At 38.9% G+C, this 125,540-nt stretch overlaps 4 protein-coding genes and 1 long non-coding RNA gene across 11 annotated transcripts in view; 3 read left to right on the top strand and 2 right to left on the bottom strand.

The window, feature by feature from the left end:
- The first annotated feature begins 19,753 nt into the window (after window positions 1-19,753).
- On the top strand, window positions 19,754-36,205 carry LOC121855195 (beta-parvin-like). The gene is made up of 14 exons (XM_042350062.1): window positions 19,754-19,830; window positions 20,735-20,840; window positions 21,061-21,153; window positions 21,430-21,513; window positions 21,998-22,102; window positions 26,141-26,302; window positions 27,832-27,921; window positions 28,736-28,909; window positions 29,045-29,142; window positions 29,565-29,726; window positions 30,634-30,774; window positions 31,573-31,728; window positions 32,058-32,145; window positions 32,404-36,205. Exons 2-14 carry the CDS (start codon window positions 20,759-20,761, stop codon window positions 32,478-32,480), a joined length of 1,512 nt encoding a protein of 503 aa, XP_042205996.1. The 5' UTR covers window positions 19,754-19,830; window positions 20,735-20,758; the 3' UTR covers window positions 32,481-36,205.
- A 118-nt stretch (window positions 36,206-36,323) lies between these two features.
- LOC121855203 lies at window positions 36,324-41,776 on the bottom strand. Its single transcript, XM_042350072.1, has 5 exons — window positions 41,625-41,776; window positions 40,796-41,007; window positions 40,399-40,597; window positions 38,473-38,588; window positions 36,324-38,145 (listed from the first exon to the last, which is right to left on the bottom strand). Exons 2-5 carry the CDS (start codon window positions 40,955-40,957, stop codon window positions 38,086-38,088), a joined length of 537 nt encoding a protein of 178 aa, XP_042206006.1. The 5' UTR covers window positions 40,958-41,007; window positions 41,625-41,776; the 3' UTR covers window positions 36,324-38,085.
- A 288-nt stretch (window positions 41,777-42,064) lies between these two features.
- On the top strand, window positions 42,065-70,073 carry LOC121855161 (protein diaphanous-like). 5 transcript variants are annotated; one of them, XM_042350050.1, is made up of 12 exons: window positions 44,423-44,525; window positions 46,482-46,617; window positions 47,370-47,522; window positions 47,739-47,849; window positions 48,263-48,468; window positions 50,422-50,433; window positions 52,851-55,148; window positions 56,701-56,884; window positions 57,352-57,595; window positions 61,564-61,588; window positions 66,099-66,183; window positions 66,339-66,477. In XM_042350050.1, exons 2-11 carry the CDS (start codon window positions 46,582-46,584, stop codon window positions 66,163-66,165), a joined length of 3,336 nt encoding a protein of 1,111 aa, XP_042205984.1. In that variant the 5' UTR covers window positions 44,423-44,525; window positions 46,482-46,581; the 3' UTR covers window positions 66,166-66,183; window positions 66,339-66,477. The 5 variants fall into 5 exon arrangements, with proteins under 5 accessions (XP_042205971.1, XP_042205984.1, XP_042205966.1 ...); XM_042350037.1 differs by lacking the exons at window positions 44,423-44,525; window positions 61,564-61,588 and adding an exon at window positions 42,065-42,102 and having other exon boundaries at window positions 66,339-70,073; XM_042350032.1 differs by lacking the exon at window positions 61,564-61,588 and having other exon boundaries at window positions 44,425-44,525; window positions 66,339-70,073.
- A 32,270-nt stretch (window positions 70,074-102,343) lies between these two features.
- Window positions 102,344-111,638, top strand: LOC121855150. 2 transcript variants are annotated; one of them, XR_006086722.1, is made up of 4 exons: window positions 102,344-102,443; window positions 109,346-109,524; window positions 109,948-110,178; window positions 110,657-111,638. It is a non-coding gene; the product is annotated as an uncharacterized LOC121855150 (long non-coding RNA). The 2 variants fall into 2 exon arrangements; XR_006086723.1 differs by lacking the exon at window positions 102,344-102,443 and adding an exon at window positions 102,450-102,531.
- An 8,329-nt stretch (window positions 111,639-119,967) lies between these two features.
- The window catches only part of LOC121855136, a 9,043-nt gene continuing 3,470 nt past the window's right edge, over window positions 119,968-125,540 (bottom strand). For both annotated transcript variants that reach the window (XM_042350005.1, XM_042350014.1), the window contains exons 4-5: window positions 125,074-125,212; window positions 119,968-121,509 (exon numbers count right to left, since the gene is read on the bottom strand). In XM_042350005.1, coding sequence (XP_042205939.1) covers window positions 121,389-121,509; window positions 125,074-125,212 — 260 coding nt within the window. In that variant the 3' untranslated portion in view covers window positions 119,968-121,388. The remainder of the gene's footprint in view (window positions 121,510-125,073; window positions 125,213-125,540) is intronic.

Genomic DNA, 125,540 nt, shown 5'->3' with positions numbered 1-125,540 from the left:
TTGTGTTATTATTGCTGTCATTATTATTATTATTATTATTATGTCGTTATTATTATCATTATTAATATTTTAATAATAGTACGGTACTTGTAGTAGTGTGGGTAATATTTTGTTTTATATTATATACAGTACAGTATAAACGACACCGAAGTTAACAAGACACACACATACATATATCAGGAGAATAAGCTGAAAAAATACCTCGCTGAAGATTTTATCGTACACGACCTTTTGTATACATTAAGAAAGGAAATAAGATGTAAATATTAAGTATTGAAAGAATTATTTGGTCAGAAAAATATCAAATTAACGTTGTTGTTTTTTTACTTATTCTCAAAATGGCAAAACAGGAAAAAGATGATGAATATAGAAATGTATAGAATAATTAATACATCAGTTACCCCGCCCTCCCCCCCACACGCACACACATTATATATCAGGTATCTTATGGACTGAACGAATTTTGCTACATGGAAAATAGAAGAAAAAATCAATTATTTCAACGTATCCTGTACTTCATCCTAATTAAATATATATCTAGGGATTGTATTATTAAGTAACATCGACACGAACAATATCAACAACTCAGATCAGAAACTATTTAACATACGAACCCCCAAAAAAAATAATCCCCACGTCACTTGGCAACTACTGTCATAATAGGCGATAGGTTTATGGGTGGTATACGCTCTTATTATAAACTATGACCACTATCCACAATAGTATATGTCAAGCATTATAGTAAATATATTATTATTATGACCTCATTGATCTGGCTGTCTTAGTATATAATATTTACAATAGTCACAGTACAGTCGCATATGAATAAATTAATTAGAATCACAAAGCTGTCAGTGAAATATTTCCTCGATCAAGGTCTCAAAATCGTACACTAGGTCGGTTAATAAACAACCTTATAACGAAAAGTTGAGATATATTTTATATTTTACGTTAACCTTCTCAATATAAACTAGAATGACTTTAGTAATTAAATTTTCAAATAATTTATACCGTATATATAATAATTTCAGGTTCCTTATAGTAATATTTGTTGTTCTACGTTGTGATGCTTCAACTAATCGACGTATTGCCAGCCTATTACTCTCCTAATACTGTACTAACTAATATTGAAACTACATGAACAAAGTCTTTTAGAAGATTAAAAGTATGATATTTTTCATATTATACCTTGGGTGTAGAGTAATGTACAATTAAAAAATATATAGTTGTCAAAGTATAATATAAAACTACTGAATAAAGTTATTATATCCTGTCTTCCTTGTTGTTATATAATTATACTGAAATCCATTGCAATATTTACACACAAGATAATTTGATATATCATAGGTCCCTAATTCAAAGATAATACAAAATATTAAAACGGCAATATAATTCAAAATAATGTAACAACTGAAAATAATCTGAAATACTGTAATGGAGGAGACTTTTGAAATAATATTGGACATTCTTAAACCTAATGTTTTCTTGAGCACCGATGTTCGCCTCTTAGCTCGCCAACTAGACAGCCTGACCACACCAATTATTTTCACATTTATATTAATTCATATACCTGTTAGTATATATATTATGCACATTTGTCTGTTTGATGAATAGGAATATTAACTATAAGACTTTTTAGCTAATATAACTCTCATCCCCAAGCACCTTGAGATAAAAATAAACTTTGAAACCAATTTAGTCAATTTCACTGTCTAGTTTTTCCCTTCACTAAACCCATCAAGATATATTGTGTTTTTTATAGGGCATTTATTTTAACCTGTACCTATGAACCCTCTCTGACCTGCCTTTGACTGCAAATTTAAAGAAGCATTGGAAATTGTTTTAATACACAATTACTTGACAATATATACTTTGCTCCGTGGTGTACTTGTAATGATACTTCACACGTATATCATCAGAAATCAGTAAAGCTATAAATATGCATCTAACTCTCTGCCTTAAGCTAAAACAGAAAGCTAACACTCAGAAGTAGTATCAACATTACACTAAGAGTCCTATCTTAATTATGATACGTGTAATAAAAACAAGTTCAGTAGCGGTTCTTCCTAGGAGGGGGAGGAAGTTACCTGGGCATATATATAATCAGATCAAGGTGTGATGGTAGTTGAAGGTCATGTGAAGGGTTTTAGGGCCGTTACTCTCCCCAATTAAGAGACAATCATACTAAGTCTCATGGTTAACTATACGTTCACTTAAACCAGTTCGGAGATAAAGTTAACGTACAAATTAATAATGAATACCTGTACAACCTCGGTATTGAAGATGTGTGTGTGTGTGTGTGTGTGTGTGTTCGCTACAGTGGATAACTTTCTTAATAGTTTTAGTGAATATTAAAGTCCTCAATTGGCATTAACATGTTCATAACCAATCTCAAAATACTGATCTCTGAATCGAACTAAAAAGCTAGAAGTAAAATATATCTCTAACCTGTACGACAAAATGGTGGACTCGCATAACACCCAGACCGTCCAAACTAAAATATTCTAATTAGTAACTTACTTCCTGACCTCGCAAGTTTATCATTTATGTTAGTCAAGATGAAAAAGGACATCGTTTGTGTTGGAGATAATATGGTGTCCTTAGAGGCACCAGATGACCGTGATAATGATAATTTTACGAACGACGGACGAATTAATCTATTGTGGAAAACGGAAGCAAGAGTGACTGTCGGAGGGTCGCGTCCCTAACAACTGAATGACTGTAATCACCTCTATGGTATCATGGTACTTCTTTAATTAATCACTAAGGAAGGTTAATGAAGATGAGGATGTTCATTGTAAATAAGCGTATGTAACAACAACAACAACAACAATAACAATAACAATAACAATAACAATAATAATAATAGTAATAATAATAATAATAATAACAATAATAATACATGCAAAGATAATTAATGAGAAATAGACCACATTAACAAAACTAGTAAATGTGAAACAAAATCGCTTATAATATATACATTTTGTTATATAAGTACAGTACTCATAATTGTTCTGTACATATATGTGTCTGTCTGTGTGTATCTCTCTGAGTTTGTAATCATATAAAGATGTAGATTTTAACAATTAAGATATTTTAAACAACATCCTATAAAAGCCAATTAGTTTGTTGATGTTATAATGCATTTCTGTGCTTCAACAAATAAGGTCTTTAAGTGTATATCATAGATCAGTAAATACTTTTGTCATCAACGATTAAAACTTAAATAAAATAGATCTTTCTCGTGTGGTCTAGTTTCGTCTCGTTTCACTTCTATGTATTTGCAGGCCGCCAACACTTACGTCATTATGGCATTATCTTGAGTAAATTCTTCCTAACAACATCATCTATACAATTAAGGACCAAGTTAGTGTTTTTATTGATTCTAACCTGACTTAAGAGATCCTAGAATTAATTTAGATGATCCTTAGATAAGTCGGAAGATCCTTATACCATGAATACGGTGAGCCTAACTTTAATGTATTTTTTTTTTTCGTGTGGTACTCTCTCTCTCTCTCTCTCTCTCTCTGTAGTCAATAGTATTATAATGAATCCCTCTACCGTAACCAAAATCAACTTATCGTGTCAAGTCTATTTGCAACATACACATAAGACGTTGAGTATACGGTAACCATTTATCTACTGACGGACGGACGGAAACAGATAGGACTTAAGAACCTTTCTACAGGATTAAAAATATATCTGAAACTACAATATCTTTAATATGAACGCATGAAACAAGAAAAACGTAATCAAAACTAGGCGACAATCCCACTAAGAAGGCAAGAAGCAAAAAATAAATATATTAAAAACAGAGAACATCAACAACGCCTAAGCTGCAGTGTTTGTCAGGCGGGCGGGCATAGCGTCACACCGTCACCACCTCAATCCTACAGTCAGTAATTTGAAACAATAAAACTACTTCTACCTTCACGGTATTAAGATAATTACCAGGAGGCGTCTGGTAAAAACATATGATTGCTGCTACACACGGGTTATCATTACATTGGTGACTTGACCAGAGAAATAAACAGCTGGAGAACACAGAGACGAGGTGTGAAGAGTGCGAGATACTCCCACAACCGTCCACTATTAATTGCAAATCGGACACACCTTTTTAAGAGGTGATGTTGTGTGTCTCGGTTATTTGAGGGACAAGGGAGAGGTGTTGTTGATTTTCTTATGGCTGGGAAATTTATGTTTTGTTTCGCTTGTTTATCTGGTAGTTATATGGCGGTATTATTGATTTTAATTATTCATATCACAATGACGAGATGATTAATGGACTTATTATTTATATGAGGGTATTAAGAGAACTTTCAATTGTTTCTATATCATTCTGACGAGTAAATTTATATAATTATCTTTGAAATGAGTTAGAAATTTCACTTTTTTCTAAACAATGACGAGAAAATTAATGTGTATTGGTCTGTTAAGTGCTACGTGGGTGTTAAATAAGAGTTCCTCTGTGGTCGTTGTCTCTGTCTATTATTATTATTTCCTCTAGATGGGTTTTCAAGATATCTTAAGAAATGTGTCTGACGTTGGGAGGTTGTCTTAGGGAAGGTCGACAGTGGGACCAAGGTTTAACTGATAAATTCTTCTCTGCAGGACACTGATCGGGAGACCTTGGCTAGGTTAAACGAGATGTTCTTGTTGTAACGTTGTAATTAAACTTCATAATGTTCGGCGAAATAAATGACACAGACACACACACATAATTGCTCCATACCATCACCTTAACAATTGATCATAGTAAAACTCACTGTACACATTCACAGGCGCCAGATGACCAGGATCCCAACACCCTACCTAGCGATAGTTTTCACAGGTAAGAGGTAACTAGTCGGGACGGGGCGACACCTACCACCGCTAATAGAGCCATTACCTCAGGTCTAACAAATTGTTCCGTGCCCCCAGGCGGAGTCAAGCTGCCTCCCAGCTCCTGTACGCCTCCAGCCCTCCCTCCCTCTTCCCCCCCGCCCCTTCTCTCTCTCTCTCTCTCTCTCTCTCTCTCTCTCCCTCTCTTGATGAACGACTTCCAATTATATATATAGTGATTACACTTGATGATAACCACACCAACGGCTAGTAACACGGAGCTCACAACTAACAATTTACATATTGCATACTACCCACAAGCCATCCGCTTCTCCACTAAATTCTGGTTATAAACAACGGCCTTACCACTTTCATTTAGTTGTCACATAAGTTTAACTCAGGATCAGGTGGTGATAGTGATCAAATGGAAATGTAGATCAAGTGGATACATGCGAGGGCTTATTGCTACCATTACAGGGAATGATTATGTTGATTTAACTAATGAAGATCTCAACTCAGAGGCAGCGGCAATACCCCTGTGTGGTGACGGCTAGATCCTCTTACGTTACACAGGACGAGGTTAACTTGATTTTTTGTCCACAGCTTGTGTTAATCCTGCCAGACAAAAGGTGTTCCGTCAACAGCTGTGGAAGCTACACGTCTGGATAATAAATCCCACCTCAGCACAAGTAGGAAAAGACAGGGTACAGGTGTGATGGCAACTCACCTCCGCCCAGCTACACAACCTGTCATTAGTGCATCCTCACCACGCAGCCTCGCCACTACCATCACCACGGCTACCACCATCACCGCTGCTACCACCACCGCCAAGACTAACCCAACGCCACCGCTACCACCATCGCCACCACTACCACCATCACCCTAGCTACCACCATCACCACGGCTACCACCAGCATCGCTGCTACCACCACCGCCAAGGCTAACCCAACGACACCGCTACCACCATCGCCACCACTACCACCATCACCCTAGCTACCACCATCACCACGGCTACCACCAGCACTGACACCGCTACCACCATCGCCACCACTACCACCATCACCCTAGCTACCACCATCACCACGGCTACCACCAGCATCGCTGCTACCACCACCGCCAAGGCTAACCCAACGACACCGCTACCACCATCGCCACCACTACCACCATCATAGCTACCACCATCACCACGGCTACCACCATCACCACGGCTACCACCATACCACCATCACCACTGCTACCACCATTACCTCTATACCACAGCCTCCAACCATTATCACGGACATCGCCACGACCACTACTACTCCTATCATCACCAACATCACAATAACCACAATTATCACGACGCCACTATCAGAGGAACTACTTAACATAGAAACAATAGCGCCATAGTAATTAGCTCACCTGTATGGGACACAGTACAGACAGGACTCCGTTGATGTTTATGTTATAATGTATTTCTAAGCTTCAACAACACAGTTCTTAAGCGTATATTCTGACAGTAAATACACTAGTCATCAAATGTTATATAAATCATTACTGATAGAACTCTTAAAGACTCCGAGTTACCTGTATATTGACGTCACTGAACATTACAGGTGTATAAGAGTCGCAAATGACATCGGTGGCTGACATAGGGACGTGTCCAGTGAATGTTGAATGTTCCCAGAGCACTTCATCAGAGGCTGCATGTGTGTGTAGACCCGGGGGGCGAGGCAAGACAGAGGCAGCAGCAGGAGGAGGAAGGAAGAGATACATAAGCTAAGATTGCACCAACAGGTTCTGAAGGTAAAATATTGGGCGTGTGTTAGGTGCGGTAATCAGAAAGTCTCTGTGATTATCCCAACTCGCCAGTCATCTGCGGCATAATTTATCCCACATTACCCGTAACTTTAGAGGGAGGAGGAATGAGTTTCTTGGCTGAAAAACACAGATTCTTCGACGGCCAATAAATCGCGCTTGAACGCCAGGCCGGGACGTGGCGTGTGACGGCTTGTTTGCATACAGGTCGTTGAATGCCGGCATTTACGTCGACGTCCTGGTGATAATAGGCAATAATTGTGTCAGAATACCCTATTTAGAATGTTTTTGTTAAGGAGGAGGTATAACTATGGCAGTATAACGCGCACTGTACATGTCAGGGAAAGAAGCGCATCTATACTGTGATGGCTGAGTTCGATGGCCAATGATTATTGTTTATGTTATTGGAACCTCCAGTGAGAGTATCGAATTGTCTATGCACGACTTAGGGGAGAATCCAACACCTTTCCCTGACCTTATACAGAGAAGCTTTTCTTTATTTTGTATCTAGATTTTTTTTCTTATTCAACTTTTCTCTTTATCGAGGCCCCCCCCCCCCTCTTCCTCCCATTCTCAGAACTTATTTCCGTGTTTTCGGTTTGTTCTGCGTCCGGTGGTAAGGTAAGATTAGCTTTGATCACATTCCCACAACACACAGTTACCGATATCGTGTTCAGAAGTCAATGTCTCAATTCTTGACTCCTGCCCAAGATAGTGTCAATGTTAACCCAGTGATCACACACACACACACACACACACACACACACACATACACATACAGGCATACATACATGTCGGACTATACTGTATATCGATCAAAAAACACTTACCAGTTGGATCAAATTTCGATAAACCTGCGTGAAATCGTGATTAAGACATTAGAACCTGATTCACATGTGTAATTTTCGTTCTGATTCCACGTGTAAATATAGCGGCCGTATTATTGGACATGGGTCGTGCCGCGGTGACACGCCTCCCGGCACGCGTGTGCATGACGTACAAACATTGTTTTCATGTCAGAAACGAGCCACTGGCCAGAGTTATACTGTGATCCTCATATTCAATCTGACCTGGACGCTTGTCAACCTTATGTCTGTTTTATTTAGCATTATTCAGTGACTCGGAAAAGGCTGGTCGATACATCTTGCACTTTATATGATTATTGCACCAAAACCAAGTAAGTGCTTACATTATTTTACTATTATATTATTGTATAGTATCTTCCCTGAATGTTTATATACTGTATGAAACGAGAATATTCCCTAACGTTTATGGTTTACAAAATAAGTTAGAATCTAATTATGAAAGTGTATATCTATTTTGTTTGTAATATATCTTTAACTCCTGATTATTAATTAAATAAAACTTTACATGCTTGTTGCTTAACACATTTAAACAAACTTAATAAATTCCTGCTGAAATTCAATTATAGTCAAGGTCATATAAGGTCAGGGAAGGTCACTGAGACGCCTCTATACCATGTTCTTGTTTTGTTTTGGTTTTGTGGATGATAAACAACTTTACAAAACGAATCGAATCCAATTTTCTACACCATGTCCAGCACCACAGTAACTCTTAATAAACTTGTAAAGAAAATTTCATGGTTGGGATGTATCGATGACTAGCGTATAACATTAGTAATCGTTAAAGAAAACACTAGACAGGCGAAATTGTGGCGAGGCAATACTTCGCTATTATACTGTCGCGTGTTGACACTAGCCTAGTAGCATCTGCTCTCTGATATATTATTCATATACAATTTTCTGTATCTTTAGACATCCAAATTATATATAATTTTAACACCGGTAAATATATGATAAAGGAGAGAATAACACAAGGAAATATGTCTGTGTATAAATTTATAAATGGAGTTATTTACCGAGTCAAACTTTTTGGTTAAAATTACACATTCCGTCAACTCAAACTAACCCGCCAAATGATACTTGTCAGAATTATCATGTTAGGATTAGTCTTATAACTGAATTGTTATTGTCATCATATATTTCTGCGTTTTAGCAATTTAGCAAAAATACAAGAACACCAAAATGAAGTTAATTTGAAAGAGTGAATTATTACGTTTCAACAACTGACGTCTCTCTGCGCGTAAAATAAGTTTGATTATACACTTTGTCTCGAAGCATAGTGAAGACTTTTGTTCAACGTTTATATTAAATTTACAGTGCAGATGATGACAATTATGAATAAATAATTTAATCATAAGTTCAAGCACCGTGAAGGAAAATATAATAATAATAATAATAATAATAATAATAATAATAATAATAATAATAATAATAATAATAAATTTACAGTACAGTAGTCTGCCTCAAAACACAGCCACCTAACACTGAAGGTCTTATGTTAAGTAATGCCATCAATGTTAACTATAACCAAATCATTCACTACTATGCGCCGTCTCCCCTTTATTCCTGCATCACCGTAACATTATCCTTATCATGTATCTAGACTCAAAGCTCTGATGAGACTAGTTCTATTATCTAATATTTGTTTGAATCAGGCGGTGTATCCATGGTATAATGCTCGTCCACGATATACTCTTCAAATATACCACACAATTGTGATCTTATTGCTGTTTTAACTTCTGCTCTGCCACCTCTTAATAGAACATCCTCTGCGTGAAGCCTATGGTGTTCTTTTTACAAAACTGAAGTTCACTATGTAAGCCTTTTTTTCCGATGTGTTTTCAGTTTCCAAAAATTCTCCTCACTAGAGTCAGCTGAGGTGGTGTGGAAGTTGTGAGTTGAGGATCTGGATACAATCAACTGAGTAACCTGTGCGGAGTTGTTGGTCTTTGATTGACTATAGTAGCTTAGGAAATACCCTAGACATCAACACTCAAAAACCAAGACATAAAATTCTTGACGCGGTAGTTGTGAGGTGGGGACGAGGATAGTCAGCTGAGAATGAGGCGTTTACGAGCCGTGGACGAGGTGGCTGGCAGCTGTTGCTTTGTTCGCTTATGCATATATTGTATATATAAATCCCCGCGTGATAACCCACAATCGTAGGCGGCGGGAAACATAGTGTGGTATTTCACAGCTGTTACAGTTGATTCGGACTTCTCCTCTCGCATATGTAATGTTTGTATAAATCCCTACATGACAGCTCCTAATCCCGGGTTGTGGCCAGGTATAGCGTGTCGGGGTAGTGTTGCCAGCGTGGTGGTTTTAGCTGGATATATCACCCCTGTCTGTGTTTTGTTTGTCTTCCATAACACACACAATATCCCGAATGCTTCCTAGCTTGATTCCAAGTATGTTATCTGCTGCCATAAAATGAGAAGGTTTGTGATTCAGTGATATAGGATTAGATGTAGCCCTCTCTTATAGCCTCCTATAGTTTGCTTTTATCCTCGACGTGACAAGTTCATTGTGATATATTGTATGGGAGAAAATGTCCGCATTTTAGTCTTTGATGCAAAATTGAGTAGAGAGAAAGGAGGCGTTAGTGTGGATAAAGAGGCGTGGCTATGTACGGGTAGTCAGGTAGAAGGAGGAACGTGCGGTCAGGAGTCAATTTGGTGCCTCGATGTTATGATGTCCGCCCCAGTGCACGGAAGTCGACATTCAACTTCACATACACACACACTCGTAGGGTTTCTTCCCCTAACCGACGTAATTACGACGCTCGCTTGTCAATATCCATTTTCATTACCCTCTTATTTAGATATTAAAGATAGAGTTTTACTTCTCGAATATTTGCCCAATTTCGGTTGAATAATATTACCGGCAGCTGATGTTACGTATAAGTTAAGGCGCTAGAGTGCAGGATATGACTCTTTAAGACGCCATGAAAAGATAAAAATCTCAGCTTACGGAAGTGGATAGAAGTCCCTCACCCTGCCCCCCCCTGCCTCCCCTGCCCCTGCCTCCCCCTGCCCCCCTGCCCCCTGCCCTCTACCCAACCAACTATTTTTTTCCTAGCGTCATCGTGTGTTAAACTCCTGGAGATACACACACACACACACACACACACACACACACACGAATATATATTCATTTATGAGGTGTTGTCTCCCGATGGTGTATGTAAATAAGAACATTCATGATTGTGTTTATTGTCCGCCAAAACAGCCATGGCAGCTGACACCTGATATAGGATGAGGTACAACAGGTTCAAGTTTTCATTATTTCCTATCACCAACCGTCCGTACAATGCAATAAGCATATAACAATTTCCCTGATTCTATAAACGCTAAAACTCGGTGGAAAAAAGTCTCTCTCTCTCTCTCTCTCTCTCTCTCTCTCTCTCTCTCTCTCTCTCTCTCTCTCTCTCTCTCTCTCTCTCTCTCTCTCTCTGTTACTAAATACAATCACTCATAAGCGTCGGGACTAGGGAGGACACCGCCCAACATTTACAAAATGCATCTTTTTACAGTCGATGCTTCGTCCTTCCTTCACAGATAAAGGAACTGAGAAGTGTGTCCCCGATGACGCGTATGTCCCTGACTATATATATACCTGTAGATGGTGAAGGTGTACACAGCAGGTAAACTTGTAGCCAGTAAATTAGAGGTAGGTGAGGGTGCAGTATACGATGACTCTGGTGTAAGGATAGTGTTGTTTGCTGTCCAGAGCCACTGATGTGATGGGTCCTGCAACTCACCTGTGGGAAAGTGATAGATAGCGACCACTGCCCCCTGCTGGCTGCCGATGACTTACCTCCTCCTTCAACCCCAGCTCCCCCTTCCTCCTCCCCTGTTGTGACATCAGCTTCCTCTCTCTCACCTTTGTAGTGAAATATTACCAGCCGAGGATAGATAACTTCATTATTTTCCGGAGACGACGGCCATGACTTGTGCATCAGCTGCGATCCTGCCCGTGATAATGACCCCCATTTGCTCCCACACTCCCGCGGATTACTCAACTTGACACCAACTTCCCCTCTCAGAATTGACATTTCTCAAAGTACAACACACTAGATATTACAATATGTTCTCATTCATCCACATCGAAATTGAATTCAAGTAAGATATCATTCACGGAGTTAAATCTCAGATGCATGATATATTAGGCGAGCGACTGTCTGCTGTTTGTTGACAGATGAGGTGACGCTGGCTGACAGGAACGAATATCAACATTAAACCACAAAATTCGATGCGTCGAGGTGTCTTGCACGACACAATCCTCTCGGGACAGTGTGAAATCATTCGTTACCGCTCGCTGTAGCATAAAGAAAGTTATTATTCATCGGGGGAAGATTGATCACAGGTTGATGCACTTCAGAGTTTGTACACGGCGACGGTATCACCATTATTGTAATATTTATGGGCATCAGAATCAATATGTGAGCCGCTCTCTGAGGTCCTAAGCCTGGGTGCCCACTAATTTGCGTGATTAATGGCCTTACACTCATATTTTATCTTCCTGGCGACTTTATATTGAAGTATACCGTGATATACGCCGAGTATATTGCCCCACAACCCCTCATTATGGGCCAAATTTTATTAAAAATGATCGACAAGACACGAAGATTAGCAAAAATGACCAGGGGTGTTTACTTTCTGGCCGAGCACGACCTGTCCGCTGCCGCCGTCTTGATGTGACTTAGTGCATGAATTATATATCTGAGTAACTGGAAAACAGAAAAGTGAATATAATGTATATATAAATAATTGAATATATAAATATACCCCTCTGAATGCCTATCAATAAATAAGTAGAAAATTTGTATGTAGGAGGAACCGAAATGTACATATATAAATGAATAATGATGCAGTATATTAGCAAATGAATTAATTTATTTATACTGTATACACTTCCTGTCAGGTAGACACATCATGGTACGCCGGTATAGCACATGGTGAGAAGCATCATGGTAGTCAGGCAGCACATTCAGGGAGCCGTGCTTATCTCATCCATACTGGTGCTTCACCTATACGAGACAATTTTCAAAAGAATTAAACAACGAAACAGAAATGTGTGTAGTTTTGTGTTGTACCTGAAAGGTTTAGAAAATGTGGCTGAGATTTTTCTTTTATATATATATAAAAGAAAAAAAACTTATTATTATTATTATTATTATATATATATATATATATATATATATATATATATATATATATATATATATATATATATATATATATATATATATATATATATATATATATATATATATATATACGCATGTATTTTGAATTAACTCTCAGTTCTAAAAAAGGGATTTTCAATGCAAAATACAACTGCAAAGCGCATCTGAAAAATATATTGCCCTCGTCCATGCAATATATCGTAGTCTGCTGGGTGTAAAATCAAGACTTTTTCCGAATATTTCTACAACCATTTCGGTGAGAGATCGGCAATTTTAGGGGGGGAGAGCATTTTAGCCTCACCAGCAGCCCGGGCAAAATAACAGGTCGGTGCAGTTTTCAGAAACACACTCCACTGATTTCATTCTCACCCTCCGCTTTTAGCTTTTTCACGATGCTCTTTTAGTATAATTTCTGGCGTGTGTTTGTGATTTGAGTTTATCAACTTGACGCCTCGATTTATGGCCGCGATCCTATAAGTTATATTCTTTTCTTTTTTTCTTTTTTAGTTTACGCTCGTTGTTGTTATTGTAGTCCTGGGGGAGAGAGAGGTGACCTGCACGGGGTAAGAGGAGTCAGTCAGTCCTGGGGGAGAGAGGTGACCTGCACGGGGTAAGAGGAGTCAGTCAGTCCTGGGGGAGAGAGGTGACCTGCACGGGGTAAGAGGAGTCAGTCAGTCCTGGGGGAGAGAGGTGACCTGCACGGGGTAAGAGGAGTCAGTCAGTCCTGGGGGAGAGAGGGGGTAGAGGTCAGTCAGTCCTGGGGAGAGAGAGGTGACCTGCACGGGGTAAGAGGAGTCAGTCAGTCCTGGGGGAGAGAGAGGTGACCTGCACGGGGTAAGAGGAGTCAGTCAGTCCTGGGGGGAGAGGAGGACCTGCACGGGTAGAGGGTGTCAGTCCTGGGGGAGAGAGGCACCTGCACGGGGAAGAGGGGTCAGTCAGTCCTGGGGAGAGAGAGGTGACCTGCACGGGGTAAGAGGAGTCAGTCAGTCCTGGGGAGAGAGAGTGACCTGCACGGGGTAAGAGGTCAGTCAGTCCTGGGGGAGAGAGAGAGTGAGCCTGCCTGCGGGGTAAGAGGAGTCAGTCAGTCCTGGGGAGAGAGAGGTGACCTGCACGGGGTAAGAGGAGTCAGTCAGTCCTGGGGGAGAGAGGGACCTGCACCTCAGTCAGGAGTGACAGTCAGTCCTGGGGGAGAGAGGTGACCTGCACGGGGTAAGAGGAGTCAGTCAGTCCTGGGGAGAGAGAGGTGACCTGCACGGGGTAGAGAGTCAGTCCTGGGGAGAGAGAGTGACCTGCGGGGTAAGAGGAGTCAGTCAGTCCTGGGGAGAGAGGGTGACCTGCACGGGTAAGAGGAGTCAGTCAGTCCTGGGGGAGAGAGGTGACCTGCACGGGGTAAGAGGAGTCAGTCAGTCCTGGGGAGAGAGAGGTGACCTGCACGGGGGTAAGAGGAGTCAGTCAGTCCTGGGGAGAGAGAGGTGACCTGCCCGGGGTAGAGGAGCAGTCAGTCCTGGGGGAGAGAGAGTGACCTGCCCGGGGTAGAGGAGTCAGTCAGTCCTGGGGGAGAGAGACCTGAGGTCAGTCAGTCCTGCCTGCCCGGGGTAAGAGGGGTCAGTCAGTCCTGGGGGAGAGAGAGAGGTGACTGCCCGGGGGTAAGAGGAGCAGTCAGTCCTGGGGGAGAGACAGGGGTAAGAGGAGTCAGTCAGTCCTGGGGAGAGAGAGGACCTGCACGGGGTAAGAGGAGTCAGTCAGTCCTGGGGAGAGAGAGGTGACCTGCACGGGGTAAGAGGGGTCAGTCAGTCCTGGGGAGAGAGGTGACCTGCACGGGGTAAGAGGAGCAGTCAGTCCTGGGGAGAGAGAGGTGACCTGCACGGGGTAAGAGGGGCCAGTCAGTCCTGGGGAGAGAGAGGTGACCTGCACGGGGTAAGAGGAGTCAGTCAGTCCTGGGGGAGAGGAGGTGACCTGCACGGGGTAAGAGGAGTCAGTCAGTCCTGGGGAGAGATAGGTGACCTGCACGGGTAAGAGGTCAGTCCTGAGAGGTGACCTGCAGGGGTCCAGTCAGTCCTGGGGAGAGAGGTGACCTGCACGGGCAAGAGGAGTCAGTCAGTCCTGGGGGAGAGACAGAGGTGACCTGCACGGGGTAAGAGGAGCAGTCAGTCCTGGGGAGAGAGGTGACCTGCACGGGGTAAGAGGAGTCAGTCAGTCCTGGGGGAGAGAGGTGACCTGCACGGGGTAAGAGGAGTCAGTCAGTCCTGGGGAGAGAGGTGACCTGCAGGTAGAGGAGTCAGTCAGTCCTGGGGGAGAGAGGGTAGCACGGGTAAGAGGGTCAGTCAGTCCTGGGGAGAGAGAGGTGACCTGCACGGGGTAAGAGGAGTCAGTCAGTCCTGGGGGAGAGAGGACCTGCAAAGAGTCAGTCAGTCCTGGGGAGAGAGGTGACCTGCACGGGGTAAGAGGAGTCAGTCAGTCCTGGGGAGAGAGGGGGTGACCTGCATAAGAGGAGTCAGTCAGCAGCCATCATGTTATAATATAGTGAGAAATTCTTACGTCATCTATCCCTTGTATATAGTTATGATGAAGCATTTAACTGGCCCATTTAACGCGTCAAGCTACAACAGATAGTATTTAAACAATGTACCCACCCACCCACACCCACCCACCAGCCCACCCACCCACCCACCCACCCACCCACCCACCCACCCACCCACTCACCCACCCACCCACTCCACACCCACCCACCCACCCACCCACCCACCCACCCACCACTCACCCATCCACCCACTCACCCACCCACCCACCCACCCACTAAAAAATCACATTATGTTTGAAAGACAGACAAAAATTCGCTATGGACTTAAAATTTTGAATAGAGAAGAAAAATCAAGGAATTTTTATCATACCCATCATAAACACACACACACACACACACACACACACACACACACACACACACACACACACCTGGAGACAAAGTACATACTCTTATGATCATGAACACCAGTATCTAAGGCAGTGAATTTTTGTCTTTGAGATTAATAATGGGTTATTTGTACTGATATATACTGCACAATGACAGCTATCTCTGCTGCTCACCCGTGGTATTTATCGTTGCCGCCTACCTACCTACCTTGTGTTCTCTTGTAGAATATTCAGCTTTGCATCGTTCCTACCTCACTTAACAGTACATATGGGTCATGAGTGACTTAATGCTTTAGAACACATTCTCTAATATTTATGTAATTATTTCACATATATACGAATTTTATAAAGAAAAATTTGGATTTTATGTCGATTAGGAACGCTTATTTCATCTGATGATTACATATCCTAATGCTAGTGTAACCTAACCTAACCTTAGTAGAGGGACAAGCAGTAAGCATCCTCTCAGTTGGAAAGAATCCGTGAACAAATGTGTAAATGACCCAAGATAATGTTACGTGTTATAACAGATCAGGCTGAGCTAAAACAACTTCTCAGTGCGTGTCGAGAACATATGACACAACTCCTATCCTCATCTCCATACTCCTAGGATAATCCCTCAACTATATCATTTAGATTATCCAGGTAGACTGAGGGCCATGGGACTAACAGCTCTTTAGACAAGATACAACAGGGTGGAGCTCACAGTTGTTTTCAAAATTTGGAAATCGATGGAAAACGTAACCCTGGGCCAGTTTGTCGTGATGGACGCACCACCAACATGATAGGACATATTATTTCAAGCTTGCCAGGGCGTCATAGAGGATGGTAGACCTATGGATTAGTTAATTTTAGGTGTTAGGCGATAGTGGTGTTATTATTTGTTTGGTCACGGTATAATACTTCGGTTATTTGGGCATTTTTCAGGAAACTTGCTTTTAAAGATGAGAATTGTATACAAAGCATAAATATATAAAAGGGAGACAGGCGATGTGATCTAAAATTAATGTCAACAGATTGCTGGGATATAATTACTGTATTTTCGAGGCGTGGCCAAGGAGTTTCACTAAAGAAAACGTTTCTGGGCAGACTACGCTAAATCTTTACCATGGTTAAAGTTGACTGGTTGATCTAATTAATAATTTTATATTTTATTACGTGATGTTCAAAATAGTACATGCCGTTATACAGCACAAGAGCGAGGCTAAATTAAATTATTTTTCCTTTACACACTTAATTTAAATAAAAAAACCATACAAAAAACACAATAATACCAACAAAAAAGTGGAGTTAGAGTTATCCAGAAAATTGTGAGGGTAACTTTTTCGCAGTGAGAGTTGTGAACTCTTGGAACAATCTGCCAGAGAGTGTTGTGACGGCACTGAGTGTGAGCTCTTTCAAAACCAGACTTGACCAATGCTGGAACGGGTTCAGATACATTCAGGAACCAGTACATGCCCAGTACTTGCCAACAGTGCGTAACAGAGACGTGAGTCACGTGACCGATCGCCCAAGCGGATAACGAGCCGATCAGTGGTAAGATGATAAAAGTAAGAAAGTATAACGCAAAAAACAAATGACGAGTGAAATGGAATCGAAATAGTATCCAAGGCTCTTCAATAATCAGATTCTTTCTGTCATACATTGCGAGGAAATGTTATCGTACACCTCCTCGATAACTCCAACCCTGCTTCCTTCCCGCTGTTACTCTTTATCACTCAACATCCGAACTCCTACGATAATCTTTCACTGAATTTTCTCATAACTTAAGGCAAGATGTGAGAATTAAAGGATCCAATAGGCTTCCCAAAATAACAACAAAAGAAAAGATTGAATACCGTCGACATGGTGTTGAATCTCGACCATAATGAATCCTCTGAGAATAGGAAGAAGGTACGTGAAACAAAGTCCTTCTCCCCCACGCAGTACGAGGAAGAAGAAGAGGGGGAGGAAGAGTAGGAAAAGGAGGAGAAGGGGGAGGAAGAGTAGCAAAAGGAGGAGGAAGGGGAGAAGTAGAAGGAGGGTACGAAGGAGGAAGATTAGAAGGAGGAAGAGTAGCAAGAGAAGAAGAAGAGGGGAGAAAGCGTTTAAGACGACGTGAGTATTGTGTGGCAGGAGGTGCTGTGCTGGAGGACCCCAAACACAGGGTCCACCACCTCATTAACTCGAGGCAGGAGGGGAAGAAGGTGTAGTATCTAACCTGGTCTTAAGATCGTGTTTCAGGAGGATACAGCCGAGGGGTCTATGTAGCAAGAGAGGGGCGGATAAACTTGAACGATCTGTATTTGCATGGAAGGTACAGTATATATACGGAGACATGTGGTCCTGAGGTGACGATTAGTGGCAGGGAGTGACGACCCCCCCCCCCACCCCCACCCCCACCCCACCCCACCCACCCAACGGCTATAGTGGCAGAGAGTGACGCCGGTGGTAGGGAGTGACGGGAGTGGCAGCCCCTCCGTCCCTCCCCTCCCCCACGACCACCGCCGCCTGCCGTGGGGGAGGTGCCAGAGTTTGTAATTAAGGTATAAATTACTTGGGTCCCACGGGAGCCATTAGAGTCACACGCTGATTGCAAATTAAATGAAATGCACACTGCTTGACGCCGGGGATTTAGTGCCTCTAGTCTGCTGCCTCTCCTGCCTCCTGATGCTGCTACCCTGTCCTCCTTGTCTGTGTTTGTCTGTTTCTCTGTCTGTCTCTCTGTCTGTATGTCTGTCTCTAGTCTGCTGCCTCTCCTGCCTCCTGATGCTACTCTTCAACCCTCCTTGTCTCTCTGTCTCTCTGTCTATCTGTCTATTTTTATCTGTATGTAATTTTGTTACTATCTTTACCCCCACATTTTGTCTGTCTATCTATCTGTCTGTCTGTCTGTCTGTCTGGTGTATCTGTCTTATCTCCTCTCCTGTGCTAACCTCGGCTCCTCCCTCCGTCTGTCTATCTGTCTTCCGTCTTATCTCCTCTCCTCTACTAACCCGGGCTCCTCCCCCTGTCTATCTGTCATTCCCAGTAATACTTGGACATAAACAGTCACATCAGGTCACTCCCATATAGACAGACACCCATTCCAAAATAATCGGTCAGTCACTTTTAAATAGACAGTTAGACAGTCACTTCAAAACAAATAATCCAAGAGTCAGACAGTTACTCCCAGAGAGACAGTTAGACACACTCTTACTGGCTCGTGGTTCATCATTCTACCCCCGAAAAAATGGTTTTATTGCACGTTTGGAAAACTTAATTTCCGCTTGCCACTTCCCCTGCCACTTCACCCCCTTACTCTCACTTCCCTCTCACTTCCCTCTCACCCCTTCCCAAATCCCCTGCCAGCCTCTCCCTTACTCTCCCATACCTGTAAGTCTCTCTCTCTCTCCCTCTATTATTATTATTATTATTATTATTATTATTATTATTATTATTATTATTATTATTATTATTATTATATTATCATCTCTCTCTCTCTCTCTCTCTCCCCTGTTCTCTTCCGTCCCTCTCTCCCTCTCCCTTCTCTAATTACCAGGGAGTTAAGCGTGTCTCTATTATCTATAGTTCATTAAATTAAACGTACAAGTCATTAAGGGAATCTGTTCACTTTCTGTTAAATATTTAAAGAGGAAATTATCGTTTGTCTCTCGTGAATTATTAGACCATTGCAGTGTATGTATGTATGTATGTATGTATGTATGTATGTATGTATGTATGTATGTATGTATGTATGTATGTATGTATGTATGTATGTATGTATGTATGTATGTATGTATGTATGTATGTGTGTGTGTATGTATGTATGTGTGTGTGTGTGTGTGTGTGTGTGTGTGTGTGTGTGTGTGTGTGTATACGAGAGAAAAGAGAAAAAGACATGAGAGAGAGAGTGAGAGAGAGAGAGAGATATAGAGTCAGGTAATGTGAAACAGGGAGAACTTCACAAACTGCTATTCTTATCTTAACAATTCAGATAAACAATACTAAACCCACCAATGACCGCTCGAGGTTACACATACACTCTCTACCAACTAAAAAGACATACCTAACTATACCCATTAAGACATATATTAACAATTTTATTACCAATGAATCTCGACCTTATTAACCAAAATATCCTACACTATTTATCTTACCCCACAGATGACGACATATCCTGTGTCAATGGAGAGAGAGAGAGAGAGAGGGAGAGAAAGACGTAATTTTCAGTGTTGAGACCCCGTGAGAGGTGTCTTGTAGCCTCCGTCAAAACACCAGAATATTAAGGTTTCTACTAGTATTTTTCGTCTCCGTAAACGCAAAAGGATCAAATTTACTAAAAGGGTTATTAGTTTATATCTGAAGTGTCTCTTGCCTGTGTAAATTGTAAATAAAAAAAATGGTTGTGAATTATAAGACATGGCGGGATTTGTGGTGAATTGAGTTTGGTAGGTTTCCGTGAAGTGTGATGTCAGCGAGGGACGTTATATGACGCACTGGCTGCCTGACGCCTTTCTTTTGTGACGGTTTGGCTATGTGACGTCCTGGCTGTGACGCCCTGGCTATGTGAATCCCCAGCTATGTGATGGCCTGGTTTTGTGATGCCTTACGTATGTGTGACGCCTTGGTTATGTGACGCACTGGCTATGGAACGTATCGCTATAATATGTGATACCCTGGCTATATGACTGCTTGGCTATATGACTGCTTGGCTATAATTATGACTACTTGGCTGTATGACTGCTTGGCTATGTAACTGCTTGGCTATGTAACTGCTTGGCTATGTAACTGCTTGGCTATAATTATGACTACTTGGCTTTATGACAGCTTGGCTATGTACCACCTTTGGCTCGCTTTGGGTACGTATCACCTTGGTTATATGACCCTCCCGACACTCCCTTCAGCTCTCTGTTGTGACATGATTTCCAAATGGCTTATGGCACTCTTACTTGACAGTAATGACTCTGACCAGTGCCTGTAAAAATAACTGACCAGCGGACGGACAACTGGCATAGAAATTCTTGAGAAGTGAAGTTGGATGAAAAATAATGGTAAAATAGATGCCATATTTTCTTGGGAGAATTTTGACTCTCTCTCTCTCTCTCTCTCTCTCTCTCTCTCTCTCTCTCTCTCTCTCTCTCTCTCTCTCTCTACAAGCTGCTACATATATATTTTGTTCTTTCCCGCACAGAACACCGTCAGCAACGTCTTCAGGATGTCTCGAATCAGTTCTCCATTACCTACAGCCCGTACGCCTTCACCAGCCCGTTCTCTCTCCCCGGATGCCCCCCAAGTCCGTAAGCTACCCACTGAAACTTATGTCCAGGTTCCAGCAGAGAGAAGAAAAAAACACATTTAAAATAAAAACAGTAACTAACGTATAACCTAATAAAATGTTATCAAATTCTAAGATTTATTTCAGCCGAAGGAAATAAATAACTTAGGTTCAAATCCTCTCATGAAAGTATAAGTTGTATCCCGACAGAGACTAACCTGTAAGTCCCCGTACACCCACAGAGGCCCAGTTCTTGAAGGCGGGTACGGGGAACTTTTCCGATACTTCCGACGATGAACCCGAACTCCGCGCCCTCTCCGACTCCTCCATTGAAGGTATGTGCTATCCTCCGTCAGGTGTTGTGATGGTTCAAGTGGTGGTGCAGGTGTGTAGAGAATGGGACAGGTTTGTAAAGGAAAATGCTATCTTGAGTGTAGCATGTAAAATAGGAGGTCAGTTGTGTTGCAGATGTGTAACGTGTATGTATGTGTGTATGTGTGCGTGTGTGGAAAGAAAAAGAGGAAGACACACATGGATAAAGAGAGAGAGAGAGAGAAAGACAGATACATGGAAACAGTCAGCAAACACTAACCAACATTTACCCTGTACAGTTTCACCCAGCACCTCGCCAGGACCACCAAGGGTCGTCGACTATGTGCCCAAGAAGGTCCAGTTTGTACAGGTTGATTCCCAAGGTAAGTTCTTCTTTGTGTAGGTGTATGTGTGTGTTTGTAATGGTAAGGAGGAGAGGGATATATATACCTACAGGTTCAGATTAGTTCACACGTATGTATAAACTTGAAATTATGTAACTTGTATTTTTGTTGCCTGTCGAATATTTTTGTTTTAATTACCGTTCATGTTGTGTGCAGGTTCGGACATCTCATACTGACCTAATCACATAGAGCTATAGAGGCAACACGTGATCAACCTGTAACATCACGTCCAGATAAAATGGCGCTGTTTCAGTATCATACAGTACATTTATTTTAATACAATTTCAACTCTTGATTGATTTTCTATATACCATCTTGTGTATTGTCCTGATTTAATATAGTTATAAATATATTTACCTATTTTTTAGTTCATTCATCTTCCATACACTTATTTAATCCTTAACCCTATTTTCGTTTACTTTATCTTATTTTTTTCACTTTAAAATTTGCTTTGCGTGTGTAGGTGTTTGTGAAAGAGGACGGGGTACCACGTCTCCCCCTAACCGAGGACCCGCCATCGTTGTCTCTGACCCCGACACCACCGAGGCGATGCTGGGAACAAGACCAGGTCAGTAGAGTGATAAAAAAGATATAAAAAAAAATTAATAGGCGTATATACGTTCGCGTTAAGTCGAGCACACCATGTATCAACGAGCACCACTAGTCCTGATCGTCTTGCTAAATGAATTGGATCATGTCTTTCAAGTATATCTGATAAGGTTTACCATTTATCTTTTTATTCCTTGAGGCGTTGTCGCGTTCACATGAGGGTCATACAAAGCGAACACAGCCGACGTGGATTTAACGGCTCTGGTAATTTCACTGTGCCCTTCGATCGCGTTTCATGAGTATAATGATTTTAAGGGGATGATGGTCATAATGATGATGATGAAGAGCAAAATGAAGATCAAAAAGAACGAGCGAGAATTCATCAAATGCTCCGTCAGCTTGGACTTATCAGAATTATCTTTGTCAATAAAGTCTCAGTCAGCCAGAAGAGTTACCTAACGAAATTGATGGAAAAAAATGGTATTGAAAATTTACATTCCAAATACCTAAAACAAACACAAATGCGTAAATAACATTGATTAAGTCCAGGATTAACCTTTTAGAACCATAACGAGAACTAGTGATCGTGTGAATGTTGTTCTCATATGTTATTGCAAACAAAAATATACTCCATGATTCATCCGGTGCTTGACGTCACACCAGAAAAGACTAATGAAGGTAGATAAGGATGATATTCTTTTATGAGTTATGGGATTTTTAGTAACTTTTTGATACGGATGTGAAAGAGTTAATTGGTAGTGGTGTAGATAATATGTGGTGAGGGAAGTGGTGGTAATGTAGATGTGTGGTGAGGGAGGTGGTGGGAGTAGTTATAAGTGTGTGGTAGAGGAAGGTGTTAGCGTTGCAGGATATTGTATTGTTTATAAGTAGGTGGATTTTGCGTAAGGCCTTTTCTGACATTGCTATATAATAAGTCGATAAAGATTAATTATTATAGAACGTCCTGAGGATATTTTAACGAACTGTGTTGTATCTACCTCCAGCGAGTATCACACCTCACACAGCTACTTACATTGGATTACATCTGACTTTTTTCAGTCATTGTGGTGAAAAGTAATGTTGGAGCTAGTGGTGATGAAAAATGGTGATAGAGGTCAGGGTTATGGCGGTGGTGAGTTGTGATGGAGATAGTGGTGGTGATATAGTGGTGGGGGAGATATAGTGTTGGTAGTGTAGAGGGCTAGGGAAGGGAGATAGCGGTGGTGAGGGAGATAGTAGTGTTGGTGGAGGGTTAGTGAGGGAGATAGTGGTGAGGGAGGTAGTGGTGATAGTGATGGTGGTGGTGCAGGTGTGTGGTGAGAGAGGTAGTGACAGCTTACACTAGACCACTACTGTACTCGGCTCCTCATTGTTGTCGTGATAGTGGATGGAGATATAAGGAACAAATAAATAATACAATAAAAAAAATCTACTCACCAGACTCACCATTAACTCTCTCACATTCACCAAACAAAAAAATAATGAGTTATGTCTACCAATAAAAAAGTTAAGTCCCTTTTATTTCTTTTAACTTATTTTGAACTAATGCGTCACTTGATATACAGTATGTAGTACATTGCATCGACCTGGAAATACTCTGGATCAAACGATATCACGTCTATTTTATTTACTTCGAAGCCGGATACAGCTATTGAAGTAGATCCTAATCACTTACTGTATATACAGGGTGTCCCATAAATTTCCATACATAGGAAAAATAAATGTTATATGAAAATCCATTTTTCTTTATATAATATGCTCTACATGACTACCATTCTGTTGAAAACACTCTTCAATGCGTGTCCTCCACTGCTGAAGAACACGTTCAAGCACAGCTGGAGTTATGCTTGTAATGGCGTTGGTGATACGTTGTATGGAAACTTATGGGACACCCTGTATAAAGTATATCGTGAGCCCCGTATATCAGACATCCGGTTTTAATACACTTTGTTTCTTTGTTTCACAGTTATGTTGCTGTCTGAGGCTGTTTCTTCCCAAGGATTTTATTAACGCGAAATCCACCGTACCACTCTTGAATTAGGGTATCCTTTTTTAAGGTGAATTTGAACTAATCAGTTTTCACCGTTTTATAAATAAGTGTGATTCGGGGAAAAGGCAAATGATGTCACATATGCTTTAGGTAATTAATTCCTAAAAAAAAAATACCGGAAATACCGAATGCCATTCAAGTCTTACATCCGGGCGGCAGTTTTCATAGAATTGTTGATGGGAAGGTCATTGTGGGTGGAGGAGAGGGTTAAATTCTGCAGCTATTCATGAATTTCCCATCGTGCACTATTTTATCGACAAATATACACTACAGTTGCATATTATCACTTCCTTAGTTTTCAGCATTTCCCTCTCTCAATCCATTAATCCCGTTGATATTGATACCGTTCAGCAGTGATCCTTATTCCGTGGAAACTAAAGATTTAAGTATTATTAAACGTTCAAACACCAGCAATTGTGATTTCCTTTAGACAGGTTTATCTATTAAGAGTCATGTACTGAAGAATAAGTGTGTGTGCTATATCTATTAAGACCTGATCGAGTTATCAAGGGTGATACACTCTGGTAATTTTAGAGATTTTATCATGGTCCATTTAATTTTGTCAGTCTATCAATTAAATCATGGCAAAATATATTTAAATTTCCAGCACTACTTATATATAGTATTTCTGTGAGCCTATACTTACCTACTAAATTAAGAATATTACTTGCTGTTGTTTATTGTATGAAGTTGCTTACAAGTTGAAGTTAAGTAAAGTTTGTGGACATACCGGTCCGGATAACTGTGAGTGAGAGTTGTGAACTCTTGGAACAATCTGCCAGAGAGTGTGGTGAAGGTACCGAGTGTGAGTTCTTTCAAGAGCAGACTTGACCAACACTGGAGCAGGTTCAGATACATTCAGGAGCCAGTACATGCCCGATACTTGCCTGAACTTGCCTAGCTTATACTACAGACGGGCAAGGGGGGACCTAGTTGAGGTTTATAAGCATCTCAGGGGGCACTACTCAGTTGAGTGTCCTTACTTGGAGCTGGCGGACGCTCGCCCCACAAGGGGTCACAGCTCAAGATTGAAGAAGCCGCAAGTCCAGAAAACTGTGAGGGCAAACTTTTTCTGAGTGAGGGTTGTAAACTCTTGGAACAATCTACCAGAGAGTGTTGTGACGGCACCGAGTGTGAGCTCTTTCAAGACAAGACTTGACCAACACTGGAGCAGGTTCAGGTACATTCAGGAGCCGGTGCATGCCCAGTACTTGCCAACAGTACGTGACAGAGACGTGACCGATCACCGGGCGGCTAGCGAGCCGATCAGTGGCGAAGAGGGTGAAGTAAAAGGTAAAAAGTAGGCTGAAGAAGCCACAGGTCCAGAAAACTGTGAGGACATACTTTTTTCGGAGTGAGGGTTGTAAACTCTTGGAACAATCTGCCAGAGAGTGTTGTGACGGCACCGAGTGTGAGCTCTTTCAAGAGCAGACTTGACTAACACTGGAGCAGGTTCAGGTACATTCAGGAGCCGGTGCATGCCCAGTACTTGCCAACAGTACGTGACAGAGACGTGACCGATCACCCGGGCGGCTAGCGAGCCGATCAGTGGCGAAGAGGGTGAAGTAAAAAGGTAAAAGTAGGCTGAAGAAGCCACAGTCCAGAAAACTGTGAGGGCAAACTTTTTCGGAGTGAGGGTTGTAAACTCTTGGAACAATCTACCAGAGAGTGTTGTGACGGCACCGAGTGTGAGCTCTTTAAAGACCAGACTTGACCAACACTGGAGCAGGTTCAGATACATTCAGGAGTCGGTGCATGCCCAGTACTTGCCAACAGTGCGTGACAGAGACGTGACCGATCTCTCAAGCGCTTAACGAGCCGATCAGTGGTGAAGAGGATAAAAGTAAAAAAAAAAGTGTTGCATTGTGTGTTTGAACTTGGCGGGTTACTTGGATGCAATGCATTCAACTATGTTTTATTTAAATGTATTTTTTTTAGTTGAAGCTTTATTTTATTCATGTATTATAATTAAACGGTGTTTTTCTATGAACGTGGTGGGTTAAACAGGAGCAGTGTCACCTATGGGCTCCGAGTCTGAAGTTGGCACTCTCAAGATGGCCACCCAGAGACCCAAGTCGCCCCGTCCCAACACTCCTCGGAAAGATGAGGCTAATGAGTCTTTCTGGGACAAAATTGGAACGCTGGGGAGGAAAAAGAAAATCAAAGAAGGCAAGTGGTATTAAGTCTTGAGTAACAAGGAGAAAATAAAGGACATAAGTTGGTAATATTAGGGTTTGTATGAGCAGGTGGGTCATTGTTTGACTCATAGCAGACGAAAAAAGTTCCTCTTGGTCCCCGCCCACTCATGTGAATGTGAACTAATATTACTTTTATTTCTATATATGATGTAATAGTTTAGTTTCAGACTTATTATTAACACAACCAAATAGAAAATGACTAATTAATTCGGTTTGTATAGTATTTAGACAAGTAGTTCATAGGAATTCCATTACTATATATTAATGGTTCGTGATGTCATGGCTCAATAATAAATTTTATAGTTTATTGCTGTTAAATAAAACCTCAGAAACAATTATACAAGGTTTTAAGGGTATTGTTGTTAGTGGTATATGTCCTTTAAAACAAAATAGTAATGTTCTGTGTTTATACTCTACTGTATTTACTCCTATATTGTAAGAGGACCTATACCCAATATTCTTAAACTTCCACTTTATTATTTAAACTTTATATTGGACAAGTTAAAGAGAGGGTTGCCACTTTATTTTGTGGGATTTTTACTTGGGAACTCATCTTAGTAATGTCTGATTTAAAGGATGTGTGTGCCAAACTAGACGATTGAAATACCTAGATTATTTAAAGGGTACTGTAGTAATAAGGCTCCTAACTGAAACATCTAATACCCAGATTATGTGCAAGATAAAAAAAAATCATTGAACTAAACCATTAAATTCCCAGATCAGAAGATAGGCTGGGAGGGTGGCTTCCACTTTCATACAAGACTCCCCTTTCCATTTTCTCAGTAGATACCTGTATGCTCTTGAACCATGGCAGGCAATGATCAGTTTGTAGTACTAAATTTCCCTTGAGAGCAAATCATTCAGTAGACTTATAGTTCATGGGAGTTAATGAAGTAAATTATGTAAATAAATATGAATGTTTTCTTGCAAGTTCTGTGCTATCATTACCCGGTAGAGTTATCTTGCCGGTGTCATCCTTCCTGGAGTTAGCCGGGTTAAGGACGTGCTAGAACTACAGTACAGTATCAAAACATTTCCTCTGATATTTTCCAAGATTTAGTAGATATTAGAATTCCATTACAGTACTCAACTAAAAAGACAGTTAAATAATAGTTCTGTTATTTAATGCTGTAACTGTATTTCAATTAAGTCATGATCAATATTTGAAATTTGTGTTTCAATTGTTGTTCTTCATAATTTTCTAATCTTGTTGCTGTGACTGGTAATTGATTTTTAAAATGCTTTCCTTCAAGAATAATTCAAATGGAATATGTTTACAATTTTACATCATATATTGATTTAATTAAAAAGAGAAATACCCTGTATACTGTATATCAGTTATGCTAAATGAAGTTTACTTTTTGTGAGGAAAAAATATATATTAAGTCATCACCTGCTACGATTTTATTTTATATTTTCAGATACAGGGCATTAATTTTTGTTGTATATTTTTATCATTACCTGCATTGTAATTATAAACTTTTGTGTTTTATTTAACAGTTCAAGAAGTGCAAGTTGAAGGTAAACATGCAATTGATTCACCTGGGTCTCCCATGTCTGTAGACGTACCTCCAGATGACTACAATTTAGGTAAGATAAAGTATTATAAACTAAGTCATTTTACTTAGTATTAGAATCCATTCTGTAATAATCATAAATTGCATAATTTTTTCTTTATAAACACATTTCAGAATATTATAATATGACATTAACGGTATAGACACAACACTTAGGTATGTGATGTATTGTACTTTCTCAAGCAAAAGGTTCTAGATTCATTACTTAGTTGGGGAGGATTGGGTTCCCTCCTTTACAGTAGCACTTTCACATTCACCAATATAAGTGGCAACCTGTGGTGTAATGGTCAGCATGCTTGCCTTGCAAACAAGTGGACCCAGGTTCAACCTCTGGGCAGGGTAAAACTATGGGCAAGTTTCTTTATGCCATTTGCCTCTTGTCTACCCAGCAGTAATTGGGAACCTGGATGTTAATCGATTTGCGGATTGTGTTCCTGGGTAATGGTTAGCCAGTGCAGTTGGCGAGTTGTCCCGTCTTCTCGGACTATCCTTGACACTGGGTCATGCATTTCACTAACTTAGGGTGTGGTTGTTGTGTTGGCAACAGCTTCTACACCTTAAACAAATTCATGCCTAAGTGGCCCTAGGGCCGGCTATATATATACTGTATATATATATATATATATATATATATATATATATATATATATATATATATATATATATATATATATATATATATATATATATATATATATATATATATTTATTTATTTATTTATTTATTTATTATTTATTTATTTATTTATTTATTTATTAATGGTATTTATTTATTTATTTATATTGCTATTGTTATTTTTATTATATCACATAAAATTTCTTGGCAGATGACAATGAAGAGAGATCTATGATAGAGCCTGGATCATATGATGATCCAAAACTGAAAGAGTTGATTGACATCCTTATGGAATGGGTTAATGATGTCCTGGCACCGGAGCGTATTATAGTCAAACACATAGAAGAGGACCTTTATGATGGAATGGTGTTCCACAAGTTGATTGGTGAGAATAGATTTAATATTTTATCATTATTACATGACTCATCTTTTCCAACTTCCTTCATTCACATTTTTTAAAGCATCGTGCATACTAATGTAAAGTCTGTTTTACCATATTTTACTGTGCTTTTTGTTTCAGAAAAGCTGACAAATAACACTTTAGACGTGCAGGAGGTTACCCAGAGTGAGACCGGCCAGAAACAGAAGTTGCGGATCGTTCTCAATGCTGCCAATCATGTAAGTGAAGACTATTGGTTTGAAAATTTATTTGTAACCTTATACACGAGGAAAAATGTGATAACCCGAATGTAACTTTAATAACAAAGACTGACCAAACATTTTCAAATCTCTTCTTGGATATTAATAATTATACTAAGTGGTTAAATTTTACTGTATAAGCAATACACTCCCTCCTCAAGATTGTATGTATACCTGTATGTAAATTTGTGTTAAGTACTGTATATGTATTTTTGTGTTTAATAATACATAGAACCATGGTGAGGCTGCTTTAGTATAGAGACATCCATGTGATCATCATTTTTTATTTGACTTCAAACCAGCGTAATTTCAAGATATCTCTGTATCAGTATTGGACTAGAGAAGCTCTTGTAAGTGAACCTTAAAATATCTCCATATTTGATTCTGTGTTAACTTTTCAGATCCTTGGGCTAAGCCGATATGGACCCCATAAGTGGTCAGTGGAGTCCATCCACTCTAAAAATATTGTGGCAATTCTTCACCTGCTAGTAGCATTGGCCCGCCATTTTAGAGCACCAATAAGGATGCCTGAGAACTGCATCATTAGTGTTGTTATTGTGCAGGTAAGGTGTATGCATTGAAGGCATTAATTTGGTCTTATAAGTCACTGTTTAATGGACCTTACAACTATGCTCTGCCTGTATTTGGGATTTGTACCAACCAGTTAACTATCATCAATTGTGACATGCTAAGGAGGGTAAAAGTGGCAGCAGAGCTTAGAAGATACCCAATTCTGTCTGCATTGCAGCGGATATGGAAAACCTAATGCAGTACAGCCTGTTTTTCAGCGGATGTTATGCTGTATCTGGGATATCTTTTTGTACTGTTGGTATCTAAAATCTGATGTAGTGATAATCAAGCTTCCTGTTATGACTTAGGTGCATAACATTACTGTAGGACCTCTTGTTCAGTTAACACCATACATATGGAGTACTGTACTGTGCTGTGATTTGGGTCTAAGAATTTTTTAAATAAAGTAAACTTTTGTATGTTAAGTTTGGAAAAAGTTGCTGTGTGAAAATTCCAGAAAAGCAAAACTGATGATTCCTACAGAATTATAAGTAGAATCTTAAGTGTTTTGGGTGAACTTGTACACATCTCTTATAGCCATAGAGATTTTGTTATGGCTAAATGTCAGGTAAGTAATGAAATGTAGTACGAGTAGATATATCAGTAGAGTTAAAATTTAAACTATTAATTTTATGGCACAGGTACATAAAATGTAAGTTTGCAAAGGTGGAAGACAGTAGATGGTGAATTTAAAGCTTAACTTTTTTTGTATCACACTTAAACTTTCAGTTATTATCTTGTGGTGAAGTGAAGAGAATGTATAGTTTTCATTTGTCAGCATTTATACGGTATTAATTTTAATTTTCCGTAGTCATTCAAGTATCATAACTTATTAATTGAGGTTTGAAGTCAAGAGATTATGATTTCTCACATACTGTACGTTTTACTGTCTGTGAACAGAAGCGCGATGGGCAGCTCAATCACCGCATTGTAAATGAGGAACTGACCGGCACTTTTGATGACCTGGGCCTGAGGTGTGAGCGGGATGCTTTTGACACCCTCTTTGATCATGCACCTGATAAACTCCAAGTTGTAAAGAGAGTAAGTCGAGGTTTTTACTATTTTATTTGTATTTAAACCACACTACAGGAGAAAGGAAACATGTTACAGTATGTCTCTGTAAAATCGGTATAGTACAGTAGTATTGTAGTGTAGGAAATATTGGTGTTTTGGTTTTATTATTTAGGTTGTGATGCACATGCAGCGATTAAGAGCTATAAACATGATGACTATTAAGATTAAAAGTTAGGGAACCAGTCACCAAATTTACGAGCATTAGTACATAATTATATAGAATACAGTAATGTATAGTATTAGGGAATTTTCTGGGTTATTTGTTCATAAATTAATAAACCCAAATATAAGTGTGTTTTGATATATTACTGTAGAAAAACATTGGGACAAGTCATTTTCAATGCCAGAGCAGTAAGTGGGTTCTGATTTAGATTACTGTAATAATAATAACCACTGGTGATGATGATAATAATAATAATAAAGAACCTTAAAGAAGTACAAAAATTAAAAAAAGATCAATAGTGAGAAACGATATATGTATGTTGTGTTGTCAAAGTAAGAGAAACAATTGAGACCCTGTAATTGTGTTTAAAAGAGGCAGAAAGTCAGATCAGCAACCTGGGACTTGGTCACAATTTTCATGATGCCATACGGCAGCAGGGTCTACCATTAAACAATACATTATGCTTCCAATATCTTCCCAGGTGGTAGTACCTCCCTGTTTGGTAGCTGCCTACTACCTCCTACCTATATCTTGTACCATAGTATGAAAATTATTACTTGGGTTTGGCTCATTAGTTAATTGAAATGTGTTGTCTTTCACAGTCTTTGGTCACATTTGTAAACAAGCAGCTGAACAAGATCAACCTAGAGGTCGGAGATTTGGAATCAGAGTTCAATGATGGAGTCTACTTGTGTCTCTTGATGGGGCTTCTAGAGGGCTACTTTGTTCCTCTTCACCACTTCTTCCTCACACCCAAGGTAAGTTCAACGGTTTCTCATCAGACAGCCTTGCCACTTCCAACACATTACTCATTCTTATGCCAGGTTCAGCAGTTAAACTATATGTACAGTATTCCATATTTTCTTTCCTAGCTTTTCTCTTTTTCTATCATAAGTAAATTTTCAAGGTTTTACTCACTCATTAGCATCATAATACTCATGAGTGGAAGATGACCGAGAGAGGAAACCTGGAGTGAACTAGCCTTAGTTACTTGGGAATGGACTAATATATGGTACTGTATTTTATAAACATATAATATATCTTGTAGATTGATTATGCTGATAATTAAATATAATTTTCCTTCCAGACCTTTGAGGAAAAACTTCATAATGTCACACAATCCTTTGAGTTAATGATGGATGCTGGACTAGCTCAACCCAAGGCCAGGCCAGAAGGTAAGTGTTTACTCTGAGTTGCTCTTCTTGTACCATATTTGAGATTTAAACAGAAACTTCTCTCAACCTTTCACAAACCTTATATTAACCTCCTCATGTACTGAATGTAAGTAACAGACATTTTCCATTCTCTATAAATTATTTCTCTTATGCCAAACCTCTGTGACTGTATGCCTGTTATATGAAAGCACTGCCATAGAAAAATTTTATGGGTTTGTAATTTGTATACAGTTTGATTATGTTAACTTTTCTTTGCAGATATTGTGAATTCTGATCTCAAGTCAACCCTCAGAGTTCTGTATAACCTTTTCACCCGGTATAAGAACACACACTAAGCGTTAGAAAGGATGATGAAGCACAAAACACGGAACTAAAAACTGCCTTCTTCAGTATGATGTAGTCTACTGTATTTACTTAAACCCTCAAGCAAAAATAAATTTGCTGATACTGTACCTCGAAGTGAGAGATGGAAGCACAACAAGAAGTGCTTTTGTTAATGTGCCTCAAACACTTCATGTTTCTCAAGAATAAAATAATAGTGCCTCAAAAATTTATATATACAGTATATATAAACTTTGTAAGAACTATCAGAATACTATATATTTATGACCGACAAAGATCCTGAGCGATACCATAATCCTCCAGTGTGCCAAGCCAAACTCAGCACAATCTCAGTCCTCCAGTATTGCTAAATGAATCAACATGTGAAAGTTTAGGTTAAGTCTATAAGCCATCCACTTTGTGAGAGAAATATTTTATAATTGAATATAGTTTACGTCTTCAGTACATAATAGGTATTTTTTATAAATGAAGCCACACTGGACAACTAATTATGTTTGGATAAATACCATAACCGTCCCTTCATATTAGGGTTGTACTGTACTGTGTTACCAAAAATGGATGACAGACAGCTAAATAAGTGGTGACAATGAGTCCATTTAATGGTAATTGTATTCTTTATAACTATACAATGTAGCTACTTTTAAGTTCCTTTATCTTTGGTTAGTTAAGATATTTAACCATGTGCCTCGATAATTTGTAAGATGGTCATCACTCTCAGAGTTTGATAACTACAAGTATGAAACATGACTACAGTATATATAATTAGTTCTTCATGAATTTGACTGGAGGATTTTTAGGAATTTTTATCACGTGAGGAAAATTTTTGCAAAGAGAACTTAATATTTTAAAGAATTTGTAGGAGAAAATGTATACCACGTCTTGATAATACATTACTTTCATATGTTTACACAGATTGTTTAACCTTATACTCGTCATGGTATGGGAATACCTTACAGCCCCTAACTGCATGATCAAGCTGCAATCCATCTTGATTGCAATTTATTAATATATCTATATTCAGTTAACTATTTCTTGTACTGTCAGTTACCGGCAACAAGTCCGTATGAGGTAAGACCATCAGTGAGGGAGAGTTTATATACAGTACATATATATGCTCTCTGTTTAAAGCTTTAATGTACAAGTGTGTTTATAGTGGGTGAAGAAATATGTCTCATGGCCCACTGTTTTGTTCCTCATAAGTCTAAAATACGGTGCATCACAGTAGTTGTCTTGTAGTGTTTTGTTTGTTATTATTGACAGTTTATATATTTTTCATTACATTTTCAGCTCAAAGTCTGACTCTTCAGTTGTAAAATAAGATAATGTATGCATTTATTGTCGTGCTGCTGCAATTGTGGCTATTGCAACTAAAGTATTAGTAGTAAAGTACCATAGGTGGCCTTTGTGATCAAGCTTCATGATTGTATAATATTGTTTCATATCCTTAAATAAGCTTTGTCTTGACTCTGTAGTTGAGTCTTCAATTAGTGATGTTGTCATTATAAAACAAAACAAAACAAATATCTGTAGTTCAATTATTTGGTATTGAAATTAGTGAATCTATTTCAGGCACTCCCAGGCAGAGGTCATGCTTAAGCTTAACTATAAATTCTTCATAAATTCATATTATATCATGACTTCACATTATACAGTATTTCATTTAGATGTGAGCTTTAAAGAGAGGCACAATAGATCCTTCAGGAAAATCTCCTTTTATTCTTTCAAAACATCACTGAGGTGTGTCAAAATATTGCAAAGTTAAAGTGTTTTCTGTGCAATGACATTATTTTACCACCAAGTATTTTCTGTAAAAAGATCTAAAAAAATAGTACAGTTTGCAAAATCTTGATGGTATAGCGACTGTATATACACTGATATTGTATGTGTAAATTGGTACCGATCTTTGTTAATTGTTTTTGGAGGTGTATTATTTATAAAACTCATTATTTGTTTCATATTCATTTAAAATCCTGACAAGGCAAAATTGTTGGTAGTGTTCAACTGTATGCATGGTTGAGAATAATGATTCTTAGCATTGTTTGCTTGGAGCTGTATTTTTAGTATGTTTTGTACTGTAATGAAATACTGTACCACTTTTAATTATTTAATTAACTGCAATATATTGTCAATGTATGTTCTGAAATATGTTTTAAGTACAGTACAGTATTAATATGTAGGAAATATGCTTTAAATTTTGTGGGCATGTTACTGATAATTTAACACTGATTTCAGTTATGTTTGGACAGTAGTACTGTAATAGGATTGATTAAGTTAAAGCCATTAATTGGATACATTAGATAGAATGTAAATAAAAAAAAATTAGTGGCTTTAATTTTCTTGGTCACAAATTGCTTCATATAATTAACTAGTCTTTTATTGTTGTTCTTCAGTCCTTCTATTACTACAGTAATCATTATACTTCTCATGAGAGAACATCTCAAAGAACTAAAACTTGCTTTGGTCTTCATGGTTACCAGTTTAGTCTAAGTAGGACAATTCAGGTCGACCTCAAATACTGTACTGTACTGTACTGTACTGTACAGATCAACCAGCAGTCCAAAAAAATCCATGTTATCTGTAATTTGTGGATAGTAATGCAAATGATCACATAAAAGTGTAATGATATTGTTAAGCTTCTGAAGAATCAGCTTCATGTTAGTGATAACTTTACAGTAGTGCCTGTCTGTTCATCCATAAAATCCTGTTCAACCTTGTGTTCACAGTGGGATATGGTTGATGTGGCCAGATTGTACAGTATTGGAATCTTTGCAATGTTTCTCTTAAATGGTTCGCATTAAATTACCATTAATCACATCAGATTGCATTCAGTGTTGAATTGAATTTTTAATTGCAGTTTAAGGCTGTTGTACTGTACTTCACCTTACACTGTTATGACCCTTCTAAATCATGTACTGACGGTGAACAACATAATCCTCACTCAAGTCAAATGCAGTAGTATGAACTGCAGTGCCAGAGGTAAGTCTTTAATCATTGTAGACTTAGTCATAACATAATTACTAAAGCAAGCACCAAAAAAAAATGGGAATTTAGGATATTTCACTATTACAATGAGGTCTAATTGTAATTTGAATACAGTATACAGAAGCCTCACAAGTACATTATTATTTTTTATGTGAATATATACCTATTATACTATATATGGCAAACAATTCACTAAAAAAATGCATTTTCAAAGTGAAAGTACAGGTACCTGTGCTCTGTAACATATTTCTTGGCATAAAGGACATATACAAAATCTGGTTATAGTGCTCACAGCATTAGAGGCTTTTCTCTGAAAGCTTTGATTATACAGTACCCCTGTATATGTGTTTTCATGTGAAATTAATAAGTCATCACACAGGTACAGGCATTAGTAAGATACACTATACTGATATGTACATTTTATCAAACATACTGTATATCATTTGTTAGTCTAAACCCAAGGTAATAATTTTTGCAGGGAGGATAGTGTAAATGAAGCATACCCGGTAGGTCTTTGGTCTTATACACATGAGTGTATTTTACTTAAATCTTCCTGTAAGTGCCAAAGTTTTTAAGTGTTATATATTTCATAATGTTAAAGATGGCTTGGACAATCACAATTAAGATCTCAAATCTGTAATAATTAACTTTTATATTACATTCTTACCATGTAGTAATATGGCTCACCAGGTGCCTTCTATTAACAATAAAAACTTTCAATAAATTCACATTATTATCCAGTTATTTGTGTTCCCTTCTCACCAGAGGTTTGATGGTACTGTTATTGCCGTAGTATACTGTATCTTGTAAGGTTTACTTATTCTGCTGAGTGGGACAATAAAACTTAAGAGTACTGTACATTACTGAGAAATATTAACCACTGCATATAATTTGTACTGGTAGATGTTGCCCCTTGTAAGTTTAGATTCTAAATAAACACAGTACTGTACTGTATTTGCTAAAAAGATTGTTCATTACAAATTCAGACAAGAAAAGGGTCCATGTTTCCGGGAGATGTACGAGACACATTTGGAGGTATAGAAATCTCAGCTGCGTTAAATATTCAATGAAAAGTCTTAGTTGCATTTTTATGAGAACTCGGGATATATTTCATGTACAGTACACGCGCCACGAAAAGTTCTCGAACGCTCTAAGGGTCATACACTAGGACAAAACAAACGAGAAATCTGAACATTGCTCTGAGGAAGTTTTATTGCAAATAAATTTACTTCTTTTCGCCTGTAAATACTATAAAGACGAGCAACATAAAGTGTATTATGAAATATTGAGTCACTTCGCAACCGAGCATGCCAACCATTCTCGGTTGACACGAGCCATTGTGCCCACTCTGAAATCTGTTGTGTCAAGCTGTTCGAGAACTTTTTGTGGTGAGTGTACGTTATAAGTATTTCATTTAACCCTTGACTGTGTGAACCACTGAAGTGCAACTAAAAACAAATTGAACTGATGTGCAAAGATCTCATTAATGCCGCAACCATCAAAAAACTTTTCTCGTGCACCTAGTTAATTGAGAACTTTTGCGCTCTTCAAATTTGCCGCACTTTGACGTCTGGACCACATGTGAGGGGAAAATGGTGGGGTGAAGCTGTGTTGACATCAGGCCACTACTGACACAGCCTCAGACCACTCCGCTGATTGTCACCAGATACACTCCTACACACATCTGTGACATAACCCTGTTCTCACCATAATATAGGTAAGTTATTGATGCCATAGTGTCAAAATATGTTGTGTATATGTGTTGCCTATAATAATGGAAAAATATACTTATGTCCCTCTACATATAAGCAAGTTACCTCACTCTTTGTTCCATTCTTATATTTAATACACTAACACGAAGATCATGTATTGTTAGTGTTTTTGTACATAAAACTTGTACTATACAGTGTATTTTCTTAAGGCATAAAAGAGGTACAATGATCAGAGAATTATACAGTACAAGTCAACAATGCTGCCTCATCAGACACCCCACCCACAGATTCCATTACAGGTATTTTACTAAAGAGAATTTTCATATGAATTTTCAGTCACATTGTTAGGTTTAAGTCTCTGGAGTATTTTGACCGACATACAATTCCTGACTCCACTTCTCCATGATATTCAAACTTATACACTAGTACAAATTTGAGTAAAAATCACCTTTTTTTTTTTAAGAAACATGAAATTTACATCAATATATATACTGTATATATATATTTGTAAGGGACTTTAGTGCCAAATATGGGAAATGCATGTCTTTTTCCATGGAGAAAAGGTTCAATAATGTACTGGAAAAGGTCATACACAGTAAATTAAGTTTTTACTGGATAATCAAAATGGGTTGGGAATCAGTCTTGGCAATTTACAAAGTCTGAGATTTAAAATACAAAATGCAATTCTAGTAATATTTTGTTACATAAGAACATGATTATACTGTATCCACAAGTCTATTCTTCAAAAAGAGCACCTTTTTTTTTTCCTTTTAGATAGATTGAGTGTGTAATACCCTAAGAACTAGACACATTTTACAAAAATTAATACACTTTATTTTCATACATATCTTTATTGTGTAATTTACAAATAATTCTTAGCATAACTTACCCTAAAAAAAAAAAATCACTTCTTTGCCATTTGTTTTTTCAAAAATTCTATTACTTCTGGAGACTGTAGTATTTGCTGGAAGAGAATAAAATGGGAAATAGTTTTAGTGACTAACTCAAATGTGAATCCAAATTATGAACAACCAAATTCATTTTCTAGGCAATAGTACTGTATACAGAAAACCTAACAAAACACTCACTACATTGGATTTATACAAGTGAATATTGCATAGTTAACTTTAAAAGCACAGCATAATGGCACAAGCATATCCAACAGTGTCTAGGCAATACTCAATTCTATACACTCATGGATAATGGGCATGAACAAATTCACCTAAAATGGACTGCAGAAAAGAAAAAATATAATAAACATTCTCTATAAACATGTTGCTCATACACTCACCATTTTCTTTTCTGTAAGGATCTGGTCCAGCAGAGAATTGTTTAACATGTACTGGCCCCCCACTAGTGTTCCTCCAGGTGGGGGCAAAGATGCTGGGAATAGTAAATCTTCCACACCTGAGAGAGAATATTTATTCATCATCTATGAATGTAATGCAGGATAATAAAAGGTATGATACTGTACTTGTGAGTAATTATATTTAATCTCATCTGAATCAATCATAATTATCATATTCAAGCACACCTCAACCCAACAGCCACCACATCCTCATTCATTTTCATCAGAGCACAACGCCAACTTGTTCAGACATACTAACTAGAGACTACAGCCAGTTTAAGAATGATAAATCTGTGCAAGTACTGGAAAAGAACTTTAAAATTTTGAGACTGGCAAATAAGTGCCGCTAGGATACTGTACATGTAGTGAACCCTCACTTTACGCGGTCAAATGAACCCACGGCGGCCCGCGTAAAGTGAACAACATAACATGGGATTAATTGAAATAGAGACCGGGCCGACCCCCAAACTCCACTTTTTCAGACACAATACCTACGTTGTAGTAAAAATAACTTCTTAATTTTATGATGGTATGCACACACAATTAATAATTAAGAGAAATATCAATAATATTAGGTTTTTTAACACTTACATTAGTAGAAAAGATGGCTGGGCACACGGGGATGGGGGATTGGTTCCGAGGCAGAGGGCAGATTATTGGCCCTAACCTGTATCACTTGTATCAATTGTATCACTATCCACCACAGAGGCTTGCAGGACCTCTTTGTCAAACCCCTCAAAGTCCATTTAAGTCCATATCCTCACTATCATTATCACTATCACTGACTTGGACCGGCTGTGGTGGGTGGCGGGTGAAGAACTCGGTAATGTTTTGATGACTGGGCGACCTTGTGCGCACCCTGCTCGCCCCGCTCTCCGCGTAAAAGGGTACACACACCGCGGAAAGTGAGCATTCCGGTTTCGGCAGGGTACCGTGGAAATGCGTAAAGTGAAACCGCGTAAAGCAGGGGTTTACTATATTAAAAATATTTAAATCTGTAGTTATAATGTTAAATGTTTTATGAGTACTGTATTGTCAAAGCTAAAAAATCAATAACGTTCAAGAATCAATGCAGTTTCAGACTGAATGTGAGTGAGATTTTGGGAGTTTAACCGCTCTTTATTTATGTGTGCTACCCATGCAGTCATTATCTCTCGGCCTATTACATCATATTGTTAACTGTGAATGTTACTTTATGCAGTGTTATATATGCGATTTAACCAATGGGGAAGTGAAGGGATGCATATATCTCTTATCTTTGTGTGAAAAACCCAGAAAGTTTTGCCAGAATTTAAAAATAAATGCATAATACAATGTATAAAGGTGACCTAGTGACAATACACACACACATCAATAACATTGTACCTCATCATAAAGCACTCATTATCATGATTTTTTTATATATTCATTATTAAAAAACTTTGAAAGTTATAAAACATTTACTTTACAAAAATGTGACATCGAAGACGGGTAGAATGAAATGCAGTTACCATGTTCCAGTCATGCAAATGAAAGAGTATGATACAGTAATAATGAAAATAGAAAAAGCTAATTATGTACAAGAATTAAAAAATCAAAACAGGAACCTTGAAATGCCATCATAGCTTTAAAATAAAATAACCTAAATTTAATACAGTTAATGGCTCTAGAAAGGATAGTAAAGAACAAAAAGTTTCACCATATCACAAACAATTTCAGTCATAAAAGAGAGATAAGATTGACCTGATCTTGATATGACACCTTATCTTAAGAGAGTACAGCCTGAAGGAAGTTGGCATGTTAACAGGAATGTAACCAAGTACCAATATGTGTTTTGTTTTTTTTACAGAGGGCAACCAATGTAATATAACAAACTACAGTATATCACACCTTGATTTTCTGTTAGTAAGGGTACGGCAGGATCAGCCAGCTCCTCCTCAGCCAACATGTTAGGTTTAACCGAGGTGCCTGGGTCTTCACCACTCTTCTGCTTCTTTTTTTTCTTTCGTCCTCCACCTCCCCCAACACTACTTCCTTCACTAAAGTCATCTTGTAAGCTAGTTCCTGGTGCTGCTGTGTTGCTCTCTAACTGCGGAAATAATACAGTCATGAAAAGCGACTCTCCCAAAAGATAATCTCACTGCAGAGTTAATGGATACCTGGAATACTTGCTTTTCTGGGAGTGAAGCAAGTGATTGATGTAATATAACATGTCTCTGTAACAAATGACAGAACATTAGATTAATACCAATTATACTAATATTTCCACTAAATAAATTTCACTTACTTGACTAGAAGAATGAGTTTGCTGTGCCATATATGGAGTTGTTGATGACATGGACTGAACAGGTGTTGAAATTCCAGTTGAAGCAGAATTAAAATGTTGTGAACCGCTGCTGTAGTTGTATGTATGTAACTCTCCTGCTAACTTTGAGGGGTATCCATCCATTCTTTTATTATCGAGCTTCACTATTTTTCTTCCAAATGTAGAGTGGTTACCTGTTAACAAGAAATAATTACTGATTCTCTGCATACCTTCAGTGGCTGATGTCAAACAACAAATATGAAATCTGTACACCGTCTTTCAACAGTCGATCAATCTAATTACCAGATGGGGCACATTGGACTTTAAACATTTTGGCACATTGGGATAAGGGATGAATTCTTATTTTTAATTGAAACTTAGTTTGATTACAATATAAATTACAATTAATATCACTCATCAGCTTGCTCGCTGTTCGGACGGGCGGTCTGTACTTTGTTACGCCCTTCATTATCCAGCGTTAGTAAACTTAATAAAGGAGGAAATATAAGAACCTGGATAAAACCTGCAATGTTCTTTAGGGTCACACTGGATAGCACACCTTTCTCACACCTGACCATCGAGACTCGAAGCCTGGACACAAGGGCGAGGCAGAGCATTAACCCTGCACCACCAACACACCCTTACCATAAAATAGATCCCAGAGCCCTACACCTGGGTTTATTATTTAGGTAAGAGATAATTTGGTTTAGTTACAGTAAGGGTAGACCTCAATAGGATAAGTTTGGGTATATACTATAAAGTCCCATCATAGACCAAACCCAAAGTTACTAGGTTACAAACTGTCACTTACTGTAAAGACATTGTTGAATACCTCCAGGACGTTAGGAAAGGTCTAGGAGGGTGAGGAGAGGTGTAAAGTGTCCCCAGGAGGAAGGATCAAACGTCTCCACCACAACAACACCTCGGGGTCACCACAGGCTGGGCTAGTACGTGTTATATAAAAGAGATGTTTAATACAGGTAAAAATACTACTTAAATACATAAAATACCCCATTTTAAAGCATAATCCGACATGTTTATTAGATATTTAAATAAAGATATATATTATTTCTCTATAATAATTTTTATTTCCCTCACTCATCTTATGTTATTTAAGAATATAATGACTGTAAGAGTTAATAAGAAACACCGTGATTATAATTGTAATAAATCAATATAATATACATATATTTTATAGGATAGTCTCTTCAGTAGATAATAACTGTGGTTCACTATAACATGAGAGGTGTTTAAGGGTTGGGTGTGTGTCAAGATGGCGGCGACCTCAGGTACAGAGTCCGTTGGTGGATGTTGTTTAAGATGATGTTATTAGGTTATTGAGTACTGTAGGTCGTTAATTGATGTGTAGTGTACTGCAGGATGACCTTGTTGGGGGGTCAGAGTGAGGGGAGGAGCATCAGTGACCCCTCATAGGTGTTGACTGGAGGATGGGCGAGGCCTGACCTAACGACTCCCTTCACAACAACCTGGTCCTTGACAGTTGATTATATTTATACCAAGAACTATAATTAATTAAGGTTTTTATTATATGGGATCCCTCAATGTCATAAACAATAAGTGACTAAAGCAAAGTTACACCCTTGGAGTTAACACACACATGACCTGGTGGAGGCTGTGGTCACCTCTTAATGTGGGTCAACAAAACTGGGATATTTAACCGTGATAAACTGGGGAAATATTAACAATTGATAAAGATTGTCAAGATAACATAATACACAGTTCATGTTAAGAGATGTGATGTACCAACAGCAAAACACATATGATATAGTACCAAAGTTTGTGTTAAAGTTGATGTTATAATAATAAAATAATAAAGCTCTATCTTACATTAGATTCCAGCAGGTAACTTGAACCAAATGTGATTAAACATCATAAATATTAATTAATATATTATGCTTTAGGTTAGGTTAGGTTCGTTTAGTTAAGATTAGAATGATCATAGTTTACCTTAAAACTATTTTGTTGTAGTGATAGTCCTTATTGTTGCCACATGGGCGTGTCATCCACTTCACGTGAACTCTCGCTATTATGTTTATTTTACAAATCTGAATATATTTCAAGAGTCGGATCGCCTGAAGATTATCCACCGGCTTATTATACCTGTTGATTAAATCCATGGCTAATAAAATACCTCCGCAATACTTTAGAACACTGAATTATGAGAAAGAACAATTTTAGGAAAATTTTGTGTAGCAAAAAACTTGTTTTCCTCATGATTATCTGTAAAAGAGGACAAGGATGGCAACTGTCCTATTTTTTCCCTTCCTGAACACGAATCTACGATTACGACTTGATTTGTTTATGTGTGTGCCTGAAGACAAACATTCCACTAGCATTAATTCTTTTGTCCTCTACACAAGAAACAGCAACACCAACCTTTGAACCTTTTGGTACAGGTAATTATAAATACCTTTTTGTTAATAATATACCAACAAATAATAATGATTTACAGAAATTATTATATTATTAGTTCGGAGATATATTACCTTGGCTATGTTTCATACCTAAACTGTGTATGCTTTCCAGCGACATGATTTATTATAGATAAACCAATCAAACCTCTCCAACCTTATCCTAACCTTACCTTACCTTACCTTACCTTACCCTACCCTACCCTACCCTACCCTACCCTATTGTCAACAAGATGATTGCAAACATGGTGTCGTCCAAGCATGCAAGCTGCAATTCCTCCACTTTTGTTTTCTTTTTTCTTTTTTGTTCAGGTTTAAAAAAAGTTTATTTTTTATAAAATTTTAGTTCTTTCTCACGAGTCAGTGTTCTAGAGTATAATAGGACCATACCTTTACTGTGAATCAGGTGGAAAACAAGGTAGAAAAATATGGAGTGAACTAAGAAACATTGTACTGTACAGATAATTTATTTCCTCATAGGAGTAACAGCAGTCCATATTAATTTAAAATTGGGTAACATAAATGTATAAAGTATATTTTACCACAGTGTGCCTACACCTGAATTGCTTTGGCAGTTGCTTAGTCTATCATTATTTACCCTTTCCTCACAGCATGTGTTTGAGCTCATGTCTCAGAACTGGCCATTGAAGCAGACTGTTTTGCTAATGTTACTTAAACAATTAAGCAATTAAGTCAACCCCTTAAATGACAATTCTCAAGCTCTGTTAGTTGCTAAAGAGTTAAATTTCATGCTATTATTGCTAGGGATAGTTAGGCCAGCCACTTGGTGTATAAATGAACAGTAATGGGAATTTGGTATAAAAGGCAAAGGATTATATAAATTTAAGCATTTTGTGTCAGAAGAGGCAGAATCAGTTGGACCTGAATATGTACCCTGTATACTGTATAGCTTGAATATACTATATCCCCCAAGGTCATGGCTAGTTCAGGTATAAAAGGATTTACAGTATAATATAGCAATCTCTTATGTCTAGTACCTGATTAGGTTCATAAGATATGAATTTTTACTAATTTACCTATGGTAAGAATGGTGTAAAGAATAACACTTGTGTATTATGATGACTGTAGCCATGAACCCCCCTCCAACCTTCCTTTCACACCCCCCACACAAATGTGCACACCTGTTGATTCATATGTGCACAAGTGTTCTGCTGCACTGTGTGTCATTCGTCGGTCAAGTTGCCACCACTGTGGAGAGACGTTACCTGTACAGTACAAGTATTTTGTACACTATTAGAAATGAATCTATCTGGATTTTAGTGAGATTTGTATTTTTAATTTATGGTATTAGCTATTATTATTATTTTGGTGGAAGAAAGGATCCCTTGAACTGTTATGCAGTTCCTGAGTATATTTTGTTTAATACTTTATTATTATTAAGAATATATATTTGACTGTCTGATGTTATTTATCATAGAGAAATATTCTCTTGCAAATGTACATATTTACTGTACGGTACAGTAATTGTGAATAGTAGAGTATCATATATATAATTTCTGTTGACATGTGGCAACCTGCTTAGCTGCTATCCACAGTAGGATTAATGTGTATCATGTTGCTCGGAGCTACAGGTACTGAAACCACTAAGCCCTTTGCCCCTCTTGGGTGTCCTGGACATTAGGTGTGAGTTTTGGAAGATCAGACTGTGTATTATACAGTAGCTGGTGACTATTGTAGCTACAGGAATTGCATTTTTTTTTTCTTACACAGTACTGTACATATTTGGTCAGCCTATTACATCATGCTGTTTTAATGATTAAGAACTTATTGTTTTAAAATGATTGATAGCCAAAAAGTGCTTTTCTATCTCCAGTGTATTATACTGTACTGTACAGATTGCATCTAACTGTGAAGAATTCTAGAACAAACTACTGTATATTGTACAGTATACACCTAAATGTGACACAACACAGTGATCTGACTTACATGAATGTGTTCAAGTGGATGTATATCTATTACCAGTACAGTACATATCATCTCATACAAGGAATTCTAAGCAGTCAGGAAGATTATTTTTGGGTTTGCTGGTCATATAGTTAGCTGTCATGGTGGTAGCAGTGAAGTGGTTTCAATTACCATAAAAATGAGTTCATGGTGTGTGGTTTATTCTTAGGAGTTGGTGTCATATTCAGACAGGAAATGGCCTGATATTTTATCAAAGTGTGTAAGCCCCGTAAGTATGTGTAACTCTCATGTCATTTTAAGAAGGCTATTAACTCACACAAGGGTTAACTGACTTCATATATGGTACAGTACGGTATACTCATGCCCAATCACAAATGCCTGAATGCTTGTACATGCAATAACACACACACACACACACACACACTTTTTCACTTCAACAGCATGATAAATTAAAAGTTTGCAATAATTGAAAACTGTATTCACTTTATGCTAAGAATTTAACTCATGGAAGTGCATGCAAATGTGTACAGTTGTATCAGTCCATAGCTAATGTATCAAGACTCTTTGATTAAATGCTCTCTACTACTGTTGTCCCCCCTTCATACTTCCACAGTGTTTCATTGTTTTATCACTATCTCTTATAAAAAAAAAGCTCCTCAAAGTTTTATGATAACAGATGTAAAATATTTAGTATTACTGTACAGAAGAGTGAAAGAATGTAGGGAAGATTTATATTCTCACAAAGTCCTACAAGTCCTACTGTTGAAGACAAATACTAAATGATATTAGGAATTTGGTACCCATCTACAGTACAGTATATTGTTTATTTAAGTGAACCTTTTTCACATTTTATCTTCATAATTATTTACTTTAGATTTATCTACATTATTTGGTATAGTTTATGTAATTAAATATACTGTATTGTATATATAGCAGTTAAAGTATACTCTACAGTATATCTTTAAATACTGTACAGTATATACAGTATTTCCAATATCAGTCATCCTAATCACTGTGCCCTGGCCATGACTGTATGTACTGTAAATGATATATCCGGTACCGTATACGTTTACACATTGGTACAGTATCCTATGTCATATAATTATATTAGAATGACTTGCTTCATGAATGTTTATCTGTTAATACTGTAGATGGACTCATAGATTTTTTAGATACAGTATCAACATTTTATTGTATTACTGCCAATCATTTTTGTGGTTTTTATCTTTTTTCTCCTTTAATTCTTTTCATTTCAATCATTATATGAGCCTTTGTTTCTTAAATGATTGTATAGGATCTTTTTGTTACAGGCTAAGCAGTGGCAGTGTAGAAATCCAATGTAGCTGCACAAACCAAGAATAATTTGACCCTGTTTGTAGTGTAGTTGTACGTATCGTCCCTACCGGCAAGATGTCTCGCGGCGACAAATCCAAATCTGCGAGCTTTGTAAGTTTATCTCAACTTTTTAGGAGACTGGTTCATGAGTACATAGCTAATACAGTGCAGAAATTATTATTTAAAGTATAATGTTGAGAAAAAAATTTAAATAAATCTCAAAATAAAAAAATTCTGATGATGAAATTGTAAAGCTTACACTGTACAGTACCATACTTAACCACAATATATAGTACAATATGGTAATGTAAAAGTAGTTGTACAATACTTAGCCAGTTTATCATCTTCATCCCATTGTTTTACTATGAATTTAGCAACTGTTATTGTCAATATACTGCACATTATTTATAAGATAAATATTTACTTAATGTTTTGAAGATGAATAAGGTATACTGTACAGTATTTGTATGTTTTTTTGTTTTTTTAGAAGACAGTTACAATTTTCTTTTAATGTTCTAACCTGTAGTACTGTAGGGTGTTGATAAACTGCAGTGTCTTATTTATGACCTAGCACCCGACTCAGATGACTCGTGTAATGCTCAGACAAGACTACCCTGTATAGATTTAAAACCCAGGAACCCCCTAGACAAGGCTGGCTGGCTAGCATTAATCCACTGACTAAATAATATATCTTTGATGACATGTATCAAAAAGCAAGTATCATCAGGGTCTTCTGTTCAGTGGGAATTGTCCAGGGAGATGTTTTAGCAAGCCAGTTCTACAGTAATGCAGAACTTTGAATAAAAATATATTTGCATATCTTTTCTTGTAGTTTTAATGCTCTTCTATTTTTTTATATTTAGCTGAAAACTATGGACAAAATGCTTGCTGGTACCTCCAAGAAAAAGACAGTTGGGAAGGAACGTGGCAGCCACCTTCCTAGACCAAACTCTGACTTAGAACTTAATGAAATAGAAGAAGACCAGTACAACATCGATAACCTTGGTGATGAAGAGGTAATAATATGGTTATTGTTTGTTAGATACAGTACATGGAAGTAAGAGAACATATTGGGAGAATTTATTGTGTAATCACTTCATTGCTTCCACAGATGGGTCTTAAACCATCTAAGATTATCCAGATGTGGTCTAGAGAACTTGACTATTAATCTATAAGTTGTAGTCCAGTTTGAATGAATATTTTATGTGTGGTGAACTCATTTTTTATGACAGGTCAAAGAACGGTTCCAGCAGATGTTATCCGACATGAATATTCCTAATGAGAGTGTCATGATGAAGACACCAGTGGAAAAAATGAGGATTATGTTGGCCAGTAATCATAAGGTAAGCTTCGTCATCACCATCTATAGTACAGTAATTGCCTCATAGGTGTGCAAGAATTCTCCTTGAGGGGACGATCATTCTAACCATTTTATATGTGCAGTTTGTCAAGCCTGTTGATTGTCTGACTGCAGTAAGTTATTTATGTTAATTGTTTAATAAGGTAGGCTTGTTGATAATACTAGTACAAAAAGATGTTCCTGTTGATTTTCTTAGTGTAAAGAACTATTTCTGTTAACTGAGTATTAACATGATGTGCATGTTGTTATCCTCAGGGCAAGAATGCAAGCATGTTAATTGTTCCAGTGCACTACAGTGTGTCAATGGATTATCTTGTTGCAATGAGGCATGCCTGCTGTTGCCTTCTTATACTGTAGGTATGGCATTGTAAGTGTGCAATGTGGCCTTTTCCTCAGATGATGGCTCAGACCCAACACAAATTTGAGACGCCCACAGACTACATAGAGTACTTGAAGCGTGATGACCTCAGCGTAAAAGCAATCTTCAAAACTCTTGAGAGTTTACAAGTAGCTCTTCGCAGTAACCGTATACAATGGGTGCAAGAATTTAGTCGAAAGGGTCTAAGAACCTTATTAAGTATTCTTAACGAGTGTTACAGAAGGTGAGAATTTATTATAATTATTTTTATTCCTAATCTTTTTTTTTTTAAGAAATAATGCAAGTGTCATGGTGGAATTAATAATATACTGTAGTATGCAGTAGATAGTCACTTTTGCATCTTCTTTAGCACCTTCTACCTTTTCAAATAGATGATACAAGAATGCATAACATCCATATAAAGTGATATCTTCGTTAGCCAGAACAATTGGTGCAGAGCACTTCCAGGAATGAGGAATTTATGGGTAAAGAGACGACTCTCAAAGCCGTAAAAAAATCCCTCGTCCCCGGAATTTTCCGGATAACAGAAAAATGTTCTTGGAAGTTCCAGATATTGCCTATTATATCATCCCTCATCCCCGGAATTTCCGGGTTTCGGGATTTTTTTTCCCGGGAAATCCCGGAAAATCTTTCCCAATGCCGGAATTTTCTGGCTTTGGGAATGATTTTCCGAGTAAATTTCAATTCCGGCTATCTGAGAGTTCCGGGTTTGAAAGATTCCGGCTAACGAAGATATTATTGTCTTCCTTTTTTTTTTAGCTCGCTTGCTTGAAGTGCATTATCCAGGTGTTGTAGTTGTTGTTAATAATAGATACCATATTAACCTTTTCTATCCAGTTCTATTTTCACAACCCCAAACCCAATGATTTTTATACTGGAAATGCATCTTCATTATGCACAGCAGGCGAGATACTCTGTCTTAGCTACAGTATAGTGAGTGATGGAGTAGAAGCTTTATATATTAATTTATCTTACATGAAGGGTAACAGTCCAACCAGAAATAAAGGTTATTAACTTTTTTTAATGCAGTTAATTAAAAGATAACATTATTGACTGAATTACAAGTCCTTACAAATGTACTTATCTATTTTGTTGTTATTTGCACAGCATTTTCTGGGATTTTACTTCATATAAAAGATCATTTTTATTGCTGTGAAATTGGATCATGGTAAAGGTGTTGTCATTTTCCGATCAAAGTATCACTCTTATAACCTTCCAGAAAGTCAGGAAACAAAAGAAAGCACACATACAACACAGTCACCATTCACTTGTTATTCATAATGTTCTTACTGCTGTAATAGGTGGATTTGGTTCTTAACAATATGAATGGAAAAAATTGATTCCATCAGTGGAGAGTACCAGTAATTATTTGGAGAAAAAATATTTAAATGACAGCTTCAATTGAATTACATGTTCTACATTTAGTTTGCTGTCTCTACTGCCTCTCAGACATTTCACAATACAGTACTGATATGAGATGTGTGGTGTGACAGTATACCGACCTGTGTATCAAGGGGTATTAGGGTATATGGTCCTGTAACACTAGTCAATATACTTTGTTTATATTAATCAATTGGTATGTTGGCCTGTCATACTCCACTACTAATGTACTTAATTCAAAAAATCATTACACAGGAAAACCAGATGATAAAAGAATAACCTTATTAAACTTATTGATGTACAGTATACCTGTATATCTGTTTTTCTCGGTTGGACTTGTACACGAACATTATTACTGTATGCTACTTTTTCTTTTCTTTTTTTTCTTTTTCAACTGTCTAAAATATATAACTTAACCGACCAACATTAGACACTTTAGTTTCATGCATCAGTAATTCCCCATTCCTCTTAATAATTTTGTCATAATGTGGTTGTCTTATTTTTACAGTAAAGTATATCAAAATAAGTATGAGGTTGGAGGACATTATACATCTGCTCTATTTTCTTTTTTACTATTGCTTGTATAACTGCAGTAGCTCTTCATTATGGTGTCTTTAAGTTTTGCTCACAAACTTTTATTAAAAACAAGAGTAGCACATTGCATCCAGCTCATGTATGCTTTTAATTTTTGTTATTGCTCCTTAGCATGTTTCTATTGCCTGAAGACTCTGTACTGTATCTCAGCTCTAACAATACCATTTTTCTCCCCCTCACCTCCGACGACTGCTATTCCTAGTGGGCAAGATAGGTAAGTAATGATGATGCAGTTAATTGGTTATACTTTGTACTGTACCGACTGTTCTTTGCCCTGGTCTCTGGTATCATTTAACCTTCTTATATTTGTCATTCTCTCTCTCTCTCTCTCTCTCCTTCTTTTTTCATTTTATCTTATATTAATTTCTAGACAACCAGAACATTAGAATTGTAAACACTTCACGTGTCAGGGCATAAGAATTTAGTTTGCTTTTCATGGGAACACTCTAATTAGACCTAACCCTCTCACTTGCCGGTGAGATAGGGAGTGTTGCTAAGAGCCTGACAATTCCCAGACCTCCTGCTGGCTCCTCTTGGGCACAACCAACAAATGTACAGTTGTCTCCATTTATAATTAATGAGTACAGTGGCTAATGTGTTTTGTGAGATGTGGCACCACTGTAGTAAAACTAGCAGAATGGGCAAAACTACCCTCGCTATAGTAACCAGACCAAGGATGCTAAATAAGCAGTCTGCTCTATCTGTAAATGTGCACATTTCCTGCATGGTTATAGTTTTGATATAGATTACCAAGGAGAACATCATTGGCTTTTATCTGTTGACTGGTGGGCAGTGTCAGTGTGGCAAGGTGGTATCACGTAAGGAGATGGAGGAGAGAGGAAGGGAGGGAGGGGTAGGGGTCAGGTGCACCAACACACTTGTGTTTGGTAAGCAATGCATAATCTGTGAATAATTATGTGGTTTTAACCTGTAGGCACTGGCATGTTTTTGATGAAGGTTCAGACTCGGTGTTCCAAAATCGTTGCATGTTTTAATACTGATGTAGTTGAGAGGAAATAGTGTTAAAACAGTGGTGCCACATCTCACAAAACATGCCAGCCACTGTACCCATTATAAATGGAGGCAACTGTACATATAAAACTTGTTGATTCTGCAACTTTACTAAACCAAAAAGCCCAGCTCCAATACAGCCAGCAAGTAGGTGAGATTTGAATGATGCAACCAGATTTGGGTGACGGCCAGAGTGAGGGTGAGATTTGCTCAGTTGTCGATAATGTGAAAAGGTTAAATACCTTTATTTCTCCCTTAGTTTTATCTGGAGGGAATCAAGGGGTACAACTACAGCACCTCAGAGAAGGGGTTATTAAAAGGGAGAGTAATGTGGTAATACTGGGGTAGTTAGTTTACTATAGTTTAATTTTCTTTGTTAAGTAATTTTTGTTAATTGACTTATATGTATAAAATTTTGATAGAGGCTTTAGCTTCTTCATAAGTAGTACATAGTATGCATCATAAGGTAGCATGTGCTGCACTAGCTGCTTTTTTCTTATATTTTTTTTCATTGTCCTTCAGGTTCAGAGACCCACAAAAAGGATGATTATATCTATCCCCCCTTAACTACGTGGTTCCATAGGGGAACTAGCTTTCAGGTTCCGAACATTTGCCTTGCAAACTGGTCCTATGTTCCCTTACCTGTTTGTTAACTGGGTGTTCCTGTAATTCACTAAATGATAGAAGACTTTGAAGGCAGAACTAAATTGCCTTCTTACAAATACCTGTAGTGAGTTACTGATATCCTAACCAAGAATAGAGAATGTATGTTGGTTTTTCATTATACAGGGGCCCTCCCAAGTTGCGGATTTTTATTTCGCGGTCCTCTATTATTCGCGGATGACACCCTGGATGTACCCAAGAATATCTGAAGGTAGTTTTAAAGATGCCGGCATTTTCGCGGCTGGGACTGGGAGTCATTCGTTCTAGAGACAGTAATTTCCTTTACCTGTACAAGATATTGTAAATATGTGTGTGTGTGTAGACACACACACAAAACACAAAACACATACAGATAAATAATAATGGGAAAATACTCTCACAAATAATCAGAAACAAATTTATTAAAAATGTGAGTCTACTCTCAAGTCTGTACTTTATTACTTTATTAATAAAGCACGGACTTGAGGGTAGACTGTCACATTTTTAATAAATTTGTTTCTGATTATTTGTGAGAATATTTTCCCATTATTATTTATCTGTATGTGTTTTGTGTGTGTGTGTGTGTCTACACACACACACACACATATATATATATATATATATATATATATATATATATATATATATATATATATATATATATATATATATATATATATATATATATATATATATATATATATATATATATATATATATAATAAATAATTGTCCTAAGGGCAAACACATAAGGGAATAATACATTTCTTTGTATGCAAATAAAAACGTAACCCCCCCACGATCCGCAAATGTTATTCGCGGATTTGGCTATTCATGGCCATTTTGAGAACCCAACCCCCTCGAATTTAGGGGGCCCCCTGTATTTTGTCAGTACTGTAGTATATGTAATACCTGTAATGAATAGCATTGCTTAAATTATTAATTTCTCAGCCTCTAATATCTTGATTTTGATTTCAGTGGAAACAATAACAAACACTGGGACAGTGTTCAGTATGAAGCCATCAAATGCCTCAAAGTAATCTGCAATAATATAATGGGCATTAAGGAGTTTTTTGGCCAACCAGAAGGATTCACACTCCTGGCACAGAGTCTTAATCCATCCAAGCCAGCAATTATGTTGGAAGTGCTCAGACTTATGGGAAGTTTCTGTCTACCTCTGTGGCAGCAGGATGCACTCGATGGTCACCGAGAAGTTCTTGATGCAATTACCATCGTAGGAGAACTTAAGAAGCAGGAGAGGTTCACACCCATCATTGTGGGGCTGGGCATGCAGGGTAATGACCCCCTAAGGCTCAGCTGTCTTGTCCTTGTCAATGCCCTCATCAATTTTGTTCCTGATGATAATTTGGACTTTAGATTGCATTTAAGAAATGAATTCATGCGAACAGGTTTACAAGATTTACTGGAGATCTTACAAAGTAGTGAGCATGCAGATATAAAAAAGCAACTAGAAATTTTTGACAAGGAACGGTTAGAAGACTTTGAGGACTGGCAAGATAGATTTTTCACACACGTAGATGAAATGGAAGACCTGGGTAGGTGTTTTGATATCGTGCGACATCAGGTTCAAGACTCAAACTGTGAGACACCCCTCCTGTCCATCTTGCAGCATTTGGCATTCATCAGGGATGATGAAAATGTTAGATCTGCTTATTATAAGATCATAGAAGAGTGTGTTTCACAGATAGTCTTACACAGAAATGGATGTGATCCAGACTTCCGTGCCACAAAGAGATTTGAGATTAAGGTAGATCAGCTCTTAGATCAGTTCAAGGAAGAAACTCGTTCAAAGAATGAAAAATTTGCTACAGAATATCAAATACAATTAGAAGAAGCTCTTACCAAAAATCAGAAACTAGAAGCAGAACTGTCACTTGCAAAAACTAGGTTGGAGGAGGCTCTTAAGCATGGCGGAGATCCCACTAAAAAGGGAGGTTTACCAACAGTGCCAGGTTTAGAGCAGATGATGGGTGGCCCACCTCCTCCACCTCCACCAACAGGTGGGGGTGGTCCACCACCACCACCACCTCTACCACCAGGCATGGGTGGCCCACCTCCTCCTCCACCACCACCAGGCATGGGTGGCCCACCTCCTCCTCCACTACCACCAGGCATGGGTGGCCCACCACCTCCTCCACCACCACCAGGTATGGGTGGGGGTCCTCCGCCACCCCCTCCACCACCAGGCATGGGTGGTCCACCACCACCACCACCCATGGGTATGGGTGGCCCACCTCCTCCTCCAGGCATGCCATTTATAAAAGGTCCTGCCCCCAATGTCCTCCCATATGGTATGACTTTGAAAAAAACTGTTAAGCCTTCTGCTCAAACAAAGCGTCTTCAGTGGAGTAAGTTATTGCCAGTTAAAATGAGTGAAAAGAGTCTTTGGGTTCGTCTCAATAAGAAGGAAAATAAAATCAAACAAGATGTGTTAAAAGACCTTAGTGAGCAGTTTGCAGTGAAACAGGTGAAAAAGAAAGCTGTAGATCAAATTGACAAAACTGCCAAGAAGGATAAAGAGTTGAGAGTACTAGACCAAAAAACGAACCAGAATCTGTCTATTGCCTTACGTGGCCAGTTCAAGCACATGAGCTTAGACGACATACGGCTTGCCATATTACAGTGTGATGAAGGAATCCTGTGTACAGACTCTTCTGGCCATATTGACTCTTCTACTCTTCAGACTTTAATTGCTGCCCTACCTGACCATGAGATAATTAAGAAACTAGTAAATGTGGAAGATAATGAAGAAGATTTGGCTGAAGGAGAACGTTTCTTGCATAAGATTGGCAAGATTAAGAAACTAGTGCCTTTATTGAGGAACATGGCTTTCAAAACAGAGTACCCATCATTAGTTAAAGAAACAAGGCTCGACATTGTCAATACTAAAGCAGCTCTTGATGAATTGATTAACTCCAAAAAGTTTGAGAAGGTTTTATCTTACATTCTTGAGTTTGGCAATGTTCTCAATGCTGGGTCAAGAAATGCAGACACGTTAGGCTTTGACATTAGTTTTCTACCCAAGCTGGCAAACACAAAAGATGCAGAGGGGCACACATTGTTACATTACCTCGCTGAAACATTGGTTAAAGAAGAAACAGATAGTGCCGATTTCGAAGATGGACTTTTGCATTTCTCTGATGCAGAACGTGTGAATGTTGATAACGTAAAGGCAAACATTGGTAAGATGAAGAAAGAAATAAAGAATATTGGCAATGATCTCCATAGACATACCAAGCAGGATCCAGAAGACAGGTTTGTTTTTCTTTTGTTTTTATTTTATTTATATTGCATAATATTTATTGAATGTTAGTGTGTGGAATGATAATGAGAGAAGGGCATGGTAAGGTGAGGTGCAAGAAGTTATTAAGGTGAAATAGAGCTGAAGAATGTTGGAATTGATTAGAGAAAATGAGAACCAGAAATTGGATATTGATTATAAAGATACCAAAAGGAAAAGCTGAAAAGGTCATAAGGTTTAAAATTGGTAATAAGAGTGGAATTGAGAATGAAGTACAATACCACGTATAATTTAGTGGAATTTAAATTTACAGTACTGTACTAAGAAGAGTAGGTAGTAGGCAGCTACCGAACAGGGAGGTACTACCGCCTGGGAAGATATTGGCAGCATAATGTGTTGTCTAATGGTAGACCCTGCTGCCATATGGCATCACGAAAATTGTGACCAAGTCCCAGGTTGCTGATCTGACTTTCTGCCTCATTTACACAATTGCAGGGTCTCAATTGTTTCTATTACATGACAAAACAACATACATATAGTGTTTCTCACTGTTGATTTTTTTTCATTCTTGCATTTCTTTGTTTTTATTATTATAACAGTGTTGTTATTATTACCATTAATATTTTATTTTACTTTTTATTATAAATTTTATTTACTATGAATTATTATTATTATTAAATTTTCGCCCCCCGGGCCCTGATGTGGGTCAGTGACCTGTGCCCGGGTGGGCTAATCCCCGTAAAAAAAAAAAAAAAAATGACGATGGAATGCTATTAAAACAAAAGAAGACGAACTTAGTTTAAGCCTGCCATATCCAGAATGAGACTTGGCATCGGCAAAAATGGCTGTAAATGTTATGTATGAAGGCAGTATTTGGAAGTTTTGGTTGTAGATAAGCCATGAGTACTTCAAGTGCCAGCTGTCATATCCCTGGGTGACTGATCATTGCCTGGGAGCACTCCACTTGTGTTCATACATGAAGCCTATTAGTACAATTCACTATGTCACCTCAATACTTGCATCAACAACTCAGTATTTTATCTATGGTAGGAAGAAAACTCTATTTCTCTACAGAGTTCAACATGTCCTCATTTAAAAACACATAAAAAAATTGAAATGCACATGAAAATACGTCAAATATGTTTAAGAAATTATATTCCAGTTATAAGTGGAGTAAACACAGAGTACAGTATATCAGCTAGTGAAATTCAGTAATATGGATGGAGTTGAAATATCCCTGGGCTTAATTTGTAACGACTCTAGTACAACATAGGGAGGGAGGGAAGACCAGGGAAGGACTGCATATGAACAGGAGGATATTTATAGCCCATTGTTTACAAAATGTGTTTATGGTAGTAATAGTTATACGTGCAGTAATAATATTGTGTGCTGCACCAGTTTTCAAGCCTCCTACCTACAGTTATATCTCTGTAGTTCATCTAATACTAATCTTTTTAAGGTTAAGTTATTTTCTCAATGTTTATATAATGCCTGAAGAAGAGGCGATGGAAATACTGTACTGTATCATTAATTGCCTGTTGATTTTTATTTTTTTTAAACTTTCAGATTTCAAGAAAGGTTTGAAGAGTTTCATAGAGCAGCAGAAGAAGACCTGGCTCTCCTTGAGACTGAGTTTGAAATGATGCAGAAGAAGTACATTGAGGTATCTGAACTGTTTACCTTTGAGGTTAATAAATACGCTCAGGAGGATTTCTTCAGAGACATCAATGAATTCATTCTTTTATACAAAGTAAGAAAGTTTATTGTTTTCTTTTTCTAATGATGATCTTGATTTAGCTGCTGTATAGATTGTATCATAGACTAAGAGAAGAGGATTGCAACTGTTTATATGAAATACCTTTATAAAAATTCATTATTCTATACTTCCACAACTCCTAGAAACATTCCAATTCCCTCCAAAACCTCCATTAGTAGTCCTCACTTTGCACTGATTGTACTGTTCTTTCTCAAGCTTATTTATCTGTGATTATTGCCTTGATGGGAACACTGTTGGATCCTCTTCATCTATGTCAAAGATTTGGTCTCACCAGTGACTCATCAGATTCCTTCAATTTTTATTTAATTTTTTATTTAATTATTTTTTTAAATCTGAATTTGAAGCTGATATTCTTTAGGCTTGTGCTGTAGGAAAGTGTTGGTGTACAATAGTTTAGATTTGTTAATGTTGTGACCCATTTCTTTGTATGATTTTCACAGAAAGCCAAAGAACATGTCATTAAGGAGGAGGAGAAGCGTCAGAGGGACCGGGAGGCTCGTGAACGTGCTGAACGGGACAAAGTGGACCGTGCCGAGAGAGACACCAGACAACGGGCCCTTCATGACGTCACCAACGACCAGAGCAACACCGAAGTCATGGATCAGCTGGTTCAACTTATCAACACCGGCCAGGCCTTTGATGTGATGGGAGCCGGTCGCAGACGGCGCCCCGGGAAGACGACAGGTAAAGTGATGGATGGACCAAGATTGCAATACCAGTATATAGGAAAATGATAGATATATATATTTAAACAGAATGTGTAGGTCATTAGGATATCTAATAATTAGAATTTTAAGTTAATGCTAAATGTTATTAAGTAATCAGTTTTATTTAACTCTGGTACTTTTGAGGAGCATTGGTCCTTTGGAACAGAAGGATCTGTAAAAAAAATTAATAATTTATTCCCTCGACTCATAGTACGTCATCTCCTGTAAGGAGTAAGAATACGCTTGACTCCTTGTGGGCAGCTTTTCTCGTGGCTGTATCTTGATCCACAGTGTCCCCTCTCATCATGCCCTACTGCCCTTTGACTATGGTGCACCCTGATCATTACCCTACTCAACATAATGTGATTTAGTCATTATTAAAAGAAAATACATGATCACTGTAATAGACTCTAGAATTGGGATGAAGGCACAGTGAGATGGTATGGGGAAGGATACAACTTATGATTGGTACTGGACAAAGAATTGTTTAAGCCTAATTCCAGCCAGTACAACATGACAGTTTTGCAGAATCCCTCAGTAAAATCTGCTGGCAGTTCTAAGCCAAGGAATAACCATATGTCTTTTATGCTATTAGAGGTTGAAGTAATAAAGGGATAACAAGTATGTCCTTACAGTATTTCTTATTTATTTGTTTATTTTTTATTGGGGACAGGTATCTGATATTTCACCTTGAACCATTACTCATTTAGCATCTCCATTAAAAATATATTAATTTCTCATTTGAATATATTCCCTATCAGTCTTTGTGTACTGTTTGCCTCTACCAGATCAAGTCTTTGAATCTTCTTTGTGTCTAAAATATAAAGCACACCTTTGAATGATATTTAAGTGTGTATTTGTGTACCCCATGCATATCTACTTTATATGTCTTGAACAGTATGCAGTGTTGCGATGTGATAAGAATATGACATCGTGAAATGGTGAGACACACAAAATAGTCCCCAGTTATCAAATCTAACAAGTTCTGATTTACAGATAAAAAATGCAATATTGGCCTCACGATGATTTCTTTGTAGAAGTTCTGCATGACACTTTGAGTACAGATTTGTCTTCTGTATTATCGCTAAGTGACATCATTATACATATATATCAAAATATAAACTAGCATTAGTGTTCCAAATAAGTGTAATAATGGGGAAATATTGCAGCACACTATTAGATCAATTATTTCTTCATCTGTGATACTTACCTGTAAATAACACTGAAAAACACCTACCTTTACCTGTAAATATCACTGGGACTTTTGCATTGTTCTCCCTGTACATAACACTGGAAACTGTTCACTGTTCCCTTGTGCCCAGATGGTTTGTTTATCTCCTTGATGATTTTCTGTATGGTGTTGGTTGGCCATGTATGTAAGTAACTTAAGACACTACTTGTATTCTCTGAAATGGTTGTGCCTTTCCCATTGAAGTGAGACATTTATTTCCTGGCATATTACAGTACTGTAGTATGTTTTTAATAATTCCTGGTCTGATTATTATCTTTGAATTGGGTTTTGATATATGCTGATTCCTTTTTAACTTTATATGGTTTCCAGTTTCAAACTTTTGAAATTGGTCACACCCAAACAATTTACGAGTCTTGCATATGAAAACCAAGATTAATAATTTTTAATGGTCAGAGGTAAATAATTATCAGAAGATTTGGGTTTGGATCTACAATACCTTCATATTTTTATCAGTCTACACATAATATATCACAACGTAATTTGTTAGAACTCTTGTTGACAGATTGAAGAAGAATTTTTCTATACTGCATATTAACTTTGCCAGGGTTAAGTCTTAAAAGATCACAAAATAGGTTAACTATATCATTTCTTCATATTTTTGACCAGTTGTAATGTTACTTTGTGTGATGATATTCAAGAATATTACAAAATAGATTCAAGCAAATGACAGACTATCGTCTGTTCCTTGTGTTGCTCTCTCTCATCTCTGCCCAGCTCTCAAGGCCATTCCTCTTGACTTTTATTGCATTCTGAGAGTGCTGCAAACTGAGGTGGATGGGTGAGATATATTACATTTCCTTACATTTACAGTACAGTATAGGCGAATTTGTTTGTTTTTACCTTTGCAAACTTATGTAAAGAATGTTGAATTTTTGCTGAGCTTGCCCCACAAATGCTGTCTTTATTTCTTGCATGGGAATACAGTATTTGAGAGTGCAAATTTAATCAGACAATATAAAATATATAAATTTGCAATAGTTCCTTAGTTATAGTGAATAAGTCCGGGGTAACCACTGAAGAGGATTTTGTTGGGAATAATAGAACCATATGCTGAGAAACTAACTAGCCTTTAACAGCCTCACTCAGATAGATGCCACAACAACAGGGCTCATCTCTCGGTGGCATAAGGTGTATTGGGTGATATTGTTACGTCTCTGGTATTAGCTTTTACCTGATTTCCACTTGGTTCATCTACAAATGGAATAGAGATGAGGAGTAGTCTGTTCACGTATGGAATATAAGGGCAACGATTTCCAGATTTAGAAGAAAACTGGTATGAAATCAACTTATCATTCATGGTGTGACCATGCTAATTTGTCCTATTAGCATATCAGAAAGTATAATATGACTTTTGCTTGATAGGATTTGTGCCATAAAATATATACCAGTAACATTATTTGTAATGGTACATCGGTTTTAGCAGTTATTGGCCTATCATACCTTAAGTTTCTTCAGCAATGGATGCCATTTTCATTTAATAACTAATTGTTTCATTCATAAATTTATGAATATTTCAAGTAGTGGCTACAAGCTGTTTACTGGTATAATGTTTATTTACATTAAAACTTGTTCTACGACTTTTGGTGTTTACTGGCATTTCGTGTTTTTATATTTTAGAAAAATTAATGCAAAAATAATGTGATTTTTTTTAAATAATTTCATTACTCATTAACTGACATAATGAGGAACTGAGTAGAATTTAGCACCACCTCTACAATTATTCTGTTCCAGGAGCCATAGATATATTCATATATATATATATATATATATATATATATATATATATATATATATATATATATATATATATATATATATATATATATATATATATATATATATATATATATATATATATATATATACTGTATACATACAGTAATTATATTTTTAAATAATGCTTTACTCTCTTCCAATTTTAGACCTTCATTATCTGTCCTGTAAAATGATTGCTATAGCCCAGTTTGTGCTGTTAGTTTCTTGTGTGTTAATGATGTGGCAAATATATATGTATGTGTTTAGTACATAACAATGTCCATGACCAATGCTTCTTCTTTTCTTCTGTCTTTATTTTCAATTTTATGATATATATATTTTATTATGAACGCTGTTCATTGGTTCATTTCTAGATTTCCTCATCAATTAATTTTTAACTTAATTTTATAGGAATTTGATGTTTATGTGTTTCTTTTGATTGAGCCATTAAGATTTTTTTTAGCTTATGTAATTGATGCTTCATGAGCTCTAATTCTTTTATCAAGTTACTGTAATTTATTTCACTTGTGTCTTTTATTTTTTTTATTTTCATGTCAACTTTCATGTGAGCAGTTTAGTTTGATATATATATATATATAGATATATATATATATATAGATATATATATATATATATATATATATATATATATATATATATATATATATATATATATATATATATATATATATATATATATATATATATATATATATATATATATATACATATATATACTGTATATGCTATTTGTTATTAAGTACAGATCACAGGCTTATGATTATCAGTAGAAATGGACAATGGCTCTTTCATGTTGCTTCAGGCAGAACTTTCCTGAATGATGAGGAATTTTAGGGCATAATTTTGAGTCCCCCTCCCCAGCCTTTGCTTGATCTTATTTCCTGCTCATTTATTCTTGTGACATTCATACCTGACAGGGAGGAGCCAGCTTGTCCATTGTGGGTAAGACAAACCCCATGATTGTGTGTCACTGCTTGCTCATAGTCCTGCCCACCTCTTATACCTGCTGCCTCACTCACCCATGATAATGCTTAGCTGGGGTTTGGAGCATGTGGAGTTTATCAACATTTTTTTTTTTGTTATTTGAGTAACTGAAAATTATTAAGTGTTTACAGTTGCTTCTCTTAATTATGAACTTTACACTACAATAACTTCACTGACTCTATTCATGCTGTATACAATAAATCAACATAGTTATATACTGTATGTGGTTGCAGACATGATTTTATTGGATAGTTATTTATCTTTAAAGACAAATTATTGACAGATATTTCCTTATTTGAAATTCATATGTTTTGGTAAGAAAGCTGAACATGACTCCACGTGTGATAATGTTAGAGGGGTCCTTGTACTCTTGTTGGTTAGTCATGTCATAGGTGGTAAATCAGCATGAAACCATCTTTCTGATAACAACTGCACATGGACCATATAGATGAAGGGTAAATGACACTCAGTTATCTATTACTCTTTTATTATGCCAAACACAGCATTTCTTCTGATTTGATTATGATTTTAACCATTTCCTTGACTCTTTGGAAATTGGACAAATATTGTTGTTTATATAACTCATCCAACAGCAAAGCCAGAAATGAGCTTATTTTATTGTGATAGGACACATTGTGGAGAAAAGAGGAAAAGGGATAAATTCCCAGAAGCTTAATGCACACAATATTATGTGGCCTTACTTATAAACTATATCTTGTTGGTTCATGTGCCAAATACATGATGTAATGCAGAGAGGTGAAACTTTGTTCCCATTTCATATTCTTTCTTGTATTATTGATAGTCTGACATTTGAATTCATCAAATGGACTACCTTGTACAGTGGCTACAGGGGCAGCCTTTGAACATAATAATTGTCATTTTACTTGTTGTCTGAACATTGGAAGACATATGTAAGTTGACAAATACAGGTGATATATACAGTGACTCACTTTTGAGTATTGTTTAGTGAATATAGATGGTAGACCACAGGTTTAAGTGATAGTTGTGTTATAGATTACATGGCTGGTACAAACTTTGGCCTGTGCTGGGTATTCAACCTACAATTCATTTTGTGCATTAAGTGTACACAAAACACATTTCCATATACAATAATGCCTCTGCTTAAGAAGTTCATAGATATAAAAAAAATGGTATGCAGCCATTATATCCAAAACACAAGACATATCCCCTGATTGTTGGATAAAAAAACTAGAACTTCTAAGCTTCTATTGTCTCTGTATATTACTGTGACCCACTGGTGATGGGAGTGTTTAGTTGTTCTTGATTTTATTCCATTCAAAAATGTCTGTTGCTTGGATGAATTATGTGGGGGACTGAGTACAGTACAAAGTTAAAATGGATATGACGCAGTACGGATCAATACCGTATACAGTATGTCCAAATTATTGTCAGAAATTATAGTAATTGCTTCTGGAATTCCATATTTTTACCAAATTTCATGTACACTTTCATACATATATCTACTTGTGACATTTATGGAATGGGTTATTATATATGTACATTAATACATGACCAGTTTTCATGATGAAAGAGTCATTAAACTTAAAGCAATTATGAGAAGAGTTAAACTTAATGATGCCGAGTATAGTACTTGGTAGTAGTTACCCTTCACTACCCTGGTGGCTGCAGACAGTTAGGTAGTGGTGTCATGTAAATTGCACCTATGGTCAACAACCAATCTTGCATTTATTTTGCTCTTTTCACTCAATTTTTGTACACTAGGTGATGGAGTGATTAAACCACACTTAACTCACCAACATCGTTGACTATAATTTGCTTATGCAAAGTACACGAAGAAATTTATCACGATAATTTCATTTACATTAGTACAGTACAGTACAGTACGGTATATGCTTGTCCTGCACCAGACCCCCAACCTCGGCTGCAGAAGTATATTTGTTGTGGCTTTTGCACCAGATTGCAGCATGTGTTTGAATTGAATCTTTTTTCTATGTTTTAGAATCAAAGTCTGCACTTAGAAATTATTATTATTATTTATTTCATTTTTATTTTTTATTTTGTTGCAATATAGTTCCAAGAAGTTTTCTTGATTCTTAAATTTAGTTGAATTATTACAAATACTGTAATGTTTATAATTTTCATGGAGGGTACAGTATCAATTACTGTATGTCACTGTTTCTAGATTTTTTTACTTTTCTACAACGATTTATATCACAGCAGGTCAAGACACCAACTCTAAGAGTTCTACAAGTACATTTCTAGATTTAGATGTCTGTTGATAATCCTTACACTTTTTCTTGCTCATGGTGGCTGATGCAGAATATCCATATACAGTATCCTTTAAGACACTCTTCTCTTCCATTTACTCCATCTCTACATATATACAGTACTGGGTTCACAGTTTAGAAATCAAATAAATAATCTCCATAGAATATTAATTTTTTCTGGGACAACCAAAGAAGGGGGATGGGGGGTTACAGACGTCCAAGGATCCTCCTGGATACGGCCCTGATTTTTACAGTTTGTTTCATCATTACCTCAGTAACTAGGAGTTGCAAAACCCTGCTAACAGTCTTAAAGATAAGTTTACAGGCTCTGTGAATCATTAAACACATGCGTCTTTTCTTGATCCAGCATTAAAGGGAAGAAAATTGACCATTTTTTACACTAGCTCATGGTTGCAGAGATTGTGTTACACTCTTGTTGGTGTATTTAGGTGTGAGCATATATATAGCTGTCTGTTTGTATGCTTCAGTATACATGCGTACCTGGGTTTGAGTGCGTGTTTTAGGCAACCCAGTGTATACCATGTTTGTGAGTGTATGCATACTTATCTGTAAATATGCCTTTGTGTGTGTTTGGATGCATGTTTTTGAATTCTTGTTTATGTGGTGACATGACATGAATATTTTACAGTACAGACCTAACTACAACACAAGCAGTCACATATTCAAGCTTTCATTAACAGTTACTGTCGCCATAATTTTTTTTTTAGTACAGTACAGTACAATACAGTACTACAGCACAGAGTACATTTAGAGTGAGAGTTTCATTTGTGCTTTTTTTATGATAGTTTAGGTATATAAATTTTCATATACGTATACAAAAACATGAAGACCAGATAAACTGTATATATATACATCTCTGACCTTACTAACCAATTTTATCAAAGTTGTTTCATAATCTCATTGTTCCAAAGTAATTATTTTGTTAAAGATTTTTGTATAGTATAGTACTGTAATGACTCTTGATTTCTTGGTTTAAGTTTATCTAAAGTCTTAAGTAGCTGTACTGATGTTATTCTATAGGAGAATGAGCTTTACTTTATATTCTCTTACCGTTTATATGTGTAAATTAAAAACCTTTGACCAGACAGTAAAACCCTTGTAAGCTCCCATGGTTGATTGAATGATTGTTTTGTAGTGTCCACAGTTGTCTTGGAATATCATACAAGCATCATAGTTATGTGTTATCTACAGTTGTCTGTTTAATCATGTCATGTTTACATAAATAACTAGATGATGTTGGAATTATTAGAACAATATTTGAATAATGAAAAGTTTTTGAAGTATTGGTACTTAGGGATAAGATTTTTATTTTTATTTTTTTTACTGTATAGAAGGAAAGGCCTGAACTTGTGACTGCATCTCATTTGGCATTTTTGAGATGAAGTTCTTTACCTAGTTTTAGTTCTGTGTCACTGGGGCCTAGTTTAGCCAAGCCAAATTATTCACTTCTTGAAGTATTATATCCAAAATGACCTTCGAGAGCCAGTTAAATCTGAAATGGCCAAGATTTCATATAGCCTGATGTATGAGGCATAATTGTTGTATATAGAGTTTGATTTACAACATAACAGGCAACTCACAGACCGAACTTTGCACTTACGTATTTAGAACCTTTGTTTGGGAACTATGTCTGCACTTGCCCATCAACCCCCTTATTTCAAATCTATTCACTGCATGAAGCTTGGAGACATGAAGGGGAACTCTTGTATTCTTTAGTTGTCTGACATTTTCACCTTAGGTTGTCCCCACTGTGAATGTAGTAGTGAGTTCATTGGCTCTGGTCTACTTAGGGCCCAGTGTTACAGCACTACTCGAGGGTAATGTTACAGACCTGTATAGCGAACAAATTCACGTGTCAAAAACTCAGTGTGATAAGCCGTCATTTGGAGTATTTGTTAGTTGGAGGGAGTTCTATGATAAGAATTATTAATTTCAGTGAGAATGCCAGTCAAGATTAGTTTGTTTGTTTTTCCCTCAAATTTTATCATAGAAATGTTAAACTAAATAATGTTCAAATAGTGTTTGCCTCAGAATTGTACAAGTACCCTCCTAAGAAATATATCAGAAATTACCCTAGGTCAGTCTAAAATTCTTTTACTTCTACCAGGCTACCTTTAGCAATAGAGTTACTGTACTTAAAATTTTGCTCCTCATTTTATGAAGAGATGTTTTAATTAGCCATATTTCCTTCATAACAGCCGAGAGAAGGGCCCAACTGAATCGGAGTCGTTCTCGTTCAGGTTTAGTCACGCAGTCGCCAACTAGCAACAAAGAAATTAAACTGTAAGTTCTTTCAGGATTATTTATATAATTTTTGTCAAAGTTAGGCAGATCATGCAAGTATTTTGACTCTTATTAGTCCTCAGTTTAAAGCATACTTTGCACGAGGATATATATTTATGAGCTATTACAATTCGTTCATGATCTTTTGAATTCAGAACTGATACAATTGACATTGACGTGGAGAACCAGCCATCCCGAACATCACGTCCCCGCACCCGCCGACCCGGTCTTCCCACAGGGCTGGAGTCTCGGGAGAGAAATTTCAACCAACAGACAACAGAGAATGGTGGCGATGCACCTGATGCCCTATTGCAAAGGTTAAGGGATCTTTAGGTGCAATCAATAAGATACTGAATACAGTATTCAGTGTTTGATAACATAAAAGGATATTTAGCTACATACACAAGACTAAACTTCCTTTGATATTTAGTGAAAAATTATAATTATTTTTTTTTAATTATTAAGAATATTGTAAATGGAAATGTTCATAATATAACCTAATTAGGGAACCTCATTAGGTATATTAAATTTTTCTTTTTTATTAAATATAAACAATTACAGAAGTGAATTTTGACTGAAACATTTGTGATAAGAAATGTTGGAAGTATGCAATACACATTTATTATTAGTTATAGCTTGTATATGTATAGAATCCCTGAAATATAGTCTTTCAAATAACAGAACCCAATCTATGCTCTATATTTAGAATACTGTATAAGCAGATTGAAACAGGAGGTAGTTACAGTAATTGGTATCCCAATAAGAAAATTAAAACCTCTTCTAATGTCTTTTTGAACTTGTGTTGCAAAGAATTACTACTACATAAAGGGACTTGGTGTTGTTCATAGCTGGAGACAGAGCACATGATATATCCAGCCTTTACATCATAGGTTTTCCTCCAATTTTGTACAGAACAGAACATTATTATTTATGTAAAGATTTCATAAATTTTATTTTATTTCTTTCTGGATATGAAATGAAATGCTTGACTTTTGACAGAGAGGAATGCTTAAGGAATTTCTGTGTCATTTCATCCATAAATATTTATCTGCTTTTTGTATCGTCCAGGACATGCGAAGGTCCTGTTAGTCATTAACCTTAATACATTTAGTATACAAAATATTTACCCTTAATTTGACCGCTCAGTATAATAATGAATTTAACGATAATAACAACCTGGGTTCCAGATATTACGCCAGAACTGTGTGTAAGAGAGGTGTGTGTGTTTAGTTATATTTGTATAGCATTTTGCAAATGTATTTTTAGTATTGTCATAGCTTTGAGTAGGGCATTGTTGGCTGCGCTCTTGCTGCCTCGGCACCTTTTGAATAACACAATGCGGTAATAATGATATCCAAGAAAACCTTTTGTTATATGTAAAGGGTAAAGTTGAAAATAGAATTCAGCTGGTAATCATGTTTTGCAAGTTAAAGCTAAAATTCACCTGATAAACTTATGTTGCAAGCTAAGAATTAACTTTCAGCTGGCAATCAGTACACTGTTTTCCATGAATGTGTGTGGCATTATGTCGATGAGGGAGGATTTACTAAGTCAGCTAGAATTGTTATACATAAAGTTGAAGTGTGGAACCCAAGTGTACAGTATATAGTTATACTTTATTATTATTATTATTATTATTATTATTATTATTATTATTATTATTATTATTAAAATTGCCTTTAAATAGTAATCAGCCTCAAATTATTAAGTAGAAAGCACAAAAGATATTACAGTCAATAATTTTAATATTGAACGCAGCCTTTTTTGTGAAGGCCAATAACAAACCAACCCGTGTATGGGAAGAGGTTCTCTTAAGTGCATCTCATGTGTGTATGTTTGGTTACCTCATTAGACTAGAAAGGTTGCTTAAATAACACTTCCTATACGAAGGCAACCATAACGGTTCCGGTGATATTAAAAAAAAAAGTATGTGATACCAATGAGTCGCATTATTTACTTCCATCATGCTTGTGCCTTGATAGTTTCTCCAGTCTGTTATTAGCACATGTTTGGGGCGATTGACGTAGAATGAAATTTACTGTTAGCATTCCTTTTCCCCCATAATAGACTACACAGGATAATTTGATGAGGTTGTACTTCAGTTCTTCTCTTTGTGTTGGACTGCACAGATATGACAATTGGATTTGCTTAAGGAAGAATTTTTTTGTCCAAGAAACAAGACCAGTTTTTTTATTCAGTTTTACAGTAAACATAACATGTTCAGTAGTATATGGTACACTTATTGATAAACACCGAATTTTCATCAACTCTCATTTAGCAGTTTCACAGGTACTTATATGCACTGTACTTACCAATATTATGTTGGATGTTATGTCACCTACTAGTTAATTTATACTTCCTTGCACAAACTTTTCTTGCAGTTCATATATCACTTTATTGATAAGGAGTTTAATACCTTTTCTAGCTCACCATTTACAGTAATAGATGCCAGTGGCCACATGTGTTCCTGTAGGTTTTACATGGCGATAGCGTACCAAAAACTGTAGGTAATATTGTACAAATAATGCTGTTCAACCTTCTAAACTAGAGTATTATTTAACAGTGAAGCATAACATTCTTTTGTCCGTGACTTAACCCTGAAGGTGTTAAGAGGTTTTTTTTTTTTTTCACGTGTGCACAAACAAAACAAAAAATAATCTAAAAATGGGATTACAACTGAAAGCTTGATGGAGATGTAATCCTGGGTGCATTTTAATTTGAGCATCAAGCTTTACAGTCTTAGTAATTTGTAGCATTATATTGTCTTTTGTAATGAGTCTGAATCGCATTGCAAGGGAGAAAGTATTTAGATTATTTTAAGGAAACTTACTTTTATGACAAAACAATACCTATTTACTTTACTGTGGTGGGATACGATAGATTGTGTTAGTGCACTGATATGCATAATCTCAAACTTGGGTTAAGTGAGTCTGACAGGCATACAGTACTAAGCACCTTGTTTAAATATCTATTGCAACGAAAGAAATTTAAGCAATTGTGTGATAAGATTTGTCACTGCCATGTTAGAAACACTTTTTATCTTTACCATATGGGAGAATATACCAGGCTGTCAGAGCATTTGTCCCTCCTAGTGCTGTGTGTTGCAGTACTCTAGTTGTAGGGTTTCTCAGCTATTGGATTCAGCAAAAATTGTATAGAAAAAGTTACTTTAGCTGTTCATTTATGTCAGACCTTTTGTTGCTGTTCATAATATCATCTCTTATGGCTGAAACAGTGTGTTGGCCAGAGAGCAATAATGACAAATTATTAAACTGAAATTGTATAGTACCCAAAGCAGTTAATTATAAGTAGTTGCAGTATTAGTAGATTTGTCAGCTTTGCACAGATTAAAAGTAAACACAGATTCTTTCTAAATTAATATGGTTGTTTTTGGATATATTTCTTGACACTGCACATGTTGTAGATTGTCTGTTCAAAAAATATAAATAGTCCTCAGTTTTAGAATTAGATATTACATCATTAGAAGACATCGGTAAGGTTACTGTGAATGTTCAAAGTAAAAGTTTTAATCATGTTACAAGTTAGCAGAAGAGTTGAGTGTACAGTATACTGTATGTTTAATGTGGTATATGGTGCTTACCATCTTGAATTCGTTTAAATGGACACGGAAACGCTGCACACACCATCAATGGTTGACGCTGGTAATATCTCTGAGATTGTATACGACTTGGTCATTAACACAGCGGGAAAGAGAATGATAATGTCTTTTGTCTCCTTTGTTCTTAATGTTTGTATTTAGTTTAGGATCTCATTCAAAACTTGGGTTGACTAGGTTATATTTCATATTTATAACCAGCAGAAAATATAAATTTTTATAATTTGAACACAGATTCTTTATTCATCAATGTTGCTCACTAAGATGGACTAAAGTAGATCAGGACACCTAATCTCATAAGGAATGGGAAACAGCCATGAGAGGTCCACTCAGAATATCAGAGCAAATTTTTTCTTTGAAAGGGTAAATTAAAAGCATCTTAGATTAATTTTTTCAAATTTAGTACAGTATATCTAGAATGAAATATTGCATTGGGTTTTTGTGTTGATACCTTTGAGATATGTTAAAAGAATCCTCATTAAGGCATTAGCCAAGGTAATTTTATTTCATTCAAAACCTAAATTCATGCAACCTTTAGTATAAATTTATAATCTCAGACAATGGGAAATCCATTAACTGTTGTGTTGATGTTGAAAATGCATGATGTATATATTTTTTCATTTTTTATTTATTTATTATTTTTTTATAAGTGAAGTGGCAGTGTGTAAAATTTTAATTCACAGTTTAGCAAAAAAATATGGAGGTTCTGTGGCATAGCTGATACAGGAGCACTCTGGACTCCCAACCCACGAGAGACAGGTTTAATCCCATGGCCGTACATGGTTGTTGGGTGTTATTTACTGTGGTGTGTATTGTGCTTGCCACTCAACCAACTCATTGCTCCTGGGGTTTGTCACCTTAAGAATGTGGGAGACAGGTGCAGTAGGTAAAATGTGCCAGTAAGCCATAAATAGTAACAATTTGTGTGTAGGAGGGTAACAGGTGTATAAGTACTATAATATTTTTGATATCCTTATTATTCTTGACAGTATTGAACAAAATAGAAACAGAAGTTGCTCTAGGTAAGGAAAGAGTTTGTCTGATTCAAGAGATATGCAGAATCCATTATAAGAACAAAATATCATAGTTATCATTTGGTTTTTGGGGATGAGTGTGTTGGTGAGGAGAGTGTGAAGCAACAGTTAGATGTGTGGGACAATGTGGCCAGGGAATACTAGGACAGAACATATTTGTTACAGCATTAAGAATGAATGAGTGAAGGGAGTCTGTATTATATGTTATTTCCAATAGGAGCATCATCAGTGAAGTCCCTTGATTACATTCCCCATCTTTGACAGTTATTTTTAAGTATACTACATGAAGTGCAGGTTTATTGAAAAATAGTTTCCATATATTGTGATACTGTACTGTAGTCTTGTTGATATTAAATGTTAATTATTTTTGGTTTATTTACTATGCAGAACTTGTGCAGATTGTGTAATTTTTAGTCATAAACTTCTTCAGAGTTGAAATCATGGCTGTGAAGATGATCCATGTATGAGTTACGTTGATCACACATACAAGTTGCTAAGATGAAGGAGGCCGTATGAATTAGAACACCTTAAATTTATTTTGATATAAATGTAGTGTGATTTATTGTACTATACACAATTGATTGTTCTTCTGTAATGTTACTGTATAAAAAAGATTAGAAGGTGATATGCACATTTGCAAAGTCATCTTAAAATTTAGACATTTAAGGATGAAGCAATACTTACGGTATTGTATTAACATTGCACTTGATGTTGGAAGGAAATTTTTAACACTAAGATCTTCTCTTGGGTTATTAGCTAAGTATTGCTTATGTACTTTCAAATTTAATTACCCTGGAAACTTTAGTCCTTAGATTGTATATAACCATTTGGTATACTTGCCCCTTTGTTTTCCTCCTGGTAATTAATAATGTTAATGTTTTAATTCCACTTAGAAGTATCAGTTTTGCTGTCTGTGTGAGCTGTGAAAATTAGCAGCATTCTTCTTGGTAATTATTGTATTGTACTCTTCTTGTTAATTGGTTTTTTGGCAATAATGTGTTGAAACAAGACCATGTTGGAGTGGTATTACTGAGGTGACCTTTTATGCGCTTTGATAATCCAGTCATGAAATTCAGTACATTGGCAGAAAAGGGGCAATATTTCTAGTACTGTACTGTATAAATTTCAGTATTCATTTTTATTGTTAGTTTTTGAGGGGATGGACCTGCTGTTGGTGTGTGATACTAGATTGTCTGAAGCTACAGGTAACCATGATAGATGTTTGTAGCCATGCTGTGTGGGGGATCATGTTTTGAGGCCATGTTGTGTGCGGGATCATGTTTTGAACCCATGTTGTGTGGGGGATCATGTTTTAAACCCATGTTGTGTGGGGGAGAATCATGTTTTCAGGCCATGTTGTATGTGTGTGTGGGAAGGGATCACCATACTAGACTACATCTGTGACATCAGCAAAAGTATATGAATAATTGCAAAAGGAGAGAATTTCTTGCTCTCATTTCTGGCCACCCTGTAACATACCATGAAAAGCTTGCAAGAGATAAAAAAAAATGAATGGAGAATTGAAAAGTAAAATGAAAATACAGGGTTCTTATTAATTACTTTCTCCTACTAGTTGCTGAATCAAAGGGTGAAATTTACTGTTGAAAAGTATAACGGTAGTCGCCCTCAACTCGAAGTAAATAGTTTACAGGAGAGAGAAAGTACTTGTAGAGGTAAACATCGTATTGTCATCTACCTATTGCTCGATAACTATTTTGTGTTGCTAGACAATTTTCTTCTACTGATTTATCATTCTAGTTGAAAGTATTCTTATAAATTGCTGGAGTATTCTCGCTCATTGATAGAGTCTATTTTACATATAGATCATATTGTTATGCATTACTTGAGTTTCTTTTGCATTGCTGGAATAATCTTTAGCGGTATTGTACCTCACTCCAAAAGGTATCTTTACGGAGGGGTTCGATGAATTTCAAAATGAACACCGCTCCTCCTGTTGTCATGGTAGGGTTGTCAAAATCCTGCGTCATATTATCTCACACAAAATCATAAGGATTCTTTTTTGTGCGAGTGTATATTAAGTATTTTCACACCTTGCTGAAATATCTTATTTCATTGACTAGAGGTATTTTTCAGAAAGGTTATTAGCACAGTGTCATTATTGCACAGTATTTAATATTTCACCAAGGTAAATAGGAGACTTTGGCTGGTGATTGGCCTGGTTAATGTGTCCAACTGTTGAGTGCCATTTAACACTTTGTAAATACACACACATACATACTGTACTTGTATATGTATTTATATATTTTTCTTTGGAATAGCTAAGATGTTTGCAGTTTTATGTTGCTTATCTCATCTTTTCTCATAATGATGTGTCCCTCCCTTGAGCTGAACCGGAGAATAGACAGAGTGATGATGCAATAATAGGTTAATTAGGCTGCATTTTGCAATCCTTTGTTATTTATTTATCTTACGTGCACATCAGACTCTTACTTCTCACCCACGAATAGTCAGGGTCGAAGGTCCTGTGTCACCTCTTCTGCTGCTCCACAGACCTGAGATTCAGACTCGTGAACTCGAAGCAGTAGACACGTGCATTATTCTGCCCATAAATTCTTCAGGTTCACAAGTCTGAATCTAAAGGATTCATGGAGCAGCAGAAAAACAGGAATTTTGTTTGTGACTTTACATAATGTATAGTAGGTATGAGTAAACAAATTTAAACCCCTTGTATATGGGTTCCCTTTAAGCTGAATAAAATTGTCTGCCGTTAGCCAAATAAAATGCTAAAAGTGGCATCCTGTAGTAAGGGGTTTGTGAAATTTTGGGTGATGAGTTTTGGAAAGAAGTCTCTGCATGTCGGTGGATTTCAAGTATTTAACGAGATATTTATTTTTTATAGCAATTCTCCTTACATTCTTGTACATTGTCTTTTATCCTTACTTTTTAGATTACTTAAATGTTCTTTTATTAAATTCATTACATTCCTTAATTAGATCTCATTGGTAAGGAGCAAATTCTTAAGAACTTAACTAATGAGTGGACAGACCAGCACATTCATTAAATATATCGTTTATTTGTTTGGACAGTGTGACACTTTCACCACCAGTGTATAATTTTTCAAGCTTTAGGGGAACTTGATTTTGTGAAAGTTGCACATTTATGTATGTATATCCACAGATTGAAAATATCATATTACTGGCTGAGTGATGAAATTGTATCAGATAAGTATACCCTTGCAATGCATTGACAGGCACAAAATATGGCAAATCCATTATTCGTAGTTGTTGATGCACATTTGAATCAATCCCAGAGAGATTGTACTGTAGTGCCTAAAAGTTTTTATTTTGTTTTGTTTTTTAATTTAGTATAAAGTAACAGGCATGGGTTGTATTGCCTAAAGTGAAATGACTACTTTTTGTGTTAAGACTTACTTTTTGAATACTTTCCCTGTGTTGGAGATTGATTGATTGAGCTTTACTTATTCTTTTCTGTGTTTTCACTGCTGTGATATCTTGTGAGGTGCATCATCTGTCAGTGTTCCATTATGATAAATAGTTGTAACGCTGTGTTCTGGCCTGCAGCAGAAGTGGTTACTCTTTGACTTTTCTGCACCAGTTAATATAATGGCATTATTATTAGAGATATTCACATAACACATAATACATTCAGTTTATAGGGGTAGAATGTCTAGTGTTAATGTTTTCTTTAGGTCATCATTCGGGTCATGACACTGTTGGGAACCTTAATAAAAACTTATATTTTATCCTTTGTGGACATATATTTTCAGTGGATCAAAAAGCAATAAGGCAAATCATAGTTCTCCCTTGATCTGAATGTATTTGTGTTTTAATAACATACACCAACATTTTTTTCCCCATCTACTTTTTGCATTTTTATTTCGGACTAGTAGATGTATTTATGACACAATACCCTTCAAATGTAATAACATATCCACACAGCAACAGCCAGTCTTCCTTATTATACAGATGCTGCATTCAGAAGCTCTATTTTTTCTCACTTTTCCCTTGTCATTTTTATTCTCCTCAGCTTCTATTGCTAATAATCTGTTCTTGCCTTTATCTAACATAGCCTCTTCCCAGGTTAATACTTATTCTCTTTTTTCTTTTTAGTTATTATGGTCTTCTATCATCTTCCAAGACCGTAAATTACACCACCTTTGAAACTTTTCTTGGTTGACACTTTTAATACCCTCATAAATATCAGTGTATTACTTTACAGCCCATTGTTTACAGTTACATCAGCTTGTTCCCTCCCCCATCTTCCCGTTACCTTTACCCAAGCATGCAATATTCATCACTTAACCCAAGATGGTACCTGTTAACACATCCAGTGATATAATCCTTCTATATACAAGATTGCAGTACATAACCCATCAATACAACCAAGATTACACTACCCGTCCGTTCATCGCATGGAATTTTTAATACTATTTTTCTTCCCCAATCTTTTCTAAATATATTCCTCTTAAATTTTGGAGCCCAGTACTCTGCTGCCTTAATCATCTCACTTCCAATTATGTACCTAGAGAGAGATTTCTCCTAACAATAGAAGTAAAGCCACCTTCACAAGACAGTACAAGGGTCCAATTGGATGTGATGGAAATTGTTGTATATAATGGTAAATAAATCTATTTTTATGATAAACAGGCCTTTAACCTTTGCAATATCTAAATCCATAATTGATTGTCTTCATGAGAACTGCAAACCTTTTGTAAATATTTTTATAGAATATCAAATAATTTTATAAAGAGGACATTTTCATCTTAATGTTACCATTATTAACCTTGTAATAAACAATGGCTTAGCTCTTACAGTTTTCTTTACCCTCAATGGTTGTTCTTGGACATCCTTTACCTTTTATGAGTACAGTACTGAACAATTGCCTATAAAGTGAAAAAACAAACTTTTTCTGCGTGAGTAAACTCAGCTTTGCTGAATGACAATCCATCCTTAAACACATTTAACAATTGTTAGTACCCTTTCTCCTGATGAAGTTGACTTGGAGATATGTGTATTGAACATTGTCAATGTATCTATCATACTCAAGCTTGATGTTAGTGTATTTGTACAATACATAGTTGTTTTTTGTACAATTATTAGACAAAATTAAGATTTTTTCTAGTGTTGTAATATCTTGCTAGAAGTAGATTGTTGTTATTTAAATGAATGCAATAGATATTTGCATTAGTGGTCTTATTATGGCCTACACCCTCCTTGGGGCATTTGCTAGAAGGCTTCACAAAGATGCTCAACAAAAACAAAATGTAGATAATTTAAACTGGTCCTGCAAAAAATATATCAACTGTTGCGGGATGTGTCCTGGTACACTGGGAGATACATGCTGCACCTGCTGTGAGATATGTTGGCAAAGGTTAAGAACATTAATAGAGGGTAAATGGGAAGAGTTTTAGTGTGGAGTGTACAAAGAAACTACATGGAGGAGTGTTTGTTCTGACCTGTATATAAGTACTGTATGTGAAACTTTGTGATTAAAGTACTGTAGTGAAAATCAGGCCAGAAAGAATGAGGATTAGAGGGATGACCATATTTGGAAATTTGGGAGTTCAGGCATTTGTAGGGTAGAGATGAAGATAAAGGAAGAACATGTGTTTGTGGTGAGAAAGTCTTGGCAGATCCAGTCAGGTGAGTGTGCACTAAAGTGATGAGGACATACAGGATTGTAGAGAGAGATTGGTGAGAAATATTTATGGCAATTCTGTTGGAGATGAGTGAGATAGACAGGATGTGTAGATGAATTAATGACACCAAGTGGTGGCATATAAGATGAATATCTGTGGATCATATAAAGTAACAGAAATTTCAGACATGACAAGAGTTAGCATGAACAAACCTCAAATACTTATAGTACATACTGTATGTGTTTATATCAAGTGGGTTATATATATATATATATATATATATATATATATATATATATATATATATATATATATATATATATATATATATATATATATATATATATATATATATATATATATATATATATATATATATATATATATATATATATATATATATATATATATATATATATATATATATATATATATATATATATATATATATATATATATATATATATATATATATATATATATATATATATATATATATATATATATATATGCCAGAATTGAAATGCTTGATTTACACATGGTTTGGTCATTTGAAGAAGCTTGTGAAAGGCTTGCCTAAGGTCGTCCAGTCATCAACATTACAGTTCTTCACCCACAGCCAAATATGGTGAGGATATGGACTTTGAGGGGTTTGACAAAGAGGCCTGCAAGCCTATGTGGTGGATAGTGATACAATTGATACAAGTGATACAGGTGAGGGCCAATAATCGCCTGCCCTCGGACCAAATTCCCATGCTTATCTACTAACAGTGTTAAAAAAACCTAATATTATTGATATTTCTCTTAATATTAATTATGTTTGCATACCGTCATAAAATAAAGATGTTATTTTGACTACAAGGTACGTATTGTGTTGGAAAAAGTGGAGTTTGAGGTAGGCCCGGTCTATTTCAATAACAGTAATACCCGTGCATGTGTTCTGGGTATCAAGTTCTATCTACAGGAAGCACAAACACCTGTAGAGTTTTATTAGGTTCTATTTCCTGGATAAACAGAGATACACAAGCGAGTGGCGCTCCTACTCTGTAGGGGTCAACTAGCCAGCCTCCTAGGGTGACATGTGGCAAGTGATACATTAACAGCTCCCATATGCGCCAGGCACATTAGTGGCGTGTGGGATATGGTAAATACATTGCCACACGCTGCTAGCTAAACTGAATAAATAGTGTATATAAATGGAGCACATACATAATATACATACAGCATACATAATATGCACTCCCTCCCCTATCGCTCATAGCAAAAGTCTTGACCTTTTGCCTCTTTGGATCCGTTCACAGAGTGTGGGGACTTGATCACTGGGAAGGGTATGGGACTCCCAACACTGGTGGCGGGGGGGTCAGCAGAAATGCAGGCGGAGGCGGTTCCTGCCACACCGACTACTGGAGTAACCGCACCTGGTAGTCCCGTGACCTACCGAGTCCCATGACCTCGCCCACTTTGTCTAGCGGCCAAGGTGGTCCTGAACCTGCAGGACTTGTTTGACACTCGCCTGGGTAAAGGCAGGCGTGGAGTGGGTTATAGCGAGCGACGACGTCTTGAACACGTTCGGCGGCTCGGAGATCACAATCCTCTGTCTTGGCCTGCCACTCCTTAGAGAAGGATTGAGGGTGAGCAGGGACACAAGAACGAAGGGGGCGTCCATACAAGACCTGGGCAGGGGATGTCCGTTGTAGTTAGGTGTGTTGCGGAGTTCAAGAAGACCCCGGTCGAAGGCTTCGCAGTCAATATTCCCAGAAGGGGCCACCTTAAGGATGAGGTGCTTCAAGGATTTGACAGCAGCCTCAGCGTGGCCGTTGGACTGCGGGTAATGGGGCGATGACAACACATGCCGGACTCCCCATCGGTCAAGGAACACAGCAAAGTCCCGGCTTGTGAACTGGGGCCCTCCGTCGGTTCGCAGGCGCACAGGAACGCCCACGTCACGGAAGTAGTGGCGGAACTTGCTGATGGTGGCGGCAGACGTCGTGTCATTACCGCACTTGATGACAACCGGCCAACCAGAGAGACGGTCGACGATAACAAGGAAGGACTTTCCTGACACAGAGAAAAAGTCGGCCGACACAGACTCAAAGGGGCGGGTGGGGTTGTCGTCACTCATGAAGGGTTCCTGCTGCTGGCTGGGTTGTAATACTTGGCAGGGCTCACACGCACGGACAACATTGGAGATGTCGGAGTCGATGCCGGGCCAGAACACAGTCTGTCGTGCACGTCGTTTGGTGGCCTCAGCTCCACGGTGACTGTCGTGAAGGCGAGCCAAGGCGTGGGGACGTGATGCAGCAGGGACAACTACACGTGCTCCGTACAGAACAAGGTCTCCGTCGCAGTAGAGTTCATCGCGGAGTTTCCAATACGGGAGCAGGGTGTTGTGAAGGTCGTAGCGGTTGCTAGGGAATCCATTCCTCACACACTCGACGAGTCGGACGTAGGAAGGGTCATCTCGGGCCGCTGTTCGAAGGTCCTCCATTGCCTTGTCGTCATCTGGTGACAGGTCCGAACGAAGGGCTTGGACGGCGTGTAGGGTGACCACAGTCCTGACGGAAAGAGCGAGGTCGGCGTCAAACACATGGTCTTCTGGAGTAGGGCGGCTGACAGGAGAGCGGGATAAGGCATCAGGGATGCAGAGCTCCTTACCGGCACGCCACACTGCTGTGAAGATGTACGCTGAGAGCTTCTCCTTCAGACGCTGGAGGCGAGAGTTCTCAACGACGTCCAGCGTGTAGTGGTTGAGGATCGGGACAAGTGGGCGATGGTCGGTCACTAGGTGAAAGTGTTGCAGGCCTATGAGGTAAAACCTGCACTTGGACATCGCCCAAACCACAGCCAACAGCTCCAACTCAATAGTGGCATAGCGCGTCTCGGTGTCAGAGAGGAAACGCGAGCCACACTGGACGAGCCGGAACTGCCCTCCACCATGATCCTGCAATAGGGCGTATCCCACGCCGTACAAGCATGAGGCATCTGTCTGCAGAATCGTAGGCAAGGCTGGGTCAAATGTGGCGAGGACAGATGGACTAGACAGGGCCTGTTTCACTTGCTGGAAGGCCTTGTCGTGGTCGGGGGTCCACAGGAATGTCCTCTTGGGGCTCATCAGGGGGCGAAGTGGTTGGGCAGCTGCGGAGATGTCCGGCGAAAACTCTGCTAACTGGTTGACGAGACCGATGAAGGACCTCAAGTCGGTGAGGTTAGCAGGGGTGGGAAAATCCATGATGGCGCGGACCTTCTCCGGGTCAGCTGCAATACCATTCCCTGAGAGGGTGTACCCACAAAAGCCCACTGAAGAGCTGGCCAGAACAAACTTGTCGGCATTTAGGGTGATGCCGTGCTTCCGGCACCTGTTGAGTACCTCGTAGATACGGCAGAGGTGATCCATGTACTCCTCATCGTACACGAGTATGTCGTCGACCACTTTCACACAGTTTGCCAGACCTTGTAGAGCCATATCACCTCGAAGGCAGAAAGTGTCTCCTGTAGCGGCGAATCCCATGGGTCCACTGCAATAACTGTAACGTCCATGCGGGGTGATGAAAATTGTAAGTGGTCGGTCTTCTTCGGCAACTATGGGTGTGATTTAGGGTTTGTGTGTTATTCTGAACGTACTTAATAAGTTGAACCCCTTAAATTTCAATTCTGAGAAAAAAGTATATTATGGTCGAAAATTTTGTAAGGTGTAAGACTTACATTTTTGGTGGTTTTTGGCCAAAAATTTGATTTTGCTGAAAATCACAGTATGGGTACTCCTGAGCTTGCTGATTATGAATATGTGGTCCACGATTCGATTGCAGAGTAATTAGTGGCCAAAATGACCCTTGAAAGAGGATTTTACTGACATTTTTCAATGCTAATTACTCATCAACTATGGGTTTCAAGGTGTGATTTAGGGTTTGTGTGTTATTCTGAAAGTACTTAATTAGTTAAACCCCTTAAATTTCAATTCTGAGAAAAAAGTATATTTTGGTCAAAAATTTTGTAAGGTGTAAGACTTACATTTTTGGTGGTTTTTGGCCAAAAATTTGATTTTGCTGAAAATCACAGTATATATATATATATATATATATATATATATATATATATATATATATATATATATATATATATATATATATATATATATATATATATATATATATTTATTTATATATATATATATATATATATATATATAATATATATATATATATATATATATATATATATATATATATATATATATGTATATATATATATATATATATATATATATGTGTGTGTGTGTGTGTATGTGTGTGTGTGTGCAAGTAAATCACTGTAGGTGCGCCTGATCCAAGTACAGTATATGATGATAACCACAAGAAAACAAACACGAAGTTCCCAAGCGCTTTCGTGTAATTCACATCTTCAGGGGTGAGTACAGACTAAGGAGAAATGCATAACAAGGTATGGTGTCCTTCTTAACTAAACCTAGATTCAGAGTTGCACAGTGATGTAGACAGATGGGCAGTGGGCAGAACTAGTTTTATTGAACTGTATGGGAAGTGTGAGACGCTCCCGTCCTCCATGAGTCTTGGGGTCGCACCTTCAGTGAGTGTGAGTAACCCCTTTTGCTGCCCTGCCAGAGGTTCCTGGAGCAGTATAATATATTGACTGTTCTTTGTAAGTAAGCTTGTTTGGAGTCAATGACACGAAAACAAGCTGGCATGTGTGAACAGCTCATTTACAAGAAGAGGAATGGTCAGCAGCAGGAACCTGATAAAGGAAGCCAATGGGAAATCACTTCAACTTGTTTCTCCTTTTTTGAGTCCACGATTCATCCCAGTACTGTGAACGCTGGCCCCAGAACATTCACTGAGTCTATCATCGGACAAGAATTATAAAAGACACCAAGATGGATGAGGGAGGTGGGTGGACACAGCCTAAGAGCACCAGCCAATTCATAGCCATTGTTAAGGGAACAAAACACTATGAGTAATTTTACGAATCTATTGAAAAGTTCTACTTCTTCCATTTGAAAATATGACATTGTCACTGCCATAAGCTGACGACTAAACAAAGGAAGATATATGAGAGGTTAATACTGTGCAGTCCCAGTACATGGAGTCGTCTCTCAGAAGCTGGCGGTCTCTAAGTGTCTGTGCTCTCAGCCACATTTCTGACTTATGTCTGGTGAGTTTATTTCCCTCTAATAAAGAAGTCATTCAAAATGGGGTCATACCTGGATTATCATACTCAGTCAAGATAAGATGTATAGAAAGCTACATACAGAATTTCATTTTGATCCACGGTGCCTTTCTCATGTTACTGAACAGAAACATTTCATACAGACAGACAAAGAGTAACGTTATAATCCCCCCACTCCCCTCACCTCCTTTACCATATTGTATGGTGAGGACGAATCTGATATAATGATTTTTTTTATCAATCAGGAGTGTTGTGTGTTTGTCTTTAGTTCTTATGACGACCAGTGTCTAAATTTTCATATGAATAAAACCATATACTGTCCATGATTATTTATGGCAGTTTCAGTTCAGCTTAGAAGTTATTTTTACCATCACATTTGTGCCTTGACTAGTTCATTCGGGCCTGGTAGATGCGTCACCAAGCATCAACGTGTGTACCTTTATGGAAACCACTCACACCTCCGTACTGATTCAGGCTGGCCATCACCCCAAGTCTAACGTATTACTTTTTTTTTTAAACTGGAGGGGCTCAACCCCTCCCCCTCTGTGCTTTGCTCCGGCCCACCGTCCTCACCCATGCCCACCCGCCCGAAGTGGTGCCAACCCAACCCTCACCCAGCCCAAATTAAACTAGGAGTCACCAGGAGTTCTTATCCTCGCCCTGGCCAGGTTCTGTACCACAGCAGCAACAAGTACACTTCGCCCGCACAACGTCAGGTAATGTTTTATTTGGTCTGGCCTCAACCTTAACCTTAACTTTGGCGTTCCTCTCATTCTTGCTTCTGTTCACGTTTTCTTTTGATCCTCTGTCCTTGTCACTGACTCATATTCTTCCTTTTTTACTGCTATTTCTTCGTCTTTGGCCATGTTGTTTATTTTTCTTCTTATTTTATTATAAATTTGTTGTGTTTTCGCTAGTTACAGCATTCTTCCATGAGTGGGTAATAATTATCGGGCATTGATGCATCACTGGACTAAAGCTTCGTCCTCCAACACTCAATTATCGCACCCGTGTGGTTAACATCATCTCTGAACGCCTGTAAGCCCTGTACTGTTGCTTTCGTTCTTTGCCCAAAATTCGACCAACGAAACATCTTTTAAGTAAATCTTCCTCTATAATTGTTCTTCACCAATAAACTAGTTCGCCAGAAATCTTCTTCGCTGATATTAATTTTCTCTATTACTCTTCTTCGCCAATCATCATCTTCGCCAGTGACAATCTTCGTCAGTATTTTTTTCCGCCAATGATCATCGTCAAACAGAATAATCAGTAGTTGTCATCATTGTTCTTGTTAGATTTAGGTGGGTGCTTCAGTTGCCAGGTACTTGGGTGTGTGGCTGTCCAAGAACTTGGAAGTAGATGATTGTCTCTTACTGGAGTTCGGTGACCCCAGCTCAGGCGTCCCCGTCAAGTGTCTGTCTCACTGAGCGTTAATGGATCTTGAAACTTATCACGAATAGTGTTCACTCTCATAGCACTAGCAAGGAAATAGAGAAAAGAAACACACATATTTTACAGGTTTGAATTAAACCATCGTCCTCAGAGGGTTAACGCCATTAATCCTTTCAGGACGATGGCTTAACCCTTTGAAGATGATTGTTTGACTCTTTGAGGACGATGATTTAACCCTCTAGTATTCATTAAGGGATAAACTAAACTCGTGATTCACTTGCCATACAATAATGTTTACTTTGTTGTCATCTTCTGTGGTAATACTTACCATTTACATATTTGTTGGGTACTGTAAGCCCAGACTTTTCCTTGTGATGAGAAGTGTTTGAATTATATTAATCTAGTTTTTTTTTATAAGTCGCTCATGCTGACTGTCAGAGGAAATTCAGTAATGGCTCGGCTACTGTGTGTAGACAACTGCTGTGGACCAGCTACTGAAGCAGTTGCTGCTAAGTAAAGTAGCGCGGCGCCTGGGTAATATATTAAAACACTTCCTGGGGCGGGCCTTTTGAGTAGTCTTTAAGGACAAAGAAGCGGTTTATTTTCACCGCGTGACATAATCCAAGTACCCAGCTGTTGGATATCGCCTTCGAGAACACGTAACAGGAATAGTCCCGCCATTTTCTCTCTCTCTCTCTCTCTCTCTCTCTCTCTCTCTCTCTGTGTGTGTGTGTGTTAAAACATCCTCCCAGAATCTCAATGTGGTTTTAGACCATCACGTGGTACCACTGACATGATCTTTGCTGCCCGCCAGATACAGGAAAAGTGCAGAGAACAGCATCGTGACCAGTACACGGCTTTCATCGACCTAACCATGACCTTCAACTTAGTCAACAGGGAAGCTCTCTGGTGGACCCTCAGCCGTTTTGGCTGCCCACCAAAATCCATCGCCATTGTGAGGCAACTCCACAATGGCATGAACGGCAGTGTCCTGCACAACGGCGCCCAGTCTGAGTTTTCCCCATCCAAACAGGGGTTAAACAGGGGTGTGTACTGGCACCAACTCTCTTTTCCATTTTCTTGGCTGCCTTCCTTCCTCGTGCCAGTGCCAATTTAGCCAGCGGGGTGAACATCGAGTACCGGGTGACGGGTCTTTTCAACATAAGACGACACCAGGCAAGAACAAGGGTGTAGGCAGCTTCCATTACTGAACTTCAGTATACAGACGACCTCACCCTTGTTGCTCACACTGGACACGACCTACAGGAGATCCTAAACACCTATACAGACGCGTATGCTCACTTCGGCCTTGAGGTGAATGTACGTAAGACTCAGATTCTCTTTCAACCTGCCCCTGGTTCAGACACACCTCCACCATCCATCCAGCTTAACGGTATTACCCTCTCTAAAGTTACCCACTTTCGATATCTCGGCTCCCACCTGTCCGCCACCCCAGACATCGATGAAGAGATTCAGCACCGGAACAGATGTGCATCTCAAGCCTTTGGCGGACTCCAAAACCGTGTCATCAGCTGTAGGGAGCTGAAATTATCTCCAAAGCTGCATGTATAACGAGCAGTGGTTATCTCCACCCTGCTATATGGCAGTGAGATATGGGTCACATACAGGAGGCACCCCAAGGCACTTGAAAACTTTCACCAGCGTAGTCTGCGTGCCATCCTCCGAGTTTGCTGGGATGACAAGAGAACAAATGCCAGTATTTTTGCTGACACTAACTGTAGGAGCATCGAGGCTACCATTATCCATGAACAACTACGCTGGACTGGCCATGTTACCCGTATGGACGACAATAGACTGCCAAAACAGCTACTTTACAGTCACATAACGAATAGTAAACATAACGCTGGCGGGCAATTTAAAAAGGTACAAGAATAGTCTTTAGACAAACCTGAAAAAGTGCCAAATGGACCCCCTCACCTGGGAGTCGATTACTCCACATCGTAACGCTTGGAGGAGCACCACACGAGAAGGTGTCAATACTTTCGAGATAGCCCGACTGCAAACCGAGACTGACAAGCGCCAACCCCGGAAAGACGCAGCCACCGCCCCTCCCGCACTAGATGCAGCCCTCCACATGTGCAACGAATGTGAACGACGCTGCGGGTCCCGTATCGGCCTCTTTAGTCACCTCCAAACTCACTATGATATCACGGTATCATAGCTGGATGATCGTCATACTCGATTCCGAGTGACAGCAAAGTAGTAGTAGTAGTAGTGTATGTGTGTGCGTGTGTGTGTGTGTGTGTGTGTGTGTGTGTGTGTGTGTGTGTGTGTGTGTGTTAGATTTGAAAATAAAAATGTCATCTCGCAAAATAAATTTGTGAAATAAAAAACTGTGTTAATTATAGCATAGCTCTAAGGTGTAACAAACAGTTTGGACGAACTAAAAAATAACAAAATGCGTCAGTCATCAACGAGAGCCGTAGCTAGACTCGGTACGTCTGCCACACATGCTTGCGTCAAAGACTTCACCTTTACCATTTTCTGTCCTTTACTCAGCTTGGAAATTCTTTCTCTTTTAGTCATTAACTCCGTGTGTTAAGCCACGATGACTGATATTGTTATAATTGATTTTAATGTCGCCAAATAAACAAAACACAGTAGTCCTTTTAAAAACCCGAGGAAAATTTCTCGGGCACAGCAAGACAGTGTCCTGGAGGTGTGTGTGGCGGAGATGGTGGCGTCGTCGGGCTGGTTAACCACCTGCTGTATTTTAAGAGGTAGTGCCGTATTGATTAATTAGTGAATATTTCTTGTACATAAACGTAAAATATAAAGGAGGATCTGAGTTGGGTGGGCGGGTGAGGTCCGTGGCCCGGCGCCAGTGAGTGTATATGGGCTGCTGGAGCATCAGACGTGACTCATCCAGAATGAAACTCATCCATAATTAGGATATGACGTCATTCCTCCCTAAGATGGTAAACAGGAACTATTTTTGGTATCTGTGAGCTCCTCCCCCACCCCCCCTTCTCCCCGCCCCTCTTTCTCCCCCTCCCCACCATGGCTGTAGATGGTGGAGAGGGAGATGAAAATAGTGGTAGTGGTGATGGTGGGTGGTGGTGGTGGTAGGTGTGGCGGTGAAGTTGGTAGTAGACGATGGTGGTGTATGTAGTGATGGTGGTGATTGATGGTGGTGGTAGAAGTGGTGGTGGTGGTGGAGGAGGAGGTAGTTGATGGTGATGGTGGTTGAAGTGGTGATGGTTGATGGTGGTGGTGGAAGTGGTGGTGATTGGTGATGGTGGTGGAGGAGGAGGTAGTTGATGGTGATGGTGGAAGAGGTGATGGTGGTTGAAGTGGTGATGGTTGTAGTTGGTAATGGTTGGTGAAGTGCACTCGCCTTGTCTTTGTGTTGTTGTTGTTTTATATAATTTCGATTGAAATTTTAAGTTCTCGGGTTTTTTATTTACCTAATGACCGAGGGAAGGAGTCTAGTGGCCTGTGTAGGATCCCTCCAGTGTTCCTGATAATCCTGTCAAACTTTAAAACACACAAAATATAATCCCAACAAGTTTGTCAAGTTTCACAGGTTTTTACACAAGTTTCCTGGAATTTGTGTAGCGCGAGTCTTTTCTTCGCTGTGGTGACTTCACTTACAGCGTGGAGCCAGATTATCAAAGCTCCTACTTGAGGTTTTCATCTTATATTTTATACTGTATTGTACCTCAGGACACGAGAGCCAACCTAGTGTCAACATTCTCAGCTCAGTTTTGACTCTATTTCTCCGAAATTTTTGTATCATTGCTCTTATGAGTCAGTTAATGATGCACTCTTTCGTCTCCAGTTAGGTGGAAAATTAGTGCACGACGCTTTGAGAGCTTGTTGTTACCAATAAAGGCCGGGCGGCCCACAGGAACTTTTCCTTGTCTCAGTAGTTCGTTGTGTGTTAACTGTCTCAACCTCTGACCCGAAGAGCTCGCTGAAGTTCACAATAGTTATTTTACGAGTGTATACGACGGCAGGATCTACCTTCACTAGACGTGTGTGTGTGTGTGTGTGTGTGTACGTCGCGAGTCACCGAGACATAACTACGCAACTAAAACTAAATATGGCTCAAACAATCTTGTCTACCTACAACATATAGTCAACGTTCCATACAGTGTACAAGAATATAATTTCACCTTAGACGTGTGAGGAGAATTCTTTCAGTCATGTGAAGGTGCTACACGCTAAGAATTCAGTATGTGCACCTGTCCTGAATTTTTAAATGTTTGTACAGTCACCCAAAAAAGTCCTGTTGCGAACCATGAACCCCGAGATTCAGACTGTTGAATCCGAAGCATTTATGGGCAGAATAATGTATCAGTATCTACTGCTTCGGGTTCACGAGTCTGAATCTCGGGGTTCGTGGTTCGCAACAGGACTTTTTTGGGTGACTGTACGTTGAATTTTCTTTGTAACGGGTGGTAAGAATGCTCCCAGCTGACCAAATTAAGCTAAAACCCGAGAATAACACCCAAAATGATATCAGAATTTCACGAGAACTCTACCCTAACTAGACATGACGCGGGAAACCTTTTTGAATCCAGACCGTGATCTTTAAACGTTATTTGTCAGCCCTGGCGGTGGATTGACGTCAGAGGAGGGTGTGGCTAGGTGTGGAGGGTGATGGTAGGTAGAAGTAGGAGTAATAAACGAACCCCCGCTGCCCCTTGTTCAGAAGAAACCAACATACCACTGGGTGTCTGCGTCACATCCGCCCGACCAACTGCCAAAATCCACCACATCCCGATCTCGGATAATCTTGTATGGGGGAGGTGGGGGGGGGGGACTTAACTCGCCAGCATATCATAGTTACCGCGGTGGGTCACACGTCCTGGTACAATATACGCCCTCCTCTGTTATCTTACGTGTTAAAACTGTGAGTCGGATCATTCACAAATATCTATACTAACGTTGATTCAGGAGAACTTATGATTGAATGCTCCGAGACAATAATATAGGAATAAAGAAAACACAATTATAAATCTTATCAGCTGATGTTAAGGTTGGAAATAAACACAAGAGTGATGACAAAACTCATGCACCTGCAGCGGTTGGCCTCAGTCCTGCCCAGCCACCACTGTTATCTACTGCTTTTCCAAACTCTAGATGATAGATGTTTGTCCCGGCTTCTGCTGATGTGGTAAAAAACATTGTAATAAAAGGTTAAACAGTTAAAACTAAATATTATTTATCATTATTACTGTATTATTATTATTATTATTATTATTATTATTATTATGTGGAAGTTGGTTAAGAGGGTATAAGTAAATTGAAAATCCCCATAATGTTTGTTACATTTTACAAAGGCTTTAATAAAACAAACGATTCATAAACAGCACAAACAATCCTAAAAGTATTAAAAGTATACGAAATAGATGTAAACCCAAACTTTGATTCATTCACTACTGTTGTTTCGCGCTAAAATACGGTGTTCATATAAATTACTCCAAAGTATAAAATTTTCTTAATGATTAGTACAGTATTACGCTTTAAAATGTGAAACTCTGGTAGTGATGAACGGAGAGTTATCGTGTGTATGACAGGACGGGTGACTGAGAGGTTGAAACAGCATATAGCGTTTTTCCCACTACAACACTGACGGTTTAGCTGGTACAGTATAGCCTACCTCCGAGGTGCTTACCATTACACACACTACAAGTTGAATATTTTGTATTATGTCTTTAGTTTTGTAGTTGTACTGTATTGTTGTCAATGTTTGTCTGTAATTCTGTCTTTTCGTTATTCTACTTATCTAAAAGTCTCAGGCGTTTTGTAGTTGCAAGTAGTCTTGTTAAAGTCTGTATTTTTGTTGTTTTACTGTAATTTTTAGGTTTCTCTGTATAGTTTTGTGTTTTTGCTGTACCTTCTCAAATTCTTCCTCGACAGTAGTTATGTAATTTTTTGAAGTGTGTTAATGTAAACGTATCTTACTTCAGAGGGATTCCTAAGGTAATTTTGATGTGCATACCTATCTGAACCCCTTTACCTTTAGCTCTTGTGTACACTGTTGGCAGGTAGACCCACGGCCCTTACCTCTCTCTCATCAGTGACCTGGTTCCTCCACAAACACACACCTGTCTCTCTACACCTGTCTCTCTACACCTGTTTTTTTTCTCTCTCTCTCTCCCTCTCTAATATAGAAATCAAATCAGCGCCAATTCTTTTTATTAATTGGAAGTTTTTAAATGAAGGCATGTATAAGAATAAAGTAATTATTGCAAAGAAATATCCCTCGTCTACCCGGGAGAATATAATGGTAGAATCAATGAGTTAGATCAAATGGTTTTTTTTTACAGTAGACAAATACAATACCGTGTACACAATTACTCTAGAAAACAGGTATATTGATGTTTTTAATTACTATGACGACGTGACTCTAGTGACATATAAACAATGAACTGTTAGTGTTTGTTTGTGCAGTGTCACGACACTGCGAGGTTGTGGGTGGTTGATGCTACTTTTGTTTTTGTTTTTGTAGAGAAAGGAGGAGTGAAAGAAGATTAGAGGTGGGGGAAGGAAGCTATAGTTCGGAAATTGAAGAAATTTAGGAGGAGGTAAGAGAGGGCGGGCTGACCGCCTAGCTAAGCTAATGGTGTGTTAGGGTTGTGTCATGGGTTAGTTATTGTCTGTCGGTACAGGCACTAGACAGCCTACCCTATCCCATATATGGGTGTTTTGAGGGCCTTATTTTATATTCTGCCGACCCTACTGGCGGATGGGTGCTGCCGGCGACCCCATCACCAATGTCGATAGAAGGCCACTCCCCCGGCTTACACAGGGCACAGGGGTGGATAAATGTGGTGAAGAGGGGGGTAAGTGTTGGTCTGGCCCTCATCTCATGCCAAGGAAAAGAGGCTGAAAAACTGTGCTAGGACGGCTGCCTGTCTCTCGCGTTTTGATGTGGGGGTGCCGAGTGATAGAGAGAGACGTAAGCTATCTCTACCACACACACACACACACACACACACACACACACTTGACACCCTCGGCTGAGTCTGGAGAAGGTTCTTGGCGTTCACACTAAGTGGTTTACCCTGTACACACTAAATATGTCCCCTGCTGGGTGTATCTCGGCCTTCTGGTCCACATAACAGTCAAGATGGACTAAACTTGCCGCTGTTTAGAGTCTTCGTGATTCGTATATGAGTTTCCACCTATCAGTTGTGTTAGATGCCAGTGTAGGGTATAGCTGCCTCCCATACTGCTGTCTATTGCCTGATGTATGTAAGCAGCTGCAGGACGCTGGCAAGATGACCTATATTGCTCATCTCACCTTAGATAAAAGTCAAAACATCTTGCAATTAATTTTGAAATTATTACTTTACATTCAACAGTCTCTTCTGAGTGCATCATGGAATTAATAGTTAACTGGGCAGAGTTCTTTTACTATGACGCGGGTAAACTGATCACTGGAGTAGATGTACTCTCACAGAAACAACATCTGAGACCAACCTGCATGAGACTATGACACATTTCTCAGGATAACTATGGAGGATTGCCAAACTAATGAGAATGAGATGTACTGGAGGACACTGACTATAAAAATGTTATCACAAAACGCGGGAGGTGAAGAAACAGACAATACGTTGTGGTAATCAAGCAAGCCACGCCGTTAGTCAGGATGGTGTGTGTGATAGGAAGACCTGTGTTTAGTTAGAAGAAGACCTGGGGAAGAGACGAAAGAAAGGCACCGTGTTTTACAACAAATTAAGTGAAAAGTCGTAACTGTAAAAGATAATAAAAGGCTGTGTCGTCTGGTAGAGTCTACTAATATGTGTTTGTATCCGTGAAGTCTCTGTTGATCGACTGTAACCTTTCCTCGGCTACACTTATATTCAGGATGGTAGGCTATTACAGTAGTATGACCAACAGTACAGGATGCATAGGTGATGGTGACAGGGGCTTGACGGGCTATTACAGCAATGATAGCTCCAAGAGTCGGCCACCATCACCCAACCTCATGACCCCGCCCTACAGCAGGTCTGGTGGTGGTGACGGCGTGTTGAGGGTCTTCTCCGCTCCTCATATCTAGGGCGGTCATGTTTGGAGGTGTGAGACTCTACGCTGGGAGGGGGGGGTGGTGCTTGCAGGCTTACATGATATGGATACCTGACTCCTGTATACAAGCAGAAGCAGACATATAGACACATACTTACACGCACTCACATTAATACACACACACACACACACACACACACACGCACACACACACACACACACACACACACACACACACACACACACACACACACACACACACACACACACACACACACACACACACACACACACACACACACACACACACAAAATTGCAGAATAATTTTGTAACTGGGAGAAAAAATCAAGTGAGCATCTACAAGCATGAGGAAGTTGTCTTGACGTGAATGAATTATCCACGAAATGGAACTATTTGTAGAATAATTAAGAAGCTTTACTGTGACCCAGCTAGTGGATGTGAACTGTTGTCTACCTTCTATGTATGTTTGTGTGGATTTAATCTCTGAGACACTGTATACTAAGAACGAGTAGTAAGAACTTCACTCCCCCCGACAGATAGATCAATATGAAGGTACCAGTAGAGTGGACTTGACAGAGGTGTGTATGAATGAAAAATTAACATATAATACGCTATACCATCATGTGCCTACGAGGGAGCATTGGTATAAAGATAAACTCTAATACAGCTCCACTATTCACACAATATTCTGCTGGACTGGTTGAGAACGAGCCGTCAGTTGTTATGGTTGGCGGAGTGAAGCATGATGGGTTTACTGAAGAGCGCCAGCTGATGTACCCACCCACTACAAACACCATCCTTTCAACCTAACCTTTCCTCACAACAGATACACCTCTTTCACCTTTCCTCTCTCCCCTCTCCTCATCTTCTAGACCACTCAGGTTACGACAACACGACCATATAGCCTCAGACTCAAGGCGTCTTCGTTAACACAAGCTACTGGCTCAGGGACGACACTATTTTAACATCAACTAAAGACATGTTGGCAGGCAAGTGACTTGTACAACACCAAGGTCACAACGGCAACGGCGTCCTGTATAGATGATCCTGGTTTCGAGTACCATCATTATATACTCTCTGACACAAGCAAATACAAGGGTTTACACGACTGTTTACTTTTCGATGCCTCCTTCCTACCTTTTCGATGCCCCCTCCCCCCCCCTCCTTTTGATGCCTCCTTCCTCCCTAATCCATGCCTCCTTCCTCCCTATCCCTCCCACTTAGAATGTATCGAGAACAGGAAAACAACTTCAGGCAAACTACTTCCAGACCTCTGAACACACGGCGTCAGATGTACTGTAATCAGTTTGGTCAAAGTTGGCGCCACAGTAAAGTAAGGAGAGACCTTAGGAAAGTAATTTGAATATAACGTTAATATGTTGCACGTGTGAGATAATGTATAAAGGACTTAACTAATGATCAAACACACGAGACCTCACACACCACCTGACCTGGGAACACCTGTACACCAACTGACTAGGGAACACCTGTACACCAACTGACTAGGGAACACCTGTACACCAACTGACCTGGGAACACCTGTACACCAACTGACTAGGGAACATCTGTACACCAACTGACCTGGGAACATCTGTACATCAACTGACCTGGGAACACCTGTACATCAACTGACCTGGGAACACCTGTACACCAACTGACTAGGGAACACCTGTACACCACCTGACCTGGGAACACCTGTACACCAACTGACTAGGGAACACCTGTACACCACCTGACCTGGGAACACCTGTACATCAATTGACTAGGGAACACCTATACATCAATTGACTGGGGAACACCTGTACATCAATTGACTACACCATTGACTAGGGAACACCTATACATCAATTGACTAGAAAACACCTGTACATCAATTGACTAGAAAACACCTGTACACCAATTGACTAGAAAACACCTGTACACCAATTGACTAGAAAACACCTGTACACCAATTGACTAGAGAACACCTGTACACCACTTGACCTGGGAACACTTGCTTATCCAAATTTTATTAGTTTATTCATATATGATAATTTTCTAGAGAAGACTGAAGGTGACGGGATGACACACGGGGTGACGTAAACACGACATAGAATCCTGCAGACCGGTCTCTCTAACAATACCTCTTTAGCCTTCTCGAATTATATATCCGTGTTGTGTTATCGTGGACTAGTGAGTGTGTGTGTGTGTGTGTGTGTGTGTGTGAGAGGGCAGAGCTAACCAACAACACGGAGAAGCGAGAAGCTAACACAAACGGGCTAAAATTTATCCCTCTCTCTCTCTCTCTCTCTCTCTCTCTCTCTCTCTCTCTCTCTCTCTCTCTCTCTCTCTCTCTCTCAGCTCGTCAACCACAACGCCTATATTATACACGTTGGCCAACTGCTCACGGCCATGCCACACTAACACTCAAATGTTTTTATATTTAGTTTTCATGTACTTTATATTATACAGTAAATATATCCGTTGCTATATCAGAATATACACTCATTAAAATAGAGACTTGTTTTGTTGTTCACCATATAGATATACCCGAAAATCAACTTTGGCGTTATTAGAAAGAAAGTATATATACGTTTGTCTAGTCCAGTTATAAAAGATTCAATGCAATTTATGTGTTACTAGTTTTCGAATTTTAGATAATGAGACAGACACAAACTGCAGCAGTGATGGGGAATTTTGTTTTGCGTGTTAGAAGTCTCGGGGCGGGGTAATGCACACAAGACAATTGACAAGAGCAGTTTGGCCTGAGGAAGAAGGATGGTGGTGGTAGGGGCCCCAGGGGGTGTTATTGGTCGCCAGTACTATGGAAACTACGCCCAAAAACGCCGCTATACTTTGTTATTCAAGGTTAAGTCGTGTGAGTGAGGCTCTGGTGGTGTGAGTGAGGCTCTGGTGGTGTGAGTGAGGCTCTGGTGGTCGTGTGAGAGGCTCTGGTGGTCGTGTTAGTGAGGCTCTGATGGTCGTGTTAGTGAGGCTCTGGTCGTCGTGTTAGTGAGGCTCTGATGGTCGTGTTAGTGAGGCTCTGAGCGTCGTGTTAGTGAGGCTCTGGTATCTGTGTGAGTGAGGCTCTGGTCGTCGTGGTCTGGAGTGTTGTGTAAATCAATGGTAGTATGACGTTGTTACTCTGGCGACGATTCCAAAACATGTCGCCGTTGTTGTTGTTTGACGTCATTACGATATACAGTGACAGGTAGTGTTTTTGTACTATTTACCCGTCACAAGACACACACATATTGTTCCTGTTCTATGCGATACTTAATATTTGTTATGATAAATATATTAAGAGAAAACGAATGTGTTCAGTTTTGTTTATGAATCTGTTCTGGCTGACGAAGAGCTTCAACATGAGATACTGTACACCCAAATATCGATTCTGTCAAGGTTACTGGTTGATATATTTCTGTATGACATGACCTTGTGGTGATTTTACTGGGAGTGGGAGTTAGGACTTACAATAGTTCGGAGAAATGGGCGGCAGGGGTGAGGACCTAGTACAGTGCATGGCCGTCCACGGACAAGGTTAGATGGTGGCAGAGGTAAAGACCAACACAGGGCCGTTCACGGACAAGGCAGGGGGGCGCGACAGCGCTTCTTGTCCTCCATGGGGGACCATAATAATCATCCAACATCACACAGGCAACATTCCGATGACTTGTTTACTTGTCTTGGGTGTCTGCCACGGTCGCTTATGCAAGAACCTTGTTTTTTACAAGTCTTGTGGTGGAGGACACCCCCGGGCGGAGGAATGTATGTCTCGTAATTAACTGTGGACGATAAGTTTGTTTTTATTATTAGCCAACCAGGAGTCAGACAATTGAACTGTTTACATGTGCAGGTCGAGCATCGTGATGTACTATTTCATGCCTTGAACATTAGTAGTTTGAGAATCTCCTGTGACAGAAGTTCTCTGTTTTCAGGACTTTGGCCAGTTTATACGCATCTTTATCAATCACGTTTAAAGCTACAGAAAATAAATATTCTTGGAAGAGCGTGAGTCTGACGGATGTTTATATGGATAATGCCACGATGCAGCCGAAGCCTGACTGACTGTGTTTGGGGTTTGGACGCTCATCAGCATCTCAGTTGCTTCACAAGTCGCTGTCACAAGTCTATTGCTCTCTTGTCCCCCCCGGTATGTGCAGCACATTAGACCAAGCCTTTCTGTACACAAGGATGCAGAGTAGCCGGCACTGAACACGATTGCCTTTAATCCACTAACTGTAAAGTTAGTTGCCCAACTAAAGCTAGGTGGATTGTACGTGTCCATTTGCAAACCAACAACTCTTAGAACAGGAGGCGAGCGCTGTGTACACTTAACCACCGTACCCCAGGACAGTGTTATACCGTGTAAAAATAAGCATTGTATCATGAAATATTTCATTTACGATTGTTTATATTTAAAGAAACCAACTCGGTGGTTCCAACTGATCCAGTACTGTTTTGAGGCCTGTTTATGTAACTGTGTTTACAGTGTATCTACGTGCGCAAAAATCAGTGTCGTGCCAACCTTTAAGGTGACCTCTTAGTGATATTTAGAGTCATCTTATAAACGTTGGCACAACACAAGTTTATGGGCCCATAGATATACAATAAACCTCATACACACACACACACACACACACACACACACACACACACACACACACACACACACACAGGCTCCAGAAAATAGTATGGTGCCACCTTGGAACCCTTAATGCTGTTGGCGAGAGGAGCAGACGACCCCCCTCCTACACCACCTCCATTTTTTTTGGTTGGGGGGGGAGGATGAAAGGCACGCTGGGGCTCAAGGCACAGCCAGACATGAAGGATAGAGAAGTCACGACAGCTAGTCGTGGGGGGAAAGGTTGGAAGAAGTTTAATGAGTTGAACAGAGGAGAACGACACCCCTTGTATATATTACAGAGTTTGTTGGCTGACTAAGCTAACCTAGTATTTAGGATGAGGTTACACAATGGTTACTTTAGTAGACAATGACTAATTTGATTTTACAAGTACATGTTTATTAACATCTTATACAGTATTACGTTATGGACTCACTAGATTGTGACTTGTTAAATGTGATCTTATATCATCTAAGATTTAATCTAAGGTGGATCGTTGTGGCGATCATTGATGGGTCGCGGGTTGGGTTTTGTAGTGCGGGCAGACTCCGGGGCCACCAGGCGTGGGGTCGCCCTCCGCTGATGTCTTCCCCGCGTAGGTGGTCTGGGCTGTGAGGGTCGTCCAGGAGCTTGTCCCAAACCTTCTTCCCTAGGCGATGGAACCTGACGTTGAGGGACTTCGTTTTATTTCTCAGGTGAATGGTTTCCACTGTCTCCTGGTAGGGTGGCACTTGGCCGCTGGCTGACCTCAGGCACTTGTTTTGGAAGCTATGTAGTTGTTGTAGTCTGGTCTTCCCGAGTGTGACTCGTGGTATGTTTGGGTACTCCAACACAGGCCTCCCCAGCGCCTTGTACAGGTGGACTTCTATCTTCTCAGGCATCAGTTTAAAACGTTAAATTTGGCGCCGGCTTGAATTTGGCTATGGGTATGACCTCGTTTTTCGTTTTGTTTATTTTTATTTTCCATTTATTTTCATACTCCGAGATCTCCTCTATTGCCCGAGCAGTGAGTCGCGCCATCCTTGCCGTGGACCTTCCAGGGCATACATGACGTACTCGCTGTCGACGATTGGGGGTGGCAGGTCAGCCGTGTAGAGCGTGGAAAGGGTTGGTGAGAAACAAGAGCCCTGAGGCACGCCGCTCGAGAGTGAGAATTTTTCTCCACAATGTTCTTGCATCTTGATTTTGGCTCTACGGTCCGTAATGAAGTTGCACAGGAGGCGCGTCAGGTTTTCGGGTAGCCCCAAGTTGTATGATCTTATACTGCAGCCCCGCGTGCCAAACCTCCAGATGTACTGCAGCAGTGAACCAGACTCCTCGCTGGTGCCTCTGATGAAAATTAGCCTCGAGGGGAGTAACTCAATGATTGCTCTACTTGTTTATTTACTTGTATTTTGTTTTTGTTTTCTTTGCCCGGGCGAAATTTCAGGCACTTATTTGAAGTAAGGAACTGTGATTTGGGTGCACCAATACAGCTCTTTTATACTTTACCTTTCTAGACTTAACTTTTGGCATACCATTAGTCAGTACATGCCCGCTTTTTCTGACCTCACTGATAACATTGTTTATACATGAGGGATGTTTCTTCAAGTGCAACCAGTGATAAGGTCTTGACATATCCTGTTTATATCGAGAACTACACGATAGTAGATATAATAACTAGAATAATTAAAGAAAATGGTCTTATTTTTTATATTTTTACAGTAACTATTTTATTTCCTTGTTAGAATACGTCTTATAAAGGGGTCAAACTCTTTCAGGAATGGAGGTGTGTGTGTGTGTGTGTGTGTGTGTGTGTGTGTGTGTGTGTTGTGGTATCTGACGCCCGCCACCTGGTGTTCCTGTGTTACCTCATCCCTGGCAGAGACAACCTGAAGGCCCAGGAGGAGAAGAAGTAGAAGGCACGACGCAGGCCCTCACTCCATCACCTTCAGGGAGCTCCTCTAGACCTCCATCACCACTTAACGAGGTCCTCCATCTATCTTGAACTTTTTTGGGGGGCAGGGAATTATTTACCTTTCTGCACCATTCCCAGGAAGAGCTTATCCCTCCTTCCTCCTCCCTTCTTCTTCCTCCTTTCTCCTTCAGGTTGTGTTTCTTCCATCTTTAAGTAGGTTTTCTCTCTCTCTCTCTCTCTCTCTCTCTCTCTCAAACCAAGTAACATATGTATCTCTTCACTGTCTGTTCAGTACCTAGACCCACAGCTGCTGTACATTAACCAGGACATCCCCCACCTCCAGGTTGTCTGCTGCAGGAGGGAACAAACTCTTACAACTTTATGTATTTAGGAGGAAAACAATATAGATAAAGAATGAAGACGAAGAGACAAAGAAATTAATGTAATGAAGACGTTGGGGGAAAATAAAGAGACAGAAAGAATATATAAAATTAATTAATGGAGAATGAGATAAAAAAAATGATAAAATGACGAGAGACGTGGAGGAAATAATAATAAATTAATAGTGTAGTGGAGAAATGAATAAATAGATAAATTAACGGAGATGCGGAGAGAAAGAAAAAACAAAAAACAAAGAGGAATAAACTTATACAACCAGATGCCAAGATACTCAGGATAACAACAATAACAACAACAACAACTAACAGGTTATAAGGTGACGCAGGAAGTAACAGGGGGTGGGAGGAGAAGTCAAGGAGCTCTGTGTATAAAACTCGACCGTGTTATTTACACAAGAAACAAACACACAGACAACTACTTCATCAACTACGAGTATTTACCCCCCAGTACATGTAGTTTCGTCCATATTAACTACGAGACTTGCTAATTATAGATTTTCTTTGTAGTTATGATTTAGATTTCTGAGTACAGTAGGTTAATGAGTTGGTGTAGTGTCATTGAGAAGTTTATAGTGTGTGTGTGTGTGTGTGTGTGTGTGTGTTTGTGTGTTTGTTTTAGTACTGTACTCGGAGTTAGAGGAGAAGATTCTGAACAGTAGTACTATGGAAACAGGTGTATACAAGAGTACACAGTCGAAACACAGTACTCTATCTAGTACTCGTCACAGAAGCCAACTAGTTAAGCACAGGGACGTCAGCGATACTCTCTCTCTCTCTCTCTCTCTCTCTCTCTCTCTCTCTCTCTCTCTTTCTCTCAAACACATTCCAGTGGGTGAGAAAACATAAATTGTGTATAAGGATGAGAACACTGCCAAGATGAGAGTACCAACAGAAAGTATACTACCGTGATAGAAGTATACTACCATGATAGAAGCATATACCATGATAGAAATATACTACCATGATAGAAGTATACTACCATGATAGAGAGTATACTACCATGATAGAGAGTATACTACCATGATAGAAGTATACTACCATGATAGAAGCCATCACATATCGATAACAAACCTGACAGCTTCTTTGGATGTCCGATCACAAACACAGTCACGCGGGTCACGAAGATCACCAAAAGGGGAGTACTTGGTGCCTCTCTCTCTCTCTCTCTCTCTCTCTCTCTCTTTCTCTCTCTCTCTCTCTCTCTTCTCTCTCGGTGATTCTAGATACAGGCGGTGACTCAGTGGTAAGGTAAATGGTGACTAAAACAGAGGTGACGTGAGGGAAGGCGGTAGTGATGGTGGTACTGGTGGTGATGGTGGTAGCGGTGATGGTGATAGTGATGGTAAATGGTGGTGCTAGTACTAGTAGTGGTGGTAATGGACGATGACTGAGATAAATAGATGGTTGACAGAAATACATAATTCTTGACAATATAACCCGACTCCACAACATCTACAGCGTGACCCCAGGATGTGACTTCTCTTGGCTCATGGCGGCAGTGGTATAGAGAAGGCAGACGACCGTGTTAGAGTGACAGAATCAGGTTACTTACGATAAATACTAAGGTGATATAAAAGAGTTAAATGCTATTAATCTATTATCATCGCCACATGTTAGATTACTTTGTGAGTCAGTCGGCCAATAGATGGAGTTCCACACATCACTCAGGAGAACACAAACACCAAACACGAGAACTTCTAATTTAAAAGACGTCTAAGTTTGGTTAGGTTAGGTTAGGTTGGGTTAGGTTAGGTTGTCGTTCTTGTAGTCTTTACGTCGCTGCTCAGATGATACTTTTAGTGCAGGAATATAAGGAGTGGAAAGAAGCTCAACCATGTGCACTAATTCCTGAGACACGCTGCACCGCTCCTTGACTCCCCCTGCACCTTGCCAGCCAGGGATAGTTTGGGAGCCTGGTTGCGTAGGTGGGCTGTGGGTGAGGGTGGAAGAGATTGGTGGGGTGGGGGGTGATGTTGGTGGTTGTGGGTAGAGTTAGCGGTGGTGACTGTGGTATGGTTGGAGGCGTGGTGGTGGGGTGGGGGGTGATGTTGGTGGTTGTGGGTAGAGTTAGCGGTGGTGACTGTGGTATGGTTGGAGGCGTGGTGGTGGTGGGGGGGAGGGGGGGTGATGTTGGGTGTAGGTGTGGTAATATTGGTGGTAGTGAGGGGCGTTCACGAGCCAGAGGTGTGGGTGGACCGCCTGCATTCTTTTTCCACTTCATTTCTCTTTTTCTTTCTCATTCTCTCCCACCAACTCAACCCCCCTCCCATTCTCCCACCCCCACTCTCCCACTTCCCCATCCTCCCACATACTCCCTCCCTCCCACACCACACCCTCGCCCGGGCACGCTTACACCTCTCCAAATTCGGATCAGGGGAAGGGGGTCGCCACCTTAAACAGGATAGGCTCCCCCACCCATCCACAGCGCCCCTTCCCCTCTGTCTCCAACCCTCCTCTCCCTTCCTCTACCTCCCTTCCCACATTCTCTCCCATCTCTTACCCCTCCCAGTCCCTTCCTTCTTTCCTCTCCCTTACCAACAAGGGCTTGGCTTTCCCGCTGAAGTTAGACATATACTTAGCAAATATTAACAGCTGGGTCTTCTCTCCTTCTCTGCTTCCAACTTCCTTCCCAGATCGTTACCATGCCAATAATATCCCTCCCTCACTCCCTCCCGTCCTCTCCTCTCTTTCCCTTCCTTCCCAGCTTCTCTCCCTACGATGACTCGCTCACACACACACACACACACACCTACGGACCCTACGCAGCAAATTAATTATTAGTGTCCTCGGCATCACGCAGCTTACACAAGATCATATACCGCGCCAATAGATAAACTGAGAGCGTGTTGTGATGCTATACCTTGATGATCTGTGACTGCCACCATCACGTCAATTACCACACACCACTACACACCTACGGCCTCATCATAATAAACAAACCAATTATCTGTCATCACACCTGTTGATTACCACGTATTAAAAAAATGAAGAGAAACCTATTTATTGATTTTACCGACATAAATACATTCTTAGGGGGTCACTGTGTGTGTGTGTGTGTGTGTGTGTGTGTGTGTGTGTGTGTGTGTGTGTGTGTGTGTGTGTGTGTGTGTGTGAGTAAAGTAGACATTTATTGAGTGTTTATGGAACAACAAATTACTGCCGTGCCAATTTTGAACACTTGTACATGTTTAAGTTAGCAACACACTTGATATTTAAAGTTCGCAGAGGTGGGAGGTGTTGAAGGCGGGGTGAGGGGTTTTGAGGATGGTGTGAGGGTTTGTAGGAGTACTGACGGAAGGCTGAGGGAGGTTTTGAGGGTGTGAAGGGGTGTGTAAAGATACACTAGTGTGACAAAAACCGTAAAGAATTATTGAGAGAGAAAAATACCTTGGGGTAACTTGTGTAACATCGTGTGTGGGAAGGAGGGAAGAGGGGGGGGGGAGATAAATGACTGTGTTAGTGGATGTCTGTGTTATGTAGGGGCCGTGTGAAGAGTCTGTTTGTTTGTTTGTTTGTTTGTTTGTTTGTTTTCTCCTTGAGCGGCCGATGAAACTTAGAAACAATAACATCATAATAACCAAGTTTTTTCGCAATTTTTCTTTTGTTTTTATTTATTTTTTGACTCGTGTTTTGTACCTGACCTTACCTAGGGGGAGGGAGGTGGTGTGTGGGGGGGCTGTATAGTGAAGGTACCACTACTGTTGTTCTAGTTTAAGAGGTTAATATTTCCTACAAACTTACTATAGTACATTGGGTTAAGGTTAGGATAGTGTAAAATATATCACTGTTTGGCCGCAGAGAGAGAGAGGTCACTGTGTTAAGCTCCCTGCTGTGTCTTAATGTACAATTAGTTGTCACTCCTGTAATTCATTATACTCAAGTCGGGAGTGACATTACAGAAGAAGTCCCTCCAGGTCATAACGGTAGTACTTGATGTAGTGTTAATTCTCTCTCTCTCTCTCTCTCTCTCTCTCTCTCTCTGGGCTGACTTGAACTTTCCAATATGATTTTGTTTATAACTATTGCGTCTACGTATTATGGTGAACTACCGACTTGTATCCAGTGATATCTATGTCCTGTTGGCAGAGGAGTTGTGACGTCAGAAGAAAATGTCGTAATTTGGTAGTTTATACATCACAAATACAAGTGAAGGATGGACACAGGGGATATAAATACCTCGAGGATAGAGTCCTTTACCTCAAGGTTACTTAAGGAGAGCAATTATGGGAGTGAATGTCAACCCCAAAAAATCGCGCGGGGCTTATTTTAGAATTTTACTCATCTCGGTGTGGAATTATTGCCTTAGCTTGAAACATTCTCCCCCCTCATCTTTTTGGCTTCTTATGACGTTCCGACCTCGTGATTGGCTGATGAGCAAAGGGAGGCTGGTGATTGGTAGAAGGAGATTTGAGGCGTGGGAGGAAGGTGGGCCAGAGGGTATATAAGCAGTCCACGACCTACAGGGGCACAATACCTCGAGCGAGACCACATCTGACAGGTGGGTTCTGCTGCCTCCCTGTATACTGACTACCATTTCTGTGAGAATTTGCTCCTGTAACTGTCGCTGCTGTGGAAACTCTGTGCAAGTTAGTTTATCAGTGCTGTGTTCTGACGCTGTGATACCTAGAGACGCGAAATCAAAACCCTTGAGTCTGATAATTCCCAACTTGTTTTCTCCCTGTGTGGTTTGGTGTCTGTGTTGGTGGTCACACAGGTGATTACGTGGTTCCATACTCCTAATTACCTTAACTGATTAATGCTTCCCCGTCTCCCTTGGTTAATTATACCCCTGATCTCTCGGTTCTATCCTCGTTCTACACACTCCCTCACTCCCCCATCTCCATCCTCCAACATCCCTCACCCCCTCCTCGCCACCCTCCAGCATCCCTCACCCCCTCCTCGCCACCCTCCAGCATCCCTCACCCCCTCCTCGCCACCCTCCAGCATCCCTCACCCCCTCCTCGCCACCCTCCAGCATCCCTCACCCCTCCTCCACCCTCCCAGCATCCTCACCCCTCCTCGCCACCCTCCATCCCTCCCCCCCTCGCCACCCTCAGCATCCCTCACCCCCCTCCTCCCCTCCAGCATCCCTCACTTCCTCTCACGGTGTCGCGTTCCCTGTCTACTCAGCTATATGATCTCAGTTATTTCTGTCACCTTTATCGATCTGGCGTCATTTGAGACTCCCTCCCTCATCCTGCCCCCCCTCTCATCTCTCCCATCCCCTTACCCTCCTCCCTCCTCTCCCCCTTCCTCCCTTCCATCGCCCATTCTCCCCTTCTCATCCCTACCCTTTCCTCTCCCTCCCTCGACCAAGACAGGGATGACTAAAAGGATTTCTTATGTTGTAAAAATATCACCAAAAGAAACACCTAAGAATGTACACGTTTAGGTAACTAGTGCAGATGTAAATATGTCTGTTGGATGAAGTTAGTGTTTTAGATCTAGAGCGCTGGTTCCCAAACTGGGGGCCATGGCCCCCCAGCAAAATTTAGGGGGCCATAAGCTGAGGCTATGTACACATAAAAATCCCAAGCCCCACCACACTAGAACAGCCAGTCAGCAGCTGAGCCAGCCAGAGATATGGATTGGGAGAGGGGGGCCATGGATAAGGATCATATATGAAAAGTGGGTAATGATCAGAAAAAGTTTGGGAACCACTGATCTAGAGGGATTACCATTAACCCCTTGAGCGTGGCGTCTTAAACCCTTTGAGGAAAGCAACAGTGATGATAGTGAGGGAAGGAACAGTGAGGGTAGTGAGGGGAGGAACTGTGTGTGATGGTAGTGTGGGAAGGAAAAGTGAAGGTAGTGCGGGAAGGAGCAGTGTATGATGGTAGTGAAGAAAGGAGGAACATTGATGGTAGTTAGAGAAGGAACAGTGGTGGTAGGAAGGAGAGAAGGAATAGGTCAGTGAGGGAAGGAACAGTAGGGGATGGTACTGAGAGAAGGAAGAAACAAGGTCAGTGACAGTACAGTACATAACAGTCAAGGGGCAATTAGGCAGCCACGGACTAATGGCAACGACTTGTCTTAGCCACCAGAATGACGCCTGTACCTGCCTCTTGAAGGAACACACACACACACACACAACATTGTCAGGGCGTGTGATGGTCACTTTGGTTGTACTGTGATGGACAGGTGTAATTAGGATGGTACGCCTTTGATGTGTTGGGTTGGTGGAGATACGGGTATATACCTGCCACGAACCCTACCTTTTATGTTTACAAGCTCACACACACACACACACACACACACACACACACACACACACACACACTCTTCCCTGTCACTCGAAGTTGATGGCAAAATGTTGGCGAGGTGTGAGGTGGCTGGGAGGCCGATATGGCATCAGTAGGTCGCTCGCAGAGGTTAAGAAAACATTTTATCTTATTTACCTAATGGCCACACACTAGAGGTGGCCATGGCGAGGGAAGGAGGCCAGTGACCAGTATAGGATTTCTCCATTTTCTTGGTAGTTTTGTCAAGGGCTATTGTGAAGCCCAGTACTGTTCTTGATTCCACATCTTGGGCAGAAAGACCGTTCCATAGGTCTACCAGCCTCTGTGTGTTCCATAGGTCTACCAGCCTCTGTGTGGAGAAGTGTTTCCTTATATTATTTCCGCATGATAGTTGGAGAACTTGTAGTTATGTCCTCTCGTGTTGGTGGGGTGTGACATCACAAAGAAATGTCCCGGGTTCACGGTTTCCATCTCTTTAGGATTTTGAATGTTTCATTGAGACCTGCCCTATTGTGCCTTGTCTGAAGGGTTGTTAGTCCTAAGGCCCTCAGTCTACTTGGACACTCGAGATAACATACAATAGTTCTGGAGGTAGAGCTTCCATGCCTGTATACAGTAATCCAGACTGGGACATACTTGAGTTTTATGCTGTTGAAGGAACATTTTCCTGTCCTTGTATTCAAAGGTAAGCTTTATAATTCTCAAATCTCGATTTGCTTTTCTCACTGCTGCCCCCACTGGTTGCGCTGCCTTCAGTGAATGATCTATCACAACGCCAAGATCATTCTCCTTATCGACAGTATCCAGGAAAGTGCTATTAACACAATATTTGTTATTAGGGTTGTTGTATTCTACGAGTGGGTCTTATATCTCGTAATATTAAAGAGTATTTGTTAGTCTCGAGACCATTTGAACAGCTCGTGCAGGTCTTTCTGCATTGTTGCGACATCGTCTTGACTTGTCACCTTCCCAAATATCTTCATGTCGTCCGCCTACTTAGTAATGTGGCTCGATATATTTTCATCTATGTAGTTTACGTAGATCACAAACAAGGCGAGTCCACTGAGAAACTTTTTCCATTCAGAATGTACTCCATTTATTACCACTCTTTGTTGCCTGTGGTACCGTGTGCCTAGATATTAGAGACTACACTAGTCTTGCATGTGGACGTGGGAATCAGTGGGCAGGTGTGGAAGTGGGTGTGGAGATGAGTGGGCGGTGTGAGTGAGGGTGGGTGGCAGGTGTATGAGGGTGGGGGTCCCCCTACGTCACTTCCTGGTGGCAGCTAAATCTGGTGGTAGCCGCCGCTCGCCCCGCTCCTCAGATGTAAACACTGGACTCACGCGCCACCCCCACCTCTCTCTCTCTCTCTCTCTCTCTCTCTCTACCATTATTAGATTAAACACAAAAAAGGCCTCACAAAATTAAACGCTCATTTACCACTGACGCAGACATTCCACCTTACAGATAGGAGACTGTCACCTACAACATAGCTTCCATCCATCACTCTGTCTGACCCGTAAAGGAATGTAACATGCCACTGGTCATTCACACTCATAAAGAGGCGTCAGTAATGTCAGAATTCAGTGCCAGGTTCATGTGGTGCCAAGTTTCATCGTCCAGCTCCTCTCATGTAGTGCCAAATTATCGTTCCACCGACATTATGCACGGGGGTGAAATCTAACGTCAACGGTGCATGTAGTTCGTCACTGTGTTAACTTTTATTGGCGTTACGATTATTGTTATTTACCTGACATTTAATACACATCTCAATGGCTGATCTGGCTACACTGAGATTATTTTATTTTTTGCTACGTATATGCACATATTAGCTTTTTATTGGCAATATCTTAAGAAAAAAAATAGGCGTGAAGGACAGGCGTTGCTCAGAGTTTACCCATGTTATCAAACACACCTGTAGCACGTGTAGTTATAGCCCCACCCTCCTCTCTAGCAACACAACACCTGTCCTCCGTCCCCAACACCCCCATGATCGAGGTATGTGTTGTGAGTCTGCCAATAGTATCCACCTGACTCCTTCTGGTGGAAGTTGTTGACCTGTAGTATCATCTGAGCCAGGTAGTCTCCTCGTCAAAAGGGTCACAAGAAAATCGGTAATACCCATCCTGTTTACACCGAGCTTACACGTTACCCCAGGGAGATGGGCCGCCAGCTGGGCTTAACGAGGCGGGTTACGACGTGGCAGATGGCTGTGTTGCTCCGGAGTGTGACGTTTATGGAGTAGGGGATGTAAGCATGTTTAATAGTGTGTTGACTTATAAGCGTGGCGGAGTGAGGAGAACTTAAATCGTTATGAGTGTATTATTAGCTCAATGTGTGTTGTAAATATGTGTGTTTTCATAGTGTCTACATGATAAGAACATGAGAACATAAGGAGTCTGCAATAGGCCGGTTGGTCTGTGCATGGCAGCTCCTGTCGAGAGTTACTACCACTCTCCATCATCCATGAATTTATCTTGCCTCCTTTGAAACTTTCCAGAGTTCCCACACTTACTACAAAGTTGCTAAGCTTGTTCCACTCGTCCACCACCCTATTTGTGAACCAGTTTCTTCCTATCTCCCTCCTAAACCTACACTTATCCAACTTGAATCCGTTGCTCCGAGTCCTATCCTGCTCGGATATTATAAGAAGTTTATCTATATCCCCTTTATTGATTCCTTTCACCCACTTAAATACTTCTATCATATCTCCCCGCACTCTTCGTCTTTCTAGGGAATGCAGTTAAGTTTCTTTAGCCTATCCTGATATGGAAGGTTTCTAAGTCCCGGAATCATTTTTGTCATTCTTCGCTGCACCGACTCTAGTGAATTTATATTCATTCTATAATAGGGGCACCAGAACTGAACCGCATAATCGAGGTGCGGCCTGACTAGCGCAAGATATAGTAGCAATAAGACCTCTGCACTCTTGTTACTTACACTTCTAGATATAAAACCCAATACTCTGTTTGCCTTATTTCGAACATTAACGCACTGTTTTCTAGGCCGTAGGTCCGGGCTTACAAGTACCCCTAGGTCTCTTTCACAAGTCGACTTCTCTAGGTTGATGTTGTTAAGGCTGTATACATTATAAGTATTTGTTCTTCTAATATTAAGTACGCTGCACTTACTGGTGTGTTTAACTACAAGTACAGGTGTGAGCAGAAAGATGTTAAAATAAAGTGTACTCATATGTGTAGATTACAGGTAGCAGTGAGTGAAGTATGCGTCAACATAATATGCGTGCGCTCGCGTGTGTGTTGGTGTGTGTGTGTGTTGTTAAAGTGGCGTTTAGGTGTATTTATATCGGGTGGCTGGGTGTAGGTGTTGGCCTGTACCTCGTAACCGACCCTCCAGGTATGGTAAGAGGGTCGTGGCGTCCATCTTCTCTCACACGATGCCATAACAAACACCTCGACATGCCCCAGTTACATCATGGCCGACGCCTCTCATACCCTCTTGTTATTTCTATCTTTAAGTCGAATGTGGCTCCCACCTTTATTCTGACCTCCTAACTTCATAAATCGGATTAATCTTTTCATAGGTATTGTTTCCTCGGACCCATAATAATCTTACATTTATTTTTATTTTTATTTTCTGTGTCTCTCTCTCTTTGTCTCTCTTCCTCTTCCCCCACCTCGCTTACATACGCCCACACCACTGACGTTTTCGGAATTTACTTAACTTCTCCGCCCCCTCCCGGCCGCCTACGCTCCACGACCCGCCTAAAAATAAGTTGGTTTTGTTTCTTTACAACATTATTATTGTTAGTGGCTGCGGTTTCTAGCGTTTGCCCTCGTGTTGGCTCGACAAACTCCATCTCCCTCTCACTCCCGCTATTTTCAGATGCCTGTAATCCACGTAATATGTGAAATATAATTTTAAAAATTAATACCCCTTTTCTTCGTATTTTTTTTTTTTTGGCAGTGTAACTTTGAAGCTGCAGCTGTTAGTTGTCAGGGCAGGTAGTAAAACACTATACGATTTCACTGGGTCGAAATGGACATCTTGTTGGTGGTAAGTCTTGCAAGGCGATGCAGTCGTTTGTTCGTGCCTTTATTATCGTTACAGTCGCTGTCCAACTCTTGTAGGGATTGTGGTGATGGTTGTTGTGGTACTCATTGTAGATAGTTGTCTTGGTGGTGATTTTGGTTGTTGTGGCAGCAGATGGCAACACAAAAACAAAGCCTCGTAAGGTTTCATAGAACAACAGACATTCCATCCGAAGTGAGAATTAGTATTTTACTCGACACTTGACGCCTCGAGTCTCGCTGTTTCCTCTTCTTTGCTTCTTTTCCCTGCTTATGATATGAGTTGGTTGCCTCGTAAATTGTATAAAAGGTTTTATTATTATTATTATTATTATTATTATATTGCAACTGGGAATTTATAAGAGATTTTGTAACATAAATGGAGGTAACACTTTCTTATTGTAAAATCACTCTCTCTCTCTCTGTAGTGGACCTCTCCATCTTCTTCATGTTAGAGGATCCCTTTAATAACCGATGGCCTACATTTCTATATTGATCTACCTAACCTACAGCCAGACCTGAGCTCGCTTAGTCTATATTAGTGTTTAGTTAACCTTGGCGCCGTCACCTCCTCTTCCTCCCCCTCACTAATATACAGTAGGTTGTTTCCCCCTGGCTTATAGCTGTTTAGGGAGAGAGGGAGGTCGTGGGTGTAGGGGATGGGGAGCTAGTAGGTGGCAGCGCCCCGACTGCTACAATTAAGCCAACAGTTATAATCTTGAAAGTAATTATGCAACCACATCCGTCCTTCACACTGGCTGCACACACACACACACACACACACACACACACACACACACACACACATTCGACTACAGAAACTACTTAGGTGAAAATGTTATGAATTCACTTTGAGTTTGTATTTTCATTTAACTATGTACAGTATTCCCAAAAATCACTTGGTAATTTTTCCGCGACTCTGATTACTAGAATATACTGTACATGTTGAGGAATTTAATGGCTTGTGGCAGTTTTTACGGTTTGCTTTTATTGTTTTATAGCACTTACGGCAAATATGATTCGCACACCTACAGTTCTGTCTTAAGTACAGCTCTTCGGAACTCAAGCTAAGAATAAAAAAAAAATATATTATTGGTTTTAATCGGGTTCCTCTACCTCTGTCGCAGGTGGTGGTTCCGAAGGCGATACTCTCGACTTAAATCAAACGATCAGCTCTAGCCAGCTACCCGCCACACTCACACCACCAAGATGGTTGTCACATCACGCATGCTCGCCGCCCACACTAATGGCTACCCCGTCGACGCCAAGGCCCGCTTCTGGTCAACCTACTACAGGTCTCTGAAAGGTCAGTGTGTTAGCGAAGGGACTGTAAGAGGGAAGTCTTTGAGATAGGGAGACGTCCTCAGGGTAAGGGAAGGTCCTAGAGATAGGAGTAAGTCCTAGAGATAGGGGAAAGTTCTCGGGGGTAAAGGAAAAGTCATCAAAGTAGAGGAAAGTTACTTTCTTAATTGGAGGGACAAAATATATAAATTTTATTATGTCTGTAGGCAAAAAGGGGTACATTAACAGAAGGTGGCGTAATGTAAGATAATGTTTGTGCAGAAAGTCAAGAGGGAGGATAACATTTAAGACGGTATATTGCTTCCCCGAGCTGGCCCCTTTTACACTTTCAGGCTCACTTCCTGCCCATCACCGACGAAACATCCGACAACATCCCCTGGAAATCGAACATCACTATGACCTCCAAACATCGCCGCTACCAAAATAGACATCACCAAAGTGGAGACCCGTCCCCGTGCATCTGAGATGATCCCAAGGCCTCCCGCCCACTCCCCAACGTACACCTACTCAGGGCCTGCGGTCTACCCAAAGAGCACCTACCCCCTCGTCCTTAACACGATATCCCCCTCCGTCCGTCCCTCCTACTACCTGTAGAGCGGACTGGACTACCAACGTCTTGAGGGAGGAGGAGGAACCAGCTGCCCACGGTGACACCTATGTAAGTACCAACCAAACCAAACCGTCCCTCTCTTGGTCTGTTTGTTTACACTTTGTTGCTGTTGGTAGATGTGTGTGCACAGCGATACTTGTGTGTGTGTGTGTATGTGATGGCCTGTATACACTGTTCCTGTGAGTATATCCTGTATGGCTGGCTGTATTGTGCAACATTCTCTGTAATTTCTTGTCAAGAGTAGAAGGAGGTACTGTACATGTTTTGGTTTTTCACATTGTGCCGTTCACATTAATTTTGGGGGTCTTAGGTTAACACTTCATATGGAATTATTAAAAGAAATATAAACATCATGATCATTACAACAACAATATTAAAAATAACAATGTTGTCAAGATTCTCAATGGTTATACTTATTATCAGTTTTATTATTATTAAAGTAGTTGTGAACATGAGTTTTTTTTATATTAGAGTATAAGTAACATGATGGCGTCCCGTGACTGATGTGTGTTTCTCGACCCCACAGACTGTCCACCGTACAGCTACCCGCTCAACAACCTCACCTGCTGTGGATCATACACGTTTCTATTTATTTATATAAAGATTTGGAAATGAATATATCATCATTATTCCCGACACGAATAGATCTTTTATGGTTGACTTAACTTAAGGAGCTGCTTACGATGGAGAAATACCCGATGTAACAACTCATTTGTTTGAGAGATTATTATTTTTGTCCCTCTTTGTAACGACGGAATATATTCCTAAATTTTCACAGAATGTAAGTTATTACTTCCATTCCTACAATAATCTATTGCTCGTGTGTGTATATATACTCCCTTGTGACATCCCTTCACAACAGCACACATCGCTCGACACCTCAGTGTAACCAGTCTATGAAGTTTGTCAATGATGGTCAGTGTTGTCGCCTCACAACATGACAGCAGCGTCTTGTTTAGCATTTCTACCATAGCTGCCTCACGCACGTGGAGTTTTATCAATTATTTCTTGTTTATAAAACCGTGAAGCATGTGTGGTGTACATCCCCTGCCACCGCCCTCAGGGACCTTCTGCTGTGGCCACGCCGCCGTCGGGTAAGGTCTCCTGGAACGGGAGGTTTCTTCAAGAATATGGTTCAAAATCATCATCATCTGCATCACTGTCATTGTCATCGTAACTTTGTAAACACAGACGGCTCATTCATGCTTTGGTTCTGCTGCTTTTAAGGTTTGTCTCTGTGATATTATCTTGTGTTTTTACTCTGCATAATTTTCTCGTGGCCTGACAGTATTTGTCGGTGCGGAAGTGGAGTGATGCCCTCGAGGATGGCCGAATCATGTATCTATTTTTTTTTTTTTGTCATTTGCTCGACTTCGTTCAATTTTAAATCCATTTTTCTCATGCTAATTTATACACCTGTATTCACCAACATTTGTCATGCTCACTTGATATTTTGTCTGTGAACATCATTCGAATGTATATTGGCAAAAGTACATGAAAGAAAATTACTGATTGTGTTTTACTTGACCCGTTCTTGTACGTCTTAAGAAACACCACAACATGACAGGAAAAGATAGAATGAAACATAGAGAGAGCAACAACACGAGAAACAGAGGAAAGGAGACACACACCAAGTGTTTAATTCAGTGTACAGTGGAAAAGGAACAAGTTAGTTAAGAGATATCGAACATAATTTAGCAATTATATATTATGTCCTTTGGTAGTGGCTTGTCAGGCTGTAGATACTTATGTTAAGATCTATCATTATATATCTATCTATCTATCTATCTATCTATCTATCTATCCAAACTTACTGAGTGACACGAGGGCTAACACAATAGCTGGAGGTGACCCGAGAGACTCCTACCCCTCCTAACCTCTCATTGACGCTCCATCGCTTAATGATAATGTTAGGAATAGTTATAAAAATGATAATGTCCAAATAATATAACAATAACAAAATTTATAATAGTAACAGTAGTAAAAAACAATGCATGATTGGTTGATTGTTTGGTTGAGTTGTCTGTGAGTGTATGTGTGTGTGTCCATAACTTTGTACGTTCCAAGAATAAAGTCACAAACAAATTTAAAATACACTTTTACTATCAACAAAAATTTACGGTCCTTTACATTTCTCTATATCAACCTGGAGTTCTTCACAAATTGCGTTTAGTTCAGCCAGCGTGGATGAGGTGTTGTTACTAATTTATTTCACAAACTGTTTCATCTGCATAACACTCATTGATCAAATATTCCCTTATAAAAACACCACATCCCGCTTGACCCTTACTTAATACTGATCCATCATAATTATATGTACAGTGTTTCGCCTGGGAAAACTATCTCTTTTCTCTCAAAAGATTTTTCTCAAATAACTGGGATGCCAATCTTCTTTTTACCCCTCAAGCTGTAAAATATCTACTGTAATGCATCCTTCCTCCCATGGTCTAAACCTTAAATAAGTTTGTAATAAAATGAAATATTTATCTACTCCATACTCCATCATAATATTATACAATAGTCTTGGATACTTGGACACATTGCCAGGATCTGTTCTTTCATTTAAGCTCATTACTGTACGGGACACACTATTATCTCCTCCTCTCCTAATGGTCCTAAGAGTAGCGGCGATAGCAAGTTCCTTTACTCTATGTCCTATACTTGGTAAATCTAACTCCATTCTCATTATTTCAATTCAAGTGTTCCGTTGACACCCTAAAACAATTTTGCATCACTTCAAGCTTCTGAATAACTTTCTTACTATACATTATAAGGATGGGAGCTGCATAGTCAGTAACAATGTATAAAACCATCCTTAAACGTGCTTTACATGCATTCTCCAGGTACAGTTTGGGTACTCCTGAGCTTGCTCATTATGACTATGTGGTCCACGATTCGATTGCAGAGTAATTAGTGGCCAAAATGACCCTTGAAAGCTATTACTGACATTTTTCAATGCTAATTACTCATCAACTATGGGTTTCCAAGGTGTGATTTAGGGTTTGTGTGTTATTCTGAAAGTACTTAATTAGTTAAACCCCTTAAATTTCAATTTTGAGAAAAAAGTATATTTTGGTAAAAATTTTGTAAGGTGTAAGACTTACATTTTTTTTTTTTTTTTTTTAATCAGGGATCACCCCACCCGGGCACAGGTCACTGACCCACATTGGGGCCTGGGGGCTAAAATATAATAATAATAATAATAATAATTACAATAATAATAATAATAATAATAATAATAATAATAATAATAATAATTCATAGGTCTAGGTCGTGTTTCTCACTTTTGATCTTTTTTCATTCTTGTATTTCTTTATTATTATTATTATTATTATTTTATTATTACAGTATTATTGTTATTATTATTATTGTTATCTTTCTAATTTTATTTTTGTGTATTTTTTATTAAAAATTTTATTTACTATGAATAATTATTATTATTACTGTATTATCATTATTATTATTATTATAATTATTATTGCTATTACATTTTCACCCCCCAGGCCCCGATGTGGGTCAGTGACCTGTGCCCGGGTGGGCTGATACTCCCCAAAAAAAAATTGCTCCACAAAAAAACTTTCGGTTTTCAGAGCTTTTCGGTTTTTGGAATTTCGGATAAAGGGTTGTCAACCTGTACTGTTCATCAGGACCAGTGGAGGTTTAGTTCAGTGATACACAGTTGATAAACTGGATTTCCTTACAGTTTCATCCCTGAGCTTTGATTTTTCCTGTCTTTTATATTTATAGTGTATCAGCAATAGCAAGTCTTGTCACTCAGATTGCTTTTGACTCAATCTGTGAATTATCAAAGGCTTAAAATCTCCAGTCCCCACTTTTCTTCACTATCACACTAAGTTTAACCTAATTATAATTTCTTGCTTGAGATCATCAGACAAATTGGCAGAATGGTAACAATAAATAAACCATGCAATTTCTGATAAACTTTTTTCAAAAATTAAGGTCGAAGGTCGAGGGGGATGTCTAGAAGTACTTATGTAAGGAATGCACCAACATGAGACTTGCACAGAGACTCTTCCCTCACATCTGTCTACACAATCAGTGATTCCAACCTCCCTGCCCTCAGTACCCATTGTTCATAGCCTTTCTTTTCTTACTTTAAAAGGTTGCATGAATAAAATTCAAACTAATGTTCACTCATCTATTTTCAATAAACACACATTACAAAAAATCTACAGGGAAGCAAGCCCTTAGTTTTGGATGATACAGTTCATTAATTCTACCTATTTTTCTTTTGAGTTAAATTGTTGACTACAATATCTGTGATTGTAATAACTCATGATCATCATGCACACAGCAACGGAAATAATTTCAACGAAAGCACACGTAAAATGGTATTATTACAAAATTGGAATGAAAAAGTTTAGATACACTATTAAATACTGTACAGCTGCTCCCCGACTTACGACGGGGTTAGGGACCGACATCCAGGTCGTAAGTCGGAAATGCTTAAATAACACATAGAAAATCGAAAATGGGGGTCTCTTTTTCTTCTCAGCACCACAAAACACTCACTTTTAAGCTTGCCAGCCATTTTAAAGTGAATTACAGATGAAAATTTTGTCTGTGTACTGACTTTGGGACTCGAAAATATGTAATTTGACCAAATTTTGGTACGACTGAGGCAGGTCGTAAGTGCGGGTGGACGTAAGTCGAGTAGGTCGTAAGTAGGGGAGTAGCTGTTATATGACACTATGAGATACAAGATATTGTATTCTATACAACCAGTACAGTACAGTACACAATTTTCCTTCTGCTACTAAGACATCTGTTCTCTTGCCTCCCATTTAGTTCTTAAGCAGGCACGACTCCTACCTTATTAAGTGGAGCACTACACTTAACATAATGTTTGGTCCCTAAATATTCAACAACATTCTTAAGAAAATATATTACTCTACCATCCTAACCTTCTGCAGAGTCTTTTATTCACTGTTTGACAACACTGTATCAGTACCTTGGTAAGCTACGTAGGGCTCCCTCACCACGAAGGATTTGAGGATGAGATCACCGTCATTCCCAGTCTTGTAATACAGAGTTCAGTTTGAAAAGTACATAAGTAATATCAAATCATCCCAACTTAAGAGGTAAAATAAAAGATGCAAGACTTTAAAAAAGAAAGAGAATGAATTATCAAGTAGAGCATACGACAGCATCAAGGTGGTGTAGGTAGGGAAGGAACAGAGAAAAGTAGTAAATATCTAAATTCTGAATTAAAGAAAAGGTGAGAGTAGTATAGTAGGAAAAGGCATAAGACACCCAACAGTGAGATAGCAGGATAGTACAAAGAGGTACAGTACATTGAGAAAAGAGAGAGAGAGATATAAAAGAATACAAGGAAACTCATTTCATTATCAAAGAGCTACCACTGATACCTGTTAACCATCTCTACTCAACAACAATAGATTATTTCAACCAAACCATATATTCACAATCTGTATCAAATGACAAAATGGTAAATTCTATATCTTCAAACATCCAATTCTTCAGTCATATAAGATACAAACTCCCTCTGGTGTGCAGTTTACTTTATCCAAAAATTCAGTTTTCATCACAGTGAACAGATGTTGTTGTCCAAATTTAAAAGTAAGGGCTAATCTGGTGTCTTTGCCTGAGAGAATGTTGTAGAAAAATCCACAAAATAAGGTAAGAACCATCACCTCTAAAGCAGCGTAATACTCATATGGCATAAATCACATTCATGAAGACCCTTGTATATCACTCGCATTCAATGTACCGTTTACTTGAACAAGTACAGTCCTGTACCTCATCTCGGCCTACCAATTAAAAAACATGCACAAACTTGAACACCACTACTGCAGTTCTACACTAGTCCTACACAACATGTAGTTAGTCCCTAAAAGACAAACATCAATTGTCAGTTAAGTTACTTGAGAGCACCTTGCTTATCTATTATTAGAGTACTGTACAGCATATGTGTCTTATTTGAGTAGCTATATGATTAATGTGCTTCTCTTACAATAATTACCGGTACAGTCGCCTGCACTTTTACCTGGTACAGTGGTTGGTGTGTTTAGTAAGATGTGACAACTCTGTGGAATGCCTATCTAATATTCTTGGTCTGGCTACTATTCTGAGGTTCCTTCGGGCCATTCTGGGAGTTTTAATACAATGTAAACGAACACAGAGTTGCCGCATCACACAAAACACACCAGCCACTGTACTAAGTAAAAGTGAAGGTAACTGTTCTGTACAGTACATCAAAACAGCTGATACTGTATATGAGCATTATACTATGGTATAATATGTAGTAATTAACTCCACAACACTATGCGCCAATTTCTGGATTATAAATGAGATTGATCTTTGAATCTAAGATGAAATTTTCTACATAACATTTTAAATTTTACATCGTCCAGTCTCAAATCAATTTTTAATAGAAACAAAGCAAAATATTTAATATATACAAATGTTAAAACCAAGTCAGTTCATATTTGCATGGTGAGCTGACTCGTAGTGTATAAGGCACAAGGTTCCCTAAGACCAGATAAAAAAGGGACAAAAAATATGTACAGTAGCTAAAACAACTATCTGTGCATACTTTGTGGGAAACAATAGGAGACCATGGACAGTAAATTTTGGTACCTGTATATGAGGGCTATCACTAGTCACACGTAAAATTTCGGAGCATATTGACCCCCCCACCTGCTCAGACAGTTGTTTTAGCTACTGTACAGTGTTTTTCATGTGGAGTCCTGCACTAAATATTCTTAAGGCAGGAACTTCATGGCAGCCAAGGCCAACTTTGCTCTTTGACTGGCCTTGCTGTCCTTCCACAAATTTCCAAATGTGTTATAATCATCTCAGCAGTGTATGATAATGTTACTTTTTTTCTGGAGATATCCACAAGAGATAAACATGAGTCACTCTAAGTACACAACTGTCTTACAAGAGTACTAATGCAATGTTGAAATGTCAGAGTAATGATAAAGAAGGAAAATTAATAATCCTGAGATATATTTCCCCTCTTGTGCAACACATTTCTACTGATTTTGTATTATAAGGAGTATACAAAACAATTAATTTCGTCTACCAGCCTTGAAGTTCCTTAACAAACTCTAAATACAAAAGGAATGAAGCATAAATTCTGTCGTATGAACGAGGGGAGAAACCAACCCATCTGGGAGACCCATATCACTGCAGTGTATGTTCACACTGTGCCCTTCAAAGAGAACATATCCAAAGGCAGTTACACTATCCAGGTACATAAGGCTAGATCTTCTTTTTTTAAATAAGTAGAACTTATCAATTAGTTGACTCTAGTTCATCAGATTCCATGAATCAGTGGTACACTCAAGGTCAATGAAGATTTAGGTTCAGATCAAAAGTATTTTTTGCAGGATTTAATAAGTGAACTTTGTGAACCTGAATCTTTACTGGACCTTGAATCAACCATAGTTTCATAAAATCTGATAATCATGAATCAACTGCTTGGGAGGAGCTACTTTTGACACAACATTATCTAGTCTTGTTTGCCATTAAACTACCCTGTGTGCATCCTCTCGTGTAGGAAAGTAACAGAGAGGGTAGTTAAGTCATAGATCTCACAGATCACTATGAATGACCTGAAGGTCCTAAAATTGGATACAATGCAAATACAGTCGAGAGTAAAAACAATAAGTATGTCATTAATAACAGGTTTGAGTGATGAAACAAGGGGTAAAATTAAATAAAATACTGTAAATGTAAAATCTGTCAAAAAGTGATGAGCAAACTGCAACATAATTTTACATTTCATTAGCACAGGTCTTTACTAACAATGCCCTCTACAAAAATAAAGTTGCTTCTGAATATTCAGTTTCTTCTTTCAATTAACAATCAATATTATATTTAAATCAACCATACCATTATTAAGCACATAACTGTCACAGAGTTTAATGAAACCAAATATCACTACAGTATTAAATACAAGAAAATCTACGAGTGTATTCATACTATCACCACAATTTATTAGAGGATAATTTACAAGTCCTAATGACATCAATAATCTGAGAGATAATACATTTGCCATCAAGTCTAACAGACCTTCTTCTGTGATGGATGAAGCACGAATGTGAGAAAAATTCCCCACCCTGGGTAACTTTTGGATGAACAAAAGTATACAGCATTTGCAAATCATTTCACACCTAATTTAGCATTTCCACGCTAAGCTGGTCCGTAAGTCCCGTCCCTCATCAACAGCTACAAATAGCCTAATGATTACCCTGAGCGTTTTACCTTCCCCGGACTGCACGTATGTAAGCGTGTATTTATATCGACCTTTTAAAATAAATATTTAAAATTTTCTAACATTCTCTCTGAAGTGCTAATGCCTTGAAATAATTTGCATTTTGATAATCCATATATTTAACATTATTTTAGATAATAACAGGTCTGCTTACCAATTGTAAACACATTTAGTTTGCATTTTCTATGAACCAATCGGCTTAGTATGGAAAGGGTATAGAAAACACGAGTTGACAATGTAAGCTCAGTGATGAAACTGTAAGGAAATCCAGTTTACCAACTGTGTATCACTGAACTAAAGCTCCACTGGTCCTGATGAACAGTACAGTGAAGAATAACAAAACTAATCTGCAGGCTTGGGGGGGGGGTTAGTGTCAGCCTTCGGGGTACAGTACATTAGCCAGTTTGTAATTTAACAAGAAATATAAAGTTCAAACCTTTCATTTTTATTTCCTTTTCTTGATGTCAAACTAAGAAACATCAATAAAGATGTGGCTGGACAACCTAAGATGACATACAACAAATATTGTGTACTGAGCCTTTGTAAATAACAATAAAATTTATGAGCAAATGTCCTTTAGAATTTTAAACACATCTGGACTTTTACACACTGTAGTCATTAAAATAACTTAAAACTTTTGTCATACAAACTGCTCACGATCACAAAAGTAACTGTACGAAGGTAACCAGACAAGATCATGTATATTATGATCTGTACAATTACGAAGCCCAAGATATTTGTAATAATGTTGCAACCAGTGGCGTGTCGTGAGAAAAATGCCAGGGTAAGCAAATGACGCTTTCTTACTTGTAAAGTCACATACAGACTGTATGTGATCTACTAAAGAATTCTTTAGATCTCGTGACTTTACAAGTAAGAAAGCGTCATTTGCTTACCCTAGCATTTTTCTCACGACACGCCACTGGCAGCAACACTATCCTGAATAATTCAGTACTGTACTGACCAGTGTTCAGGAAGTACATAGAGATCTAAATACACAGGCTTAATGCCTTGTCAACATTACACTTAAAGAACAGAAATAACAAACAAATAAGAATTGTGACCTACAAAGGGTGGCTCAGATTGCCACATACTGCTCTGCTCTATCATATAACAAACATACCTTTTTATATTACATAAATTATGATAATTTCATAAGAAAATGCTCAGTACAGTATTTCATATAAGAAACAAATTGATCAGAAGGTGAGTATGTATAGTAACAGAAGCTGCTCCTGGTTCATATAGCTATCCTTTGTTTTGGTGTAGTGTTGGTATAATGAGGCATCAGACTTGAACGAAACTCCTTGAAGGGAGGTCTCTATATTAGCGGTTAAAGACAGATGTTTGAAGAAAAAAGTACTCTACTGTTTACAGTTTGCTGCATTAAATACATGATTCACTGTACTGTACATTAGTTTACAATCAATATACTGTAGTATCACTAAATGTTTATGAACACATTAACACCACTGTAAAACTGTACTACTGTACCCTAGTTAGAAGATTAGATAAAATAGGTTTCTCAAATTCTCAGACAAGTGTAAAGTCCCTTAATGTTCAAGTATATATTGCTATACTGTATGGGGGGGGGGGAGATGAAGTGTACAGCTCTATAACCTTCCTTACAATAGAATTTCCTCCATTTAGGACAATCCTTTTCACTAATTCATCTGATAAAGTGACATGCTACTGTATACGGTCATACCTCCTTACTAAAAATCTACCAATTGTTTTTTAAATATTTGAAGTAAAGTACTGTAACATATTTACATTATATTATGGATACTCTGTCCAAAGTTTGGTTTTACATGATTTTGCCTTGTAGTATTATATTAAAATATAAATCTCATCCTCTGTTGAAGGTCTACAATCTTATCTATATAACACACACAAAAACCTTAAGTTTAAGGATCATTATAAATAACTAATTCCTCTACCCACAGCAAAATATATCCATCACAGACAGAGAGGAAAGGAGAGTATGAGGAGTCACCAAAAAACATTGACACTTATCTTGGTCCATATGACTAATAGAGATCATGATATCCAATTAACCTCGGTCTGTACTGTACCACAATTTTACATAAATACCCTAAATCAGAAGTGACCCTCTTTAGTACCATGTCAAACTGTGAGCATAAGCAGTCCATAGGAATTTTTCAGGTAGTGTAATCTTCCTGAAGAGAGGGAGGACATGCTAAAGACAGGTAAGAATAAAGAAGTTCTTTTTTATATTTTTTTTCTAATATTAAGATTTAATATGAAGAAAAGTGGTTTCATTTGCAACTGCATTATTTTACCTTTTGGCTTCATACCAGAGATTCAAAGTTTAGACAATGTTATTTTTAGAATTCATGTATGTAGAGGTGTCTTATGTTTTTATGACCCTTAAAACCAATGTTTTGCCAACTTTAAGCCTTTGAACTCGAACATACACCAAAAAACTTCAGGTGAGAAGAGTAGACACATCCATACAACACAATCAAATTCTGTACAAGTTCCGGTCTTCAAAGTTAGCATGACACTGACTTTTAGGTCCCCAGACACACTATTAATGTCTTCTTTACAAACACATAAAGGTTCCAAAATATAATCATCCCAACTATAAACCATCTGGACTTCCTAATTGCCAAAGGAAGATTACTTACTGGCAAATACAAAGGTTGTATCATTCAAGTAGAAACTCTTTCACATCTAAATCATGAATGACTTATAAAATTTGCTAAACATTGTCCTTGAAACAGATAAAATTCATTGACTATAAAAAGTTCCCAAAAGCAAATAGGCACTTAGGATGCAAACATTAGAAACAAATTACAATCAAGAACAGCACACAACCAAGACTGAAAAAATACCCTGGAACAAAAAAATCAATGGGAGAAGAGAAGTTTTATAGATGCAGTGAGAATTTAGTTTAGACTCCTCTGGTTCACACAGAAGAAGATAACTGAATAACGGCTATTACGGGGCTGTGGGGTGGGTCCTCCAAACGTCAGAAGGGGAACATCATTCTTAACATAAACAAGGAGTGCTGGAGTTGTTGGCTTGTTACTAGCCATAAAACCGGCCCCAATGTCCACTGGAAGAGTGCTGATGACCGCCTATACTTCAACCTATAAAAGAGAATATTATACATTACAGTACAAGAGTATAGAAGAAAGAAAGTTATGTAGCCATCCACTCTATTTAGCGACTCATTATGACAAAGGGAACTTATGCAGCCACCAACTTGGTAATCAATATGAAAAAGAATAAAAAGGAAAACACCAGTACTGTACTGTACATACAATATAAAAATTAACAAGAGTACTACCATGGTATGTACAGTACTATGCTTATTGGCAAATTTGACCCGTGACACAAATACTTAAATTTGGTGTCTTACGCTATATAATAATGATAAATGTTTAAGTTAGGTTTCACTAAAGTGTCCATATTCCTATAAGAGTTATTCACTTGGAGAGAAAACATATACAAACACTAAGACATCCATTCAACTGACCCACCCCAAAATACAGAGCACAGCATACAGTATACTCTCGATCTAATGGAATCTGATATGATGAACTCTCAATTCAGCGGAAGGATTTTTCCATTATTTTTTGCTCAATTTAGTGAACTACTTCGCTAAATCGAGATTAATTTCATTAATACGCTCACACACATAAGGAGACACCTCAGACACATGATATGTACACTCGGAAACCATATTCTGAAGCCCACTTGGGTCGGTGCTGGAGGTTAGTACAGTGTCCTTTCTGGACGGGGGCCCACTCTAACTATCACAGGGCAACATACGCACGAACACACAAGTTATGATATGAACCCTTCCAGGCTTCACTATCATTATCATGATAGGTTCATCATGCTCTGTATCTTGGTAACTAGTCATAGTATCAATACATGGAGGAAAATCTATATTAATATACTGTAATAATGCATTTTATTGCAAACCGTAAAAAATCGAGTTTAACCATTGGACGTGAGGGAAAGCACCACACACTGGAGTTATGAAATGAAGAACCAAAGGACAGTTTGGCTGTGAGTTTTCTATTTTGTCTACCTGCCAGTTCAACAGGACTGCTAACCATCCTCCCAGCAACTCATATGCCATCCCAGATCCACAGCCTATATGTATGGTGCAAGACCGCAGTTCAATACATACAAGTCGGGCAGCCAAGCGTTGGTTTGAGGCGCACCCGCAGATTATTCTATTGGACTGGCCCCCTAAAGGAGCCCATTGTAATCCAATAGAAAATCTACGGGCGCATATGGTTGTTGAATGGGATGTTGAGGAGAAAACGAGGGAGGCAGTGAGTAGACACGCACATAAGGTGTGGGAGGGAATAAGGAGGAGGCCGAACATCTGCAGCAATCTGGTAGATTCCATGCCCACCAGATTGCATGAAGTTATAGCAGCAGATGGAGGTTGGACACGGTATTAACCTGTGGTCAAGAATCAAATCTCCGCCCATGACGGTGCCTTGTAGGGGGTGGCGGGGGAAGTTGGCTCTCTGGTGTAACCTCGTTGGGGCCACATAGACTTCGTTTCCTAACTCTCGGGAATTTGTCCAGGCATTTTACTATGTGGTTTTACGTCACTTCACATAAATATGCTTACAAAATCTATGCATTAATATGCATAACTCTTGGGAATCTGTCCAGTCATTAAATATATGTTATATGCTACAATAATCACATAGATATGTTTGCAATGTTTATGCATAATAAATGTGAAAAATATTTTTGGGGTTTCAATTAACCAATAGTCATGCATACAAAACAATCTTGATGCTCTAAGTGCATGTATGTGTTAAATAACGAGTAACTGATCCACATTATTTTGGTAAATAAAGAAATGAAAAGCAAGCACTTAGCCATATGGATATAGTTACACAGAAGAAGGGAAATGAGGATGAACCATGGTTTTGATGGAAACAATGTGCTCTGGGAAAATGCTCACAATGACGAATGGGAGAAACCTCTTTATGAAACATCTTGCCTACTAAGGATGAAGCTTAATGTTACGGAACACACACACACGCACACACACACACAGTGTAACTTTGTGTGACGTGTTGTCTGACTTGGGGTGGCTTTGAGAGAACCATACACTTGATATTACAATTTATGTATCCTTCCTGTCCATAATTTACAACAATAACTGTAGGGTAAAAGTTACAATATTATACTAATAACACTGTCATGTATTGATACTATGACTAGTTACCAAGATACAGAGCACGATGAACATAACATGATAATGATAGTGAAGCCCGGAAGGGTTCATATCATAACTTGTGTGTTCGTGCGTATGTTGCCCCGTGAGCGTTACCGTGGGCCTCCATGTGCCCAGGTGGGATGGTCAAAGTATTACACTATAAGTGTGTCAAATGAGGAGTGACTGATCCACATGTAATTTAAGGTTTTTGAAATATGTAGTTAAATTAAACACGATTTTTCATATAGTTATGCGAATGATGGGAAATAAAAGATATAGATGGGGTGTGGTGGAAGCGCTGTAAACGTTGTGTGGATTCACTGGGTGGTTTGGAAGTGTTTATTTCCAGTCATACTTTCGTAACTACAACCTATGGTAATTTTTCTTCGTGTTCATATATAATGAAGATAATGCAGAGTATAAAATGCCATATACAATATTTATACATAATATCACCTATACAGCTGTACCATGACTGTGTGTGTTCGTGCGTGTGTTGCCTCGTGATAGTTAGAGTGGGCCCCCGTCCAGAAAGGACACTGTACTAACCTCCAGCACCGACCCAGGTGGGCTATTATAATATGGTTTCCGGGTGTACATAGAAATTATAAACATTATTCATGGCTTACCTTAAACTAGGGGGTTTGCTGTATGTTTTCAATTTTTTCTATAATTTCTAAACTTTTTTGGTAATTCATAGTGACACTCTGACTTTCTCCCCCACACCACTTCCTTTCTGAGAGACTTTCGGAATGATGTCTAAACACAACAGTTAGTTGACCGAGATATAGACCGAGAGGTAGCAGTGAACAACACACGCGGTGGCGGCACTACACAGACTGAGCGGATGTAAACAAACTCCATGCACCAAGCGGCGCATTTGGCACGGAATTTAGCGAACTAGTTTGGTAAATTGAGCAAAGTAACAGAAATTCAATTTAGCGGAGATTTTGATTTAACGAAATGGGTTGGCTCTATTTAGTTTGTTAAATAGAGAAAATACTGTACTATTTTTTTTCAAGACAAGACCAAATCCCTTAATGTATATACAGGACAAAGATTTATGAAGACTGGCAAAATGTGCATGCCCTCACATCTCTACAACAAAAATGCTGGATAGTTACTACATGGCAGTGACAGCACTCTTATCTTTAGAAAATGCAAAGTTGGGTTTGTTTTCCACATAATTTGGACGAGAGAAATCTTGACTAAGGTGACCCTTCGGAACATGATAGATTTTCGTTGGCTAGGTACTCTGTTTTCGTCTTGTACTAACAAAAGATTCATGATGATGATGATGACCAAAATCTAACTACAAAAAGCCTGAGACCTTTATGAAGAATACTCAAGCAGTAAAAAACAGAAAACTGAATAAAGCAATACAATGTCATCCGAAAGTCAAACTACACACCATTTTGCATGAACAAGAAATGTTCAAATACTCTACAGTACTTACTTCAAAGTGAGGCGAGTTGTCTTAGGACCACCCTCTTCCATTTTAACGGTGAAACGAGGCTTCAGAAAAGAACTTGATTCTACTGCTACCAACTTGTTGGGCTTGTATTCAACTAGTTTAAACAGATTTACATATTCTCCTGAAAAAATAATAATTCCAGTGAAGGAAGACAAAAGGCGAAAGTGAAAAGAACACAGTATCTGTGTCTGAAGAATTGGGAAATGCACTGAATACGTGTGTGTTTTAAGGAGGCTCTCAATACCTAAGTCTATAATACATGAATAAGTAAATCGTAGAGTTCCTACTTCCATATACTGTACATGAGGGAAAAATCTAGTCAGGAGGTTATCCCATAAAAACATAATACTGTACTGTACAGCACAGTAATGTACTGGCAATGAGGTCAAGTAAGATATATCTGAAAAATATAACTTTTCTAAGATATCAATTCTTCTCATTAACAACAA

This window comes from Homarus americanus, unplaced genomic scaffold, assembly GCF_018991925.1.
Source record: "Homarus americanus isolate GMGI-L3 unplaced genomic scaffold, GMGI_Hamer_2.0 scaffold1024, whole genome shotgun sequence".
Classification (NCBI taxonomy): domain Eukaryota; kingdom Metazoa; phylum Arthropoda; class Malacostraca; order Decapoda; family Nephropidae; genus Homarus; species Homarus americanus.
Note: the sequence above shows the minus strand (reverse complement) of the source record. Positions and strands in the feature narration are given on the sequence as shown.

Excerpts from the sequence above, each read along its gene's own strand:
- LOC121855195 (XM_042350062.1), top strand. The coding sequence starts at position 20,759 with ATGTCTCGAATCAGTTCTCCATTACCTACAGCCCGTACGCCTTCACCA. Across the intron at positions 20,841-21,060 it reads CCCGGATGCCCCCCAAGTCC|AGGCCCAGTTCTTGAAGGCG; the intron begins GTAAGCTACCCA and ends GTACACCCACAG. Across the intron at positions 28,910-29,044 it reads GGTGTTCCACAAGTTGATTG|AAAAGCTGACAAATAACACT; the intron begins GTGAGAATAGAT and ends TTTTTGTTTCAG.
- LOC121855203 (XM_042350072.1), bottom strand. The coding sequence starts at position 40,957 with ATGGATGGATACCCCTCAAAGTTAGCAGGAGAGTTACATACATACAAC. Across the intron at positions 40,598-40,795 it reads AAACTCATTCTTCTAGTCAA|TTAGAGAGCAACACAGCAGC; the intron begins GTAAGTGAAATT and ends TTATTTCCGCAG. Across the intron at positions 38,589-40,398 it reads CTTACTAACAGAAAATCAAG|GTGTGGAAGATTTACTATTC; the intron begins GTGTGATATACT and ends ATTCTCTCTCAG.
- LOC121855161 (XM_042350037.1), top strand. The coding sequence starts at position 46,582 with ATGTCTCGCGGCGACAAATCCAAATCTGCGAGCTTT. Across the intron at positions 55,149-56,700 it reads AAGCAGGATCCAGAAGACAG|ATTTCAAGAAAGGTTTGAAG; the intron begins GTTTGTTTTTCT and ends TTAAACTTTCAG. Across the intron at positions 66,184-66,338 it reads AGCAACAAAGAAATTAAACT|AACTGATACAATTGACATTG; the intron begins GTAAGTTCTTTC and ends TTTTGAATTCAG.